The sequence below is a fragment of the Styela clava genome, chromosome 11, assembly GCF_964204865.1.
Source record: "Styela clava chromosome 11, kaStyClav1.hap1.2, whole genome shotgun sequence".
In the NCBI taxonomy this organism is placed as follows: Eukaryota; Metazoa; Chordata; class Ascidiacea; order Stolidobranchia; family Styelidae; genus Styela; species Styela clava.
The window spans coordinates 16,122,382-16,244,277 of NC_135260.1; the positions used below are offsets into that span (position 1 = coordinate 16,122,382).

The following is a 121,896-nucleotide window of genomic DNA, read 5'->3' on the forward strand; positions in this document are numbered from 1 at the left end:
GATTTTAGAGTCGTAATATTTGCAATAATAAAGCGTCATACATATTACATACACGCATGAATATAAGATATGAATACTCGCACTTAATAACAGCGCATTAGGAATATTGCCAGCTTCGAACACTTATCAACCTACTTCGAACATTCATAAATATGAATCGTATGGTTACTTGGACTACCAAAGATTGCCGGCTTCGAACACTTATCAATATGAACCGTATGGTTACTTGAACTACCAAGAAATGCCAGCTTCGAACACTTATCAATATGAATCGTATGGTTACTTGGACTACCATCGATTGCCAGCTTCGAACACTTATCAATATGAATTGTATGGTTATTGGTTACTAGGACTACCAAGGGAAGTATAAGTCGGGTGTACAATTGGCCTAATTTATATATTATCCTTATTGAAAATTTCAGTTTGGGACACAAATTACATGGTTAACCAGTATCGAAGGTAGTAAGATTCTCGGTTATATTAATGTACTTGATTAGACACACTCCAATATTACCAGTATTGAAAATTTATTGCGATTCTGGATTGGAACATGAATGGCATAGTTATTAACTATTTACTACCAGGTGGTATAAACCAGGGATTCCCAAAGTGGGCGGTTATAATTATATTATAACCTGATGATTTAGTGAAGAGTTAATCGTTTAACGAGCCTATAATTTAAATATAATACGACGAATGAGAACACGCTGCAATGGGCAGGGGTTCAACAGCGCAGAAAATATTTAATTTAAATGGAGCTCCTTGAAATGCAATGAAATGAGGAAATAAAATCCATATGTTATATTTGAGAAATGCATCGATACGTGATTTTTATAAAGATGTATCTTTTTAATGAAAATCTCTCATAATTTGACAAACCATGCAAAAAAGACAGAAGGCAGAAACCTGGATTCTTTTATTTACGACCTCGTTTGTGGTAGAGAAGGGGTTTGTAACAATGAAACAAGTGCTATCAAAACAAAACATCGCCATTCAATTAGTAAACGGGGTGAGTTGAGATTGTGGCTGACGAAAATGTCACCAAAAATTAAAAAAAAAATACTCTCTGGAAGACCAATAAGCTTATATATCTCATTGAAAAAAACACTATAAACTATGATTTACCTTGTTTATTTGTTCTGTATTATATTCGTTTCTGACCTCGAATGTTTTTGTAAACTGGGTGGGTATATATTACTGCGAATAAAAAGTTTAGGAACCACTGATATAGACCATGATAATTTACAGATACATTTCTGCGCTTAGTCGGATTCTTTTTTATAGTATGATACTATTTTGTGGAAAAAAACAAGTGAATTCTACACAGAATATTAAGAACCATGTTATCAATAAAGTAATACCCATATAAATAAAACATAAGAAATATAGACAAATCCGTGTATTTATTCTATTGGATCATTTATATAGATGTATACACATAATAACCTAACATATTAGTACCTGCAATCAACGATATAGCAATAGGAAATATATTTCTAGATTCAAAAAGTTATGAACATGAACGAACTATTACCAATAGGAAGTATATTTCTAGATTCAGACAGTTATGAACATGAACGAACTATTACCAATAGGATTTACGGCTATATTGATACGTTACAGCAGTGGTTTTCAAAGTGGGCGTCGTAAATTTTTTTTTTTTGCGGAATCTCTTTTGCGGCGCGTAGAAAAAGTATTAATACAAGCGTGAAAATGATACTAAACAAGAAAAGGCTAAAAACGCAAGTACGACGTAGGCTACATTGACTTTGGATCGTTCAAGTAGTAAAGCTCCGTGATTTTTGTTGCAACTGGGGATGCGATGATACTAAATGCCGTTTGGGCTTATTAGATAACATGTTTCACTGGCCAAAATCTTGCTTCAACAAAACATTGCTGGTTTTCTTCGTCGTTTTTAAACGAAATCGATGTAAAAAGAAATTTGGATTTTCTTCAATAAGGATCCTCCTTCATTGGTAAAAAAAAAAAGCGTTGCGCACTCTGATCCCTTTTGCGATTTCGTATTCATGCGAAGCAAGATTTGCGACCATGGTCGTAAAACGAACAAAATATCGATCTCGAGTAAATGTTGAGAGAGAAATGCGTGCGGCTCTCACAAATCTTACCAAGGTTTAGTAACAGTTGTAAAAAGACGCAAGTATTCCCATCCTATTAAAATGCAATTTCACTGACTTTGGTTTAGTTTTCTTTGATCGTTTAAATAAATTTCATTGCAAAAAAGGTCCTTTATTGGAAGGTACGGTTTAATACGGTTTCCACGAAAAGTCGCAACTTGAGCATATTTTTTGGAGGGTGTCACAATACGAAGAAGTTTGAGAACCACTGCGTTACAGTATCGCCACTTGAAACGATATTTTAGTTCGGGGCTTGCATGGCGTAGTTAACCAGTGCCAAATGGTATAGAATTCACATTGATACACTCGGTTGGAATTACTTATATCACATCGTTATTGGAAAGCTAATGTAATTCTATCTTGGAACACGAATGACACGGTTAATTGGTTACTACCATGGTCATAGACCATGATACTTTCAAATTACATATATAAGATTAGCCAGATTGGCCCAGAAAATTAAATCAATTAATTCTATGCAAGAAAATAATGACTATGCTATCAATAAAAGAAGGCAATATACATATAAATATGACACAGGATATATAGACATCCTTGTATCCGCAAAACTCAGTGTGTACTCAATTTAATTCATTATAAATAGAAATGAGTTTCAATGTTTTAGAATTAATGATTTCCTCTCTATATTATTATTGATACAATGCTGTTCTAGCAGTTAGGTAGACGTCTTCAAGGGAGGATTCAAGAAGAAATCGATAAAGAAGTACTGGTACTTATATCTTGAGTATAATTTTTTTTCATAAGTATAGTATAGCTATGAAAATATTTTTACGAATTGTTACGAACTCTTGTTATGAAAATGCTCGCAACTCAAAAATAACTAGCTAGCAATAAGCTACATATAACAAATATTATGTTTCATTCAAAAATACCTTGAAAATACGGGGATGGAATGTAAATATCCAAAAAATGCACGATTAAGTCCAACAAACAAAAAATAGATTTAATTAGCTACATGCCCCATCAAAAATTATCTACGCCCCCAGGGATGGCCAATACCGAATAGTTCACTATTTCGAATACATTCGAAATTATTATTTTCGAATATGAAATTTCGAATACTTCGAAATTAAAATCCAGTAATAGAATCTAAGTGTATGAAGGAATTTTCATACAATAAACAATGGGAAAACTTCTATTTACAACCTGGCTATATTACCAGGCATTTCATGTTTGCAGATTATTGCGATATATATTTTATATAACATGAGTTGTGTTAATTAACAGAATTAAAATAATACGACAAGGCATTTTAAATAGTGGTATCGGTGATGGATTTGAATGCTTGCGCAACACAAAATCATCCTAGTAAAACGCCCATACTTTTAAATACCAAACATTATCCAAATTATTTGTCAAAAAGCGGGATAAAGTATGAGGTCTTTTTCAGACTTGTGACAATTTTTTCGTGAGTACAAAAATACGATTATATTAAAGTAATTATATTCGTGAACTTTACCACACATTTTAAGTCCGCAGATCGCCGTTGTATGTTTGTGTAATAATACTTTTATTATTTTATAAATACGAAAACTATTTATAATCGGGTAGTTTACCACACATTCAATGTCCACAGATCACCGTTGTCTTTTGTAAATACGAAAATAGGAATCAAAAATTAATATCAATCGCGAGTTTGCCTCGCAATTTATTTCCACAGAATGCCGTGATATTGTGCCCGAATATAAATAATTTTTGATTCTTATTTTCGTACTCACGAAAAAATTGTCACAAGTCGGAAAAATAATTTATACTTTATTACACATTCAAGTCCACAAATCGCCGTTGTATTTTTGAGTTAAAATAGTTTTAATATTTTGTAAATACGATTCCGAAATTAATTATAATTGGACAGTTTACCACACATTTTATGCCCACAAATACCCGTGGTATTTGGTATTAATAATTTCATTATCGATACTTTTGACCATCATTATCAAAATTATTTGCAAGAAAGCGGGTGAAAGTATTTTTCTAATAAATCAACTTGTTTCCAAACTTGTGACAATTTATTGGATATCGTAACAATTACGGCTATAAATACCGTATTTCCCGGCTAATAGGTCTACATGGCAAATAGGACATGTATATTTTTAGCACTCAAAAAAAGGGGGTTTTCCATATAGGCCTCCAAGAAGACGGATAGTAAAATTGTTCCCTGTTGTTCAGTTACGCTAATATGCGCTAATAATAATGTTTAGAACCAGATCACGTTTGTTTAGTAGAATCATACTCACAGAATTAACTATTTTTAACAATAAAGCGGTAATTTTAAGTTAAAAATCACAATCATTTTGAACAATCTATAATTTTATAGGGTCAGAACAAAACCAGATCATGTTTGTTTGGTAGAACCATATTCACGGAATTAACTATTCTCAACAACGAAGCGGTAAATTTAAATTATAAAGCGGCAATCATTTTGGACAACCTATCAACCCGAATGTTGAAATAATTTTGGAATGTGATAAGTTCCACACGGTACGTCCACGGGTTATTTCACAGCTGTGTTTCATGTCTCTGTCATTTTCTGCTGAATCGGCAAAACCAAAGGGTCATAAATCACTTACTTTATCTCGGTGGCGGTGGCCGTGTTTTCTCTTTTAAGTAACGATAACCGGCCTACGATTAAATATCATGATTGGCACACCCATAAGAACCAACTATAAGGTTAACACAAATTATGCTTGAGAAGACTAATGCGAAAAAAAAGCAGGCCACATAGAAATAAAATAAACATGCTTTCTCAATAAGGCGCCCCACCCCCCAAAAAATCAAGCCAAAATTGGGTCTAGAAAAGCAAAAGCGACTTATTAGCCGGGAAATACGGTGATTGTCGATTTTTCACTAATGGAAATGATTTTGTGAATTAAAAGACGAATGTCGGCAATGTCCACCAACGCAAACGTGCAAATGTGTCGCAACACTACGCGACGTACATTCGCGCTGAATATAAACAATCAAAATGCCCACTCTATTTCATCGTCATTACAATACGCGAGAAAGCGTAAAAAGTCGTTTGAAGATTCCGGTAAAACGAAACACCGTGTTTACGGCGAAAAGTGACTACTATTCGTAATTATTTGGAAATGAGCCGAAAAGGTATTCGGATACTTTGATATTCGAATAATTTCGAATATTCGATTCGTTTTGGACAACCCTGTACTACGCCCCTTTTGCAAAGCGCGCTCCACCCTTTGAAAACCATTGCCCCAGTGAATAATTGCTGATACTATTGAATTTCATGCGAACGATACTGAGAAATGAACACTGGTCCGGTTCTAAAGACTTTGCCATATAAAATTATTAGCGCGCATTGGTGCCTAAACTAACAGTATTACTGCAAACACAAGGGGAAAAGTTCCTTCTCAACAATGACGAAAATTTGACAAAATTTGGAACAAAGTAATGCAAGTTTTATTCCGAATATTGGGCGGTAATATAACAAAAACACGGTTTTTTATTGCTAAAATTCATTCTTGTCTTATTCGCTCATTAGCCACAAAAAAACGATAGTTGTCCGAATCATGATATTATAAAGTATTTGGGGGGTTTACCAAAAAAAATTCCATTTGACAGACAAACCGAAGCTGAGCTTATACTCAATATAATAAAAATATTACTTTGTCAGCAGGTTTCCCGAAAAAATTGCAGATATTATTTATTGATAGATATACAAGTAATTTACACGAGACGCGAGATATTCCAAACTTGAACGGCTTAAAATGTTTGTGTACCACAGGCATTGTGCGTTATATTTACCTAATATTGAGGTCCTCTAAATTAGCCACAGGGATTGTAGACATTCTACATTCATTATAAGAACATAACATATTAATACTCGAAATAAACTATGAAGAAATAGGGAATATATTTCTAGATTTGAAAACTGATGGACATGAGGGGCATGGGTTCTAGGAACACTACCAATGAAGGTCTATACTGGTTATAAGGTATTTGCGGCTATAGTATATCATAGGAAATTTTATTTTAGGACACGAATTTTGGGAGAGGGGATTAACAACTACAATAATACCCTCTGGTGAAAACGGGTTCCAAGATTAATAAAAAAAAAAGGGAAAAAGTATGCAGAATGATAAGGACATGTTAGCTTTGGTACCTCATGATAAACGATTTTAGAGTCGTAATATTTGCAATATTAAAGCGTCATACATATTACTTACACGCATGAATATAAGATATGAATACTCGCACTTAATAACAGCGCATTAGGAATATTGCCAGCTTCGAACACTTATCAACCTACTTCGAACATTCATAAATATGAATCGTATGGTTACTTGGGACTACCAAGGATTGCCGGCTTCGAACACTTATCAATATAAACCGTATGGTTACTTGAACTACCAAGGAATGCCAGCTTCGAACACTTATCAATATGAATTGTATGGTTATTGGTTACTAGGACTACCAAGGGAAGTATAAGTCGGGTGTACAATTGGCCTAATTTATATATTATCCTTATTGAAAATTTCAGTTTGGGACACAAATTACATGGTTAACCAGTATCGAAGGTAGTAGGATTCTCGGTTATATTAATGTACTTGATTAGACTCACTCCAATGTTACCAGTATTGAAAATTTATTGCGATTCTGGATTGGAACATGAATGGCATAGTTATTAACTGTTTACTACCAGGTGGTATAAACCAGGGATTCCCAAAGTGGGCGGTTATAATTATATTATAACCTGATAATTTAGGGAAGAGTTAATCGTTTAACGAGCCTACAATTTAAATATAATACGACGAATGAGAACACGCTGCAATGGGCAGGGGTTCAATAGCGCAGAAAATATTTAATTTAAATGGAGCTCCTTGAAATGCAATGAAATGAGGAAATGAAATCCATATGTTATATTTGAGAAATGCATCGATACGTGATTTTTATAAAGATGTATCTTTTTAATGAAAATCTCTCATAATTTGACAAACCATGCAAAAAAGACAGAAGGCAGAAACCTGGATTCTTTTATTTACGACCTCGTTTGTGGTAGAGAAGGGGTTTGTAACAATGAAACAAGTGCTATCAAAACAAAACATCGCCATTCAATTAGTAAACGGGGTGAGTTGAGATTGTGGCTGACGGAAATGTCACCAAAAATTAAAAAAAAAATACTCTCTGGAAGACCAATAAGCTTATATATCTCATTGAAAAAAACAGTATAAACTATGATTTACCTTGTTTATTTGTTCTGTATTATATTCGTTTCTGACCTCGAATGTTTTTGTAAACTGGGTGGGTATATATTACTGCGAATAAAAAGTTTAGGAACCACTGATATAGACCATGATAATTTACAGATACATTTCTGCGCTTAGTCGGATTCTTTTTTATAGTATGATACTATTTTGTGGAAAAAAACAAGTGAATTCTACACAGAATATTAAGAACCATGTTATCAATAAAGTAATACCCATATAAATAAAACATGAGAAATATAGACAAATCCGTGTATTTATTCTATTGGATCATTTATATAGATGTATACACATAATAACCTAACATATTAGTACCTGCAATCAACGATATAGCAATAGGAAATATATTTCTAGATTCAAAAAGTTATGAACATGAACGAACTATTACCAATAGGAAATATATTTCTAGATTCAGACAGTTATGAACATGAACGAACTATTACCAATAGGATTTACGGCTATATTGATACGTTACAGCAGTGGTTTTCAAAGTGGGCGTCGTAAATTTTTTTTTTTTGCGGAATCTCTTTTGCGGCGCGTAGAAAAAGTGTTAATACAAGTGTGAAAATGATACTAAACAAGAAAAGGCTAAAAACGCAAGTACGAGGTAGGCTACATTGACTTTGGATCGTTCAAGTAGTAAAGCACCGTGATTTTTGTTGCAACTGGGGATGCGATGATACTAAACGCCGTTTGGGCTTATTAGATAACATGTTTCACTGGCCAAAATCTTGCTTCAACAAAACATTGCTGCTTTTCTTCGTCGTTTTTAAACGAAATCGATGTAAAAAGAAATTTGGATTTTCTCCAATAAGGATCATCCTTCATTGGTAAAAATAAAGCGTTGCGCACTCTGATCCCTTTTGCGATTTCGTATTCATGCGAAGCAAGATTTGCGACCATGGTCGTAATACGAACAAAATATCGATCTCGAGTAAATGTTGAGAGAGAAATGCGTGCGGCTCTCACAAATCTTACCAAGGTTTAGTAACAGTTGTAAAAAGACGCAAGTATTCCCATCCTATTAAATGCAATTTCACTGACTTTGGTTTAGTTTTCTTTGATCGTTTAAAGAAAACTCATTGCAAAAAAGGTCCTTTATTGGAAGGTACGGTTTAATACGGTTTCCACGAAAAGTCGCAACTTGAGCATATTTTTTGGAGGGTGTCACAATACCAAGAAGTTTGAGAACCACTGCGTTACAGTATCGCCTCTTGAAACGATATTTTAGTTCGGGGCTTGCATGGCGTAGTTAACCAGTGCCAAATGGTATAGAATTCACATTGATACACTCGATTGGAATTACTTATATCACATCGTTATTGGAAAGCTAATGTAATTTTAGCTTGGAACACGAATGACACGGTTAACTGGTCATAGACCATGATACTTTCAAATTACATATATATATAAGATTAGCCAGATTGGCCCAGAAAATTAAATCAATAAATTCTATGCAAGAAAATAATGACTATGCTATCAATAAAAGAAGGCAATATACATATAAATATGACACAGGATATATAGACATCCTTGTATCCGCAAAACTCAGTGTGTACTCAATTTAATTCATTATACATAGAAATGAGTTTCAATGTTTTAGAATTAATGATTTCCTCTCTATATTATTATTGATACAATGCTGTTCTAGCAGTTAGGTAGACGTTTTCAAGGGAGGATTCAAGACGAATTCGATAAAGAAGTACTGGTACTTATATCTTGAGTATAATTTTTTTTTCATAAGTATAGTATAGCTATGAAAATATTTTTACGAATTGTGGTGATTACAATGTAACTCTTGTTATAAAAATGCTCGCAACAACTCAAAAATAGCTAGCTAGCAATAAGCTACATATAACAAATATTATGTTTCATTTAAAAATACCTTGAAAATACGGGGATGGACGGGGATGGAATGTAAATATCCAAAAAATGCACGATTAAGTCCAACAAACAAAAAATAGATTTAATTAGCTACATGCCCCCTCAAAATTTGTCTACGCCCCTTTTGCAAAGCGCCCCACCCTTTGAAAACCATTGCCCCAGTGAATAATTGCTGATACTATTAAATTTCATGCCAACGATACTGAGAAATGAACACTGGTCCGGTTCTAAAGACTTTGCCATATAAAATTATTAGCGCGCATTGGTGCCTAAACTAACAGTATTACTGCAAACACAAGGGGAAAAGTTCCTTCTCAACAATGACGAAAATTTGACAAAATTTGGAACAAAGTAATGCAAGTTTTATTCCGCATATTGGGCGGTAATATAACAAAAACACGGTTTTTTATTGCTAAAATTCATTCTTGTCTTATTCGCTCATTAGCCCCAAAAAAACGATAGTTGTCCGAATCATGATATTATAAAGTATTTGGGGGGTTTACCAAAAAAAATTCCATTTGACAGACAAACCGAAGCTGAGCTTATACTCAATATAATAAAAATAATACTTTGTCAGCAGGTTTCCCGAAAAAACGGACTTAGTTAACTTTTTATTCATAACTATTATATATGTGTCCGTCAGCCCTTTCACGAAGTATATTGTTAATGCTGAATATGTTTTTCTCTTTATAACTAACAAAAGAGCTATGCTCAAATATATGGACACGAAATCCATAACGAAAATTTTTACCATCATTTCCCTGAAAATCATATGGTTTTCGTGTCCCACGCGTCCCATGGGAAATACAAAGGTGTGTTATCCCATCCCATCTCATGGCACGTTTCCCATGGACAAGCCTGGACATAAGATAACTTTGTGATAATGCGTATCCATATTAAGATTTTGGCCACTCGGAAGCGTTGCCACAAAATCTTAATATGGCGAGCTGGAGTGAATATTTAATTATTAGATGCAAACAGCTAATTTTCAAAAAGATGCTAAAATTGTACAATATTCCGCCTAAAACTCAGCTATTAAACATGTACAACGATACTTCAAACACTTTTACGAAAATTTCTTCCCTGGTCTAGGCATAGGTTCTCAAAGTGCTCCGTTGGAGAAACTTAGGCGCTCCGATTACTTAATAAAATACTGACTTGTCCAATTTTGTGACTGTCCAAAGAAGTAATAACACTAATAAAATTTGACATCAGTAGTGTCGAAATATGACAACAGCGCAAATTCAAATGTGACATTATATATAAGTAAGATCGCAGAGGATAAAAAGTTGTCTCTCGAGTAAAATATTCAATTCATAGCCGGTGCGAGCATTCAAAATATCTTGTCATAGTAATTTATTTGTGTTCTTCGTTACTCGAATTTTAGTCGGGAAAACTTTTACGATTATTTAATAAATGAAAAATCACTATTTGAAAATTGCACGAAATACGTCCCAAACTGCCAACTATAAGTAGACCGGAATCGTATTTTGAAGTTAATCAAATTTGATTTGTTTTTTCGGCACTCAAAATTATTTTAAAGATATCGACAAAATACGAACGATTATAATTTAAAATATGTTATAAATAAAAAAAAAATGTTCGATATATTTTGCATTAATTATCTTATATATCGTCACATACAGAGAAAGGGTCGTATTGGGCTCCATCGGTAGTTTCAAAATAGACAAAAGGTACATCGCGCGAACAATTTACTGTGTTTCCATTTCATTTCCTATATGGTATACATTTTAAAGAAATCCTAACATAACACAAATTTACAATGTCTGAAAAGCGTTTTCAATCTGCTGTGAGACTGCTAGAACAAAACTTATGGTGATATCTTCCGTTTTAGATTTTAGTTTTAATATTTTATAATGCCGGTTTTCAATTAAGAAATTGGGTTGCAAATTCACCTGGTATTAAGCCTATTAAAATGTTTAGCATTTAAATTAAGTAAAGTAATTTTAACTTATTTAGGAATAGTGATAGATACCAATTTTAAAATTGATTGTGGGGATCCGTGAATAGTGGTGATGAATGTAAATTGGAAAGATTCAAAAGATTTTAATAACATACTTGCTCTTTAGACTCGAGGCAGCCACCTCTCTCAGTGATGCATAATCGGACGAATAACCCCGCATGTCTTCAGATATAATGATGAATTGTCTTTCCCTCTTTCAAGAAGTGTTTCAGAAAGCTGAAATTTATATGAGATAATGGAATGTAGGTAAATTTTGTATGATATTGATTTGAATTATATATAGATGTTCGAACTACGTCATTATTAAGTTTGAGGTTTATAAGTTACAGAAAATGTAATTTGACAGGAGACAACATACTTAATTTCAAAAGATGCAAACAATAGCAACATTAATAATTTATGTAATATGAATGAACCTATTTCACCAAAATATAAAACAAGCAAACAATCCGTTTATTACGGCAATTAAATTAACACTACTTAAACGACAAATTTCTAATGCGAGCATTAACTCTTAAATAGCCGACTTGCAATGATCCGAAATACCGAAATAATAATAAACAAACAAGAATATGAGAAGACAAGACGATACAAGATTTTGTTTACGTCAACATGCTTATTTTCGTCCCACGAACAGGAGATTAAATTGCCTTAAAGGGAGTAGTCTATGAACGGTCATTCACCAAAAGTACAATGGCCGATAACTTTCGAAATAACCTCGGATCAAACATATATACGGAATAAAACAATTAAACTTTGTCTGTAGCTGAGGAAATGAATCTTACTATTAGTATGTGTAACCAATTACATGCTATTGTGGCATAATAAGGGATGCTATTCGATATCGTACAGTTTTTAATGTTTGCAGTAAAAGAGGACATTGTTTTACAACATATCATTTGATACAATAACACATAGGATGGATGTCTATTTTAAACATAACATTAACGTCCATTATATTATACTAGAGATTCCAACAAGAGAAGTGTACCGATACCAATTGTCGCCGATACCGATCCGACAACAACGATAAAACGCCGATATCAATATTTTAAAGCAGAAATTGCCGACATTTACATGCTATGTAATCATTATTTCAAGTGTGCAGTCCAAACTAGTTGAAGTAACAGTTTACAAGCATTATTCATGCCACACAATTTTTCAGATTAAGAGAGACATATTTCAGATAATAGGAAATTAATATTTGAATCCTGATACGTTTTTTGGTTTAAATACATTAGACTGACGCTAATAATATCGGTGTTCGGTCAGAAAACTCATCGGGTTTGGCTACTGTGGGGGGGGGGGGGGGTAAAATAAATAAATGTTTACTCACTCTATCTAACTGATACATCGAGTTGCGTGCCCAGAATTTTATGCCATTATAACGTCGTATTTTGTATTTTACAAATCTAAAAATTCCCATTTAATATATTTCCCAATAATTTCCATGTAATGTTAAAAATGTCAATATAAAAAATGGGCTGCAAAAATAGCCAAATTAGTTGGGCTGATAAATGGCTAAAATCAGGCCCGATACCTTTTACCAAAAGCCTTTTAATTTAGTTTTGACCAGCACTGACTGTATAACAACATTGATGTTTGTTTTAATCAGAAGGTAGAACACTCATTTAACCACTCCAACCCAAAATTGAAATTAATGAAAAGCCAATATACCTCAATTAATAATGAAATAAAACAAGTAAACAATACACGATAAGAATATGAACATTCGTTAAAAAATTAATATTCAAGCCAGACGATATTATTACAAAATGAACCTAGCAATTTGTGTTAGTTTAGCTGCCCTCAGTTAATATTTGGACGTGTTTCAACTTAAAATTATTCTAATTTGAATCGAGCATTAAAATTGGAACCAAGTTGAAGTAATAAAAACGAGACTATCAGAAGACGACCCGTAAGTTACAATTACATTATATTTTCATGGCATCGTGATTCCAGGACAAGTTCATAGATGACCTCTTATTAGGGGGAAAAGGAGAACAAATGATAAGCAAGAGACTCAAGTAGAAAATGCGTGTAAACATTCACAATAAATTGGTCTTTTTAAAACCAAGAGAAAAAAAACTGTAAAATCAAAAACGATCTTGACAACAACAAAAAATGAATAAGTCTGAAACGCAAGGAGCTACAGAAAAAAATGTGGAATGGACAGACATTTTTCTTCTTTACATGTATTCCATATTTTCCTCTGCATGAAAGCAAGTAGAATCCGCATTTTTATTTTTTCAAATGCTCGAAGTAGTATAATTTTGTCACAATTACAACCAACAAGGCTCATTTACGCAACGAGCGTATTTTTATTTATTTTTTGACGCTTCAAATTTCATTAATGTGATACGGAATGAATAAAAGCAAAGAATTTCCGTCGGCGAAATTTAAAACTATCCAACGCCAAAACTTTGTCTTTCCAAACACAGTTTAGCGCCCAAGCACATTCTGTCTCATAATCATTATTTTATCTCGGCTTTAAATTATGAATCAGTTTCCTTTTGTGTATATTTTTCAGTGCACGCACAAGTTTAACCAGTGCTAGGCATTTGTAGCAGAGGCATTATCCAGCATATTGGGTGAATATAAGCGCCTTCAGTTAACAGTTAGTTGGACGTGTTTTAACCTAAAATTAATCTAACACTATCCAATATTGAAATTAGAAACAAGGTGAAGTAATGAAAACGCGGCTATTTGAAGAACTGTATGGTAATACGACATTATAGTGGCATGCCCTTGGTATACCCAAACAAGTTTTTAAATGTCCACTTATTAGCAGAGGATCAGCTAAAATAGAAGAACAAACGATTAAGCGAGGGCTTAATTAATATGACTCGGCATGTGTGCAGTCTAAATTGGATATTTTCTGGCCTGCCAGCCTGTTTGGAACTGTTTTCTATGCGCTCAAAAATATGAATATCCAGTGTAAGCGTCAAATATGCAACATTGCAGCCTTCAATAGATTTAGCAACCAATCACAAGAAATCACATTTATTTGCTACATTAGATACCCGACAGACGGACTGCACCTTTTGAAAAGGAGTCAGAAACATCAACCGTTGAAATATCAAGCGCACAAACCCAGGATAAACAGATCGAGTAATAATCAAACACAACAATTTGATAACAATCAAAAACTATATGAATGTATGTATTATTATTCCTGTATTATAATTTGTACACTCCAGCTGTTTGATTTACATTTTTTACCACCAAAACTATGTCGTGTCTGACATTAAAACTTAACGGTTCTAATGAATTTACTAATGGAGACAAAATCCGAAAAACTTTCGCTTTCAATTAATATGTTTTCAGTCAAATATTTGCACCAATAAATTGGGCTTTTTTTATGAATCTGTTGTTGTGCATGGCTTTCAAACATCTGATCAAGCGTTTTTGTTATGGCGGAGATATAGTGTGGGGAATCTTGTATAAATAAAACATGGTATTAGGAACAAGAATTATGCAGTTCATTTTCATCTCTTCACCACGTAGCTTAAGATTTTCGCAAAATACCATTGTGTAATAAAGCATTGTTCTGCAAAAGTACTCGCAAGCTCTAATGAAAAACAAACTGATCAGTATCAATACGGCAAAATCAGAAAATTCTAAAAAAATAAAGAAAAGTCCTCATGTTGCGTGTTTTTAAATCTACCAATTTATTACGCTTTATCAGAGAATTAGAAGTGACCATTTCATTTCTTTCTTAAATTCGTGGAAACGTTCAGCGCTTTTTTGTTGATACGTTTGCTTGCATTTCTCCAATATTTAGCTTAACATTATTACTTTCCATCTTTACTGTTTTACTTAAGTAAGAATAATAAACATCATTGGGCATTTTCCAATGTATTTTTGTACGGCTAAGACATCCATGCGACAATGACTTAGAAATAAATTATTATTTATCAGAATTTTTTTCTATTTAAATAAAAATTCAAATTCACCAAACACAAATCTGAGTCGGGCATTTAAGTTACGACAGATTTAATTCAATGGAAGAATTAATTTCAGAAAAAAAAACACATCCCTGAATAAGATTTAAAATTTTTGAATAATTCCTAACCCGAACCCAAGCTGAACAACTACTAATTTGTTATGCCGGGAAAGCACTTAGGTGCTCATAAAAATGTGACCCTAATATGTTTGTTGAGTAAGAGTTAATATCCTTTACGTATACGTCTCATCGTGCACTAAGTCAAAAGAGTAAATCAAAACAAAAGCAATAAGAAACTTTTGCGTCGTTTTCAAGCATGATATATGCTTGTCCGATTGTTTGTGGCCACGGTAGCACGTAATTTCTCTTTATCATATTTTCAATTCTCCGAGTTTTATGTCTGTAAGTATTTCAAAGTTAGAAATATACAGAGGAATATGTTATTACTTGAAAGAAAGTAATTTGAGCTAGCGAGCAATCGTTTTTAGCGCGTATATAAGCTAGTAATCTTTACCCGCACAATAATAAACAAACATTAAATGCGCTCGCTCGAAATTACTCGCGAAAACATGCGCCCTTTGTTAATTGAATATTCACTTTGCTTCAAAAGCAAGGTTTGGGCTTGCCAGAACGGTGACGTAATTTTTTCTTTCGTGAGAGACTTTGTTGTCGAGTCGATTTCGCTTGTATTTATCAGAGCGGTACCATTTTCAACGCGACACGGCTGAGCGAAAGGCACACGCGTATCGGGAAGCGTCTGGCACAAAGCGCCCTAATCAAGTTTTCCGATGAGAGTTAGCTCAAATGGAGGGCGGGTAGATTGAGTTAAGTTAATGACAGATTTAAATTCAATCCAATGGAAGCATCAACTTCAAAAAAAAACACCTGAATGCAGATTTCGATTTTCAAATCATTCCTAACCCGAACCATATAACCCAAGCTGAACAACTATTAATTTGTTATTTTAAAGCGAGCGGGGGTGTTTTCCGAAATCTCATTTTTCCAAAGAAACATATTCAACTGTGGTAATATACTTAAATATTTAATATACAGTGCAAACGAAATTGAGAATGAAACACAATAGCGGGGGAAAATTTGAATATTTCATTAAATTGAGCACTAATATAAAAAAAACTTGATTCAACAAAAAGTTGTGGTGGCTCAATGTGATTAATTTCGAAAAATTAATTAATTATTCTGATTTAATTTCGGCTGGGGGGTAAAAATTTGAATGTACCAATAATTTTTCGAACTATGTCATTATGTGAACTATATGAACTATCTCAAGTTTTGGGTTTATGAATGACAGAAAATGTAATTTGATAAATTAGATATGAATTGGATACATTGGAATTGGATATATTAACAAAGCAGAAAAATTTATTGCATACCGGCTAAAACTGCACACCTGCCCGTGAACTAACCACTGCACAGTGGCGTAGCCCGAGGGTGGTTTTGCGGGTCGACCCCCTCCCCTCTTTTAAAAAGAAAAAAAAATATTTTTCTGTATCATAAATGGCAATCTTCCGTACCTTGAAACGCTTTTTAGACTCCAAAGACTGCTGAAACACGCGTATTCTAGCGTTCGATCGGACTCGCTAGCTGTTTCGATCTAACTTGGCAAAAAAAAATCAGAATTGAAAAATCATTCTAGACTCAGACCTTTCCTATCAAGATCTATCAAGATCAAGATCCTATCAAGATCGGAGCCTAGAACACATTGATAAATGTTCTAGTAAAACTTATTGTGAAATCAAGCACGCCGCGAAACAATTATTCCATGCTGAGAACCGATCGCATTTTTTTATTTCGCAATCTGTTTCTGAATATTAATAATTGTTTTTTCATTGTTTGGTCACAATTAATATCAAACAAATTTATTTATCGCCATATTTAAACTGCATGATTGCTCTTTTCTTGTCATTGTTGTAAACTGCTTGTCTGATTTTTGAGGAAGTCTGATTTTGGCCAGACGAAACGTTACAGAAATATATTTGTGTTAGTGTGCACAGCAGACTCTTGAATTGCATAGTAGGGTATTTTATTCTTGCTACAGCATCCTTGTATTACATGCATACGGATCCACTAGCGCAAAGGCATAGAAGAAGGATTGAGAGTTAGTCTCGCACAACCTCTCCTGATCGTTATATTAGTCTTTTCGCGTGACTTCTGTATCCGAATGGATCCTGCCAAACTCCGGACTCGACAACTACCATAAGAAAAGAATTTAGAAGCAATACTAAAAAGAATTCAACGCGTTTAAAAGAATCACATTAAAAGGACCCTGGCTATCAAGATCTGAGCCTAGAACACATTGATAAATGTTAAACACATTGGTAAATTCCACTAGCGCAAAGGCATAGAGAAAGGATTGGGAGTTAGTCTCGCGCAACCTCTACTGATCTCGCTAATTTATTAGTTGTTGAACGTGTAAGTTCTAATATCTGAGATGAACTGTAGCTAAATTTGCATAATTTGTAGACGATAATATAAAATAATATAACATAATATAAAACTGTGTTAATTTGAAGGACCCTCGTCGAACCCCTGGAACAGCTCCAACGAACACCAAAAATTCGATTGAACCCAGGTAAAAAAAAAACTACTGTTATAGACCAGCGTTTCCCAAACTTTTTCGGCCACGGAACTTTTACACTTTTTATCTCGCCTCGCGAAGCAAAAATGAAAGGGTAAAATTGATAAAGGAAAACGGTCTAATGTAGTGGATCCCAATGGATAATATTTTGGACATCTTGTGCGATAATTGAAATATTTGCAGCTCTTCCTGACTAGCGGGATTGAACATGATATATATATCAGTTTATACGTGACAAAATATGAATTGATAGATCATAAGATTACATATATACTTGCTCTTTACTCTTTAGACTATATAGGCGTCAATCTCACTCCGTGATGCACCAGACTATTAACAATGTCGATTCTGTTTGATGCAATGACTCTTTCAAGCAGTGTTTTAGAAAACTGAAAATAAATATATAGTTTCATTATCAAGTTTGGGATTTATAAATCACAAAAAGTGCTGTTTGGCAGAGGTAAAGCAAAGGTAAACTTATATTAAAAATACATAAAAAAAAAATCAATACAATGTTATGTTCATGTGTATACCGAGTCCATCTAACTTTAGGTGAAACTAAATTTCGTTGACCTAAGACACTATCAAGTTATTTAAATCACAAAAAATGCTATTTAACAGAAATACAGAAAAGAGATTTGGTTAAAGACATAGTCTTTTAAACTATGTCCTTATCAATCTTTGGAGCTGTAATTAACATGGACACAGAGTAGCTAAGCTTATACTAGAAGTTAAAAAAAATAAAAATATTAATTTTTCGTTTAAATAAAATTATTTGCTGATTTGCTGCGTTACAGTATCGCCACTGGAAACGATATTTTATTTTGGGGCTTGCATGGCGTAGTTAACCAATGCCAAATCGTATAGAATTCACATTGATACACTCGGTAGGAGTTACTTATTAGCCAGAAAAAAACGATAGTTAGTCCGAATCATGATATTATACAGTATTTAGACTAGAGGATTTTCCAAAATAAATTCCATTTGACAGACAAACCAAAGCTGAGCTTATACTCAATATAATAAAAATAATACTTTGTCAGCAGGTTTCCCGAAAAAATTGCAGATATTATTTATTGATAGATATACAAGTAATTTACACGAGACGCGAGATATTCCAAACTTGAACGGCTTAAAATGTTTGTGTACCACAGGCATTGTGCGTTATATTTACCTAATATTGAGGTCCTCTAAATTAGCCACAGGGATTGTAGACATTTTAGATTCATTATAAGAACATAACATATTAATACTCGAAATAAACTATGAAGAAATAGGGAATATATTTCTAGATTTGAAAACTTATGGACATGAGGGGCATGGGTTCTAGGAACACTACCAATGAAGGTCTATACTGGTTATAAGGTATTTGCGGCTATAGTATATCATAGGAAATTTAATTTTAGGACACGAATTTTGGGAGAGGGAATTAACAACTACATTAATACCCTCTGGTGAAAACGGGTTCCAAGATTAATAAAAAAAATGGTATATGGTATGCAGAATGATAAGGACATGTTAGCTTTGGTACCTCATGATAAACGATTTTAGAGTCGTAATATTTGCAATAATAAAGCGTCATACATATTACATACACGCATGAATATAAGATATGAATACTCGCACCTAATAACAGCGCATTAGGAATATTGCCAGCTTCGAACACTTATCAACCTACTTCGAACATTCATAAATATGAATCGTATGGTTACTTGGACTACCAAAGATTGCCGGCTTCGAACACTTATCAATATGAACCGTATGGTTACTTGAACTACCAAGGAATGCCAGCTTCGAATACTTATCAATATGAATCGTATGGTTACTTGGACTACCAAGGATTGTCAGCTTCGAACACTTATCAATATGAATTGTATGGTTATTGGTTACTAGGACTACCAAGGGAAGTATAAGTCGGGTGTACAATTGGCCTAATTTATATATTATCCTTATTGAAAATTTCAGTTTGGGACACAAATTACATGGTTAACCAGTATCGAAGGTAGTAAGATTCTCGGTTATATTAATGTACTTGATTAGACACACTCCAATATTACCAGTATTGAAAATTTATTGCGATTCTGGATTGGAACATGAATGGCATAGTTATTAACTATTTACTACCAGGTGGTATAAACCAGGGATTCCCAAAGTGGGCGGTTATAATTATATTATAACCTGATGATTTAGTGAAGAGTTAATCGTTTAACGAGCCTATAATTTAAATATAATACGACGAATGAGAACACGCTGCAATGGGCAGGGGTTCAATAGCGCAGAAAATATTTAATTTAAATGGAGCTCCTTGAAATGCAATGAAATGAGGAAATAAAATCCATATGTTATATTTGAGAAATGCATCGATACGTGATTTTTATAAAGATGTATCTTTTTAATGAAAATCTCTCATAATTTGACAAACCATGCAAAAAAGACAGAAGGCAGAAACCTGGATTCTTTTATTTACGACCTCGTTTGTGGTAGAGAAGGGGTTTGTAACAATGAAACAAGTGCTATCAAAACAAAACATCGCCATTCAATTAGTAAACGGGGTGAGTTGAGATTGTGGCTGACGAAAATGTCACCAAAAATTTAAAAAAAAATACTCTCTGGAAGACCAATAAGCTTATATATCTCATTGAAAAAAACACTATAAACTATGATTTACCTTGTTTATTTGTTCTGTATTATATTCGTTTCTGACCTCGAATGTTTTTGTAAACTGGGTGGGTATATATTACTGCGAATAAAAAGTTTAGGAACCACTGATATAGACCATGATAATTTACAGATACATTTCTGCGCTTAGTCGGATTCTTTTTTATAGTATGATACTATTTTGTGGAAAAAAACAAGTGAATTCTACACAGAATATTAAGAACCATGTTATCAATAAAGTAATACCCATATAAATAAAACATAAGAAATATAGACAAATCCGTGTATTTATTCTATTGGATCATTTATATAGATGTATACACATAATAACCTAACATATTAGTACCTGCAATCAACGATATAGCAATAGGAAATATATTTCTAGATTCAAAAAGTTATGAACATGAACGAACTATTACCAATAGGAAGTATATTTCTAGATTCAGACAGTTATGAACATGAACGAACTATTACCAATAGGATTTACGGCTATATTGATACGTTACAGCAGTGGTTTTCAAAGTGGGCGTCGTAAATTTTTTTTTTTTTGCGGAATCTCTTTTGCGGCGCGTAGAAAAAGTATTAATACAAGCGTGAAAATGATACTAAACAAGAAAAGGCTAAAAACGCAAGTACGACGTAGGCTACATTGACTTTGGATCGTTCAAGTAGTAAAGCTCCGTGATTTTTGTTGCAACTGGGGATGCGATGATACTAAATGCCGTTTGGGCTTATTAGATAACATGTTTCACTGGCCAAAATCTTGCTTCAACAAAACATTGCTGGTTTTCTTCGTCGTTTTTAAACGAAATCGATGTAAAAAGAAATTTGGATTTTCTTCAATAAGGATCATCCTTCATTGGTAAAAAAAAAAGCGTTGCGCACTCTGATCCCTTTTGCGATTTCGTATTCATGCGAAGCAAGATTTGCGACCATGGTCGTAATACGAACAAAATATCGATCTCGAGTAAATGTTGAGAGAGAAATGCGTGCGGCTCTCACAAATCTTACCAAGGTTTAGTAACAGTTGTAAAAAGACGCAAGTATTCCCATCCCATTAAATGCAATTTCACTGACTTTGGTTTAGTTTTCTTTGATCTTTTAAATAAAACTCATTGCAAAAAAGGTCCTTTATTAGAAGGTACGGTTTAATACGGTTTCCACGAAAAGTCGCAACTTGAGCATATTTTTTGGAGGGTGTCACAATACGAAGAAGTTTGAAAACCACTGCGTTACAGTATCGCCACTTGAAACGATATTTTAGTTCGGGGCTTGCATGGCGTAGTTAACCAGTGCCAAATGGTATAGAATTCACATTGATACACTCGGTTGGAATTACTTATATCACATCGTTATTGGAAAGCTAATGTAATTCTATCTTGGAACACGAATGACACGGTTAATTGGTTACTACCATGGTCATAGACCATGATACTTTCAAATTACATATATAAGATTAGCCAGATTGGCCCAGAAAATTAAATCAATTAATTCTATGCAAGAAAATAATGACTATGCTATCAATAAAAGAAGGCAATATACATATAAATATGACACAGGATATATAGACATCCTTGTATCCGCAAAACTCAGTGTGTACTCAATTTAATTCATTATAAATAGAAATGAGTTTCAATGTTTTAGAATTAATGATTTCCTCTCTATATTATTATTGATACAATGCTGTTCTAGCAGTTAGGTAGACGTTTTCAAGAGAGGATTCAAGAAGAAATCGATAAAGAAGTACTGGTACTTATATCTTGAGTATAATTTTTTTCATAAGTATAGTATAGCTATGAAAATATTTTTACGAATTGTGGTGATTACAATGTAACTCTTGTTATGAAAATGCTCGCAACTCAAAAATAACTAGCTAGCAATAAGCTACATAAAACAAATATTATGTTTCATTCAAAAATACCTTGAAAATACGGGGATGGACGGGGATGGAATGTAAATATCCAAAAAATGCACGATTAAGTTCAACAAACAAAAAATAGATTTAATTAGCTACATGCCCCATCAAAAATTGTCTACGCCCCCAGGGATGGCCAATACCGAATAGTTCACTATTTCGAATACATTCGAAATTATTATTTTCGAATATGAAATTTCGAATACTTCGAAATTAAAATCCAGTAATAGAATCTAAGTGTATGAAGGAATTTTCATACAATAAACAATGGGAAAACTTCTATTTACAACCTGGCTATATTACCAGGCATTTCATGTTTGCAGATTATTGCGATATATATTTTATATAACATGAGTTGTGTTAATTAACAGAATTAAAATAATACGACAAGGCATTTTAAATAGTGGTATCGGTGATGGATTTGAATGCTTGCGCAACACAAAATCATCCTAGTAAAACGCCCATACTTTTAAATACCAAACATTATCCAAATTATTTGTCAAAAAGCGGGATAAAGTATGAGGTCTTTTTCAGACTTGTGACAATTTTTTCGTGAGTACAAAAATACGATTATATTAAAGTAATTATATTCGTGAACTTTACCACACATTTTAAGTCCGCAGATCGCCGTTGTATGTTTGTGTAATAATACTTTTATTATTTTATAAATACGAAAACTATTTATAATCGGGTAGTTTACCACACATTCAATGTCCACAGATCACCGTTGTCTTTTGTAAATACGAAAATAGGAATCAAAAATTAATATCAATCGCGAGTTTGCCTCGCAATTTATTTCCACAGAATGCCGTGATATTGTGCCCGAATATAAATAATTTTTGATTCTTATTTTCGTACTCACGAAAAAATTGTCACAAGTCGGAAAAATAATTTATACTTTATTACACATTCAAGTCCACAAATCGCCGTTGTATTTTTGAGTTAAAATAGTTTTAATATTTTGTAAATACGATTCCGAAATTAATTATAATTGGACAGTTTACCACACATTTCATGCCCACAAATACCCGTGGTATTTGGTATTAATAATTTCATTATCGATACTTTTGACCATCATTATCAAAATTATTTGCAAGAAAGCGGGTGAAAGTATTTTTCTAATAAATCAACTTGTTTCCAAACTTGTGACAATTTATTGGATATCGTAACAATTACGGCTATAAATACCGTATTTCCCGGCTAATAGGTCTACATGGCAAATAGGACGATGTATATTTTTAGCACTCAAAAAAAGGGGGTTTTCCATATAGGCCTCCAAGAAGACGGATAGTAAAATTGTTCCCTGTTGTTCAGTTACGCTAATATGCGCTAATAATAATGTTTAGAACCAGATCACGTTTGTTTAGTAGAATCATACTCACAGAATTAACTATTTTTAACAATAAAGCGGTAATTTTAAGTTAAAAATCACAATCATTTTGAACAATCTATAATTTTATAGGGTCAGAACAAAACCAGATCATGTTTGTTTGGTAGAACCATATTCACGGAATTAACTATTCTCAACAACGAAGCGGTAAATTTAAATTATAAAGCGGCAATCATTTTGGACAACCTATCAACCCGAATGTTGAAATAATTTTGGAATGTGATAAGTTCCACACGGTACGTCCACGGGTTATTTCACAGCTGTGTTTCATGTCTCTGTCATTTTCTGCTGAATCGGCAAAACCGCGGTGGCCGTGTTTTCTCTTTTAAGTAACGATAACCGGCCTACGATTAAATATCATGATTGGCACACCCATAAGAACCAACTATAAGGTTAACACAAATTATGCTTGAGAAGACTAATGCGAAAAAAAAGCAGGCCACATAGAAATAAAATAAACATGCTTTCTCAATAAGGCGCCCCACCCCCCAAAAAATCAAGCCAAAATTGGGTCTAGAAAAGCAAAAGCGACTTATTAGCCGGGAAATACGGTGATTGTCGATTTTTCACTAATGGAAATGATTTTGTGAATTAAAAGACGAATGTCGGCAATGTCCACCAACGCAAACGTGCAAATGTGTCGCAACACTACGCGACGTACATTCGCGCTGAATATAAACAATCAAAATGCCCCATTTCATCGTCATTACAATACGCGAGAAAGCGTAAAAAGTCGTTTGAAGATTCCGGTAAAACGAAACACCGTGTTTACGGCGAAAAGTGACTACTATTCGTAATTATTTGGAAATGAGCCGAAAAGGTATTCGGATACTTTGATATTCGAATAATTTCGAATATTCGATTCGTTTTGGACAACCCTGTACTACGCCCCTTTTGCAAAGCGCGCTCCACCCTTTGAAAACCATTGCCCCAGTGAATAATTGCTGATACTATTGAATTTCATGCGAACGATACTGAGAAATGAACACTGGTCCGGTTCTAAAGACTTTGCCATATAAAATTATTAGCGCGCATTGGTGCCTAAACTAACAGTATTACTGCAAACACAAGGGGAAAAGTTCCTTCTCAACAATGACGAAAATTTGACAAAATTTGGAACAAAGTAATGCAAGTTTTATTCCGAATATTGGGCGGTAATATAACAAAAACACGGTTTTTTATTGCTAAAATTCATTCTTGTCTTATTCGCTCATTAGCCACAAAAAAACGATAGTTGTCCGAATCATGATATTATAAAGTATTTGGGGGGTTTACCAAAAAAAATTCCATTTGACAGACAAACCGAAGCTGAGCTTATACTCAATATAATAAAAATAATACTTTGTCAGCAGGTTTCCCGAAAAAACGGACTTAGTTAACTTTTTATTCATAACTATTATATATGTGTCCATCAGCCCTTTCACGAAGTATATTGTTAATGCTGAATATGTTTTGCTCTTTATAACTAACAAGAGAGCTATGCTCAAATATATGGACACGAAATCCATAACGAAAATTTTTACCATCATTTCTCTGAAAATCATATGGTTTTCGTGTCCCACGCGTCCCATGGGAAATACAAAGGTGTGTTATCCCATCCCATCTCATGGCACGTTTCCCATGGACAAGCCTGGACATAAGGTAACTTTGCGATAATGCGTATCCATATTAAGTTTTTGGCCACTCGGAAGCGTTGACACAAAATCTTAATATGGTGAGCTGGAGTGAATATTTAATTATTAGATGCAAACAGCTAATTTTCAAAGAGATGCCAAAATTGTACAATATTCCGCCTAAAACTCAGCTATTAAACATGTACAACGATACTTCAAACACTTTTACGAAAATTTCTTCCCTGGTCTAGGCATAGGTTCTCAAAGTGCTCTGTGGGAGAAACTTAGGCGCTCCGATTACTTAATAAAATACTGACTTGTCCAATTTTGTGACTGTCCAAAGAAGTAATAACACTAATAAAATTTGACATCAGTAGTGTCGAAATATGACAACGAGCGCAAATTCAAATGTGACATTATATATAGGTAAGATCGCAGAGGATAAAAAGTTGTCTCTCGAGTAAAATATTCAATTCATAGCCGGTGCGAGCATTCAAAATATCTTGTCATAGTAATTTATTTGTGTTCTTCGTTACTCGAATTTTAGTCGGGAAAACTTTTACGATTATTTAATAAATGAAAAATCACTATTTGAAAATTGCACGAAATACGTCCCAAACTGCCAACTATAAGTAGACCGGAATCGTATTTTGAAGTTAATTAAATTTGATTTGTTTTTCCGGCACTCAAAATTATTTTAAAGATATCGACAAAATACGAACGATTGTAATTTAAAATATGTTATAAATAAAAAAAAAATGTTCGATATATTTTGCATTAATTATCTTATATATCGTCACATACAGAGAAAGGGTCGTATTGGGCTCCATCGGTAGTTTCAAAATAGACAAAAGGTACATCGCGCGAACAATTTACTGTGTTTCCATTTCAGTTCCTATATGGTATACATTTTAAAGAAATCCTAACATAACACAAATTTACAATGTCTGAAAAGCGTTTTCAATCTGCTGTGAGACTGCTAGAACAAAACTTATGGTGATATCTTCCGTTTTAGATTTTAGTTTTAATATTTTATAATGCCGGTTTTCAATTAAGAAATTGGGTTGCAAATTCACCTGGTATTAAGCCTATTAAAATGTTTAGCATTTAAATTAAGTAAAGTAATTTTAACTTATTTAGGAATAGTGATAGATACCAATTTTAAAATTGATTGTGGGGATCCGTGAATAGTGGTGATGAATGTAAATTAGAAAGATTCAAAAGATTTTATTAACATACTTGCTCTTTAGACTCGAGGCAGCCACCTCTCTCAGTGATGCATAATCGGACGAATAACCCCGCATGTCTTTAGATATAATGATGAATTGTCTTTCCCTCTTTCAAGAAGTGTTTCAGAAAGCTGAAATTTATATGAGATAATGAAATGGAGGTAAATTTTGTATGATATTGATTTGAATTATATATAAAATGTTCGAACTACGTCATTATTAAGTTTGAGGTTTATAAGTTACAGAAAATGTAATTTGACAGGAGCACAGAGAAACATTGCTTATACTTTAGAGTTTAGATACATAAAAATGAAAATATTATTTGTCAGTTCATTGACAAATTATTCACAGATTTCCCCCTAAATTACAAATATTACTTTGGAATGATTTGTCAGCGTATAATATTGCAACACATCATATAAAATATATTTATATTCATGAAGAGCACGTTGAATATACGGCTACATATTCAAGAAAGGAAAATATCGAAAATAAGGCGGGAAAGATAAAATCTAACAAATTTTTCCTTTACGCCCCTCAATAAATTGTCCACGCCCTTGTGATAAGCTATGCTTATTCTAAAGATACAAAGACGACAACTTGTAGCATACTGATATCCATTTACATTCATTCCATATTATTTGCAGATTTTCAATATTATAAATATTACTTATTTTGAATGATCTGTCAGTGTGCTATGTTGTATCTCATTATCTAAATCTTAAATAGTTAATAGTTTATTAGTGTGTTATATTTTACCTTCAAGTTCTCTATAGTCTTTCCCACCCAGCAACTTCCTGAAAATATATGTCAATAAATAACTTCAGCCACAGACATTGTAGACATATACTTATATATATATATATAAATAAGAACAGGACAGATTATTACTACGGAATAAACGATAAGGAAATAAGAATTATATTTCCAGATTCGAAAACTTATGAACATGGGACGGTATGATTACTGAGACTACTAGCAACGGGGATATAGGCTGACTATAGTAGATTTACAATTTGGTGGGATCTCATGTATATAGTGATCTTTAAACTGGTTATCGAGCAGCGACACCCAAGTTTCTAATATCTAATTAAAAAAGTAAGAATTCCAGAGTTTTGAAACTACTATATCTCATATTGGCGGCGTGTGCCGTATAAACGATCCAACTAACACCATTCAGTAGAGATTATAAACGAGAGTTTATATGAATTAAGCTCTTCACACGTGATTAGGCATAACACGACGTGACCCGCACCAACAATAGGGCAAATATGACATATATTCCCATGTCTCTGAATTTAAACAGTCCTGAACATATGAATACTTAGCACTTTTACCAAGGGGATATGGACCAAAAAAAGTTTACACTTGGTTGAATATAATTTACACAGTATTGTTTTTGAAAATTTTAGTTGGGACACGAGTTCTTTAAGGTGTAAGATTAACGGCTATCTTAATACACTTAGTAAGACTCACTCTTATAATATCATTATTGGAAATTTGGGGCGATTTCAGTTTGAAGTATAGTTGGGAACATCAATGACATGGTTATCAACTGTTTACTACCAGAGCGTTTACTACCACGATGAGCTACAGTTAAATTTAAGACATTAGTCTGATTACCATTATCATTTGTGGCAAAAACGCTCATCAGATTAATAAAAAAGGCCAGGACTACGATTTCAGGGAAATTAGGCATATTAGTGTGTATATAGGCATCCCATGATAAACAACAAGGTAAACAATAAGTTTCAATATTTGCATGGTTATTAAGTTGGGGTAGTGTTTTAACCGAATTGCACTTAACGAGGCATAGTTCAAATCCTTTCAGTATCCTTGCAGATATACACTGCTGGATTAACTTATAGTATCACTTTAAAAAAATTCACTGTTTGTAGTAATCACAACATGACGCCCTATTGCGATGAAACGCCTTTTATTTATGCTGACCCAATGAACTTTATCTGAACTGACATTACAAGATAGTAATAGGTCTTTCGGTTTGGACGATTAAACGAAACAACAGCAGATGGGACAACACAGCAGTTAGCCCCTGAACGTGCAGCGCTATACTGACTACGCCATTATTCACCGGATATTTCTACAGTTAATTTGTAGTACAGAATAGTTAATTTCGCGATTATACTCAAAATATTAAAAGTAATAATTTGTCTGTATATTTCCCGAAAAAATTCAACATATCATTTATTTATAGACATGTAAATTGAAAGATTTCAAATGATATGATTACATACTTGCTCTTCAGACTTGATAGGCCTCCATCTCACTCAGTGATGAAAATCTGACACTTGACGAATTTCTTTTGGTGCAATGATAAATTGTTCTATCGACTTTCAAGCAGTGTTTTAAAACGCTGAAAATCAATATATAGATCGTGATTTTGTGTAAGCCAATTCTAAATTTGAATTAAACTAAATTTCGTTGAGCCAACTATGCCATTTCAGGTAGTTAATTCACACAAATGTTATTTGACAGAGACACTACAAAGCTATGCTTATGCTGAAGATACAAAAAACCAACTATGTAATTCAATTGAAGTCATTTTCAACTATGTCGCTGATTTCACCAAATTTACATCCTTTAGTTAAAATGATGAATGTATTGTTAAAGTGAGACTCTTTTCTGAATATTTTCTTCTAAAAATATACGTAAGTTTTAATAAAATACGTAACGGGTAAATTTCGATATTTAATTTCATAAAATTTAAAATTTAGAAAGTTCAGACAAATAGACGAATAAAATTTATTCAGCGATTGACATTAAATTTCAAATATAAACTCTATAACATATCAGGTGTAGTCTTCAAACTGCACAAATTGAAAATATTACAATAACAATAAAATACTCAATGAATTTATTTAACTCTTTCATGGAGTATATGACTAATTAATTACCTCTGATCAGTAATTTGTAGCGTTATCACATTGTTCACGGTAGAGATCGCAAACTGCGGATCGCTATCCAGCAGGGAAGCGCGCAACGAATTTTAGGGGTCGCAAAGAGTACACCAATTTGATACAAGATACTATATTCATAGTACTTTTTTGGACTTCTGCTTCGAAACACAATTATTAAAGCTTGTGCAAAATCTAAATCTTAAAATTTCGATAGAATGCACAGGATCATAAAAGCGGCATAACAATGTTCGGACCTCCTGAAGTATGCGCACCAAGATGGCGCACAACCTGAACTCAGGTTGTGTACCTGGTTAGGATTCAGGTTATGCGACATTTTGGTGCGCATACATCAGGAGCACCCAATGTTGGCTTGCATCGAACTATTTAGCATTTTAAACGTGAACGTGGGTCTGACTTTTTTATATAAATCTTACAATTTCGAGAGAAAACACATGATCAGATAAGTGGCATAACAATGCTGACTCTGATCGCAAGACCAGAGACGCGGTGCGCTCGCATCGAATTTTTTAGCATTTTAAACAAAAACAGTGGTATACAGGAATCAATAGGCGTCAAATAAAATGTTCAAATAATATTTACTTGTAATATTCCTCGTTCGTTAGTTCGTGTCTTTGAATCTTTAACCTTCAATATTTCTTCATCTGAAAAAAGTTGAGATATTGATAAATAAATTGTTGCAGAACTGTGGCTAGCATAATCAATGGACAGTGGGACTGAATTTATCGGTTCTTTTGCACAAAGCTCCCGCCACGTTTTAAAATGACATATTAGTAATTATCGATTTGGGGTTAGGAATGATTTAAAAATTTGAATTTCCAGTGCAATCTGCATTCCTAACTTAAACTGGATAAATACTAATTCTCTTATTTTGAACGTTGGTAGGGTCTTTGTACAAAGATCCAATCCATACACAATAATATATTAAAGTAAAAAGGCTATGGCGAATCTCTATTAAACCATGGATTTTGAGCTACATTTGCGAAAGTTTTGAAAGTAAGTGTATTACGTTTAAGTTTCTTCATGATAAGCTTATGTATTGTCATATAGGTTTTAAGTTTGGTCTATTTGTGAGAAAACGATAGAACCCGCTGTTAGTGAGTTGGGTGCAAAAGAGAATCATTCATCAATCTAGACTTCTGTATTAGTTAATAAGTCCAAGTCGTATAGGCCCGAAAACCTCTAATTTACCACTTATACAATAGTAAAATGAAAGCAATATAATAGCAATGAAAACAATGGGTATAAAGAACATTTAACTCACCTGAATATTGTTTCGAACTCGCTGTTCTAACCCAACAGGCAGCTTATCCATACATCCTACACAAAATCAAATCTTATCCTATCACGAACATTTGTGACTGACTGAAAGCGATGTCGCTTGTGGCTTCCCGCGCAAAAATATCTGACGAAAAAAGCTATCTGATTGTTGGTAATCAAATGTTTTTACCTGATTACTTTAATTACTCCAGGTTGTCGTTACGGGCCGATCACGCTTCTGAAGCGTGATCTCAAAGTTGCAGAATGCAAATGGCGGTTGGATTTGCTTTATTCATAGTATAAATACCTAGTTCACAGTAATATTCTCAGGATCTTTTGTAACAAGCCCCGCCCCAAAACAACACCCCGCCAACGCTCGAATTAAATAAAAATAGTACTTATTCAGTTAAGGTGAGGGATGCAGATTCAGCCGGAAATTCAAATTTTCGAATCGTTCTAACCCAAAACCCTAACTGCATAATTACTCATTTTTTATTTTAAAACTTGACAGGGGTGTTTAGCTCAGATCACACATTTTTGCATCAGTGACGGGAGCTTAGTACAAAGAATCCAGCAATTCCATTATATTTGGCTGTTTACATTTGTCGAGTAAACGCGCACGTGAATGCCATCAAAAATGTAACCGTCCTACAACTCAATGAAAGAATAACGGCGTGTACAGGTTCAGCGTTATATCAATGCATTCTCTGCATTGGCGTACAAATCTTAGCTCATTAACTGGCGCATAGCCAAGAATACTTTTAAGTTTTCTTACTATAACGTGCGGGCGATGTCGTTAAAAGAGAGGTCATATTGTGACGTTGTTTCGATGCCTACTATATAGTAATTTCTTCGCCCAAACCAAACGGCGGAGACATAACATCAGCAACGAGATTAATCACGGTTCTATGTGAAGTAAACAATTGACTGCTCAAGACAAGAGCATACCGACGACAACAACTGATGATATATAGATCAACTATTCGAGACCATTCAAATATTTGGTGTTATGGAGCTCGTGAAGAGGTGGACTGTTATTGACGTAGCCCCACAATAATGACGTAACAAAAACAAATTGTTACTTAGCGATCAATATTGATGGGTGAATTGAAATTACTCTATTTAATACTTCAGATGTATTTGCTGCTGCTTAAATTTTATTAATGCCATTTTGAGTAGACGAATAGATCGCGGAGACCTTAGGTCCGTTTGAAACACTTTGAGTCTGTCTCTAGATTAGACCTCTTGGTAAAGAACGATCATGATACAGGTATGTAAGTACGTAAAGAACAATCCTGAGATTTCAACACCCAGGGGAAGGATATACACGTATTACAATGTATTTTGTATCTATGTCAGCCAGTGCACTGCAGCCGACTACGTTTGCATTGAGTGGCGCATCGTGCTAAGCCCTAGGAATGCGCTTGATTTCTAACCTAAGACTACCCCGCTTAGATTCGCAGGTTCAAATCCCGTAGGGCAGGGGTTCTCAAACTTTTTGGGTTGCGGAGCCCTTGAAAAGGTTGACTATTATTCACGGAGGCCCAAAATAAATGTTAAAATTGTTTCTTTCCGATTAATATTCTTGAGTAAGTTAAACGTACTTTACTCAATTTAAATGCTAAACCTTTATAAGGTTAATTAATACAAGTCATAAATAAATCTACATTTCAAAGATACATTGTATATACTAAAGCTGTAAATTTGACACATGACAGACATATTAAATTAGGGGTCGGATCTTTTCCCCGCTTGACATTTTTGGAAGACTTAAAAGGCCGTCCTATAACGTGCGCGATTGCATTTTGTTACAATCGCCGATTGTTTTCGTCAGCGTGGCGTGTTTTTCAACCTCAAACGTACTTACGCCGGTGTTTATTCTCTCTAAATAAATAATTTCCTTCGGCATATACATGACGATGGATAATTGCTTTTTCTTTCTCGTGGGAAATTATAAGTTCAATGTGAAAAACATGTTACCATATTATAATCATCGGCGACGAAATGCTAAAAATAATAGTTAATAACGAGGTAAATCCGCGATTCAAATTGCTTGATTGAAAAGCGGCATTCTAAAATATTAGAACTAAAACTTAAAATAGAAGATAACACCATAAGTTTTGTTTCAGCAGACTCACGCCGAATAAAAACGCTTTTATAGACATTGTAAATCACAAAATTTGGTGTTATGTTAGGTTTTCTTTGGTTATTCATCGTAGTAACTGCGAAATTGAAACACAGTCAATTATGCCCGCGATGTACCATTTTTTCATTCTGAAACTACCGACGGGGCCGCATGCACTAAATCAAATTTCATTCGTTCGTATTTTGCCGAGACCTTGTGATTTTTCAAACGGCGATATTTTGCTTAAGTATAAGAATCCTGGCTGCGCTCCTGCTTTAGTCCGGCAGAATCGAGCCTTAACATTGTTTTGGGACATAAAGTTTTTTTTATTGTTTAGATACAATGTCGATGACATAAATAATGATACCCCGGTGGGTGTGGAGTATATAATGTTGAGCAATTTTTTTTAAATGGATTTCAAGTATTCGTACCAAGATGACGCACAACCTGAATCCTAACCTGGTACACATGTAATGTTCAGGTTGTGCGCCATCTTGGTATGAATACCTCGGGAGCACTTTTTCGTTAAAAACAATTATTTCATAACTACATGGGTTAGTTTTGAATACATAGTAACATTGCATCTCCATACAATGTCAGAAATTCAATTTTAGTAGAATAAATGGTAATTTATTTCACTAATATAAGCTAAGATCCATCGACAGCATCTAGCCGCTTTCTTTTGCGCTCGTCAAACTACATTTGTGTTGCTGCGGGCATTTCGTTTTCCTGCTTAAAGCTTAGGGACTTGGGAAATATTTTATTAGTTGAAATGGATTGAAATATTCGACCTCGTCCTTCACTCCAAACAAGGCCATGTAAAACCATCCACAGGCATCTAACGATGTGTAACGTGTTTGTAGCATTGACTTTGGCCAAATTAATATATTCTTGTGGAGATAAAAGATATGCGTATGCGAAACCGAGATGTGCACCTGTTACGCCAACATAGTTGAGTCAAACATTTTGATCACTAGTACATCACACTCTTTTTCCTGTGTGCTTCGGTTGTACGTAGTAACGGGCTCATTTTTGCGAACATGCATCAAATTCCACTTGTTTATTGAGCTATAGGTTTTTGACGAGTTTTTGTGTATGATTTCGTTCCATAGAATTTGTATGCTGTTTTAAAGAATACTAGTTTCAGCTTTTGTATTCATTCAAACCGCGTGTTGGAAGTAGGTTTATTAATACTGCGTGTTGGTTTTCAAATGGTTTATTTATATCCATCACTTGACATCCTTAAATCGGTGATGCCAGTAAATCTTTAATACAAAAAAATCAGTATCATCTGCAATAAAAACAGCAGTACCTACTCAAATGATAGCTGGGGGATGGATACTCATATTATCTGGTCCATCGCGTGCCTCTTACCAGTTTACATGAGTGCAAATTGGTATCTAAGCTCAGCCAGAGACAAAAAGTTTCGGACTGCGGTTGGCGTTACGAAATGTTTTTAAATATATATTCCATAATACGATTATTTGATGCATATTACTGAAAGTTACGCTTTATATGTCTTACCCATTGCACTATTCCTTTACTGATATTCAATAATATGACGCTCATCTGACATAGTTTTTCAAGTTTGTAGATAGGTATAATCTTTTCAACGCTGTTCAGATGGGAATGCGCGAATATATCTGAGAATCGCTAATATTGGTTTGCAATGCGATGGAATCTCATCTTGGCATTTCTGCCTCTCGCAATTGCCGCGTATATTTATCGGAGAAGTTCTGTGGCGTGGTTATCAAATGGAGAACACATGGGAGTATTTTTTCCACTTCTCTACTACTCTCAAACCTTGACATTTTGTCAAACCTTTTTTCCATTCAACCTTTGTTTCGAAACATCCCCAACAACCACAATTAGTTCTGTCATTAAACTTCCGAAACAAACAGATAATATCATCAACAGATGCAAATCACCAAAGCCTAAGTAGATATTGCTAAATTGATCTTTATTTTACCATTTTTCATGTAATGCTTTTTGGTAAACCAGTTATCTATCGTAAATACAGCACATTTGGCTATGTTGTAGTGTAACTTTTTTGGTCTCACATTTTTGATATTTGTATTCAGATCTCTTGGCCTTGGGGCTCTGTCAAACAAAGTTACATATAAAATATTGGTAGTAAGTTGCAAAACATGCTCATGTTGTTGGAATAACTCGGCATTTTATCACCCGTATATACATCATTCATTGTCGAGAATATTAATGAAATCATAAAATCTAAAACCCGTTTTCGTGAATTTTTTGTTGTAGCTGAATTCGAGAGACAGCATGACAACAGGCACGAGAAGCACGGTAGCATCTTATAGTTTATGACAGGGTTTCCTAAAAGGGAACCCCGGCCTCCTTGGAGGCCACTGATCGGTTATCTGCCATCTGGGAGCACGAACAAACAGATGGAAATGCGAATATATAATAACAATGTATTTTTATTGAAGAGAAGAAACAAAAATGTTGAAAGTCTTTGGTAGTTTGAAAAGCATTGGCATGGAACATATGAAAGAACTACATTCTTTCCCAGGGATATACGATAAAATGTAGCAATTTTCTCATTCTTGTTCTCGTGATAGCATTATCTTTCACTGCATCGTCATGATCATCCCGCTGCATAACAATCCTTGCTAGCAAATACTTGACTCTTCTCCACCGGGTGTATATCCCCTTGAACCAGTGCCGACTGCATTAGCAGGCTTGTATTGTTAATTGAAACAAAAGCGGGTATTTTGTAATAGTACTCTTTATTTTACGCGTATGTTTCAACAGTATTTCCATATATATGGGTCGCGACCCAGCGCTGGGTTCAAAAAATACTTAAAAGTTATTGATTTTTATTTTCTAGTAAATTTGGTGCTTCCGTAGTTTGTGCACCACGATGGCACGATGGCGAACCTGAACATAGTATTGTAACAGGTTAAGTTTCAGGTTGTGCGCCATTATGGTGCACAGATTTGATGAAAAACACTAATACAAATATCAAGCCGTAAAAAAAATTGCTCAAGGCTGCAAACTCCACACCCATGTAGAAATGATGGACAATAACCCCAAGATGAATAATCACAAATAAAAAAAACTTTATGTCTGAAAACAAGGTTGGGCCCAAAAAGGCCCCTTATCTGCCGGACTATTATAAATAATGTCATTTTTTAATTCCGCCACTTTGCCATATTTTGAGGCTTTATTGTTATCAAATTTTATCAAAGCTGTTATTGCTTCTTAGAACAGTTTTAAATTAGCCAAGTCAGTATTTTGAAAAGCAATCGAATAGCTTTCGGAGCCCCTAGGTTTCTCTCGCGGAGCCCTGGGGCTCCGTACGGAGCACTTTGAGAACCTATGCCGTAGGGGATAATTTAGTACCAGAGGATTGCTGGCGGCTTCCTCCCGCCATCCCTACCCCAAGCCACAGAACACTTGCACTTTTTAGGTCGCTTCGCGGAACACCAAAAATGAAATTGATAAAGAAAAATGATGCAATGCAGCGAGTTGCTGAATGCGCCGCGAATACCTAAAATATGATTGGATATTTTTGTTTTGTTTTTTAATTTAAATGCTGGGTATATGAATTAATAAATTATTTCACCTTTCTATGTCGATTACTTTTCATTACGTAGTAATGAAAAAGTTTCATTTATTCCGCATTTTAAAGAGTAACCAGGCAGAGGTGGAGGAAGAAAAGTTGACCTTTTGCCATTATCCTTTAGGCATACATGTTTACCTACAGCAAAACCAAAGCTGTAAACTTGATATTGAACTTGACAATCAAAAAGCTAGGCCGACGGTTAACGAAAATGCCACCACCCGCAAAAAGTTTGTCAGCTTTAGGCCGACGGTGACGCGATATTCAACAGTCGTTAGTTGGGCGACAACTTTACGATGACGTGATTGACATGGCGACCAATTTAGCCCTAAGCGAACGCCATATAAAAAAGATGTTTTCTTGTAGGCTTTCCCACTACCGGAGGAAAAAATCTCATTATGTATAATTTTTGCAGCCATAGATTAAACATTTACATAAAGTCATCAGCTTCACGAAACTAGGGCTCAACGTCTCAACTTCATAACTTTGGCCGCAAGTAGGGCTAGCCTAAATTTTACTGGTTGGCAAAATTGGCCGTACTTCGCTCAGTTGGATGATTCGTGTCAACCATAACATCGACTGATGGATTTCATTAATCATCTTGCACAATTTCATTGATCATTTGAAGGCTCTTTCCCAACAAGCTAAGGAAGAACGCAAGAGAATCGATTCCGGCTCATTACAAGTTGAAGCAGTGAGGAAAGCTTACTTGTGTTTTTACGGGTTTCGCTTTGGGTAGGATCTTCATATAAGCGCGACTGGACTGAGGTCTGAACTCTGGATCTCCAGTTGGATAATGTATATTTAATACACTGACTTGTAAAGATCCATTTGTACACTCAGTGTCCAATGAGAGGATGAGCTGAAAAAGCCTAACTTGGTAACATCACGCGCACTCACTCAGAAATACAGGAGACCGATATCTGAGCAAAGTTACAGGCCAACACACTAAACTGCCAGGAAAGACTATAAAAATACATGATATACTCGACATAGTCGACCACATGTTGGAAGTACAGTAAGTTGGTCTCGCGCAATCCAACTCGTAATCCATTTAGATTCGCCAATATTATAAAACTTACGACACTTGCATAAATATAATTTTGTGTCTCCAGTATTAGATTTTCTATATGTAGCCTACTATTCTAAACAACTGAACTATCGCACTATTGGATTCCTCCGGCCCCTTAAATGTTCCACTGGAATTATGCTTCACCAAAAAAAAAAAAAACCACTGGGTTGCATCAATAAATGATTCCATGTTTGATAACTTGACTAACTGAACAGCATAACCGATTTTTAATCTCATAACCCACACGAACTGGTAACCTGGCAAAAGGGCGTGGTACTCAGGTTTGATTACGCAGTCATTTCGGCTTTCATCACCCCCACCGGATTGTGTGTGGAAATGCTTTTTATTAAATTTTATATTTTATTTTTTTTTTTGGAACTTCATCGCTTTTGGCAGAATCCAAAAATCAAAAATACCTTAGAAGAGTGAGTAATTTGATACATAACATTATCACATTGCACCAAAACTTGTAGGGTCACATTTTTGCCAGTACAGCCATAGACCACTTGTAACACTATCACCCTTGTGTGGTGCATACCATATATGTACACACCCTTTAAACTTGACCATTTCCCCGTTTTATAGTATATATGTGGTATCATCACTCAATGGTATTGTACTTACATTCAAATTCTTAAACTTATTACTATATTTACGCACAGTGTATATCATGTTGTGTTGTGTCTGAATTTATATAGATGTTGTTTTGTTATACAAACTCCTTTGTACACACAGTCTTGGATACTCCACCCTTACCTCTGTTACCAAACCCACCCAACCTCCTTGCACAACTGTCTGTATAAAGGACCATATTATACGTATTTGATGTACCGTAGTATAATTCATACATATCAAAAAGGGGGTATGACGCACATTCGTGTTTTAGGCCAGTATGATCTTGTGCATACATACCGTATTCAGTATTTATAATTACTAATTCTTTTATATTGCTTTTACGAGACGAATAAACATACATACATACACCGGACCAATATGTGGATCCTATCCCTTTCTTACAAACTTTTAGTAATAACACACAATAAACATATATAACCGCACGAACAAACGCAGCATGTTAATTACCGAATTTGCCTCGACGAAAATCTGCCTATAAGTAATATTTTGACGGCGGTGTCCTCGTCAGTCACCGTAGCGCAGGGGTAGCGACTAGGTGCTGTTGGGCGTAAGTCTTTGAAGGATGAATTGATAGTAAGCCCCAAAACAGCCAAATATCAATGAATAGCTCTAGAATAGAGCAAAATAGTATTGAAAAAGACGTTCTTACCACTTTGTGTCTAACTTTAAATGACATGAAATCGTTTGTTTCAAAATTTCGGATCTTAGGGCAAAAAATAAACACACTCGCTACCACTCAAAATTAAAAAAAAAGATTGCGCAAGAAATTCCAATTTTCAAATCATTCCTAACACTAACTAGATAAATACCAATTTTTAAACGATGCGGACCGTTTGCGTGTAAAGCGAACGTGATGACCACTACACTACAGAAACGCATACGCCGGTGGGTCATATTAAAATGAACAATACTCTTGGGAGACTTCTATATAGGGAAACATATACACCCGTGGTTCGTGAAATCGGCTTGAAACCGACCCTGATGTCTTTCCGTAGTGTAGTGGTCATCGCGTTTGCAAACGGTCCTTCCGAAGTGAGAAACATGTTTTCCTGTTAACATTTCGCTCTAGCTTAAAATCTTTGACGGATCTCGTTCATCGCCGTAAGAAATGGTGCATATTATGAACTTAGGTATCCTTTTTAAAGTATAAATTAACCCTTCGTGGTAGATTTTTACTTCCTCCTAATATCTCGAAATACTTTTAAGATGAAATGAATATTTGCTCGAACAATCGGTAATAACCGAATGTATTTTTGTCATAATTATCACACATTTAAGAAAAATGGGTTGAAATGCTGAAATGAATCAGTTGTTAAAAACATCTCAAATACAATGATTAAAGTTTAACTTCAGTGGGAAGTATTGCGGTAAACTTATAAATGAAAATAGTTGTCAAATCCCCGACTTTTTTTTAATTCTAGATAAGTAATTTTATCCATTGCTATAACGTGGAGATAATGAAGATAGGCATTTCGAATATCAAGTTGCTCAATTTAAAGCGTAAAAGTGTGGAATCGAGTAATATATGAACCGATTAAAATGAACAGGAGACGGATTAAAATATGCAGTGGATCTTGAGAAGACTTCGAAGTTTTTTGAAAACCCAAATAACACGCATATGTAGTTACCACACACCCTGCCTCTATACACGGCTGTTGTGAATTAAGTATTTTAGGTTCGAAACCTGCTTGGTCTAGCAGTATATTCCTACCAAGCCGCAAGTTACAGATTTTTACGTAAGAGTTACAGTTTCCGTGAAGCCTCGTTCTGAGTGGAAATACGAGACACCGTGAGAAAATGACGGCGGAGACTTATCATAACTACATTCTCATTCGTCACATATACAAATCGTTACGTTGTAAACGATCCATCCAACGTGAATCTAGACCGCTAGGGTTGATATCTAACTTTTAAGTGTTTCCTCTTTCATGTCATTTATTTTGCCGTCGTATCTATTGTGCAAGGCTGGCTGCATTCTGCATTATTGGACACGTTAGTGGACATAACGATCGTTTTGTTATTATGTTGTTGTTGTACTTGTTCTTTGTAACAGAAAAAAACTCTTTGATTACTGGACTAATCAATTTGAAACTAAACTTTTCGCTAGAACGCTATTACTTTTATTTATTTCAAGTATCCCGGTGTGCTGTATGGGATTCGTTTCTTCGTGTGATATGACGTCATCACAATTTTGCCACTATGTTGCGCTATGTGCTCATAAATTTGAGCATAACTCTCTTGTTTATCGCCATTTGATTGTTCACAGCGTACTCAATTATAAATTTTTACCCACTGTCTAATGAACACAATTGCTACGACACCGTCACTCCCACCACTTCAAGGCAAACCATATGCTTATTTTGTCTCATATTCTTTTGAACGATGTATAGGACTGAAAAAAGTGCAGAAACGAAACATTTAGTGAACTTGCAAACAGCTGTGAAGTTAATATCTCATGTTCGGTAAACAAAGGTTTAGAATTCGAAGTTTTATAAATATTTTCATATTCAGCAAAAGAATAATTCGAATTTTACAATTGCGGTAAATTTCGTATTCGACAAACAAACATTTCGAAATCTAAGTTTTGTGATGAAGTTTTTATTTCGTGTTGCAGTCCTAACCAATTACAATTCTTATTTCTACGCCGTGATTATCTTGATAAAACGTGTAAAAACAATAAAAACCCGTCAAAAAGCACTAGAAACCTTGCTAAAGTGGCTAAAAATGTATCAGAAGATTTCCCATAATTAATCGAATTGATGGGGATATCACTTCAAGTGTGCAAAGTATCTCACTATCTAATTATGGCAGCCATGAGAATATATGGAGCAAACATAATAATCCTCTCCAGAGTGACAGAATAGAGTCTTTTCGTGATAATATTAGGAGTGTTTATAGAGTTTCTTTTCGGGGTTTTGCTGATATATCAGTTCAATGGACCATATATAAAAAACTTTATTATGTTGTTTTGTTCTGCCAGCTTATATTTAGTAAGTTGCATAATAATAGTTTTATTTGAACTCCTGGATATGAATCACTGTTTGCCACAACTTGTGAATGAAGTTGCCAAAGTTCAATTCGTTGCTTGAAAGTGAATATAATTATTGAACAACTATCATAATGTCAAATATTCATTAGTTTCATAGACACCCGATTAGTTTTTGTTTTGAGCATTAAAGATTAAGTTTTTCAAACCAATCAATTCTGTACATTCTAGCATTGCTCAATCAGAAAATTAACTAATAATACATATGATAACAATTTTTGATTTGTTAACATATTCCATATTCTTAACAACATGCTTGACTATTGCCGACTTTATTTATATTTTGCTTGAAAGCTAACAAAAAGCGGCGACGTCGTCCCATAAACTGGTACCTATCTATATCGATAAATGAATATGAAACATTCAGTACTCCAGAAGTATGTGAACCAAGATGGCGGACACCGGAACATTCTATGTGTACAACGTTAGGGTTAGGCCATAATTTCAGGAACAAATACTACGGGACTCACTTGGGTATTCCCCGACCTTGTAATAGAACTAAGGAAAATTAGAATACAATTATGGCCTAATCCTAACCTGGTACACATACTACGTACCGGTGTCCGCCATCTTGGTTCACATATTTCTGGAGCGCCATACATTCATACCGGTACATTATTATATTTTCCCGAACCAAATCAACAAAATCATTTTTTTGCTGAAGATGCATTTTGGATCAAATAACGTTAGCGTGGTTTTCCTAATCGCAGATGTGGTGAATTACGATGCTAACAAGAAAACAGACAAAAAACAAAGCGCTTTGCTTCCATTTTGAGGGTTTAATAAATGAAATACGTTAAAGCGGTTCAATAAATGATTGAAGAAATATGTGCTTCATTGTACAGTATATAAGATAATTCGGAGTCATTCAAAAACATGTGGAAGGAAAGATGGTATTTGGAGAATGAAGAATTCGGTGCGGATAAAACTAGTAAATATCGCAAGAAAAATCATATGGTTGATCTGAAAAAAGAAGTTGTTCAGCAAATATCGGAAAAAAGACATATTGGCCAAATATCCACAAACCGTTGGTATGATTGGAAAGTTATTTATCAGCCAAACCCCTCTTGTGCACTATAAAAGTTTATCTATTACCATTCATGAATATAAGTGATATAGCATTGTAAGCTGGCCTCTAAGTGAGTGTTGATTCTGAGTATGCCAACAAAACTACAATCGAAATCGGTGCGAGCCTGGTAAAATATGTTGGTGATCGACAAGGAATGTCTTTTTTTAACATCTGTATCTAATTCTCAAACTCAAAATTTATGTACCTATACATGTACCTTATGCTTTATGAGGAAGTGAATAAGCGATTGGTGTGAAACTAAAAATAAATGAGAAATAAATTTACTCTTACATTCTCTCTTAAAGATACTCAGGTTATTTTCTAATATGTAATATCGCCCCTCTTTTCTAAGTTTCTGATATTGCATCTTTCAATTGGTTTTTAAATTCTTTAAAATTTTGGCACGAAACACGCGCACCAATTTTTGATCTACATATTGATTTTCCCTTGTCTTAAAAATGAAACTGGATTCTGAAACCATGCCCATTTTGGCAAATGAATATAGGTTATTTTTATTCATTTTGTAAAAATTGTTCGAAATACCTTCATAACGTTTCTGGACTTTGAATCGCTGACAACGAAATACTAGAAAAAGTTTGGTGCGTGATATATAGCGGTCATCGTGATATTTACTCTTGATTACTGTGTACTTTTACTAGGATTTTTCCGCATTGTTGTAAATACATAATATTAATTACATTAACTGGCGTAACTATTTTCCGACTATCAAATAAGCAAATCAGTTAATGGCCTATACACTGTGGACTAATTTGGACGCATCCCACTCAGATATATATATTGCCTGAAATTGAATTTCAGATTAAAAAGATCTACTTAGCTCTGAAATTTTTTCTAACGAACTGGAACTCTGGCATATTTAAAAGCTCATGTTATTCTTTCAGCGACAGCATTCCTAATTAAACAAATGGGGTACAATTTGTTGCTGAGACTTGTGGCAACGTAGGAATTAGGACACGTCTATGTACGGAAAGTCTGAATTGCTCCTGACGATGCCGAGTTATTTCGTTTTCCACCCCCATTCCCTCTGTTCTCCCGTTTTAAATATATAATTATGCAACTTACGGTCATCAGAACACGAAATATTGCATTTATTAGGAAAAGTTTCTGGTAATGGTAAAAATTTTCTGGAAATGGTAACTATATTTGAAAGAATATATTTTATTTCAAAGAACCGTTAATTATTCAGGTGATGGTTCGATTTAATGGTGGGAGGTACCAAAATACTACGTGTAGTTTTAACTTGCTCATATAAATACTTTCAATTGATAATACAATAAATTATCGCAAAACAACTTAATAATTATGACGATTTCAAGACCCCCACCATCATGAATCGATATTTTCTAGTTCTTTTGCCTAAAGGTGATGTGAAGCAAGTGTAATGCACTTATTATAGTCAAATACATTTGAATACAACAACAAAAAAACGACATCGAACGCACAAAATTGAGATAATCGAAGAAACCCTATAGTAACTTCGATATGCGATAATTAGTTTTTTAACCCCATTTATTTGCGAATTTTAATGCGTCTCTGAAATACCAAGTGATTGATATAGACATCCTTGGTTTTCATCAGTGGTGGCCGAAAAAAACGATAAAAAAATAAATTTAAAATCCAATTTTTTCGAATTTTATTGATGATAACATTTTAACTTTCTTATGTTGAAATATATCCGAATATACTAAAAATTTTAATCCAAATGCACTAGAACAAATTTTCCATTTTGGGGTCCGAGGTCATATAAGTAATTGAAACCACTCCCTTAAGATATAATTTTAAAATTCCCACATAGACTGATGCAAAAAAAATTAAGTTTGACTGAAAATTCGCTCATTTATATGAGTTTGAAGTTAAACTCACGACTTCGTAACTTTCAGCAATAAGTCATTTAACAGATAATCCAATTTATAAAATTATGGAAATTTTGTCATGTGGTATTCAAAACTCCACTATGAACAACTTTCAAAATATCGCTATTAGATCTCTTTTCAGGTTAAACTTTGACCTCACTAAAATAGTCTATTCTATTTTTTAAATTGCAATTACTTCGCAAAATATAATTTTGTAGACGATGAGATTTTAGTTCTGAACAATTCCGATATACTGCATTACTAATAATTACTTTTCAGCATGTGAACTGTCAATTTGTTATTTTTCCATGTGTGTCATACATTACGAGTATAAAAATACTTAAATGAGTCGTCTCATATTTTCATGTGCATGGTCTAATATTGTCTGTTACACGTGAAACTCATTAATGATTAGGCAGCCGAGAGCACTTCAGTTCGAAAGCGCAGTCGGAGTCAGATGTCGTTACGCGCGAAGAAACTTGACACGAAAGTATATTCGGGGTTTTGGGAACAAACGAACATTTTACAGGGAACTAATCCGTGCCAAACTTGACAAGAAGGTTTGTCACAGCGTCCACAAAACCCACAAAAGTGATCAGGCCAAAGGAGGATGTATTTTTTTTGCAAATCGGGTTTTTAGGTCTAGGATGCGAGTACCCGTCAATCTAGTCACACACGAGTGATTTCAATGTTTATAGGTCATTTAGCTCTGTTTCCGGGCAGAGCGTTTTGCAGACTGTATTTTCACAAATATGTTCAACGGGGTGGTCAGTGGCTTACAAGCAAAGCATTTAGGGGAAGCGCGAACGTTTTTAATGAAGGACTATGATTAAATAGCCAGCTCGCGGTGTCGACCATATCCAATGATGTTTCTCATTCCCGCAAATAGGCTAAATAAAGTAGTCCCTCGGAATTGGGCGACGACAATTGGGCACCAACTCCACTATATTTAAAACAAACTGTATTACTTGCGTGAAATTTTGTCATATCATTTTTTATTGAAAACCGCTAAAAATAACGCTGTGAGTAGCCCACCATATGCCACAGAAAACGAGTAGCCCAGCTGCAGAAAATGCAGCAAATAGACCGCAATGCAGCAAATAGATGTATATATATATGTATATGGTATATTATATTGATACATATATTTAAACTTATATATCAACAATAAATGCAGATTCGAATGAATATAAAATTTGGACCATTGCAAACTCTAAGCCTTTGGTTCTTTCAAACCAGTATTGTTCTGAACAATGATATAAGAAATTGAATTGCCCAAATTTTGCACGTTCATTCATCATATCTCGGACCAGAAGACTATTGATTTTGGATGAATTATGTCGTATAATTAGCGAGTTATTAATTAATTAGTGATGGGACACGCGGTGTCGCTATTGAATCAGAGCAAAAGATACACGCCGCTAGAACGATAAGTCGGCGGTCTCTGATCGCTATCTCGTTTTTACAGTTAGTTTATTTGATTGGGTTTCATTTACAAATGATTTCATGTTCAACTTGTGATATTTTAAGCCTAGAATAGCATATAAATTCGGTATGTTATAATTTGTAACTCTTTCTGATTTGAAGGCTGCAAGTTATTTAATAGTAATTTGGTTTGACTCGCTAATTAAATATGTTTAACTGTGTTCATAAATGTGAGTAGGCTTTTTAAAGGCCGATTGTATATGAATATTATTTATTGCAAGTATTTTTCCGCGGCATTGAACGCCTCGTCTCGATGTCCTCACCAGACGAGGCGTCCGTCCATCTTGAGAGGCATCTCAGTTGAGGGCGGTTTTCTGGAGAAATCAGAAAAGCACGGTTAGTTCGATCATCGCGGATTCACTTGATAGTCTGCGGTGCTCTATTTCATCTTCGATACGGAGATCGATTCGGCTCCCCACGGTGATGGTGACTGGACGATGCCTTCGTGGATGTCCCAAAGCGCTTACCACCACGGTAACGTGGTGGTAGACAAGGACGTTGTTTTCAGCGCGGCGAAAGTTATTTCGGTTTTGCGGGATTTAAAAACATTTTCCGACCTGATGGGATAACCTATGGATTTTGGAAGAGCATTGACCAACGGGTTGAAATTCTCCCCAAGCTCTCGGACATGTGCAGGCGTTTTCGGCGTATTTTAAGTTCATGGCGTTCTTCTAGGAAAATCCTTATTCTTTGGTGGACAATATGAATGACGTCGGGATCCATCGCAATATGCCGCACGCGAAATAAAATTTATGCAGCCGTGATTGCACGTCGTCTTCAGTCTTGGGCAGCTAGGGGAAAGCCCCGAGACAGAAGGGCTTCGACGGTGTCTTCGAGCATGTTTTAATGCTTGATTCGGTCATTGCAGAAAACATAAGCATAATCTTTATGTGACGTGGCTTGACATCCGCAATGCTTTTAGGTCGGTAAGGCATGGTGCCATTCTCGAAGTCCTGCGACATTTTGTTGCACCGGGGTACATGTTGGAAACGGTTGCTGACGTTTACAGGGATAACGTGTTCACCATTCGAACTATCGATGATGACACGTCCCCTATTCCATCTGAAAGAGGAGTCCGTCAAGCGAAGCGGACATATTTCCGGTTGCCCAGGCGTTTAAAACTTTGAATTCTCCCGACTCTATGGTCCGTTCGGTTGCTTGTGCTCGACTGGACGAGGTTGTGGCAAGGTTTTATCGATCCAGGAGGCGACGCACGCCCTGATAATCGACTTTCTCAATCGTGACAACTCTTCTGAGCCAGATGGTCGGCGCATCCAGTGATGGGATTCAGCTGGTTTGCACCGGTTCCGTAGAACCGCCTCACGGAATTTTATGAGATCCGCGAACCGGCAAGCATTGCTGGTTGTTGTCAATGGATTTTAAGTTCATTATCAACGAGTATATATTATATACAGCAATATAGACAATCCTCGACATCATCACAAATTCCGATGCTAATTTTGACATAATGATACTTATCATTATTTTGAAATGTTAATTAGGAAGTAAATAAAAAGAATCAGTTTATTTGCTAAAAAAAAATGTGAATTTTTGTAACAGAACCAACTAAAAAATATGTCTTTTGTGATGGAATCCGCTGACAAAAAGTTTGAAACCCACAACTGGGCACATCGGCCGGTATGGTGATCTGTGGGGCCAAATGCGCCCTATGGATCGCTGTATCGGTCTTTGCTGGGTTGTCTCCTTAGAGGGGAACTTCACGATCACCACTAACAATCTCCTGATCGAGAGCGGCAAAAAGTTAACGTGAGTGTTGCACCGCTTGTCATATACCCTTGATACTTGTTTGAGACGGTGGGGCGAATTTCGAGACCAGGGGATGACAGTTTTCTGTCACTGTTGACTAAGTGTCGAGGAAGCTGTGAAGATACATTATAAAGATGATATAATATAACATTAGGAGTCATTGCGGGATCCAATTGGCATTCGGATGCTAGACACTGATGATATGACGACAAAAAGTCTTCTGAATTAGCGTATGGATCCATTGGACGACACATCGGCTGACCATACAGATCGAACGGAGAGTATGGTCTATAGATGGGATGTTCGTATGAAGATCGTAACTGAATATATGTCATACGAGGAAGATAGAAGCATCCGAACCCTGGTCTGCAACAGCCACCAATTAACCCACATTCCATCGTAAGGATATCTGAAGGGAAAAGAAGATTGATAGACACGGAGTCGGCCTAAAGATCAATTGCTAAAATATTGTTGTTTTGAAGTGGTGAAAACAAGCGAGTGAATCAATCGATTTCAAATTTTCAATACCTCAAAATGGGAAGGAAATTAATAGAGGGTATAACGTCTATGTTGTTTCAAGTTCATCATAGTATAAAATTCCACCTAAACTTTAGCTGGTTTTTCATAATTCCTGGGCACACCTTCGTATGAAATTTTGTACAATCTTTTTGAACATTTGGTTGAAATTTTACTGACAGTTTCGTTGTTATATAATACTAATAATTTTAAAAATTTGAAATCTTCTTTACGGTCGATAGAGTATAGTCAATAATTCGAGAAAATCCATACCAGTATATATACATGCTCTTATTCTTTACGTTCATAATGGTCTCCCGGCAGCTTATGCATATACGTACGCCTTCACAAAACCTTGTCATGCTTCCGAGTCTTATTCCTCTGTTTGAAATCATTCCTATTTTTAAATGTCAATTTGTCGTATTATTTTCAACTTGACAAGCTGGATATTCATCAAGTACATCCGCTTGCTGTTGCCAACCTCCGTTTTATTTTTGAGAGCTCTAGAAGTATATGCACCAAGATAGCGCACATCCCGAACATAATATGTGTACCAGGTTATGGTTCAGGTTGTGCGCCATCTTGGTGCAAATACTTCGGGAGCGCCCTTTTTTGATCCAGCTTAAATATAATTTTATCAAATATTAAAACACATTACAAAATATCATTTTGTGATAAATTTTAGCATGAATATCAATCGAAAACGAATTTAGCAAGTCGCCTTAACCATGATCCATCATATATATATACCAGCTTGTCAACAGAATTTTGCAAGTAAAACCAGAGCCAACCTATTTTTAGAATGAGAGTTAAAAAAAAAGACAATCAAAGAGCCACGTACTACACCAGATTTAAGGTATTCCCCGACTAACCCATTTTTTATTACAAATGATAAAATAAGATTTGCATATCTATCCCGGGGTAGAGGAAAGCCGATTAGACGGCTTAATCGCAAACCACAGCTTCTCGCCCGGTTAGCAGTCCATATGGGATTAGTTAGCTAGGTATTTGTTTTCAGATGTATGGACTTGGTGGTGAAGGAAACCGTAACCGACCAGCGGTAACGTGAACCACCCTACGGCACGATGAGCCCAGCCATCCTCTCGCGCATAATTAACCCCGCATGGAATTCCAACCTGCGAACCCACACAGGGTACTCAGACAGTGGTGGGATTCAACGTTTTTGTCAGCAGGTTCCATCACAAAAGTCATATTTTTCATCCGGTTCTGTCACAAAAAGTCATGTTCTATCAGTAAGGCTAACCGGTTCGCTGATCTCATAAAAATGTGTCTATGAAAAATAAATTGCATTTTGTTAAAATGTAGAGAGCATGAGCATCGATATCAGTTTAAGGCAGTGCTATACATTGTACTTTCACATAATTTGAGTGGGTAAGTTTTTGTTCTAATCGAAAAATAGTTTCTTCAACATTAGAGTTGGCTGTTTCGAAATATTGCTTCACAACACTTTTTCCCTTTACAAAATATTTTGTTCAATGGTCGAATATTCTCGATCGGCGTGACTATGAGAAGTATTGTCGTATGTGCTGGGCTTTCAGTTTGACGTGCTGAAGTTTTATACTATTTGTACAGGGTGTTTCAAAAGTAAGTATACACATTTAATTTTGATTTGCTTTCCGTTTCTTCAGAAAACATAGTATGGATAAGTAGTAAAATTTAGGTTCTGTTTGCATTTTTATCAACCCACGGAATGACAAGAAGATTAAACCAAAAATAAGGTGCAAAATTGCTGTTTGGCAAGTAGCTTATTAATCAGTAAGGCAAACTCATCGTCTCTTCCTGATCTTTGTGCATCAACTACAGATCGATTTTTAAAAATCCACGATGAATAGCATATTGCTATTTGGCAAACAAAGCCTATAACCAGTAAGGCACATTCGGCGCTTCTTTAACAGAGAACTTGGAATTAATTCGGCTCTGAATGTTTTTCTCAGATTGGCCGGTCCTTGGTCATCCTGATCTTTGTGCATCAACTGCAGATACAGTTTTCATAAATTTACGATGAATTGCATAAATTGTTCGTCGCGTAGAAGCCAAATAATTCCAAATTCTTTGTTAAAAAATCACTGAGATTGCCTTGCTGATTCATATGCTCCTTGCCCAACAGCATTTTTGCACCTTATTCTTTGGTTTGATCTCCTTGTCATTCTGTGGGTTAATGAAAAATGCAAACAATACCTACATTTTACTACTTATCCATACTATGTTTTCTGAAGACACGAACGCTCTATGATGAGTACCTGGAAAGCAAATTAAAATTAAAATGTATACTTACTTTTGTGACACAATGTATGTAATAGAATAAATAGATGAATTTAGTGGTGCGTTCGAATTGATTAATATATATACATATATAGTTGACTGCTGCATACGCATATGACGTCACTTAAAATGGGTGTATGTGCATAAGTCGGTTGCAAATGCATTGCTATGTATATTGAAATAGTTAACATTTTTAAATGACAACTAACTTTTGATGTTTGGATCCAATCAATCAATCACTGGACCGAAAATATCCCGGTTAGATAAGCCAGAAAAGTCCTTCGACTATACATTGAAAGAATTACTGGAATTTCACAAGCTTAGTTAATACATTACGTACCCCTCGAGCACCATACATCGAAAAATAAAATTTTTGACCTCTTTAATATCGTTATATAATAAAATCGTAGGTGTTCCTGCATAATATTTAGCGATAGTTCTCCGTAGTATCTCCTCCAATCAACTTGTATGTTAACTTGTTACCGTTATCTTTTGTATGCAAATATTTTCTATCGGCTGGAAAAATGGAATTAATCAGGAATTTGAGCAATGCGAATAAAATATATTTCATTCAAACTAGTTCATTCAAATGTTACTGAATCAGGATATTTTATGTGGAACTGCCACAGATTTGTATCGTCACAACATGGATTGATTTTTTACGTGCATCCTGTGCAGTGGCGTATCTAGGTAAAACGGCGCCCATGGCAAAGGTTTAAAAATGCGCCCCCTACTTCGCTTGTTTCCTTTTTTTGTTTACATGAAATTGATTTCTATCAACTACGACACATAACAAGCAATTTAATAACTACACAATAAACAATAAGCAGTAGACGATCGTGTAATAACAAGATCTTAGAACAGTATATTTCGTGACGCAAATTTGCCAATGATTTCATCAAAATTTGTTTTTTTTTTGTTTCACCCCTCTTTATACTTAATATAGCCAGATCACAAAGTTTTCCTGGCTGATTGAAGATCGAAGGTATGACAGAATTAATTTTAGTTCACTAAACGACCGATCGTAATTTTCTATGGATACTGTCAGGAAAATTTGCAAATCTATCCGAAGATTGGGGAAATCCAGAAAAGACTCTTTGACACACACTGTTTTCTTGTCATAGTTAGGGTTACCATATTTTTTTGACTTCAAAGCGGGACGCCTCCTGTTTCCGACTTTACTACATAGGTCTACTTTTAAGCCATCCCGGCTGTCTTCATTGACCATATTGCCATCGAGAGTTCATGCGCATATTCTCTGTCTAAGTATCGAGTTCAGTTCGAAAAATAGAAAGGAATAGACGCTAACGATACAAATGATCCGAATTTAGATTTTTTATGTACATCAAGAGGAATAAAGAATATTGAAATAGTCTGCCGTTTTAAAGCATTGAGAATTTGCTTATTTGCCCAAGCATGCTTGTAGATAACACGTTTGAAAAAAACGTTGTTCAATGTTACATTCACACGAACCAAGTAGAATTGATTTTACATGTGATACGTTCGCTAACAATGTTAGCGGGAAACAACGAAACAAACAAAATAACGCATTCACCTTCAGTAAGTACGCTAGCATTGCGCTACACAGCAAAGACAGTAACGAGAACATGTTCGTGTATTATGCTGGATGTCTGAACGCAAAAGCGGGACTTTTGGCTGACTTGTCGGGACAAGACGCTAAAAAGCGGGACTGTCCCGCCTAAAGCGGGACGTATGGTGAGCCTAGTCATAGTCTATATCTTACATGGGCAAACTACGGCCCGCTGACCAAATCCGGCCCGTTGGCTATTTCAAACTGGCCCGCCTGATGCTTCCACAACCAAACGAAAACCAAATTTTGATGTTTTAGCTGAAAAATAGCTCGAGGAATAGATTGCGATTAAATTTAGTTTTGGCAGGAAGCTTATTTTTTTCCACTTTTGCTTTGTAATACTGGAAATATTGTCCATAATATGTAACTTTCCACGTCACAGTTACATGCCCCGTCACTATAGGCGGGCAAAATGTTTGGCTCGTGAACCAAAGACCTTGCCCTCCCCTCCACCATCAAGGACGGCAAGGATTTTTATTAAGCCAAGAAAATGACCAACATTTGAGTTACTATCTGCTTGAAGTGACTCCCTGTGCCCTCGCAAAGCGAGATTTTGTTCCGCCAGACACTTTATTCCATGCGATATTCATTTAAGAATCCCACTACATTTTTGCTTTTCCTTTTTAATTTGTACATGGAAATCTGCGTCAATAATTCCGGTTTATTGCTCAAATTTCTTTCCACGCTGTAAAACATTCTCCCTCATTGTACGAATATTCATAAATGTTCACTCCAGTACGATATCAGAGCTAATATGAGGTGCAGTAAGTCCAGTACCGTATCAATTTCGGCTTATTAATGTTGAATTATGACATCACCGTCAATTGCGCAAAGTGACAAAACAAACTGCATTGATCGTTGGAAACTGCAAACTGCATTGACTTTTGTTGAATTTGTTATGATTTAATTAGAAATACGAGTTTCATTCATTTTCAAGTTTTATTGAAAATTATTCAATTAGAACTTTTCGCGTTTTTTGCGCTCCCGTCCAAACGGCGCCCATGGCACGAGCCATGGCTGCCATACCCTAGATACGCCACTGATCCTGTGCGTCCTCTGACTCAGAGAATCTTCACCCAAATTATAAACAGTTCATTTTGACGTAAAGTAAACATAGAAGGATAGAACAAAACAATGAGTAAGATTCTACTCAAGAACTATGAAATGAAAAAGGGCCTTGTGAGGCATAAAAGCAGCACAATAGAATATAGATTATAGCAGCATTCACATTGCAGCTATCTGAACAACAGTTCATTCTATTTTTGGTTGTTTCGTTGAAATAAACTTCTAATTTTTGATAATATAGTTGAGATGTTTTAAATAAGGCGTTTTAAAGAACCTTTGTTTGATACATATAATACGGATGAACTTTTATACAAAGCAAACCCATATACGAACAACACGTTTTCCTATTTGTTACAGGTAAATTAGAAAAATCACGAAGCGTTTACGGTCATAATGAGCATGATTTAATTGTTGAATTACTCATACTATTGTCATCAATTGCACTGATAACAAATGCAAGTCAGTTACAGAAAAGCTGTATTTCAGAGGGCATGGAAATCGATGCTGGAAAGGTACGGTGGAGATGGAGATAACAACTCAAATTGAGACTAAATTATAGAAGTGTGTTGAACCCACTTGTTTTTGCTGATTTTAATGAAAAACATGACTCCTTAGGGTAATATCGAAGTAATAACTTCCAATCCGTTATTAGTCAAAACCATTTTCGTGTAACTAGTATTAAATTCTAATCAACCAATTCTAACATACACCGTGTTTCCCAAATATAAGACAGGGACTTATTTTAATTTTCTTTCGAAAAATAACACTAGGGCTTATATGGGAGGATGCCATTTATCAAAAACAAAATTACGAAGTAGAAAATTACGAGATTTTCAAATATACAAAATATGAAACCCGATATCCATTTACTTAAAAATAACACGTTTTTATTAAACAAAAAACTGCCATTATTCAAAATTGACCATATCATCATCCTCTGGAATGTCATGCCAGTCACTAGATTCATAAATTCCAATGAAGATTTTACTCATTGAACCTTTTCCTTTCTCACGCGTTTTAGTTTAACCATTTGAAACGTGTAAGAAAGATTTCTTGCCTTCGATTAGGTCAAAACAAATTTCACGCTATCGGCTAGATCTTATTTTAAGGGTAGGGCTTGGATTAAAATCATTTTTAAATTTGGGCTAGGTCCTCTTTTCAGGCTATAGGACTTTTTTTCGGGGAAACACCGTAATTTAAGTTTTTCCCATTTTGTAGTTATCAAAAACTACGTGGTATTCTGGACTGATGAAATAACGTCTATGGTCTCTTGTGTCAGATTCACTAATATCACGTTTACAGAAACTTGATTCCAAGCTGTTTCAAAGGAAAGTGGAGAATATAAATGTGTTACAATACGTAAAATATTGTTGAAAATAGCTAAAATTAAAAATAAATTATTTACCTATAGTGATTCCTATACATTTTCATATGTTGTTTAAATTACCAAATCTACCTGAGAACTCGTCCAAGAGTTACGAGTCTATTTCCTCGGATCTGATAGCATACTAATTAATAATGCTTTCCAATAAATTCTCGAAAACACAATTATAAAATTAGATAACAGGTTGCACAGAAGGACAATTTTTGTAACACCGTTTTATTTGCCACCGTTTTATTTTTTATTTAAGACATTTGTTAATTTTTTGACACAAATTGAACGTTTGCAGAATTTATTCACCTTGAGCACGGAGAGGAAATGAACGGACTTGAGAATGACACGTTGTCAAATATGGGTAAAATTACTAATACATGTACATATCGAATATAATATTCGATATAATAATAAATTATTATTCTTTTGTTGGTCTGCAGTTAAACTCATTTAATTCTATTTGTTTTAATCAGACAACCTTTTAGACAATGCAGCTATAGTTTTTCTTTCTGACTACGAAAATTATTTTGCGGCTTTGTTATGTCCACTCGACAAAGGTATGAAAACTATATATCCTTGTGGATTTAGAAGGTATGTGTATGCGAAACCGAGATGTGCACCTGTTATGCCAACATAGTTGAGTCAAACGTTTTGAATACTAGTACATCACACACATTTTCCTGGGTGCTTCGGTTGTACGTATATAGTAACGCGCACAGTTTTGCGCACATCTATCAAATTCCACTTGATTATTGAGCTATAGGTTTTTGACGAGCTTTTGTGTATGATTTCATTCCATAGATTTGTATGCTGTTCAAAGAATACTGGTTTCAGCTTTTTCATTCATTCAAACCGCGTGTTGAAAGTAAGTTTTGTAATATTGCGTGTTGGTTTCCAACATCCTTAAATCGGTGATGTCAGTAAATCTTTAATACAAAAAGATCAGTAACATCTGCAATAAAAACAGCAGTACCCACTCAAATGACAGCTCAGCCGGAGACAAAAACGGACTGTAGTTTCGGACTGCAGTTGGCGTGACGAAATGTTTTTAAATATATATTCTACAATAAGATTATTTGATTGCATACTACTGACAGTTCCGCCTTATATATATGTCTTTTCCCATTGCACTATTCCTTTACTGATATTCGATAATATGACGCTAATCTGACATAGTTCTTAAAGTGTGTAGATGGGTATAATTTTTTCCACGCTGTTCAGATGGGAATGTGCGAATATATATAAGAATTGCTAATATTGGTTTGCAATGCGATGAAATCCCATCTTGGCATTTCTGCCTCTCGCAATTGCTGCGTATACTTATCGGGGAAGTTCTGTGGCGTGGTTATCAAATAAAAAAAACAACATGGGAGTATTTTTTCTACTTCTCTACTACTATCAAACCTTGACATTTTGTGAAAACTTTTTTCCATGCAACCTTTTTTTAAAACATCCCCAACAACCACAATTAATTCTGTTATTAAACTTTCGAAACAAACACATAAAATCACCAACAGATGCATAGCACCAAGTAAATATTGCTGAATTGATCTTTATTTTACCATTTTTCATGTACCGGTAATTCTTTTTGGTAAACCTGTTATCTATCGTAAATATAGCACATTTGACAATGTTGTAGTGTGACTATTTTGGCCTCACATTTTTGATATTTGTAGTTAGAGCTATTGGGGCTCCGTCAAACAAAGTTACATACAAAATATTGGTTGTAAATTGCAAAACATGATCATGTTGTTGGAATAACTTGGCATTTTACTAACCGTATATCATTCATTGTTGAGGATACTAATAAAATTTAAAAATCCGTTTTCGTGAAATTTTTGTTGTAGCTGAATTCCAGGGACAGCATGACAACAGGCAAGAGAAGCACGGTCGCCTCTTTTAGTTTATGACAGTGTTTCTTAAAAAGGAACCCCGTTCTCCTTGGAGGCCGCTTATCGGTTATCTGGGAGCACGAACAAACAGATGGAAATGCGAATATATAATAACAATGTATTTTTATAGAAGAGAAGAAGCAAAAGTGTTGAGAGTCTTTGGTAGTTTGAAAAGCATTGGCATGGAACATAAGAATGAACTACATTCTTTCCCAGGGATATACTATAAAATGTAGCAATTTTCTCATTCTTGTTCTCGTGATATCATTATCTTTCACTGCGTCGTCGTGATCATCCCGCTGCATAACAATTCTCGCTAACAAATATTTGACTGTTCTCCACCGGGTGTATCCACTTGAACCACAGGCGACTGCAGTAGCAGGCTTGTATTGTTAATTGCAACAAAAACGGGTATTTTGAAATAGTACTCTTTATTTTACGCGTACGTTTCGACAGTATTTCCATTTACTGTATTTGGGTCGCGACCCAAAGCTGGGCTCAACAAATACCTAAAAGGTATTGATTTTATTTCCTAGTAAATTTGGTGCTTGCGTAGTTTGTGCACCAAGATTGCGCACAACCTGAACATAGTATTGTGACGGGTTATGGTTCAGGTTGTTCGTCATTATGATGTACAGGTTTGACGAAAAACACCAATACAAATATCGAGCCGTAAAAAAATTGCTCAAGGCTGCAAACTCCACACCCATGTAGAAATGATGGGCAATGACCCCAAAATGAATAATCACAAATAAAAAAAACTTTATGTCTGAATTCAAACTTGGGCTAAAAAGGTCCCCTTATCTGCCGGACTAATAAGGTAGATACTATTCCATCTTGTCGGAACGCTGTTAAGAAACTTACGTTGCATCAAGCCATGCAGCCCTTGGGAGTTCGGTGAGTTTGTAATTACCCAGCGATGAATGACTATCGATTCTTTTGCATTGCTCAAGCAATTCTTCAACCACAACTTGCTCCAAAATAGAATCCTTAAGGACTAGCTGCGAATTGTATGCAGAAAACAATGCATAACCCGTGTCCGTTAGCCTACCTCTTACCATATTTTATTCGTTGTCTCGCGCAAGGACGTGAACTTTATAGCTGAGAATGTGGAATTAATGTAATACCTGATAGATAATATTTGCAGAAGTGTGTGAATCCGAAAAATGAATTGTGCGTAGCACAATGACGTTATCTTGATAACTTTTATCGACCGTATGGACAGTAATACTCAGAAACGGCGTGTTGTTTATGCCTGTCCCCTATGTCGTTCGTAAAACTTAAACTCTTTGTATGCTGGATGATCATTTGCACTGTCTTTCGAACAGATTTATGCAACCACAGTTTCCGAAAAATATTTGCGTAGGGATATATTACCTGGATTTTGTATGGCTCATTAAACGTTACGTTTAAAATATACGTCTTCAACTATTATGAACAGCTGACAGTCCGATGCCATCATCACAGTTCAAAATATTCTGGGTGGTAGATTTCAAGGCGTTTTCTTCAAATTTATTTGAAGTGGTGAACGACCCCCCCCCACCCCCCCCCCCCCCACCCCCCCACCCCCCTCTGGACACGATGTCGCCATACAGCTTGCATTTACTTTCACATTCATCTTCTTTTACAACTTCTAAGAACCTTGGATAAGGTTTAAAACGTACAGAATATAAGATGGAGAGTATTCCCAAAAAGAAGTGGTGCGTGTTCATTCACCTAAAACTACTGAATCAAATCATTCACACACACACACACACACAACCATAGGGCATTAATAAAATTTGAAAAATGAGAAAAGCTTTGGATAAATTATATGGCAACCGAAAAAAAAAGTACCGTCCGTACCGTCAGATAACAGTCTACAAATATATTCACAGTTCACACCAAGCGAAGCAGTACAGTAGGACACAAAATGGCGTCCGACGCCCGCAGAACGTTTAATGACGTCATAGCAAACAAAAACAAATCTCACAGAGCTAACAGAAATATTTAAAATGAATAAAAGTAATAGCCTTCTGGGGAAAATTTTTATCTTCAACCACTGAAAATTTCAAAGCAATTGGTCCAGTATTCGAAGAGAAAAGCGGTTTTTTAATATTTCCACTAGGTGTGTTATTCTGTGTCAAACAACAAGAACAACATAATATTGAAACGATCGTTATGTCCAAAGTGACTATAAACCAAGTGGGGACACCGAGTGCAATGATGCATATCGGGCGTCATTTTGTGTCCAGCGAATCGGGAGAAAGCGGCATCGTCGGTTTGTTTTAGCTTCGTCAGAAGGTCTCGTTCGTCAATTTGTTTGAAGATTTTTTACTGTTTTGCATTTTATTCGGGTAATTTCATTATTTTTTATTTGCTATTTGCCTCGTGGAATCATACTGGTATCGTGCGGTTTCGTGAAAGTTGCGAGAGTTATCTTATCATCCCGTGAGAGTTATACAACTTTGAAACCTCATATCTCCCGAACCTTATATTATATGCAGAAAAGTTTTATATTGTTTGAAAGACAATCTAGGAGAATAATTTTAATTATGAGATGGAAATAAAATGTCGCGATTATCATACAAAAATCGGCAAAATTGAAAAGCGTGGAATTTTTTTGAAACGCTTTTGAGTTAAATAACAAAAACTTCGATTTGCTTGTTTTAACCTAATATGACATCGACACATTTGCATAGGTTAAGAATAGCTTTCGATATTAGATATAATTTGTCGTGCACCAGTAAAATTGTATAAGTTATTTCATTCAATGTTCTCCAATTCTTGAAATGTCCACTGCGCCAACTTGAGTTAAACAACAACGTTCCCTAAATACTTAGTTACGCAATTACGTCGCAACGTTCCGTATGAAAAACACATATCGCTTACCTTCGCAAGTGTGAAACGTCATTAACCTAATGCATACGTTTAAATCAGGTACTATTTGAACTGGTATTATGATACCTGTTCACACCATGCCGAAAGTTTGAAGCCTGCGTTTTCCATTAATCATTCCAGAAGCTGATGAAATAAATTTTCTCGGAAAAATGTTTCTTAATTTAAAGAGCTGTTGCAACAGTTGCTCCAAAAATTATAGAATGTAAACGATCTCATGGCTAGCACATTGTGCGGCCTGATGAATTTCATCGAAGCATGTAAATTATAAGGTACAAAATTTGAAAAACCAGCCGCCGCGACTGGTGTTGCATCTCTTATCAACTTATTATTGGCAGGATATTTCGATTCTTTTGCGTCGAAAAATGTAAAATATTTACTAGGTGATCTAGCGACGCCATCATGTCTTCTACGTTCTCGTTAATAAAACTTAATTGTAATTTTATCGATATCCAACAGTGAAAAACTAGCCTTGATGTTTCCGGGGGAACCCTATAAAGACACGGGGTTTAAATTGTTTGTTTGTTTCTATGGAAAGTGTCAATCCCGATGAATGCCCACAATCGTTACTAACTCTTTTCAGGTCTTACACACCTGATGAATATTTATTTAAAATTGATAGTTTTACCCAATATTTATGCCACCCATCCAAAAAAGCAATCGTATTTTCGCGCGAAGTATAAACTATATTTCGCGCAAATATTAATGCCTTTCATAATATATGTTTGCCTGTTACTTTTCTGACAGATGAAGTTGCTTGAAATATAATTTCCCATCTTGCCACAAAATCGCTTTTAAAATTTTGAAACCCTTTCTCAATTTAAGGTTAAATATTCACGCAAAAGAGGAGACAAATAAAATTATTGAAACCGGTATGCTAGTAGACCTGCGGCCAGAGCTCAAGTCAAATAGATAATATATTATTTTATACACTCCAGATATTCTTGTAAACTTGATATACGCCGTTATCCTACATTCCATGCATGTAGTATATTTTTTGGATAATATTTTGGCAATGTACACCTTGTTGAAAATTTGCTATACGTATATTTTAATATCATGACATGTACCGCAAAAATAGTGCAAGTTTCTGTAGTATAATTTGTATTGTAGTTCCGTCAATTTGTTAAAATAGGTTCTGTGCAAGTAGCGATAATTACACCAGGAATTTTATAATAATTTAATAATAAAATGTGTATCTTTTTGTTTAATATTTTGGTGTTATCGGGTTGTTGATTTATCGAGTGAAGTTGGATGACTTTAACCCTAACTTCGTATATGCTGACCATACCGCCAAGCCGAGTTATCTGAGAAACATCTGCGAATAATATAATTTTCAGAAGAATGTTCATTCGTTTTGCCGCTGCGAAAGTTTGGTCCGAATTATTGAGCATCTTTTTTTTTTAATCAGCTGTTTAACGATCGCAGGTTCAAATCACTTAATTAGGATCTTACAGCGATAGAACTCTGGACACAAATTGGCTGGTGTGACGTCACACGAGCGCTTATAACGTTACCAATGGTTGTCCTCACTTGGTTTATAGTCACTTTGGTTATGTCCACTACGTGTCCAAAAATTAGAATAAAAGATAAGAAATATTATAAATAACAAAAATTGTTTGCCACACCATTTTGATAATTGTGTAAAAATTCCCGAAGAAGAGTGAGACACTGAAGAGAGTGAACCAGCATCGACGCTCGGGGAAAGGTCCATTCTCGTCAATTACGGTACTGAGGACAAAACCGTTGAACCAGGAGAGCGACGAGTGGACAGGTTTTAGTTAGCAGTCGCTACGTGTGTACGTGTACGTGTGTACGTGCACGTTGAGTGTGGAGCTGTTTATTAAGAATTTCCTAATTGGTTGTTTGATTAAGAAAGACAGATGAGAAAGAAAAAACGATTCAGACATACAAAATAATATGGAAGATGGCGAAAAAGATGCCGAAGTAAATGCTGAAAGCAGAGGGACAGAAATGAGACTGAATCTTGTATCAAAAAACACAATCGTTGTTAAATTTGAAAAAAATAATTGGGTGCATAGAAAAGATGTGGTTAACTTTATTGGTCAAAAAATTGGAAAAACTAATATAGCAAGTGTCTATGAAGAAGGAGAAAAAATCTGGATTGTGACATTACACAAAGAAAATCATGTAACAATTTTATTGAAGGAGGGGATTCCTTACCAATTTCAAAATGAAGATTTTATAACCTATCCAATGTTATATAGGAATGATGTTACTAAAGTTGAGATGAGTAAAACACCTTACCATTTATTGCATGCTGATATCACAGAAATGCTTCAAACATATGGAGAATGTTTAAATATCCAAAACTTCTACGATGAAGACAATATAGCAACTGGCATAAGAGTAATCCAAATTGTACTAAAAAAACATCTACCACGAAGAATCAATATTCCATGGCACATGGGAGGTGGTCAGTTTCAAATGACATATAAATCAAAACCAATCATAGTGGGAAAACATTGCTACATTTGTACAAGTAATCAACATATAGCAAACGAATGCCCTAAACGAATTCCATGCGATTTTTGTGGAATGGAAGGTCGGCCACATTTGACAAAAAACTGTCGCAGAAAGACGCAGCAAATATATGAACAGGAACTAAGAATAGCCAGTGAAGTTGAAAAAGAAAAACAAAAACAGGAAAAAAACATTTCGATTGCTAAAACGAATAATGAAAGTCATGAACCAGATGGGGAAAAAACCCAGCAAATAGTGGAAATCATGGATACACAACAGCAAACTGAAGTTGAAAAAATCCCACAATCACCACTGTCAAAGGAACATAAAGAAGAAAATATGGAACTCGACCAACTAGAAATGGATGCAATCACGTCATTGATGAAACTAAGAAATGAAAGTGATATAATAGAAAATAATATTGAAGGAAATCAAAGTAAAGATGGAAAGCCTGAAAGTCAGCCAAAGATCCTTTTGATAGGGGACTCACAGGTAAAAAGAATAAAAGGCGTAGTATCACCACAAACTGTAAATGCAATTCATATACCAGGAGGTGCATTTATGCATGGAGAAGAGTGGTTGAATGATAAAGATCCCTGTGTAGAAAATCTTGCCTTGTATTTTGGCACGAATCATTTAGATGATGATATTGAAACCTTTAATCATCAAGTAGAGAGAATAATGAAATGTGCCAACCGATCTGCAATAAATGTATATTTTATGGAAATTGTGCCATATAAAGGATCAACAAAAAAGAAAATTGATACTAGTCAAATAAACGATATCATTAAACTGGCAGCAAAACAACTTGACATCCTAGTTGTAGAATTACCAAAGAAATTCCGAGCAAACGATGACTCACTTTATGAAAAAGATGGTGTTCACCTAAGTGAAGAAGAGGCAAAACTTTTGGCAGGAAAATTACTGTATGAGGTCCAACAACATATGACATTCAAAAAGAGAAAGATGGACAACTCCCCTAGTTAATATCAAAAGTAAAGGACATATAAAAAAGAATCTGACTCTGTAAGGTATTTAGTCATTTATCCGATTTTGTTTTCTTGTGTGATTTGTGTTACATTTATGATTATTATTTGTTCTGATTTTTGTAATGAGAGATTAATATATAGTGTAAGATTCAATACTAAGGTATCATTAGTATAGTTTTTTGAAACAAAATGGATATGACTAATAAAGGTAACCTTCTGTCTCTCATTACATATAATGTAAATGGGATGAGAAATGGATTTAAAAGGAAAAGTATTTTTGATTTTTTGAAAAGGCATAACACACATATCATATTTTTACAAGAAACACATTGTAATAACCAATTAGAAGCTTGTAATTGGAATAAGGAATGGGGGGGACAATCGTTCTGGTCCACATTTTCAAATTTTCGAAATGGTGTTGGGATTATGATATCTAAAAAATTAGACCTTGACATAGAAATTGTCAAGATTGATACAGACGGACGTTTTTTACTCTGTTTGACCAAGATAAATAAAATTCCTACATTGATGCTGAATGTGTATGCCCCAAACATGATGAGACAAAGATCCAATTTTTTTGTCAGTATCAGGAGACTGATACAAACTACAATAATTGATAATCAAATTCTTGATAACTATCAGATAATTTTAAGGGGGGATTTTAATTGCACCTTACAGTATATAGATAGAGAAAAACCCAATACTACAAATGATACTAGTGTAGACAAATTGTTAGAATTACTAAGGATATGTGATTTTGTAGACGCATGGAGAATACTAAACCCCCAAGAAATTAATTTTACTTGGCATAGAATAGATAGTTCAAATATGAACATACCCGCAAAAAGACGTTTAGACCGATTTTACATCACAAAAAATATGCTACCAATACTTGAGAATTCAAAAATTTGTAATACCGTACTGTTATCAGATCATTTACCTGTTGAAGTAATTATTGAACATTGGGACAATATTACTAGAGGCCCCTCTTACTGGAAATTTAATAATAATTTATCTAACAACCTTGAATTTGTTGAGGGAATACGATTAATGTCAAAAAAATGGTTTATAGAACTCAAAAATGCGAAAGATGAGAATACTTTGAGAGTATGGGACAAAATAAAAGATAAAATTATTAAGCATTGGAGCTCATATTGCGGGAAAAAAGCTAGAAAGGAGGAAAGAATAGAAGAAAAACATTTGAAAAATAATTATGAAAACTCTTACCAAGATATGCTAAAACATCCTTATTGTACGGAACGTAGAGAAAACTTTATGCAATTGAAAACTACTTTACAAATTTTTGAGAAAAACAAAATGCAAGGCCAAATTGTAAGATCAAGAACTAAATGGTCAGAAAAAGGAGAAAAGCCATCAAAGTACTTCTTAAATTTAGAAATATATAGGGGCAAACTGAAACTATTTAAACGTTTGAAAACACAAAACGGAAAAATTGCGACAGATTTAAAGGAAATACAGAAGGAACAAAAACTCTATTTTGAATCACTATATAGAAAGAAACAAAATTTAGATTACTCAATCCAAGACAACTTGTTACGTGGATTGGAAAGGTTTAATTCTGAAGAAAATAAGGTAATCTTAGATAAACAAATATCTGTAGAAGAAATAGACATGGCGTTCAAATCTATGAAGCTAAATAAAGCCCCAGGTCTAGATGGACTCACGAAAGAATTTTATAACATATCATGGCCAACTTTCAAACTCATTCTATTTAGATTATTTAGTGTTTGCTTAAAACATGGAAAATTATCTCAGTCTATGAATATGGCGGTTATCACTCTACTATACAAAAATGGAGAAAAAGAAAGTATTAGCAATTGGAGACCAATATCATTATTAAATTTTGATTACAAAGTCTATGCCAAAATATTAGCAAATAGATTAAAAATTATTATGCCCACACTAATACACCCAGTTCAAACTGGATTCATTTATCAAAGATGTATACATGAAAACCTTATTTGTTTAAGAGATGACATTTTTTATGCGAATGCGTATGGGAAAAATTTGGCAATCTTATCCATTGACTGGCAAAAAGCTTATGACAGTATAGATAGACTATTTTTATGGAAAATTATGGAACGATTGAATTTTGGAAAAAACTTCATATCTATGATAAAAATACTGTATACCAAAGCTAACGCTGTTATTCTTACAAATGGATATTTAGGACAAAAATTAATAATTGAAAGAGGTTTACGTCAAGGTTGCCCTTTGTCACCATTATTATATTCATTCGTAGCGGAAACGTTTGCATGTAGCGTAAGATGTAATCCAAGAATCGATGGATTCTATACCATTGCGAATATTGAAGAAAAATTTGAACGTTTTGCAGATGATGCGACGATTACGACTTCTAATATAGCTTCACTGTATGAAATTTTACAGGAAGTTAAAGATTTTGAAAATGCCACTGGAACACTGATTAATAAAAAAAAATCACAAATTTTATTTTGCGGACCTTTAAAGCAAAACCAACTATTTGAAATAGGTGGGATTACCATATCTAAAGACGAAATAAAAATTCTTGGTGCGTGGATAGGAAATAATGAAAATGCCATAAAAGAAAGTTGGTTTAAAGTGCAAGAAAAAATCTGTAACATATTCAATATTTGGAAACAAAGAAATATGAGCATGACCGGCAGAATTATTATAGCCAAGACTTTTATTTTGTCAAAAGTATGGTACTTATCTGCTTTCGAATGTGTGCCAAAAGATATTTTGAAAAATATTACTAAACTAATTTGGAATTTTATATGGAGTGGAAAACGTGAGTTAGTTAGTAGAAAAATATGTTGCTGTAGTAAACAGTATGGTGGACTAGGATGTATTGATATGGAAACACAAATTAAAAACATACAAATTAAATGGATATTTTGGTTATTAAAAGGTAGTGGAGCCCCATGGTCATCCAGAGCAAGAGTATTTATTAATAAGTATGACAAACGACTAGTAACCTCAAATTTAGAAACGCTTCATCTTTCGATTCAGAAAATACCTAAATTTTATACAACAATCGTTAATCATTTTAAAAGTTTGAACTTTTCGAGAAAACCTATATTTGATAAAAAACAAATAGTGAAAGAAATATTATGGTGGAATCCTCTTATCCAATTGTCTATTCACCCAGAACATGTAGGCAATTGGATAAGAGGAAATGTCATTTATATTAGAGACATTTTTCAAAGAAACTGTGTTAATATTGCAGCTAGTGTTATTGGTCATGCTAAATGGAACTCAATGTCTATTAATAGTAAAAAAATGTATGAGAGAAGAATTTCAGATGTCATAATGTATATAGTAGAGGTGTTACCAATAGAATGGAAATTGTTATTATTGCAACCAGATTCTCATGATAGTGTAGAAAATGGTATTCTTAACCCTTTTGATTTTGAAGAAATTCCTACAACAAAAGAATTGCATATAATGTATGAAAAAAAATACTGGCATGATAATTTTATTATTAAGAAAGTATTTCATATTGGTCAGAGGTATAATATACCTGTAGACGATATAAAATGGATAGATATCTGGAATTATTATATTCCCAAAAAGTTGCAAATTTTAGGATGGAAAATAGCACATATGGCATTGCAAACAGGGGATAAAATAAGGCATTGGGTAGACGGTGATGATGGGTACTGCCAGCTGTGTAACAACAACATTGTAGAAACTTGTAAACATTTATTTTTTGAATGCGTTTATGTTAGACAATTCTGGGAATGGTGTAACGTTGCACCTCCCCAGTACAATATTAAAAGTATAATTTTCTTACAAAATGTAAAACCAATATTAGGACTGATCATTGCGTGTGCAAAAGGGGCAATATGGGATTTTCGAAATTATATTATATTTGAAGAAGGGCAAACTTACCAATCAACCATGCGAACAATTTTCAATTCAATTCAAAACAATCAACAAAATTGAAAATAATAAGCGATGATTCTATTGATGTATTATTTCATAAATCTGTAATGCTTTAAATATGTATATAGTGTTATTTCATTTAAATTTCAACGGTATCTACCATATTTATTGTATATCATCAACATGGATAGAAAGTAGAAAAACCCTATAATCATGGTATGGAAGTTTTTCTTATTCCTATCTAATTTATTGAAAACTTTTATTTTTCCATGCAAATTAATTACTGATGGTAATATAATTATAAATTAATAAAATGACACGGATCAACTATACTGAACTTCAAATGGACATGGATGTAGTATGTATATATATGTGATTGATAAATTGGTATTGTATGATTTTATAATTCGTATATACAATATGACTTTTTGAAATGGTGGTAATTAAAACCATGATATTCAAAATTCTAAAAAAATGATTAATAATCTTAATCTAATTCGGAAACTAATAATAATAAAAAAAAAAAAATAAAAAAAAAAGTTAGCAGTCGCAGGCAGGTATTATATATATCAGGGTGGTCCAAGGTTAGGATAGGATAGGATTTACATATTTATCCCGGGGGAGAGGAAAGCCGATAAGACGGCTTATCCATATGGCGAACCACGGCCTCTCGTCCGGTTACCATTCCAAGTCGGGTATGGGATTAGTCTTTACTGTATTGTTTGTTTTTCGGAAACATGGACTTGGTGGTGGAGGAAGCCGTAACCGACCAGCGGTTACGTGAACCACCCAACGACGGCGAGGAGTCCAGCAATCCTCTCGCACATAACCATCCCTGCATGGGATTCGAACCTGCGAACCCACGCAGAGCAATTAGAGGTGCGGTGGCGAGCGGATTCCTAACGCTTAGCCCGTTGAGCCACACCGCCGCGCCGGTTGTCGGCTTCGCGGGCCACAATATTATTTTTGTATTGTTCGCGGGCCACAATAGTGCCAAGAATAGGTAAACTGTACAATACAAAACATACCGGTACCGGTACACTTATTGCTGTATTGTACCGGTACAAACACGTTCATCATTATTCAGTTATTTGTCATTTATCAAGCTAAAACATGCAAAAAACTCACTGAAACGTGTAGAAATTTGTTATGTCTACAATGTAGTAAAAGATTTTAAACTTTTATAACGGAGAAAGTGTCATAGAGAGAAAATGCCGTTTTAGATTGTCACCGATGCAACTTTTAGACATATCAAGCATTGCGGTATTTTCCCTCCCATATCCTGTCAAAAATCTGCCTGAATCTGCATTTTTACAAAATATCTTACAAATAACTGCAGATCGATTTATTATTGAATTTTACCAAGTTTGAGATACAGGAGGGTACGATAATTAATAAATTTTCTGACATATATATATGCAGTATGTTTGAAATACTGTTCAGGCTGGTAACACCCGGCAGGAATTATATTGTTCGGCCATAAAATTATTATTTAGTTATCTTAGTTAGTTTAGCTATTTAATAGATTCCTTATTCGATTTCTAGTTTTTATAAACCCTATTTTGTTAGCGAATATCCCCGACCAAAAAAATGGAAAGCCAGTTAAAAATTTAGAATAACCCAACACATTATTCGGTACTCCCGAAGTATTCGTACCAAGATGGTGCACAACCTGAACATAGTATGTTTACCAGTCTAGGGTTCAGGTTGTGCGCCATCTTGGTACGAATACTTTGGGAGCGCTCATTATTCAACTTCGTTAGTTGCCTCATCTAGCCATAACACTAGTCAATTCGGTGAATAACAATATGTCAATAGATTTTTCTGGTAATTTTTATGACGAAACAAAACCAAATGCTTTTTATGTTCACCCTCTCGCAAATGTGACGCGGGCCACAGATAATGAGGCGGCTCTACAATGTATAACTGTATAAAGTGAATATTTCGAAACAGGCTGACAGCTCTACAAAATCTACACTGCACGCATGCCAAGTTGTAGAAATTCGTTCCTTAATCGTTAGTTTTTCAAGCTGCTCTTCCCTCTCCTAGCAAGTGGTCATTTATAAACTTGTTTTGGAATAACGAGGACATGACTCTGTCATTGTAGCCTATGCTATAGGTCGTCTGATTGCCACGCTTTTATTCCAACATATACCCCTGATCAAATACTGAAATAATAGCTAATGATATAAATTCTAAAGCTGATTTAATTATACTGTATTGTGTAGAATCTACCATATAAGAATATAGAAATTCAATGAATAATTATGAACTAGATAAAATGCAGTGTAACATGAGGGCCATTTTTAAATACAAATTAATTGGGATGATTAGATTAATGAAGAATGAGGAAAGAAATGAACTACTTGGAAAAGATCATATGGACTATATAAATATTTAATCGATTATGTTGCGAGTCTTGTGACACCCATTTTTCCCATGTGTGTTCCGTTTGAATATTGAAAATAGTTTAGTAAACAAGTTGCTAACATAGACAGCGAATGTAGAGAAGGCTAAGGCAGTATTATATGTCTAATCCTAAAAAAAAAAATTTTTTATGTGCTAAAATTTGATTGTATGATATGACTGCTGTTGATGGAAAAATATATTCAATTGCTTACCGGATTACTTAGATCACAAACATGGGTGCAAATAAAATTGGATATAACTGTATAATGGAATTGAATTGGTAAATGTATCTGGATTTTATAATATGTCTTTTTCATTGTTTTGTATAAGTACACCAGTGTTAACTCTAAGCAAATTATGAGTGCGAAAGTGCTTCGCAGTCGAAAAAAAAAGTGCGAAAGTGCTTTTGCCGATTTTAACAAGTTAGGTGCCCTAGCCTTTCATATAACCCATTTAAAACGGCATAGATACTCGAAAAAGCGCTCTTCTGGTTAATATTATGAATTAAAGAGAAGCCTTTCCGTTAACGAGTTTCCTTTAAGCGAATTCATGTTTAATTAGAACAAGTGAATTCATCGGCAACGAGAGGACATCTGCTACCACCTGCCGCGGACAAAACTTTCATGCAACGTATCACAGTGTCAATTGCTTACTCGCGTGAACAGCAAAGGCTTTCACATTTGTTACTCCTTCCGTCTAACAGACAACGATTGGAACAGGCAGACTGGAAACCATATTAGTTACAGGGTGGATCATTTGTACAAATCCCTGCAAAATAATTCCCCCCCCCTCCCCAAAAATATAAATAGCAAATCAACTAATTAGGGTTAGGTGTGCACGTGCGCTGGAAATTCAACTTTTCGATTTATCCCTAAACCTAATCTGATAATTATTATTTTGTGATTTTGAACCACTTTGAAAGTCGCCACCCGCTGTTTTAAAAGATAGGTTAACCTACCTTCCCTCCGAAATATTAAGCAGGATACTCCCCTGTTTTAGGAGATAGGTTGACCTACTTTCTTTTCAAACTTTTTTCTCCGAAATATTACACAAGATCACTTTGAAAATCCTCCCGTTTCCTGAGCTAGCGTGACCTAATTTCCCATTTACATTTATATTATACTAGTTCAGAGCTTACCCAAAGACAAGTAATTTTTAAATGTCCACACGCCTTGGTTTGCGTGCGAATTAGTTTAAATCGGGCAGAAAACATCATATATTGGCAAAATGTTTAGTAATGCCATGTACTTTCAGCATTCATAAATAGCACTCTTTGTAATGCTGCTGACCTAGTATCAAATATTCGCATCACAACGCCACTTGCGAGGTTTCCATATATTTCAATTACACTAATAGGAACGGTTACACCAACGAGTTTTCTTTTGCTAAGGTACACGAAATATAACGAGGGTGATTCTTGAAAAAAACATGAATATAAAAAATAAACGAATGATATGATAGTGGATCCCAAATAATTTTGAGAGTGTCTCGAAATACCAATTCATTTAATAAATAATTTTTATTCGACCACATGAACACTGATATCCTGAAAATTAATGTTGAAAGAGAGTACGCATTCTCAGATATAGGACATCCAGTCGCGATATTCAATCGTTCATATGCACAAATCTCACATTAATAGTAATTGCTACCCAAGTTTGTAAAGTTTAGAAACCAACAAACATAAAATAACTTATCCTAAAACACAATTAAAATTCAGTCGGCAATAAATTGCGCCAAGACGATGCCATACAAAACAAAAAAGATTTGGTCGCGAGAGTTACGTTAGATGACTGCAAAACGACGTTTTTTTTAAGCAGAATATAAAACAATCAAATTGAAAAAACGGGAGTTACGACGCCCTTAACACATCGTGTGTATTAAACTTCCCTGATAAGTACTTTGGTAAGTACTATTCTCATTGTACTTATACACCTGTTGGAGTATTTCGGACAATTTCGAATTTAAAATAAATGAAAACCCGACATATAATAAAGACGCAAAAGTAAAATGAACATTTATTGAAAAAGTTATTATTTAAGAAAGACAACATGATCGGACAATTCCGCCAAAACCTCGATGTTCGCAAGTGAGATGATAAATAAATACTTCCCTGTATTCGATCAATTAACTTTAGCGTATCGTTGTTCTGCCAACAAACAGCAGGGTGCAAAATATTTCCGTCCTGTGATATGCTCACAAATATTCTCGATATTAATATCATACCCTCGCGTATGTACTTTCTATTAGCTCTTTAGTGATCCCTTCCATCCTTGGCCAAGTCATGTTTCGAATATGTGAACATTTTATTCGACCACACATGGCCGGCGGGATGTTAAAATTGTAAACAAGAGAGAGGTAAAATCAATCGCGAATTTCGTTATAACGCTCGTTTACGAATTGTTGCGCCTGTTATCGTCGAAAATGATTACATTTGTTGTATTTTGAGGCATTTAAGCAGTAATAATTAGGGCATGACATCATCAAAATCGTCAAGTGAGATCTTGAAATTGCAAATTCCGTGAATAAAATTGGGAATTACTCGGTAACGAATTCAGCTTTAATGACCGTCGGGGTATTGTTTTTTTTTTGAAAATTATAATTAATGTGAGAGCGCCAAAAACATACGATCCATACCGATGCGACTGCAATTTATATGGCCGCACTTGGTGTGGCGCGTTTATTAATAGTGTAAAATAAATTAAACGAATATCAATTATAACCAAGCCTGTGAGCGTGTTTATTTACTGTGGGCAAAAATCGTAAAATACCGTCTTGAGACAAATTCACTTCTATTGCAAAATCTTAATTTTCAGTTATTGTCGTTATAGAAATAACGTGTGGCAACTTTTTAATTTATCGGCGACCAAAAAACCGCCCCACACTCGTCCAAACGTGTGTCGAGCTTGAACGACAGGAACAGATTCATCGACGACTTTAATTAGGGAAAATATCGCCGGATGAGAACAGAACAGGCCTAAGTCACAATTTTGAGTTTTGAGAAAAACGCAAAAAACAATTTGAAATTTTTTTATTTTCGAATTTCTAGATATTCACACTTAGTAAAGTCCTGAGCTTTGGTTATTTTAATGTGGATGAGAATATCTTTGTAATCAATATTTTTTGGCACTTCAGTTTCAATTCCTTCCTGCTTTTTTACCCCCATAAGAAACTTTGGCCCATTCTGTTCTCAACAACTTCTGAAATTTTTTGTACGGGATGCAAGGTAAAACAAGGTGACTTAGGCCTAAGTTGCACTGAACAAATTTTTAGGGATGTAAGTTTCGGACATTTGATTTTTGATGTTCATGCCCATCATATTGGAACTTAGGACTATCTTTTTTCAATATTTTGGGGTTTTGAGCCATGCTCTACAAAGTGGTTGTCTTGAAATCCTGCATTTCTCAATAATAAAAATTTTAGCTGGACTTAGGCCTATTCTGTTCTTAAATATTTTAGGCCTAAGTCCAGCTAAAATTTTTATTATTGAGAAATTCAGGATTTCAAGACCACCACCTTGTAGAGCATGGCTCAAAACCCCAAAATATTGAAAAAAGTCAATTTTCCAAAAATGTGACTTAGGCCCCTTCTGTTCTCATCCGGCGATATGTATTTTATTGGGAATGCAAAATAAATGTAACAAAACGCATTTTTTCGTGATATAACTTTGTATTTTCGAAAGGTAAAATTTGATCTAAATTAATCGCAAAAATGTTTTATTTTAAATGTAACAAAACACATTTTGCGATATAACCTTGTATTTTCGAAAACGGGTGTCCTGAAAAGTAAAATATGATCTAAATTAATCGCAAAAATGTTTTATTTTAAATGTAACAAAACACATTTTTCGCGATACACCTGTATTTTCGGATACCGGGTGTCATGAAGAGTAAAATATGATCTGAGTTAACCCTAAATAATGTTTCTTTCCAAATGTATCAAAACGCATTTTTTGCGATATAACTTTGTATTTTTTAATGTTTTATCTATCGTCTAACTAACGTCTGGTACACATCATTTTCGGGGAGAACTCTAGCCCGCGAAACGTCATTTAATTTAAAATAGAGAATGTTTCACCCAATCCAAAATGGAAAATCGCCAGTAAGTCGACAGGGATTCAACCCTCCAGATTCAGTATTCTATATCCCCCCGTGTCAGAACTTTCTGAAGAATGGAACAAAGAACCCGTCAAACCACGGCGGAAGAAGGGGAGTATTTTTTGCACTAATAATTAGGGGGTGACATTATCAAAATCGTCAAGAAACTTGTGAATTTGCAAATTCCATAAATAAAATTGTGAATTGCTCGGTAACATTTTAGCTATAATTATCGCCTGGGTATTGTTTTGTTGAAAACAGGTTGAAAATTGAGGGAATTAGTTACAATTAGCGCCTGACCTCTATTAGGCACTCGAGCACTCGAGCCCAATCTTTTTAGCATTAAGCGCATACGTAAAATACCGTGTAGAAAAAGTGCTGTTCATTAACGTCATCTCGTCTTATGACCACACAGAAATGCCTTTATTGCCGAATTGTTCAATCACTATTTTAAATCAACATTCAGGATTGGCACAATTTCAGATTTGCGAAGTTTATCACCATAGAAAAACATGAGAAAGTTAATTATCGTCTTAATAAATATCTGCATCACGGTATCGACAATATTATTACCATTCGCATAAAATTGGGATGGTAAATTTACAAATCTTGATAGGTAATAATAAAGCCAATGCAAATGTTAATTTGGGTCCTCAATGTCTTCAACAGCTGTTGCCGATGTGAGTGAACCGGTAAACCCGAAATATGAAACTTCGATGTCCTCCGACCCGCAAGAATTCATATTTGTAAAAAGGAGAGGGCGGGAATATAGATTACCAAAACCTGGATATCGCCACCAAAACGATCGGTGACAAGAACAATTAGCGATTACAACGGAATTAACCAGTAGAAAGGCTTTGTTGCCGATTTTACCGACGTTCCAAAAATATTTGTTATTCGGTACTCGTTAAAAATATTCGATTAAAAAAAATATTGAATTTTGCCCACCCGCACTCGCATATCAATGAGAAATAGTTGTGTGAATATCGCAAAATTCCGGAAAATGCCACGTGCTTTCAACATTGTGATAACAATAAAATGGCTCTTAATGGTATTTTGTGAATTTGGTGATTTTGCAAATCTGTGACATGCTGCTAAAAGTTTCGGCTGATTTGAAAATCGTGCATATTGGTCACAATTCATCCAAAGTGACTATAACACTTTTATAGTCATTTTAAATTCATCGATATCATTGGTAGTCACATGACCACTCTCGTTAAAAGAAACGCACTGCGTAGTATTCCAACATCTGGTTTCAAAGATGCTGGGAGCGTTTTTGCGGGAGAAGCCGAATGATGTGCTCACATAATAATCATATTATAAACAAGAATTTTGCCGTTAATGCAAAAGCTTTATCTCCTATGTCTGCATCTCATAGGTTAGAACTCCGGTAAATATCGTTATGATATGCAGAATTGAGTTACAAAAGTACTAGTATGTTACTTATTTGCCAACTTAATACTCGAAAATATTTGTTAACTTTGAATTTTTATTCTATTCAAAATGGGAAAAAAGTGCTAGTTCTCTTCAAAATCGGGAAAAAGTGCTATTTCGCAGTCCCTAAAAAAAGTTGCGAAAGTGCTTCGCAATTTTCGCAAAAAAGTGCGCTAATAGTGAACACTGACGTACACACTTCTGCACTTTATAATATCACCTGAATTACCTGAAAAATTGGGCTTCATGCATCTAAATTAAAATGAATTATTTGATTACACCAAAACTATTATATTCATGAATCCGAATTTGGATTTAAATTTGGCAAAAAAAAGAATTAGCTATACTTTGGAAAGTGCTATGATGTTTCGTAGAGACGTAATTGTTAGAGGGTATAGTCATAGGTGTGGGTTACGAATAACATATGCAAAAATCGGTATGCAACGCCCACTCTAAACTATACTAAAACCACTATATTTAGTGTGGTATCACCGTATTGTACTAGATTACACTTTCACATTCATTGCACTATTTAATGCAAGAAGAATACTAAAATAAAATTGTAGTTTGCATGTATAGCTGTACAGGGTTTGTTGCAAACCGCATGGTGCTATAGGTAACGCATAATGCAGTAATGTATCAATGCAAAATATTACAGGAATATGTCGATTTAGTCCCATAGCTAAAATCAAATTAATACTTTCGTATATGATTGTATGGATCAGGGGTGGGCAAACTACGGCCCATGGACAAATCTGGCCCTTTGGGCAATTCAATCTGGCCCGCCTGAAGCTGACACAACCAAACTGAAACCGAATTTCGATGTTTTAGCTGAACAATGGCACAAGGAATTTGTAGAGATTGTGAATAAATTTAGTTCCCGTACGAGGCTTACTGTTTTCCATTCCACTTTTGCTTTTGTACCATTGCGAATATTTTTCATAAAATGTAACTTTTTACGTCACATTTACGTGGCCCGCCAGTTTAGTTGGGCAAAATTATTGACCCCTGGTCCAGAAACATTGCCCACCCCTGGTCTAGATCCATAATACGACAGATATGAGCAGAAATAGAAAACACCATTTATCATATCACCACAGGTGATGCTTTGATTGCTGGAGAGCGTATTAATTTTTTCCAACTGCAAATATTTATAAATTCATTCTTGGAGATACCGAAAAATTCTTCACATCAACTAGAGTGTTTATTACAGAAAATTTGTAAAACAAGAGGTAGATAGATTACACTGTCATCACTCATATTACACTGTTTTTTACTGATTTCCTCTGGTTATCTTACTAATGCTTTCCAAAGATGACTGTTTTTTCACTTATCATTAATAAATATGACATGAAATATTTGGTCTAGAAAATGTTTTCGACTCAAATACATTTTAAATTAGGTGTAAGTTGATGTGAAAAATTTACCTAAATCATTATCTGAAACACCATAAATATAAGTAGTATTGTTTTCTTTGTGTTGTTTATTACCAGTTGAGATATCGTACATTTGGATCTGCTTGTATGATGGCTCAAAATCCCTAATTTGTAAACAAAATTATTTCTAGATATTCCTCAATTCAAAAATTTGTTATATCGAATATGAATTTCAAATGTATTCGAATATTCAATTCGTTTTATACATACCTCTTTTGAAATATTCATATTTTTTGTTTTGTTACAATAAAACTTTATTATATCAGTCAGGTAATGGTATTGATCTTTGTCAATCAGTATGGAACCAGCAGAAAAGAAGAGAAAGACATCCACTTATTCCGAACAAAAAACTCCAAATTATGGGAAAAAGGTGTTAGAGGTTCTTGACGACTTCAGAAAAGCTGAAGATCTGTGTGACTTTTTTCTTAAGGTTGGGGATAGAGTAGTTCCAGTTCATCAGAATGTAATTGCTGCTACATCACCCTATTTAAAAGATCTGATAGATAGGGGCACTGGAGGAACAAGTATCGTTGAAATACCTAATGCCAGTTTTACAGCGGTGAAACGTTGTGTCGAGTATCTTTATAGTGGAACTACGAGAGTAACTCTCGAAGACGCTGGTGATATTTTGGATGTGGCGAGTCTAATGCAGCTTCAAGATATGGTTGAACTTTGGTTTAAACATTTTGCTGATATTTTAAATGTTCGAAACTGTTGGGAAATCAAGCATCTTGCTGACAAGCATAACAATAAAAAAATTAAGAAGTCACTTGATTCTCTTATCTCAAACAATATTGGCGATGTTTGCTACCATGTAGATTTTGTGGCGATTGGTATTGATGAATTGATAAGATACATAAGCAAGGCCAATGATGTTGTTTCTGCATGGAAAGCAGCTTCTCTCTGGGTCACTAGTGATCTTATCACAAGAAGTGACAACCTTCATTTGATCATAAAAAATTTACATCTGGATCGATTGAAAATTGATGATATAGAAATGTTGCTCAATGACACTTTAATCAAATCATCTAATCCATGCATAGAAGAAGTTGCTAAAAAAGTGTTGAAAAAAGTAAAAGAAGAGAAGTTCACCATCAACAACTGGCCTACTTTAAACTTGGCTGCAGAAGTGATCAATGACACCGCTTTAACAACGCTCGTGCATCAAAAAATGTGTGTAATGTTAGTGGAACTTTCTGATAAGAAAGAATTTTTGAAAATTCCTTTACAAGAAATGAAGTTTATCTTGAATTCTGTACATATTGACAAAGAATCTGAAAGTGATGTCTGGAATGCTATAAGTAGATGGATATCATATGACCCATATCGGCATAAGTGTTGCTTTGAGATTTTGAAGTCTGTGAATTTAAAAAAATTCTCTGTTGAGTTAATTAATGATGTTATCCGTGATAACAAAATTGTTGATGCAAGTAAGGATTGCCGTAACCTGATCCTCGATGCCCTCGTCGCTCATGCATCAACCAGCAAGGAAACATCTAAATCATCTAAGAGCAGTAAACCAGCCAAACCTGTTATACAAACTGCTTCAAGTAGCAATAAGAGTTTTTGCTCTTCAAGCAGTGGTTCTTTCCAGGCTCCTGGACAAATGAGTTCTAAGATCAAGAATACTTCAACTAAGTCATCTTCGGCAAGTTCGAAACCTAGCAATATTATAGCTGTTTTGGATAATCGATGGGACAGCATATTGGCCTTTGATCCAAAAAATGCAAGTTGCCGTCAAATGTGGAACATACCATTAGACAAGCAAAGCACAATGAAGAATGCTTCTTGGTTCCAAGCAGCTGCAATGGGTTCTATAATATTTGTCATGTGTGATAAATCATTTTTTAGCTTCGATACAAAAAATAATACTTGGAAAAGCCTGACATCTCCTCTTCATCGCCATGATGAGCATTCCAAAGCTATCGGATTTCAATCAAAACTATGTGTAATTGGACAAAATTCAGAATTTTATGAACCGCTGAAAGACGAATGGACTGTCGCACCACTACCTGATCTCTTGACTATAAAATTTTGTGTTGCTTCAACACCAACAAAACTATATAAAATCGGCGGTACATTGAAGACTCAAGCTACGGGTTGGGTATATATATGGGAATCTGAGTTTAAAAATGCTAATCATACAAGAATGATCCAACCCAGAAAATGTGCTTCAGCTGCGACTTCACAGGAAGATTTATATGTAATGGGTGGTATCAATGCAACAGATGGAATTTTATCATCCACTGAATCCTATAGCCCCAAGACAGATACCTGGTGTATGTTATCTGACGTAAGATGTCCAGTATCTTTTTCATCCTCTTGTTGTTTGCAAGGAGACATTTATTATTTTGGGGGAAATACCATAGAAAAGTATGAGAAAAAGAAGCACACATGGAATGTTGTCAAGAAAATGGATGCCATGGGTAATAAATTTGCTGCTATTGGCATAACTTCTCAATAGACTTGATAATAGACTTGTCGAAAATGTTAATATTAATGATAATCTATTTTCCAGATTTTTTTGCGGGATTCAACATGCATAGAAATTAAATAAATTTACAACTTCCTCTGTGATAGGAAACATTTATTTTTTTCACATAGTTTTCATTTTTAATCTGAACCACGGTTTATCAGAGAGTCTGTCCATAGTTCCATGTTGTATATGGAGTAATCGTTTAAGTAACAATACCTTCTGTAAATATTTGCTGTGTTTTATATTTATACATGACATAATGTTATAATTCATATTATGCAATCACCATCTTACCACTTATGAGTAGTTTTCCTTGCTTTCAAAGATTTTTATCTTCCTAATCGGTAACGATTGACTTCTCATACTTTCTGTAGATTGTAAGCAATTTATCACTGCTGTTTATGTTCTCACGATATAATTATGCTCACTAATTTTTCTCATTTTATGAAACGCATGCAATGTATTTTTGATCACTGAATTTTTATAGTGCTAGTAATTTTAAAATATACTTCAAGCTGTATTTAAATATACCTAGATATTTTTCTGTATTCTATAATCTTTGTAAATTAGGATTTTTGTAATCGTATGTAAATTATTATTTCCACTTTTTTATCTTGAATATTTTGAGTTTCGAAAAGTGTAATCAACATTTTAGTTTTCAAATCTTTTTATAGTTAATATATGTAATCTCATTAATCTGATATGCATTATTGTGTAATTATAAACTTTATGCACTTATATTGTAGCTAATTGAACCGGCAAATTAAATAGGAATATGAACATATGACGTCTGATGAGATAGAAAACGTTTCTATATGTCGGTGATTTCCGACCGGCATGTACATGTTGAACATTTGAATACTGGAGTATAGGGAAAGAATGAGTATCTGCAAAAATGAAAGTAGTAACAAGGAAGACGAGATGTAATGGAATAAATAATGATTGGACTCAAACATAATATGAATATCTTGCAGTGCTGGAGATCGGTTGGTTACAAACACATGGTAGAAGTTGCAACTTGAGCGGCTGGGCAGTACAACTTGGTGTATCTACCAAGAGGAATGATACCAGGTAAACGTGGAATCCCAATAATGGTTTAGTGTCTTATATTCCAAATGTTTATTCATTTCATATTATTATGCAAAAAGACAGAACATTACTAATCTGTCTGGTTATATCATCCTTGACCTTTGTATGCCAATTCTTTCATATTTTAATTTGTATACTATATGTTTTCAAGTTCAAACTGCTATTAACAACACGGCCCCGCCGTCGCCAACCGGAACATTCTGAACTGATCATTTGTTGAACGATGTTGGAGTATGACTAAAGAGAAGATGGGATTCCCAATTCAATTCTGTGTAATTTCCAGGATAAGAGGAACATTTGGGTTCATCCAGAAATAAAGTTGGTTCTTGAATATCAGTGGATATACTCGTACAGAGGCTTGTTTGAAGTGAAATGCCTGGAATGACAAATCCGACCTATTAAGGTCAATGCAATATTTCTAACATGAAGCATCAATTAATAATGGAGATTCATGAGGAAACATTAATGGACATGAATGAATAACATATGCTGAAAACTTTTAATAGCTTGGTGAAATGTCATAGACCAGAAAATTATTTAATAAACAGTGTAACGCACACTCGGGTTGGGAGCAAAGGGTTGCGGCCCCCTTGGCGCAAATAAATAGTTATCTATATTATAACTGTTTTCTCAGAATAATGTACACAAAAGCGCTATCGCAGCACCTCGCATACTTGTAAACAGATGTGCGGTCTCATGGATAATACGGTCTTAAAATGCACTGCTGATTCTGCGCTCTAGTTTGCTCGCCCTTCCACGTTACGCTCTTATTATTATCATAGGTGTTCTCACTTTTGCGCAACGTAATTCATTTTTGTTAAAATTCAATTTGTTGCTGCAATGCTGCCATTGCCAAAATGAAAGGGCAAAAATCTCTTTCATTACAACAATTAATAACTATTATCACTTAAACACTAAATAAGTTTGAAGTTGTTAGAAACAATTTTTACCACATCTTTTCATGTTATGAATTTCGTGCAAGGCCCGAGCATAATTTGATGGCAAAGATCATAGCCTACTTCATCATAACATTGTTTTACCGAATTACGTTAATAAAACACTCATTCGAATAAGATTTGCAGTCCGCAAAACATCCTGAAAAAGGTACGGTAACTGTTTTCGTGTTCGAATATTCGAATTCGAATATTTTTTACGAATTGTCAAACTTCGGGTATTTTAATATAGGTATAATATACAACAGGTGTCCAGAACACTGGACAATTTAATGTTGGTAAGCTGCAATTGCGCCTGTCCAATTCTTATGCAAGCGGCATACCTGGCAGAACTATGCGTTCATATCAGCGACATGAGGTATTACAAGTGGACAAAAAGTTCGCAATAGTAATGTGAAACTGGGTGGGCTGAGGTATATTCAGTGTACACGAAACTATGGTCTCTGTGTACTTAGAGCGCTTATGTACATAATATACAAGTGAGTAAATTGTAATAATTACCGTTAACATTCACAAAATGAGTCATCCTAACTAGTGGTTATGCAGAAGGCAATCGGCACAAAATATCAAAAGTAGTTTACTCACCCAATGCCCATATCCTTGATTCTGACCATGCTAAGATAGTGAGAAAGTATTTGTTAACAAGAGCATGCTTTTGCTAGGTTACTGATAAAGGAGCGTGGGTTATGAAATGATAATTTCAAAATTGCGGTTTTGTTGTTCACACATTTGTTTTCGTCGGTGTGTGTTCAAGTGTCGCATTTAACATCATTTTCTGGTAATTGACTTGGCAGACACATATAATGTTGCCTAGAGATTTATAAATGCAATTTTTCATAATTTGAAACTCCATTTTCAGGTATCCGACTTAGTAGATACATAATGTTGGCTAGATATTTCATAGATGCAATATTACATAATTAAAGCGGAAGAATTTGATTCTTCCAATAGGGATAATTGACATGGATTTTGGATCGAGTCATGTATATGCAGGAGCACCATATTATTCAGAGTAAGTAAAAATCTTAGTCTTTTTTATTGTCAATTTTATGGACTTTTTTTTGTTAAGAATAAAACTGAGTGGATCTCCTCGTCAAATTACAGAAATAGGCAAGCCGTCTCAAAAGAGAGTTGATGTTTTGGGATATTATCACTTATTTATTTATAATAGTACAGTAATGTTATTGTCACTTTTTGCTGGTGCTTGTAATATTATAAGGCAGCGGTTCCCAAACAATGGGTCAAGACCCACCAGTGGGTCGCAAAAGGAATCTTAGTGGGTCGTGAAAAGATGTAGAAAGCTTTGATTAATTATAGGCTACTGGTTATTAGGATCGGTGGCGACTCGAATACGTAAATCTTCAAAAAAGAAATTAAATTGAAATTCTAATCTGTGAAAGTTTCCTTTTCACGATCTTCTCAAAAGAACAACAATTTTCTACACTAAGAATGACCATGTGGCTTTTTTACGCATAGCAGTTTTGTACAATGTACAGCACTTCTTACCGTGTTTCCCCGAAATTTAGTCAGGATTTAGAGTTATTTACTTTTAAAGAATAACACTATGATTTTTTGTTTTGGAAGAGGTCTTCCATGTTCATTTATCAAAAATAAAATTACATTGTAGAAAATCACAAGATTTTTTAATAAACATTATATAAAAACCGACATCCATTGTTTTTATTTGTATGGTCTTTCCCGAAGCGTGTATATAATATATACCGGTATTTCCTATACAAAAATCAAGTTGCAAATATCATAATTGCTATTGTGACATCACACAATCTTGAATAGTGGTGTGATCTTCACCTTACCTCAGGTCATTGAACCTTTCCTCTCCCACACATTTTAAATTCATTTCAAGGGTAGGATTCAATTAAAATCATTTTTAAAATTTAAATTAGGTCTCATTTTCAGGCCGGGTCTTATTTTCGAGGAAACGCGGTAGTTTTGCGATGATTAGCCATTGCTGTGTTCTGTGTTATGTCATAAAAAGTTAAATGGGTCGCCATAAGCTGTGGTAATAAATAGTGGGTCCCAACTCTAAAAAGTTTGGGAACCACTGTTATAAGGTACTTCAGCAGAAGTATGTGAACCAAGAGATATGTATACCAGGTTAGGGTCAGACAATAAATTTAGATACAAATACTACGGTAATATATGGCTAGTCCCATACTTCTGGAGCGCCTATTATATTGCTTTTCAGTGTTTACCTCTGTGTCAACAATAATTTGTCACTGCATTTCAAATCTAAACACTCTTCTAAATAAAATGTCAACTAACATACTTTTGGTTTTGTATTGACAAAATATGATCAACTGATATTGCTTTGATACTTCAGTGTCCCCATTGACAATGTCCCTCAAGTTCAAAATGATCAACATGAGACAATATATGAGGCAGTGGAAATTGAACATGGACGTCATCATCAGGTTGTTATGATTTTTTGTGCCTGTAGCAAGCATTGCGCTTCAGTTTGGCAAATTGTTAAAATATTAATATGAAATGATTGTATTTTTACCTCAAAGCAAAGTTTCTCATTTTTTGTTATGCATATAAAGAATAATTTCACACCACTTTTTAATTAATAAATGGTTGACTTTTCGAATTAGTAACTAAGTAGACGAGAATATCGGTCAGAGACCGAAGACTTACGATCGAAAGTTAGGGGATCCCCCAAAACAGAAACTGCGGTTTTGATTGATCCGCTCTTACTCCATAGCAACACCGTATGTACCATCACTAATTAATTAATAACTCGCTAATTATACGACATAATTCATCCAAAAATCGATAGGCTTCTGATCCGAGATATGATGAATGCACATGCGAAATTTGAAGCAGATTCAACCTCGCTTTCGTGAGATATCGCGTGTATCTAACAGACAGACAAATACCAATATCAACATACTTAAAGTAATAAACCTGTATAATTTCTATGCGATTTTACAATATGTAGGCTACTATCAGCATTTAAAATTAAAACTTGATATGCCTGAAGTTGAACTGCTTTCATTACGTACCTTGCGTTTGATTTCATTTTACTGTGTTTTAGGAATATTCTGAAACATCAAGTGACCAACATTCTTATGATCCTGTATGTTTCGATCAGCAAGAAAGCGATGATCAGATAAATAGTCGTATACATGCCAGGTATCAATTTGTTTGACATAAATTTTATCTGATTTTCAACAGATGATTTTTTATTAGCTGATTCCAGTCTGTAACTTCTGCTATAGGCAGGGGCACAGCCAGAGGGGGGGTTACATGGGTCGTAACCCCCCGTTTGAGAAAAGGTTTTGGTGTGGAATTTCATCTACAAAAAAGCGTCTTTTTATTATCGCGCATCATGGTTTCACGGTCAAAACGATATTGTTATGTGCGTTATTACCTTAACACAATTAATACTGCAAGACTTTTTGTTTCACTATAGGTATGTTTTCTTTTTTATTCAGCGCTGATAATAGGAATGTGTAATTGTTGATTGCAATTCCGGAAGGCGTATTTTTTTTTCTCTCCATGAAACAGACATGTAACGAATTTTACCGCACTTATGGGCGCTCAAAAGGAGAGAAGGGTTATAAGCTAATTTAAGGACTTTCTTTTCCCGACTCAATCACTCTATTAATACCAATCACAGCGCATTAAAAAGCAAAATAGAATTTATTAACATTAATTCACATCGAGTTACGGGGAAGAATTAACCGCAGCTATCGCTAACAGGTAAAAACGATAAACATAAAAAAAAAAATTACTTGCCTTTTTGCATCATATTTTTCAATTCCTAATTTTGCATAAAACGTGTCACTGTCAACATCATTTTTGTAAATTCAGAAACGTCGAACCCGATAAGTAAAACAGGTAAATGATGTATTTTATGGAAATTTCTCGAGATACTGACGAGAAATATTATTTTGACCATGTAGATATTGCCATTATTGCCGATTTTTTCACGTGTTTATTATCAGTGTTTCAACCCAAAGCTAAGTTACGTGAATACTCAACACTGAGTTTTTGATTATTAATTAATACGAAAGTAACACGGACAAGATATAAAATTAAAATCATAAAAATGTGAACTATCCCGCATCCCGGGGTCAGTAATGATAATTTTGTTCGCCTAAAATTGGGACCGTAATTAACAAACTGTGATACAAATCCTTCACAGAATCCTTAATAGTTGTCTTCAACATCTTCGCCGATGTGAACTCACAATTCTGTCAGAAATATAAAAACCAAACTACGATATCCGCCGTTGTGTGAGAATTAATATTTACTAGTCACCGTATTTTCTCGACTATACGCCTATCACGCGGATAAGCCGACTCCCTAATAACAGCTTCAAAATAGTGAATTTATAAAAATTCGCATATATGTCGTTTCCACAAATCGTAACACGGCGCACGCATCTATTACAGTCAATGATGTTCAATTCAAATTTAATATTCAAATATCGCAATTCGCTACCTTCTTGTATATGGCACACACATTCTAGCGCCGCTGTCCACATTTTGATTAAAACAATTTTCAATTACCGGTAATAAAAAAGTGCTTTAATATAGTTTAACAACATTAATTGGAATGTCGGCCGCCGAAACGGTCGCGAAGACAAATATTTACTGCAGCCTTCATTGTGATGGAGTTTTCAGTCTTCTAGTAAAATTCGAAAAAGGGAAAATTTATTGTCACGGCGATCCTTTCGGCGGCTGACATTCCAATTAATGTTGTAACTCAACTTTGGGTTTAAACACGTGCATAAATCGGCAATAATGGCATTTCTACATGGTCAAAATAATATTTCTTCCCAATATCTCGAGAAATTTCCATAAAATACATTATTTACCTGTCTTACATATCTGGTTCGACATTTCTAAATTTACAAAATCGGTGTTGACAACTTGACACGCTTAATACAAAATTAGGGATTGAAAAATATGACGCAAAAAGACAAGAAATCTTTTTTTCACACATTTATCGTTTCTACCTGTTAGCGATATCCGCGGTAAATTCTTACCCGTAAATCGTTGTAAATTCATGTTAATAAATGACAATACTCATTATTCGGTGTTTGTTAAAAATATTCGAATAACTCGAATAAAAAATACGATTTTGCCCACCACTAATCACGGCGCATGTTAATATTCATTGAATGGCAATAATAAATCAACTTCATTAACAATAAATTCCAAGTAACAGTTTCACATTTCATTAATTCGATCGGCGCTACATGCGAACGTGTTTTTGTACATATACACCATTATGACGCTACTGACATCTGCGAAATATAATTTTCTCTAAAATTAATTTTGTGATTTTTGATGTTTCAATCCTAAATGCAGGTACCTGCTAACTACAGATTATTGGTCGATGCTTGGAATCGGTCTTGCAAAATATTCACCAAACACCGTCAGGCAAAGAGAGGCGGGATACACATAACTGTGAAATTTCGCTGTGAATGACGCATTCTATTTAGTTTATTAAACGCATTTCGTTGTTGCATTTCGTTGTTGTGAATCGCACTTTTGGTGCAATGTTTAATTTTACCGAACCCCCCAACCAGTGTCAACTCTAAGCGAATTATGAGTGCGAAAGTGCTTCGCAGTCGAAAAAAAAAGTGCGAAAGTGCTTTTGCCGATTTTAACAAGTTAGGTGCTCTAGCCTTTCATATAACCCATTTAACACGGCATAGATACTCGAGAAAAAGCGCTCCTCCGGTTAATATTATGAATTAAAGAGAAGCCTTTCCGTTAACCGAGTTCCCTTTAAGCGAATTCATGTTTAATTAAAACAAGCGAATTCATCGGCAACGAAAAGACATCTGCTAACACTTGCCGCGAACAAAACTTTCATGCAATGTATCACGATGTCAGTTGCTTACTCGCGTGAACAGCAAAGGCTTTCACATTTGTTACTCCTTCCATCTAACAGACAACGATTGATACACGTAGGCTATTAGTTACAGGGTGGATCATTTGTACAAATCCTGTGCAAAACAATTCCCCCCCCCTCCCCCCCTCAAAAAAAATATAAATAGCAATCAACTAATTAGGGTTAGGTGCGCTGGAAATTCAACTTTTCGATTTATCCCTAAACCTAATCTGATAATTATTAATTTGTGATTTTGAACCACTTTGAAAGTCGCCACCCGCTGTTTTAAAAGATAGGTTAACCTACGTTCCCTCCGAAATATTACACAGGATACTCCTCTGTTTTATGAGATAGGTTGACCTACTTCCTTTTAAACTTTTTTCTCCGAAATATTACACAAGATCACTTTGAAAATCCTCCCCTTTCGTGAGCTAGCGTGACCTAATTTCTCATTTACATTTATATTATACTATTTCAGAGCTGTCGACATGCCTTGTTTTGCGTGCGAGTTAGTTTAAATCAGGCAGAAAACATCATATATTGGCAAAATGTTTAGTAATGTCATGTACTTTCAGCATTCATAAATAGCACTCTTTGTAATGCTGCTGACCTAGTATCAAATATTCGCATCACAACGCCACTTGCGAGGTTTCCATATATTTCAATTACACTAATAGGAACGATGACACCAAAGAGTTTTCTTTTGCGAAGGTACACGAAATATAACCAGGGTGATTCTTGAAAAAAAACATGAATATAAAAAATAAACGAATGATATGATAGTGGATCCCAAATAATTTTGAGAGTGCCTCGAAATACCAATCCATTTGATAAATAATTTTTATTCGACCACATGAACGCTGATATACGCATTCTCAGATATCGGACATCCAGTCGCGATGTTCAATCGTTCATATGCACAAATCTCACATTAATAGTAATTGCTACCCACGTTTGTAAAGTTTAGAAACCAATAAACAGAAAATAACTTATCCTAAAACATAATTAAAACTCAGTCGGCAATAAATTCGTCGCCAAGACGATGCCATACAAAACAAAAAAGATTTGGTCGGGAGAGTTACGTTAGATGACTGCAAAACAACTTTGTTTTTTAAGCAGAATGTAAAACAATCAAATTAAAAAACGGGAGTTACGACGCCCGTAACACATCGTGTGTATTAAACTTCCCTGGTAAGTACTATTATTATTGTACCTATACACCTGTTGGAGTATTTCGGACAATTTCGAATTTAAAATTAATGAAAACCGACATATAATAAAGACGCAAAAGTAAAATGAACATTTATTGAAAAAGTTATTATTTAAGAAAGACAGCATGATCGTACAATTCCGCCCAAACCTCGATGTTCGCAAGTGAGATGATAAATAAATACTTCCCTGTATTCGAGCAATTAACTTTAGCGTATCGTTGTTCTGCCAACAAACAGCCGGGTGCAAAATATTTCCGTCCTGTGATATGCTCACAAATATTCTCGATATTAATATCATACCCTTGCGTATGTACTTTCTATTAGCTCTTTAGTGATCCCTTCCATCCTTGGCCAAGTCATGTTTCGAATATGTGAACATTTTATTCGACCATACATGGCCGGCGGGATGTTAAAATTGTAAAAACAAGAGAGAGTCGCAACAATCGCGAATTTCGTTTTGTTGCGCCTGTTATCGTCGAAAATGATTACATTTGTTGTATTTTGAGGCATTTAAGCAGTAATAATTAGGGCTTGACATCATCAAAATCGTCAAGTGAGATTTTGAAATTGCAAATTCCGTAAATAAAATTGTGAATTACTCGGTAACGAATTCAGCTTCAATGACCGTCAGGGTATTGTTTTGTTGAAAATTATATTTAATGTGAGAGCGCCAAAAACATACAGTCCATACCGATGCGACTGCAATTTATATGGCCGCACTTGGTGTGGCGCGTTTATTAATAGTGTAAAATAAATTAAACGAATATCAATTATAACCAAGCCTGTCAGCGTGTTTATTTTCTATGGGCAAGAATCGTAAAATACCATCTTGAGACAAATTCACTTCTATTATAAAATCTAATTTTTCAGTTATTATCGTTATACAAATAACGTGTGGCAACTTTTTAATTTATCGTCGACCAAAAAACCGCCCCACACTCGTCCAAATGTGTGTCAAGCTTGACCGACAGGAACAGATTCATCGACGACTTTAATTAGGGAAAATATGTATTTTGTTGGGAATGCAAAATAAATGTAACAAAACGCATTTTTTTGTGATAAAACTTTGTATTTTCGGAAACGGATTGCCGTGAAGGGTAAAATTTGATCTAAATTAATGGCAAAAATGTTTTATTTTAAATGTAACAAAACACATTTTGCGATATAACCTTGTATTTTCGAAAACGGGTGTCCTGAAAAATAAAATACGATCTAAATTAATCGCAAAAATGTTTTATTTTAAATGTAACAAAACACATTTTTCGCAATACAACTGTATTTTCGGATACCGGGTGTCATGAAGAGTAAAATATGATCTGAATTAACCGTAAATAATGTTTCATTCCAAATGTATCAAAACGCATTTTTTTGCGATATAATTTTGTATTTTCGAAAACGGGGCGTCATGAAATATATTAATCTAATGTTTTATCTATCGTCTAACTCATAGGTTCTCAAAGTGCTCCGTACGGAGCCCCAGGGCTCCGTGAGAGAAACCCAGGGGCTCCGCGAGCTATTCGATTACTTTTTAAAATACTGAATTGGCTAATTTTACTATTAGGATTACTGAAATGAAAGACTACTATTCTGAAATAACATAAAATACGCGAAAAACTGCCAATTATACATAAATTGCAGTCGTATTTTTGCGATCTTGGGATTTGTCAAGCTTGATTTTGTTCTTTCGCACTCAAGAGCAAGATGTCGCCGTTTAAAAAAACAAGAGGTCGGGGCAAAATACGAAAGATTGAAATTTATTTCATTGCATGCGGCTCCGTCGGTAGTTTCAGAATGGAAAAATAGGTACATCGCGCGCACAATTGACTGTGTTTCGGTTTCGCAGTTACTACGACGAATACCAAAGAAAACCCAACATAACACCAAATTTTTGATTCACAATGTCTATGAACGTGTTTTTAATCTGACGTGAGTCTGCTGAAACAAAACTTATAGTGTTCACTCCCATTTTAAGTTTTAGTTTTAATATTTCAGTATGCCGCTTTTCAATCAAGAAATTTGAGTTGCGGATTTACCTTTTATTATTTATTATTTTTAGCATTTCGTCTCCGGTGACTATAATATGGTAACATGTTTTTCACATTGAACTCATAATTCCCCACGAGAACAAAAAAGCAATACTCGTCGTCATTGTGGAACAATACATCATACATGTATATGTCGAGGAAAATTTTTGATTCAGGGAGAATAAACACCGCTATGCTGACGAAAACAATCGGCGATCGTAACAAAATGCAATCGAGTACGTTATTAGCGGCCTTTTAAGTCTTTCAAAAATATCTAAAGGTAAAAGATCCGACCCCTAATTTATTAATATGTTTGTCAAGTATCAAGTTTACAGCCTTAGTATATATAATTCATCTTTTACATTTAGATTCATTTATGACTTGTATTAACCCTATTAAAAGAGGTTAAGCATTTAAAATAAGTACAGTACTTTTGACTTACTCAGGAATATTATTCGGAAAGTAACAATTTTAACATTTATTTTGGGGCTCCGTGAATAATAGTCAACTTTTTCAAGGGCTCCGCAACACAAAAAGTTTGAGAACCCCTGGTCTAACTAACGTCTGGTACACATCATTTTCGGGGAGAACTCTAGCCCGCGAAACGTCATTTAATTTAAAATAGAGAATGTCCCACGCATTCCAAAACGGAAAATCACCAGTAAGTCGACAGGAATTCAACCCTCCGGATTCAGTATTCTATATCCCCCGTGTCAGAAATTTCTGAAGATTGGAACAAAGAACCCGCCAAACCGCCGGGGAAGAAGGGGAGTATTTTTTGGACTAATAATTAGGGCGTGACATTATCAATATCGTCAAGAAACTGGTGAATTTTCAAATTCCATAAATAAAATTGTGAATTGCTCGATAACATTTTAGCTATAATTATCGCCGGGGTATTGTTTTGTTGAAACATGTTGAAACTTGAGGAAATTAGTTACGATTAGCGCCTGACCTCTATTAGACATTCGAGCACTCGAAAAAAAAAAGCACTCGAGTCCAATCTTTTCAGCATTGAGTCGCATACGTAAAATATCCTGTAAAAGAAGTGCTGTTCATTAACGTTATCTCGTCCTATGACCACGCAGAAATGCCTTTATTGCCGAATTATTCAATCACTATTTTAAATCAACATTCAGGATTGGCACAATTTCAGATTTGCCAAGTTTATCACCATAGAAAAACATGAGAAAGTTAATTATCGTCTTAATAAATATCAGCATCACGGTATCGACAATAATATTACCATTCGCATAAAATTGGGGCCGTAAATTTACAAATCTTGATAGGTAATATTAAAGCCAACGCAAATGTTAATTTGAGTCCTCAATGTCTTCAACAGCTGTTGCCGATGTGAACAAACGGGTAAACCCGAAATATAAAACTTCGATGTCCGCCGACCCGCAAGAATTCATATTTGTAAAAAAGACAGGGCGGGAATATAGATTAACAAAACCTGGATATCGCCGCCAAAACGATCGGTGACAAGAACAATTAGCGATTACAACGGAATTAACCAGTAAAAAGGCTTTGTTGCCGATTTTTTAATGTTTCCACCACGTTTATTCGGTACTCCTTAAAAATATTCGATTTAAAAAAATATTGAATTTTGCCCACCCCTCCTCGCATATCAATGAAAAATAGTTGTGTAAATATCGCAAAATTCCGGAAAATGCCACGTCCTTTCAACATTGTGATTACAATAAAATGGCACTTAATGGTATTTTGTGAATTTGTTGATTTTGCAAATCTGTGACATGCTGCTAAAAGTTAAGTCTGATTTGAAAATCGTGCAGTTTGGTCACAATTCATCCAAAGTGACTATAACACCTTACTAACACTTTTTATAGTCATTTTGAATTCATCCATATCATTGATAGTCACATGACCACTCTCGTTCAAAGAAACGCCCCGAGAGCGTTTTTTGCGGGAGAAGCGGAATCCGTGTGCTTGTATAATAATCATATTATAAACAAGAATTTTGCCGTTAATGCAAAAGCTTCATCTCCTATGTCTGCATCTCATAGGTTAGAATTCCGGTAAATATCGTTATGATATGCAGAATTGAGTTACAAAAGTACTAGTATTTTACTTATTTGTCAACTTAATACTCGAAAATATTTGTTAACTTTGAATTTTTATTCCATTCAAAATCGGAAAAAAGTGCTATTTCTCTTCAAAATCGGAAAAAAGTGCTATTTGGCGGTCCCTAAAAAAAGTTGGGAAAGTGCTTCGCAATTTTCGCAAAAAAGTGCGCTAATAGTGAACACTGGTTGACACGCTTAATACAAAATTAGGGATTGAAAAATATGACGCAAAAAGACAAGAAATCTTTTTTTCACACATTTATCGTTTCTACCTGTTAGCGATATCCGCGGTAAATTCTTACCCGTAAATCGTTGTAAATTCATGTTAATAAATGACAATACTCATTATTCGGTGTTTGTTAAAAATATTCGAATAACTCGAATAAAAAATACGATTTTGCCCACCACTAATCACGGCGCATGTTAATATTCATTGAATGGCAATAATAAATCAACTTCATTAACAATAAATTCCAAGTAACAGTTTCACATTTCATTAATTCGATCGGCGCTACATGCGAACGTGTTTTTGTACATATACACCATTATGACGCTACTGACATCTGCGAAATATAATTTTCTCTAAAATTAATTTTGTGATTTTTGATGTTTCAATCCTAAATGCAGGTACCTGCTAACTACAGATTATTGGTCGATGCTTGGAATCGGTCTTGCAAAATATTCACCAAACACCGTCAGGCAAAGAGAGGCGGGATACACATAACTGTGAAATTTCGCTGTGAATGACGCATTCTATTTAGTTTATTAAACGCATTTCGTTGTTGTGAATCGCACTTTTGGTGCAATGTTTAATTTTACCGAACCCCCAACCAGTGTCAACTCTAAGCGAATTATGAGTGCGAAAGTGCTTCGCAGTCGAAAAAAAAAGTGCGAAAGTGCTTTTGCCGATTTTAACAAGTTAGGTGCTCTAGCCTTTCATATAACCCATTTAACACGGCATAGATACTCGAGAAAAAGCGCTCCTCCGGTTAATATTATGAATTAAAGAGAAGCCTTTCCGTTAACCGAGTTCCCTTTAAGCGAATTCATGTTTAATTAAAACAAGCGAATTCATCGGCAACGAAAAGACATCTGCTAACACTTGCCGCGAACAAAACTCTCATGCAATGTATCACGATGTCAGTTGCTTACTCGCGTGAACAGCAAAGGCTTTCACATTTGTTACTCCTTCCATCTAACAGACAACGATTGATACACGTAGGCTATTAGTTACAGGGTGGATCATTTGTACAAATCCTGTGCAAAACAATTCCCCCCCCTCCCCCCCTCAAAAAAAATATAAATAGCAATCAACTAATTAGGGTTAGGTGCGCTGGAAATTCAACTTTTCGATTTATCCCTAAACCTAATCTGATAATTATTAATTTGTGATTTTGAACCACTTTGAAAGTCGCCACCCGCTGTTTTAAAAGATAGGTTAACCTACGTTCCCTCCGAAATATTACACAGGATACTCCTCTGTTTTATGAGATAGGTTGACCTACTTCCTTTTGAACTTTTTTCTCCGAAATATTACACAAGATCACTTTGAAAATCCTCCCCTTTCGTGAGCTAGCGTGACCTAATTTCTCATTTACATTTATATTATACTATTTCAGAGCTGTCGACATGCCTTGTTTTGCGTGCGAGTTAGTTTAAATCAGGCAGAAAACATCATATATTGGCAAAATGTTTAGTAATGTCATGTACTTTCAGCATTCATAAATAGCACTCTTTGTAATGCTGCTGACCTAGTATCAAATATTCGCATCACAACGCCACTTGCGAGGTTTCCATATATTTCAATTACACTAATAGGAACGATGACACCAAAGAGTTTTCTTTTGCGAAGGTACACGAAATATAATCAGGGTGATTCTTGAAAAAAAACATGAATATAAAAAATAAACGAATGATATGATAGTGGATCCCAAATAATTTTGAGAGTGCCTCGAAATACCAATCCATTTGATAAATAATTTTTATTCGACCACATGAACGCTGATATACGCATTCTCAGATATCGGACATCCAGTCGCGATGTTCAATCGTTCATATGCACAAATCTCACATTAATAGTAATTGCTACCCACGTTTGTAAAGTTTAGAAACCAATAAACAGAAAATAACTTATCCTAAAACATAATTAAAACTCAGTCGGCAATAAATTCGTCGCCAAGACGATGCCATACAAAACAAAAAAGATTTGGTCGGGAGAGTTACGTTAGATGACTGCAAAACAACGTTGTTTTTTAAGCAGAATGTAAAACAATCAAATTAAAAAACGGGAGTTACGACGCCCGTAACACATCGTGTGTATTAAACTTCCCTGGTAAGTACTATTATTATTGTACCTATACACCTGTTGGAGTATTTCGGACAATTTCGAATTTAAAATTAATGAAAACCGACATATAATAAAGACGCAAAAGTAAAATGAACATTTATTGAAAAAGTTATTATTTAAGAAAGACAGCATGATCGTACAATTCCGCCCAAACCTCGATGTTATAACCTTGTATTTTCGAAAACGGGTGTCCTGAAAAATAAAATACGATCTAAATTAATCGCAAAAATGTTTTATTTTAAATGTAACAAAACACATTTTTCGCAATACAACTGTATTTTCGGATACCGGGTGTCATGAAGAGTAAAATATGATCTGAATTAACCGTAAATAATGTTTCATTCCAAATGTATCAAAACGCATTTTTTTGCGATATAATTTTGTATTTTCGAAAACGGGGCGTCATGAAATATATTAATCTAATGTTTTATCTATCGTCTAACTCATAGGTTCTCAAAGTGCTCCGTACGGAGCCCCAGGGCTCCGTGAGAGAAACCCAGGGGCTCCGCGAGCTATTCGATTACTTTTTAAAATACTGAATTGGCTAATTTTACTATTAGGATTACTGAAATGAAAGACTACTATTCTGAAATAACATAAAATACGCGAAAAACTGCCAATTATACATAAATTGCAGTCGTATTTTTGCGATCTTGGGATTTGTCAAGCTTGATTTTGTTCTTTCGCACTCAAGAGCAAGATGTCGCCGTTTAAAAAAACAAGAGGTCGGGGCAAAATACGAAAGATTGAAATTTATTTCATTGCATGCGGCTCCGTCGGTAGTTTCAGAATGGAAAAATAGGTACATCGCGCGCACAATTGACTGTGTTTCGGTTTCGCAGTTACTACGACGAATACCAAAGAAAACCCAACATAACACCAAATTTTTGATTCACAATGTCTATGAACGTGTTTTTAATCTGACGTGAGTCTGCTGAAACAAAACTTATAGTGTTCACTCCCATTTTAAGTTTTAGTTTTAATATTTCAGTATGCCGCTTTTCAATCAAGAAATTTGAGTTGCGGATTTACCTTTTATTATTTATTATTTTTAGCATTTCGTCTCCGGTGACTATAATATGGTAACATGTTTTTCACATTGAACTCATAATTCCCCACGAGAACAAAAAAGCAATACTCGTCGTCATTGTGGAACAATACATCATACATGTATATGTCGAGGAAAATTTTTGATTCAGGGAGAATAAACACCGCTATGCTGACGAAAACAATCGGCGATCGTAACAAAATGCAATCGAGTACGTTATTAGCGGCCTTTTAAGTCTTTCAAAAATATCTAAAGGTAAAAGATCCGACCCCTAATTTATTAATATGTTTGTCAAGTATCAAGTTTACAGCCTTAGTATATATAATTCATCTTTTACATTTAGATTCATTTATGACTTGTATTAACCCTATTAAAAGAGGTTAAGCATTTAAAATAAGTACAGTACTTTTGACTTACTCAGGAATATTATTCGGAAAGTAACAATTTTAACATTTATTTTGGGGCTCCGTGAATAATAGTCAACTTTTTCAAGGGCTCCGCAACACAAAAAGTTTGAGAACCCCTGGTCTAACTAACGTCTGGTACACATCATTTTCGGGGAGAACTCTAGCCCGCGAAACGTCATTTAATTTAAAATAGAGAATGTCCCACGCATTCCAAAACGGAAAATCACCAGTAAGTCGACAGGAATTCAACCCTCCGGATTCAGTATTCTATATCCCCCGTGTCAGAAATTTCTGAAGATTGGAACAAAGAACCCGCCAAACCGCCGGGGAAGAAGGGGAGTATTTTTTGGACTAATAATTAGGGCGTGACATTATCAATATCGTCAAGAAACTGGTGAATTTTCAAATTCCATAAATAAAATTGTGAATTGCTCGATAACATTTTAGCTATAATTATCGCCGGGGTATTGTTTTGTTGAAACATGTTGAAACTTGAGGAAATTAGTTACGATTAGCGCCTGACCTCTATTAGACATTCGAGCACTCGAAAAAAAAAAGCACTCGAGTCCAATCTTTTCAGCATTGAGTCGCATACGTAAAATATCCTGTAAAAGAAGTGCTGTTCATTAACGTTATCTCGTCCTATGACCACGCAGAAATGCCTTTATTGCCGAATTATTCAATCACTATTTTAAATCAACATTCAGGATTGGCACAATTTCAGATTTGCCAAGTTTATCACCATAGAAAAACATGAGAAAGTTAATTATCGTCTTAATAAATATCAGCATCACGGTATCGACAATAATATTACCATTCGCATAAAATTGGGGCCGTAAATTTACAAATCTTGATAGGTAATATTAAAGCCAACGCAAATGTTAATTTGAGTCCTCAATGTCTTCAACAGCTGTTGCCGATGTGAACAAACGGGTAAACCCGAAATATAAAACTTCGATGTCCGCCGACCCGCAAGAATTCATATTTGTAAAAAAGACAGGGCGGGAATATAGATTAACAAAACCTGGATATCGCCGCCAAAACGATCGGTGACAAGAACAATTAGCGATTACAACGGAATTAACCAGTAAAAAGGCTTTGTTGCCGATTTTTTAATGTTTCCACCACGTTTATTCGGTACTCCTTAAAAATATTCGATTTAAAAAAATATTGAATTTTGCCCACCCCTCCTCGCATATCAATGAAAAATAGTTGTGTAAATATCGCAAAATTCCGGAAAATGCCACGTCCTTTCAACATTGTGATTACAATAAAATGGCACTTAATGGTATTTTGTGAATTTGTTGATTTTGCAAATCTGTGACATGCTGCTAAAAGTTAAGTCTGATTTGAAAATCGTGCAGTTTGGTCACAATTCATCCAAAGTGACTATAACACCTTACTAACACTTTTTATAGTCATTTTGAATTCATCCATATCATTGATAGTCACATGACCACTCTCGTTCAAAGAAACGCCCCGAGAGCGTTTTTTGCGGGAGAAGCGGAATCCGTGTGCTTGTATAATAATCATATTATAAACAAGAATTTTGCCGTTAATGCAAAAGCTTCATCTCCTATGTCTGCATCTCATAGGTTAGAATTCCGGTAAATATCGTTATGATATGCAGAATTGAGTTACAAAAGTACTAGTATTTTACTTATTTGTCAACTTAATACTCGAAAATATTTGTTAACTTTGAATTTTTATTCCATTCAAAATCGGAAAAAAGTGCTATTTCTCTTCAAAATCGGAAAAAAGTGCTATTTGGCGGTCCCTAAAAAAAGTTGGGAAAGTGCTTCGCAATTTTCGCAAAAAAGTGCGCTAATAGTGAACACTGGTTGACACGCTTAATACAAAATTAGGGATTGAAAAATATGACGCAAAAAGACAAGAAATCTTTTTTTCACACATTTATCGTTTCTACCTGTTAGCGATATCCGCGGTAAATTCTTACCCGTAAATCGTTGTAAATTCATGTTAATAAATGACAATACTCATTATTCGGTGTTTGTTAAAAATATTCGAATAACTCGAATAAAAAATACGATTTTGCCCACCACTAATCACGGCGCATGTTAATATTCATTGAATGGCAATAATAAATCAACTTCATTAACAATAAATTCCAAGTAACAGTTTCACATTTCATTAATTCGATCGGCGCTACATGCGAACGTGTTTTTGTACATATACACCATTATGACGCTACTGACATCTGCGAAATATAATTTTCTCTAAAATTAATTTTGTGATTTTTGATGTTTCAATCCTAAATGCAGGTACCTGCTAACTACAGATTATTGGTCGATGCTTGGAATCGGTCTTGCAAAATATTCACCAAACACCGTCAGGCAAAGAGAGGCGGGATACACATAACTGTGAAATTTCGCTGTGAATGACGCATTCTATTTAGTTTATTAAACGCATTTCGTTGTTGTGAATCGCACTTTTGGTGCAATGTTTAATTTTACCGAACCCCCAACCAGTGTCAACTCTAAGCGAATTATGAGTGCGAAAGTGCTTCGCAGTCGAAAAAAAAAGTGCGAAAGTGCTTTTGCCGATTTTAACAAGTTAGGTGCTCTAGCCTTTCATATAACCCATTTAACACGGCATAGATACTCGAGAAAAAGCGCTCCTCCGGTTAATATTATGAATTAAAGAGAAGCCTTTCCGTTAACCGAGTTCCCTTTAAGCGAATTCATGTTTAATTAAAACAAGCGAATTCATCGGCAACGAAAAGACATCTGCTAACACTTGCCGCGAACAAAACTCTCATGCAATGTATCACGATGTCAGTTGCTTACTCGCGTGAACAGCAAAGGCTTTCACATTTGTTACTCCTTCCATCTAACAGACAACGATTGATACACGTAGGCTATTAGTTACAGGGTGGATCATTTGTACAAATCCTGTGCAAAACAATTCCCCCCCCTCCCCCCCTCAAAAAAAATATAAATAGCAATCAACTAATTAGGGTTAGGTGCGCTGGAAATTCAACTTTTCGATTTATCCCTAAACCTAATCTGATAATTATTAATTTGTGATTTTGAACCACTTTGAAAGTCGCCACCCGCTGTTTTAAAAGATAGGTTAACCTACGTTCCCTCCGAAATATTACACAGGATACTCCTCTGTTTTATGAGATAGGTTGACCTACTTCCTTTTGAACTTTTTTCTCCGAAATATTACACAAGATCACTTTGAAAATCCTCCCCTTTCGTGAGCTAGCGTGACCTAATTTCTCATTTACATTTATATTATACTATTTCAGAGCTGTCGACATGCCTTGTTTTGCGTGCGAGTTAGTTTAAATCAGGCAGAAAACATCATATATTGGCAAAATGTTTAGTAATGTCATGTACTTTCAGCATTCATAAATAGCACTCTTTGTAATGCTGCTGACCTAGTATCAAATATTCGCATCACAACGCCACTTGCGAGGTTTCCATATATTTCAATTACACTAATAGGAACGATGACACCAAAGAGTTTTCTTTTGCGAAGGTACACGAAATATAATCAGGGTGATTCTTGAAAAAAAACATGAATATAAAAAATAAACGAATGATATGATAGTGGATCCCAAATAATTTTGAGAGTGCCTCGAAATACCAATCCATTTGATAAATAATTTTTATTCGACCACATGAACGCTGATATACGCATTCTCAGATATCGGACATCCAGTCGCGATGTTCAATCGTTCATATGCACAAATCTCACATTAATAGTAATTGCTACCCACGTTTGTAAAGTTTAGAAACCAATAAACAGAAAATAACTTATCCTAAAACATAATTAAAACTCAGTCGGCAATAAATTCGTCGCCAAGACGATGCCATACAAAACAAAAAAGATTTGGTCGGGAGAGTTACGTTAGATGACTGCAAAACAACGTTGTTTTTTAAGCAGAATGTAAAACAATCAAATTAAAAAACGGGAGTTACGACGCCCGTAACACATCGTGTGTATTAAACTTCCCTGGTAAGTACTATTATTATTGTACCTATACACCTGTTGGAGTATTTCGGACAATTTCGAATTTAAAATTAATGAAAACCGACATATAATAAAGACGCAAAAGTAAAATGAACATTTATTGAAAAAGTTATTATTTAAGAAAGACAGCATGATCGTACAATTCCGCCCAAACCTCGATGTTCGCAAGTGAGATGATAAATAAATACTTCCCTGTATTCGAGCAATTAACTTTAGCGTATCGTTGTTCTGCCAACAAACAGCCGGGTGCAAAATATTTCCGTCCTGTGATATGCTCACAAATATTCTCGATATTAATATCATACCCTTGCGTATGTACTTTCTATTAGCTCTTTAGTGATCCCTTCCATCCTTGGCCAAGTCATGTTTCGAATATGTGAACATTTTATTCGACCATACATGGCCGGCGGGATGTTAAAATTGTAAAAACAAGAGAGAGTCGCAACAATCGCGAATTTCGTTTTGTTGCGCCTGTTATCGTCGAAAATGATTACATTTGTTGTATTTTGAGGCATTTAAGCAGTAATAATTAGGGCTTGACATCATCAAAATCGTCAAGTGAGATTTTGAAATTGCAAATTCCGTAAATAAAATTGTGAATTACTCGGTAACGAATTCAGCTTCAATGACCGTCAGGGTATTGTTTTGTTGAAAATTATATTTAATGTGAGAGCGCCAAAAACATACAGTCCATACCGATGCGACTGCAATTTATATGGCCGCACTTGGTGTGGCGCGTTTATTAATAGTGTAAAATAAATTAAACGAATATCAATTATAACCAAGCCTGTCAGCGTGTTTATTTTCTATGGGCAAGAATCGTAAAATACCATCTTGAGACAAATTCACTTCTATTATAAAATCTAATTTTTCAGTTATTATCGTTATACAAATACCGTGTGGCAACTTTTTAATTTATCGTCGACCAAAAAACCGCCCCACACTCGTCCAAATGTGTGTCAAGCTTGACCGACAGGAACAGATTCATCGACGACTTTAATTAGGGAAAATATGTATTTTGTTGGGAATGCAAAATAAATGTAACAAAACGCATTTTTTTGTGATAAAACTTTGTATTTTCGGAAACGGATTGCCGTGAAGGGTAAAATTTGATCTAAATTAATGGCAAAAATGTTTTATTTTAAATGTAACAAAACACATTTTGCGATATAACCTTGTATTTTCGAAAACGGGTGTCCTGAAAAATAAAATACGATCTAAATTAATCGCAAAAATGTTTTATTTTAAATGTAACAAAACACATTTTTCGCAATACAACTGTATTTTCGGATACCGGGTGTCATGAAGAGTAAAATATGATCTGAATTAACCGTAAATAATGTTTCATTCCAAATGTATCAAAACGCATTTTTTTGCGATATAATTTTGTATTTTCGAAAACGGGGCGTCATGAAATATATTAATCTAATGTTTTATCTATCGTCTAACAGTCTAACTAACGTCTGGTACACATCATTTTCGGGGAGAACTCTAGCCCGCGAAACGTCATTTAATTTAAAATAGAGAATGTCCCACGCATTCCAAAACGGAAAATCACCAGTAAATCGACAGGAATTCAACCCTCCGGATTCAGTATTCTATATCCCCCGTGTCAGAAATTTCTGAAGATTGGAACAAAGAACCCGCCAAACCGCCGGGGAAGAAGGGGAGTATTTTTTGGACTAATAATTAGGGCGTGACATTATCAATATCGTCAAGAAACTGGTGAATTTTCAAATTCCATAAATAAAATTGTGAATTGCTCGATAACATTTTAGCTATAATTATCGCCGGGGTATTGTTTTGTTGAAAACATGTTGAAACTTGAGGAAATTAGTTACGATTAGCGCCTGACCTCTATTAGACATTCGAGCACTCGAAAAAAAAAAGCACTCGAGTCCAATCTTTTCAGCATTGAGTCGCATACGTAAAATATCCTGTAAAAGAAGTGCTGTTCATTAACGTTATCTCGTCCTATGACCACGCAGAAATGCCTTTATTGCCGAATTATTCAATCACTATTTTAAATCAACATTCAGGATTGGCACAATTTCAGATTTGCCAAGTTTATCACCATAGAAAAACATGAGAAAGTTAATTATCGTCTTAATAAATATCAGCATCACGGTATCGACAATAATATTACCATTCGCATAAAATTGGGGCCGTAAATTTACAAATCTTGATAGGTAATATTAAAGCCAACGCAAATGTTAATTTGAGTCCTCAATGTCTTCAACAGCTGTTGCCGATGTGAACAAACGGGTAAACCCGAAATATAAAACTTCGATGTCCGCCGACCCGCAAGAATTCATATTTGTAAAAAAGACAGGGCGGGAATATAGATTAACAAAACCTGGATATCGCCGCCAAAACGATCGGTGACAAGAACAATTAGCGATTACAACGGAATTAACCAGTAAAAAGGCTTTGTTGCCGATTTTTTAATGTTTCAACCGACGTTCCAAAAATATTTGTTATTTGGTACTCGTTAAAAATATTCAATTCAATAAAATATTGAATTTTGCCCACCCGTACTCGCATATCAATGAGAAATAGTTGTGTAAATATCGCAAAATGCCACTGTAAAATTCAATAAAATATTGAATTTTGCCCACCCGTACTCGCATATCAATGAGAAATAGTTGTGTAAATATCGCAAAATGCCACGTGCTTTCAACATTGTGATTACAATAAAATGGCACTTAATGGTATTTTGTGAATTTGGTGATTTTGCAAATCTGTGACATGCTGCTAAAAGTTTTGTCTGATTTGAAAATCGTGCACTTTGGTCACAATACATCCAAAGTGACTATAACACTCTACTAACACTTTTATAGTCATTTTGAATTCAACGATATCATTGATAGTCACATGACCACTTTCGTTCAAAGAAAGGCACTGGTAGTATTCCAACATCTGGTTTCAAAGACGCGGAGCGTTTTTGCGGGAGAAGCGGAATCGGTGTGCTTGTATAATAATCATATTATAAACAAGAATTTTGCCGTTAATGCAAAAGCTTTATCTCCTATGTCTGCATCTCATAGGTTAGAATTCCGGTAAATATCGTTATGATATGCAGAATTGAGTTACAAAAGTACTAGTATGTTACTTATTTGTCAACCTAATACTTGAAAATATTTGTTAACTTTGAATTTTTATTCCATTCAAAATCGGAAAAAAGTGCTATTTCTCTTCAAAATCGGAAAAAAGTGCTATTTCGCAGTCCCTAAAAAAAGTTGAGAAAGTGCTTCGCAATTTTCGCAAAAAAGTGCGCTAATAGTGAACACTGCCCCCAACACCCTGGGGGATCCTGGCTACGCCTCTGGCTGTAGGCCACCTTAATGTCTTTATTAAATGTGTTCGAATATTCTCCAAGCTATGCCTCTGGCTATAGGCCACCTTAATGTCTTTATTAAATGTGTTTGAATATTCTCCAACTGGTTTATATGCATTCAAGGTCAATATTATTGGCCAATTTAAAAAGAAATTTTAAATATTCCTAACATTTTGCATGCATTGCCAATGTCTTTGTCTCAACGTTAGTCTTCCTGTTATTTCCAAGTTCCCAATAAGCTATAAATTTTTTGATTCCATAGCCATGTGAGTTTAGGTTGTTGACGAATCATGCCACGTAAGCATTGTCCATATACATTTCGAGCATGATAAATAAGGTAAAGCTCACAATAGAATACTTTCCTAACTGTACCTATGTTTCTCCTTTAATCGTATGCCAGATGTTATCTTGTTACAATATGTCCTTTTTCAGTCGGGAATATGACTTGGTGCCTTATGAACCTAATTTGGATTCTGTGAATAATAATCAACCACCAAACATTGTTACAAAGCCTGCAGCACCAAAAAGGAGTTTATCATCGACTGTTTTGCATGTATGTGTGTGATTATCATATTATGTAACAATTAGAAATTTTTTTATCAGTTCTAAAGCCATTCTAATAAACACTTGAAAGAAACCAAGTTTTTGTGATGCAGGGATGTCCAAAATGAATCGAATATTCAAGTACATTCGAAAGTTGTTTAATTCAATTTTGTAACTTCTTGATTCCGAAGTGGCGCTCCCGAAGTATGTGCACCAAGATGCCGACAACCTGAACCCTAACCTGGTACACATACTATGTTCGGGTTGCACGCCATCTTGGTGCACATAATTCTGTAGGTCCCTTGATATTAAGAAAAGTTTCATTTGTAAATGTCTTTTTAAGTTTTTATTATCTTATGATAGACATAAATTAGATTTGACACAATAAAAATACTAATCAAAACAAAGTTTATCACAATTATTCTGCACAGTGAAATTAGATTTCTATGAATTGGAGAATTTCTCTCAAGGAACCCATTTTAGAATATATTCGATATTTCATATTCAAAAAGATTCAGAATACTAAGTTATTTTGTTTGGGCTATCCCTGATATTATTCATATATATAAAAGTTGCACCCATCTTATTTCAGCAATGAAAAAGGAGTTGCTAGTGGCGCATTAATTGAATAATTGATTTTACATTCACGAAATATTAAAATGCCGCAATCGTCAAATACCTAGGATAATGACATTTTAGTTTATCAGTCAACCAAGATTCTGAAATAAAACAATTTGAGACATTTCTATCAATTTTTATTACAGAAAGCAATGAAAGTTAAAAATTGGAAGAATAAAAAAAACAAGCCAATGAAATCAGATAGTTCAGTGCCAGATGCTACAACACCTGTTGTACCTCCACCACTTCCTCCACCAAGACCAACTAGAATTGATAAACCTCTTCCTCCTGTACCAACGGAAGTTAGATCTACCAACAGTGGACCACCTGAACTTCCTCCTCCTAGGATTCCACCAAAACCAGAGATATATCAGACTGTTCGTGCTAAACCTCCAGAAAAACCACTGCCTAAAACCGTTTTAGCGATTGATGAGATTGTGACTATGCTTTCATCAAATACCATGGAAAGCAACTGTGGCCCTGTGCCCCTAAAACCAACTGTAGTAACTTCGAAGCCACTGTATCCGGTTCTTCCAAATGTTTATGGAGATATCAACCTCAATCCTATAAAAGCAACAACTGCACCTTTAACTACGGCAAGTTTTAAAGTTAGTATAAGTTACTTGATATTGTCAACAGAACACCATATATCTTCACATATAAGTCGAGTTTGAAACGCAAACAAAGTTGTTGAATTATCGGCTCGGCTTCTACGAACATAACTCTGATCGCACCAAAGGGTGGGCTGTCAACATCACATAACTGGACTAGAGAATTTGACATTGATAGTGAGGATGAATTTGAATTATTTTGAGACACTACCTACAGTTATTGAAAAAAGTAAAACAGAACAATAATGATTAATGGTTATCATTTTCAATAATTCTCTTCTGCAACTATTTGCTGTGATTGTTGGCTTACGTCACAATGGAATTGGTAGAAATATGATATCTGTTCAATCCTTTATTGAGAATTTATAGTTAGTCTACACATTCTTGAATAAATGCCAAAAAAATCTTTGTATTTCTGGGTAAAATGTTGAAACAATACAGTTGTCGAGTTGTGGTTGTTTTTTGAATTTATTTTTAGAAGTAATGTTTAAATTATATCATGCAGGCACAATCTTTACCGTTACAACCTTCAGCTCCACCACTATCTTCAAGCCAAAGTAACAAAAGTTTGAGGTAAGATTTAATTTTTAATATCTTGGGCTGCTATACAGGATATGAATGTGTAGCAGTGTTAACTCTAAGCAAATTATGAGTGCGAAAGTGCTTCGCAGTCCAAAAAAAAAGTGCGAAAGTGCTTTTGCCGATTTTAACAAGTTAGGTGCCCTAGCCTTTCATATAACCCATTTAAAACGGCATAGATACTCGAAAAAGGGCTCCTCCGGTTAATATTATGAATTAAAGAGAAGCCTTTTCGTTAACCGAGTTCCCTTTGGGCGAATTCATGTTTAATTAAAACAAGCAAATTCATCGGCAAGGAAATGACATCTGCTGACACCTGCGCGGACAAAACTTTCATGCAATGTATCACGGTGTCAGTTGCTTACTCGCGTAAACAGCAAAGAATTTCAAATTTGTTACTCCTTCCATCTAACAGACACGAGGCCGGCTGGAAACCATATTAGTTACAGGGTGGATCGTTTGTACAAATCCGGTGCAAAATAATCCCCCCCCCCCCCCCCAAATATAAATAGCAATCAACTAATTAGGGTTAGGTGCGCTGGAAATTCAACTTTTCGATTCATCCCTAAACCTAATCTGATAATTATTAATTTGTGATTTTGAACCACTTCGAAAGTCGCCACCCGCTGTTTTAAAAGATAGGTTAACTTACGTTCCCTCCGAAATATTATGCACGATACTCCCCTGTTTTAGGAGATAGGTTGACCTACTTTCCTTTCAAACTTTTTTCTCCGAAATATTACACAAGATCACTTTGAAAATGCTCCTTGAAAATCCTTGTTTTGTGAACTAGCGTGACCTAATTTCTCATTTACATTTATATTATACTATTTCAGAGCTTACCCAAGGACAAGTAATTTTTAAATGTCCACATGCCTTGGTTTGCGTGCGAGTTAGTTTAAATCGGGCAGAAAACATCATATATTGGCAAAATGTTTAGTAATGTCATGTACTTTCAGCATTCATAAATAGCACTCTTTGTAATGCTGCTGACCTAGTATCAAATATTCGCATCACAACGCCACTTGCGAGGTTTCCATATATTTCAATTACACTAATAGGAACAATGACATCAAAGAGTTTTCTTTTGCGAAGGTAGACTTAATATAATATGAGGATGATTCTTGAGAAAAACATGAATATAAAAAATAAACGAATGATATGATAATGGATCCCAAATAATTTTGAGAGTGTCTCGAAATACCAATCCATTTGATAAATAATTTTTATTCGACCACATGAACGCTGATATCATGAAAATTAATGTTGAAAGAGAATTACGCATTCTCAGATATCGGACATCCAGTCGCGATATTCAATCGTTCATATGCACAAATCTCACATTAATAGTAATTGCTCCCCAAATTTGTAAAGTTTAGAAACCAACAAACAGAAAATACCTAACCTAAAACACAATTAAAATTCAGTCGGCAATAAATTCGTCGCCAAGACGATGCCATACAAAACAAAAAAGATTTGGTCGCAAGAGTTACGTGAGATGACTGCCGTTGTTTTTTAAGCAGAATGTAAAAAAAATTATAATTAATAAACGGGAGTTACGACGCCCTTTACACATCGTGTGTATTAAACTTCCCTGGTAAGTACTATTATTATTGTACCTATACACCTGTTGGAGTATTTCGGACAATTTCGAATTTAAAATAAATGAAAACCAGACATATAATAAAGACGCAAAAGTAAAATGAACATTTATTGAAAAAGTTATTATTTAAGGAAGACAACATGATCGTACAATTCCGCCAAAACCTCGATGTTCGCAAGTGAGATGATAAATAAATACTTCCCTGTATTCGATCAATTAACTTTAGCGTATCGTTGTTCTGCCAACAAACAGCAGGGTGCAAAATATTTCCGTCCTGTGATATGCTCACAAATATTCTCGATATTAATATCATACCCTCGCGTATGTACTTTCTATTAGCTCTTTAGTGATCCCTTCCATCCTTGGCCAAGTCATGTTTCGAATATGTGAACATTTTATTCGACCACACATGGCCGGCGGGATGTTAAAATTGTAAACAAGAGAGAGGTAAAATCAATCGCGAATTTCGTTATAACGGCTCGGCTCGTTTACGAATTGTTGCGCCTGTTATCGTCGAAAATGATTACATTTGTTGTATTTTGAGGCATTTAAGCAGTAATAATTAGGGCATGACATCATCAAAATCGTCAAGTGAGATCTTGAAATTGCAAATTCCGTAAATAAAATTGCGAATTATTCGGTAACGAATTCAGCTTTAATGACCGTCTGGATATTGTTTTGTTGAAAATTATTATTAATGAAAGGTAAAATTTGATCTAAATTAATTGCAAAAATGTTTTATTTTAAATGTAACAAAACACATTTTGCGATATAACCTTTTATTATCGAAAACGGGTGTCCTGAAAAGTAAAATAGGATCTAAATTAATCGCAAAAATGTTTTATTTTAAATGTAACAAAACACATTTTCGCATATAACCTTTTATTTTCGGAAACGGGTGTCGTGAAAAGCAAAATATGATCTAAATTAATCGCAAAAATGTTTTATTTTAAATGTAACAAAACACATTTTTCAAGATACAACTGTATTTTCGGATACCGGGTGTCATGGAGAGTAAAATGTGATCTGAATTCACCGTAAATAATGTTTCATTCCAAATGTATCATAACGCATTTTTTGCGATATAACTTTGTATTTTCGAAAACGAGGCGTCACGAAAATTATTAATTTAATGTTTTATCTATCGTCTAACTAACGTCTGGAACACATCATTTTCGGGGAGAACTCTAGCCCGCGAAACGTCATTTAATTTAAAATAGAGAATGTTTCACGCATTTCAAAACAGAAAATCACCAGTAAGTGGACAGGGATTCAACCCTCCGGATTCAGTATTCCATATCCCCGTGTCAGAACTTTCTGAAGAATGGAACAAAGAACCCGTCAAACCGCCGCGGAAGAAGTGGAGTATTTTTTGCACTAATAATTAGGGCGTGACAATATCAAAATCGTCAAGAAACTGGTGAATTTGCAAATTCCATAAATAAAATTGTGAATTGCTCGGTAACATTTTAGCTATAATTATCGCCGGGGTATTGTTTTGTTGAAAACACGTTGAAACTTGACGGAATTAGTTACAATTAGCGCCTGACCTCTATTAGGCACTCGAGCACTCGAAAAAAAAAGCACTCGAGCCCAATCTTTTTAGCATTAAGTCGCATACCTAAAATATCCTGCAAAAGAAGTGCTGTCCATTAACGTCATCTCGTCTTACGACCACGCAGAAATGCCTTTATAGCCGAATTATTCAATCACTATTTCAAATCAACATTCAAGATTGGCACAATTTCAGATTTGCGAAGTTTATCACCATAGAAATACATGAGAAAGTTAATTATCGTCTTAATAAATATCTGCATCACGGTATGGACAATAATATTACCATTCACATAAAATTGGGACGGTAAATTTACAAATCTTGATAGGTAATATTAAAGCCAGCGCAAATGTTAATTTGAGTCCTCAATGTCTTCAACAGCTGTTGCCGATGTGAACGAACGGGTAAACCCGAAATATAAAACTTCGATGTCCGCCGACCCACAAGAATTCATATTTGTAAAAAACAGAGGGCGGGAATATAGATTACCCAAAACCTGGATATTGAATTTTGCCCACCCCTCCTCGCATATCAATGAGAAATAGTTGTGTAAATATCGCAAAATTCCGGAAAATGCCACGTCCTTTCAACATTGTGATTACAATAAAATGGCACTTAATGGTATTTTGTGAATTTGTTGATTTTGCAAATCTGTGGCATGCTGCTAAAAGTTAAGTCTGATTTGAAAATCGTGCAGTTTGGTCACAATTCATCCAAAGTGACTATAACACCTTACTAACACTTTTTATAGTCATTTTGAATTCATCGATATCATTGATAGTCACATGACCACTCTCGTTCAAAGAAACGCCCCGAGAGCGTTTTTTGCGGGAGAAGCGGAATCGGTGTGCTTGTATAATAATCATATTATAAACAAGAATTTTGCCTTTAATGCAAAAGCTTCATCTCCTATGTCTGCATCTCATAGGTTAGAATTCCGGTAAATATCGTTATGATATGCAGAATTGAGTTACAAAAGTACTAGTATGTTACTTATTTGTCAACTTAATACTCGAAAATATTTGTTAACTTTGAATTTTTATTCCATTCAAAATCGGAAAAAAGTGCTATTTCTCTTCAAAATCGGAAAAAAGTGCTATTTCGCAGTCCCTAAAAAAGGTTGCGAAAGTGCTTCGCAATTTTCGCAAAAAAGTGCGCTAATAGTGAACACTGATGTGTAGTAACAGAGTTATATCACTGTATGGACAACAGAAATTTTTATCATCCCATTATATTCTTTCAAATATACCATAGTGAAAAACAAATCAGTTTGGTAGGAACACAACAAATGTATTTATTTTGGGATTCGAATATCAGTTCTATGTCTCTGTGGCTGATACTTGTAAGAAGAAATCCTAATGCGGCCCACGGGCCAAATCGAGTATTTGGCCATTGGGTAGTTCAATCTACCCTCCGAAATTGGCATAACTAAAACCAAATTTTGATGTTTTAGATAAAATTTGCTCGAGGAATTTGTTGAGATTGCAATTAAATTTAGTTTTGGCATGAGGCCTTTTGTTTTCCACTTTTGCTTTTGTAACTCTGTAAATATTCTAACACTGTAACATTTTATGTCGACTGAGACGTGTCTCCTGACTTTGAATTAGGAATTGAAAATAAGTGTTGGAAATTATGTGACTTAGTTTGTCATTATGATATTTTTCATTATGATTTTTGTTTGAAATTATCAACATCAGAAATATTATGTTATTCATAATTTCAAAAGAAAGTATATTCATTGACACTTGACAGTTTTAGTTAGTTGAAACTTCAACTAAAAATCAAACTTATTATTTTAGTAAAAATCACCAAAACACGTACTCGGCTGCTGATACAAATATAGTTTCAGTTAAACTTGGAATTTTAGAAAACACAGCTAATTCAATGGTTTGGGCAATGCCACCAATGCGATGCCAGAAATGTCAAGCTGTGCTTCTCCACCATGTTTTAGCAAAGAATAAGGTTTGTGTTTTGAGTCAAACTTCTCTTCACTAATGATGTTCTGCACATGGGAGTGTCTTAATTTTTTTTTTTCGTTTTCACTGAGTTTTTTACTGAGAGTAATTATATATTAGCACTGAAAAATCAACAAATAAATTATCAACCAAATCTTTTCAAAATTATCGATATCATGTATTGTTTCTAGGAAGTGGCGGATTGTCAATTTTGTGAAAGCAAAAATGCAAATATCACTGAAGCAATTTTACCATTGGTTGGTAATGAGAGTGATGTCACCTTTGTATTAGATCAGCAAGCTCCTATGGCCTCGGATGATCCTATCATTGTGTTTTGTATTGACACATCAGGAAGCATGTGCGTCACTTCACAGGTTGGGGATTTCTTATTACAATCTTAATTGCTGATGAAATTCTGTTTTGTTCGAGTTTGTTTCACTCTGAACTCTTCTTGACAGTTACCTGGATATATGGAGTTAAAAGAATCAGTCTCCTCCCCTAATCCCTAACATATGGTATATAAATTTCTGTGAGACTTACTGGTATTAATAATAAGGTGGGGTGAAGTGAGTTTTTGAAATGCTTTTCATGCAAATTGATATAGAAACAATGGACAAGTCACAATTCTGCAATTTTCGATTCCATTGTTTTTTTCAATGAGAAACGTGTGTTTTCTGGCATAGGAAGTGGAAACTTTCATGGTTGAATTTCCCAAAAAATTCACTACTTTCAGGTTCTATTTGATAAAAGTAAAACAAATTCAAAGTTTAGTGTTTGTATATTTTCCAACATTTGATAAATGTTTATAGATCTAGTTTATCACCATGCATGAATATCTATTTTATGCTCAATAATTTCCAGGTGCAAGGAAACAATTCCTCTTTCATGTCCAGACTAAGGGTATGTATTTTCTGACTTTAAACAATATACTTCGTTGAAGTTTCATTTTGGTTTGCGATTTGGATTTATTGTCATTTGCTCAATACTTTTATGAGCCTTATTTAAAGAGAGAGTGTGAAACAAGCCATAAAGTATTTTTATGTGGCAAGTTAATAAATAAAATATAAATGCTTAAAAATAACCTTGAATAGGGAATAGGATTTCATATCAAACATGGGATGCAAGAAATTTCATAGGTCTTGGTTGATTCAGTCATTGTTGAGCCTTCATAAATTTAGTAGCTTGAAAGCTTGAAAACCACTGATCTAGATTATAAACAATTTGATATGTTCAATTGCATATAAAAATTATGGTTGTGGAATCCCAATCTGTCATAAATAGTAATATGAATCTTTAAAAAAGTGATTTTCGTTATCAGAATAATTTTAGTAAATTATGTTCGAGCACATCAAGTTTCTGATGAGTTTTATCCTTTTTTTAGGGTGTTCAAGAAGGTCTACTTTCTCAATTACATCAATTAAAAGCAACAAGACCTAAAGTACGAGTCGCAATTGTTACCTTCAGTAGCATGGTATGAACTACTTGAATCATTTGTTGGCTTGTTAAATATATTTTATTTTATGAATCTAATTTGTGGGAATAAATTAATCCATCGTTCCAACTGACAACATGTGAATTTTACACATCCATATCTCAGTATTATTACTTTCCATCGAAGTGAGACATCAGTTGAGTGTATTCGACCAGATTTAAGCACTCACTTTGGCTTCAATCTATCTTCAATTTGTGACCAACAATATGTTTTTATAATGTATTTATAACAAAATCTAGCTACGTGAAAAGTTGTTTATTCGTATGTGCGATTTAAAGAGTTGCACTTCCCATTCAATTTGCTTCGAATGTTCAGAATTTGTTCACTCTGCTATTGTCTTCAACAACTTATATAATAATAATCCATATAATATTTTTATAATCGAATGACAGTGTTATGATTGGAAGGCATACCAGTAGCGACATATTTTCCCGATATTATTGTGGTTAGGGAGTTCAAATATGAATGGTTTGCTATGCTAACACACTGAAGTGATTCCATATGTCATGTGTCTCATGTGTCACCAACGAGGATAAAATAATTTTAAAACATTCACGGCTTGTGTGAGTATCACTCGGAAACGTAAGTGATACCATTTTCTCATGTGGCAAGTCAATATTGAATAACTCTGTTGACATTGTTATCCAAATCCAAACATATGCAAGAATGGGAAAGTTAATAATTAGACAATTTTATTTAATTATTCAATTCGTCTTCATGAGTTCTTGCTCAATATCATCGGAAAATGAACAGAATGCATTCTTGCCTAGGTTATTTTTTTTGTTCATCTTGTAAAATCCTGATTCGTCTCGCGCCTCACCTCTAAAATAACTAGTAACAATAACGATAGTAATGCAATAAATATGTGAATATTGGAACAAGTTATAAGTTTTGTAGTGAAAGTAAGATCAAATCTAACAAATACGTTTATTTTTAATTACCTTCACGTTCCCTCAAAAAATTGTCTACGCCCCCCCTTGTGGGCCGTGCTGTTTGAGAATCACTGATTTAGATATTCTTGATTATTTTAATTCTGTCCTCTTTCATCAGGTTTCAATGTATGGTGATGGTTCATCCTCTCAATATATGACATTGAGTGATGCACAGCTGTATGATACAGATTTTATCAAACACATGGCAAATAGTGTGTTACTTCCTGGCTGTATTTCCAATACGCATGCTCAACTTTTAAATACTGTTAATATGTAAGTACATGCAGTATAAAGTAGCTGCAATAATTGCCTGTTGTATTCTATTTCTTCCAGTTGAGTCTTTCCAATATGTGTGTATCAGCTTTTCTTATTCACTACGTTGTTGTTACCGATTGATTGCTCTTGAAACTTAAGTAGGTTAAGAAGATTCTCTTATGAAATTAGATTGGAGACTAAATGGAGAGACAAATGTGTTATTGGTATAAAACACAATAATTAAATTTAAGAATATAGCCTACAATTTTTTTGAATACAATGAATTTTGATGTATTAGACTATTTGGTTCGTTTTGGACATCCCTGATGACAATAGTAGCATGCTTGTAGGAATTTGAATGTCGAGAAACTACCGTAATGATTACTTGAAAAAACTCAAAATGTTGTTCGGTCATTACAGTTTTTTGTAACCAAGGGAGTAGTATTACTTGTTGGGCGGTTCTAGATTAGTATTTGTATAGAACTCTGTTGTTAGGATTGTTTAATTGTGTGAAATTGTCAAGGTAGATTTGTTTTGAATGGAACAATCTACCAGCATTAAAGATTTATTACATAAACCAATGTTTTTGACCTGATTGATATGTCAATCTTAATTTTAATAATATCCTTTCTAGGCTCCTGATTTCTAATTGTTATTAGGGATTTTGCCTCAATGTGTAGCCTACTGAAAAAATTTGAATAATATTGTATGATAACTGTTCTCATTTTCATTGGATGAAATTCTTATTTTGGGTGCAAACACACATATTTAGGTACTCCTGTAGTGTGTGTACCAGGTTAGGGTTCGGCCATAATTTTATTCCGATTTGCTTCATATTAGTTCTATTTTGAGTTCTGGAACTGTCTGTGTTAGTCAAGTGAATATTCCTCCTGTCCATAGGTTCCAGTCTCTTTACACAACTTGATGCAAAGTAGGTGAAGAAAATTATTTACCACCGTATTGGTACACACACTTCTGGAGCGCCCATGATTTAAACCACTAACAAGAATTTCCAAATATTTCATGAATGTTGCAATTGCCCTCATTGGAATATTTTGAAGATGACGTAAATCTAGCCAGCAATTCACCATCCCTCACAATTATTTAATTTACCGTACTCTAGCAAGAAACAGAAATCTTGGCAATGCTAATATATAATTCATTCAGTAATAATGTAAGTATTCATATTTCACATTCTAATTACCATATTTTGTTTATTTATCAATAAAGGTTGACTGAACGTGGTGGAACTGCACTCGGCCCTGCAATATTATTTTCTGTTGCACTTGCTTCAAGAAAATCTTCTTCACAGGTAACTTAGGTTTCTTTTTCATGTTTATTTTGACGTATAAATTTGTCTGCTTGAACATATGGCGAACCACAGCCTCTGAATCGGTTACTAGTCCAAGTCAGATGAAAGAATAGTTATTTGTTTCATAGCGCCATTTGCATTTCGATGGTGGGGAAGTCGAATCCCATCTGCAGTCACATGAACCAACCCACTGCAATGTTGAGAAAACCCTGCAATCCTCTCTAACATAAATATCTCTCAAGATAATTGGATTTGGCTGACTAACACAGTGCAATCACAGACATTCCTAATGCTTAACACGATACACAAACCTGGTAAGAACAATGTACTTATCTCTTAAACACTATTTTTGCGTGTTGATAATCGTTTATCTATCAGTGCTAAGCAACCTTAGAAAAATTCATGGGACATCATTATAGTACCTTGTTTATTGAAATTTCATTTTTTACTTTTCAAAACAGGTGATTGTATGTACTGATGGTCGAGCTAATATTGGTGTTGGAAGCTTAGAATTAGAATCAGATTACAAAATGTGCCATAATTTTTATAAAGAAGTAAGCGAGTATGGTACAATGTCAGGGTGAGTAATTTTTCATTGTATGATAATATAGCTGTTGTAGAATTTGAATGAAAATTTCAACATTCAAGCTGCCTTTTATGTATAGGTTGAGGTGATACGGTAAATCATTGGTCCCAAACCGCGGGTCAATTACAGCCCACGCAATGATTTAATATGGTCCGCCGAACTTATGTGAAATACTTTACAACTTTGTCTTTGCGTTCTAGATACTGCCAATCGTTATGTCATTATCTCAGTTTAAACGTGTGTATATTCGTAACATTCAATTATACCGGTATTTCAATTATACGTATCTGACCACGAATATTCCCTCTCCCAACTTGCGGATATCCTTCCGATTTTAACTTTGGACCCTGGTCAATCAACCCTGACTTTAAGTTAACAAAATATTCAGGGTTGGCCAAATGTGCTTTATTCCAGTGGTTCTCAACCGCTATGTTGATCTTGTATAGCAAACAGCAAATGAAAAAAATCGACAAGATATATTTCACAATCTAATATTAATTAAACTTATTAATTTTTTATAAATATTTCAGAACTGTTGTATCAATACTTAGTATAGAAGGTACGGACTGCCGACTGGTTGAACTTGGGAAAGTTGCTGATAGAACTGCTGGAAAAGTTAGTACATTCATTTAATTCGCTTTTGTTGACTCAATTGAGTAAAAATCGGGGGTCAGAATCGGTTTGTTTTATATTGAGCAGTCAATAGTGACATGGAATAATGTATGAGGAAGTTTGATACCATTTATATCAGTGGCCCGCATATCGATTTAATATGGCCCGCCAAACTATCCCAGTATCTAAATTATGCATATCGATATTAGGATTACATACCTGTCCTTTTCTCCCCACTGCCCTTGAATATCCTTCCGCTTCTTAAAGATCAACGCTTATGGGAACTATTGTTTTTGTTTTATTTGTTTTTTGCACATGATACCCTAATCAGTGAGAATAGACTTACATCAACATAAATGATATTCAGGTGAAGATAGCAAACAGTCAGAATATTTCCACGGAATTTCATGACATTCTCTCATCTTCACTTATGGCAACACAAGTCAGCATTAACATGGTCACACAGAAAGAATTGTAAGTCAATTTTATGATAAATTGTGTGGTTTATATGAAAATATCAATGATGTTTGTGATACCAAATGGGGGCAATATGTGGATTTTTGTTAAATCTTCGCAGAACTTTGTGTGTGTGTTACAGACTACACTTTAAACCCACAATCGCATTAGATTACTGTACTAATCAACACTTTAAACTGAATTGAAATAATCTGGCCAGTCACAAGCACAACTGGTGACTTGACAAATGATTTTCGAAAACCTATAAATTTGAATTTTTTTTTACTGTGTTACTTACAATTTTTTGATGCAGACATTTTCACGATGGAATGTCACAATGCAACAGTCTTGCCAAATATTTTGTTGGAAATGCCACACAAGATACTGAAGTTACTTTTAAATATGGAATGGCAGAAAATGGTGAGATCAGAGAAGATTTTTATAGCCGACACTTATTCTAGAGTTTGAATTGTGTTAGAATCTATATACTTACTTTTGTAAAGCTAACATATACACTGTCAGTTAAATTTTAGTTTTTGACAGTTTTCTGATTGATAATGGGATCTCAAATTGTTGTTTGTTTACACAATACTAAAAACATAATGTTAGACATCCTCATATATCATGCAGTTCAATATATTTATTGGTAAAATTATAAAGAAAATCCCTCAAGAGTGTGTAATCGTGGCAAGTGGCAACTATGCATCTGAAGCGAAGTGTTTAACTAGCCTAGTACTGACATGGTACTCACTGGTAGTCAAATGAGAGTCTGTGGGTCTCCATATGATTAAGCGGGATAATTACAAAAACTAATAATGTATAATGAAACATCACAGATCATCCACCACCAGAAAGTGCAATGTTTCAACTACAAGCCAAATATCTTCTACCAAATGGTTGTACTTGTTTACGAGTTATAACACAATCACGACCTGTTACTGAGAATAGAATTTTAGCTGAGCATGGATTGAATCCTGTCGTCGTTGGTAAGAATGGATTTGTGCTTCAAACTAAATGAATGATTTAGTAATAGTAACATAAATTAGATATTTGCAATTGAAATCAATTGAAAATATATCTTCATTTTAAGATGCATAAGATTTGATATTGATCAATCGATCCACTAGCAATGTAAACATTAGTGATCAGTGGAAGCTCGTAATCTTGTCTGTTTACTATGTAATGCAGGGGTGTGCAACCTGCGTTGTGTGGGCCAAATACGACCTTCAAGAAAATTTTGTGCTTCCCCCCCCAAAGAAGTCCATACCCTAGTCCAATTTACATATGCCTATGACTTTACAATGCCTAAACAGCTAGCTTGTGTGAACGACCCATGTCATAATATCAATAACCAACGTTTTTGTGCCTGCAACGACTAGATAGCCTGTGTTTATTTAATAAAGGTGCGGCCCGCGGCTTCACCCAGTTATGTCTATCTGGCCCTCCTGTATTAAGGTTTGCACACACATGATATAAATGCAAAAAAGTTTGTGTTACGTACCCTACTAGCTTTTTTTTCGCTAATGTGGCTTGAAAGGACAAATGTAACCAAAATTCAGGTAAACTGGTAATCTTACATTTAAAATTGACTGATATGACATCATTTGTATCATACATACTAAAGTAAAAAATCATAAATTATACATGTCCTATTACCTGAGAATATAGATACATGATCTAGGTATTATTCACTTTTCAGATATACAGTAATACTAATATGCATTATTTTTTACAGGTACCTATGCATCACAACTTGCTTCAAAGTTAGTTTTTGATGGAGACTTACGAGATGCAAAACTTACCACTGATGCTCACAAGAAACTGATTCATCGAGCAATGTAAGTTATATCATGGTTATTCAAACTGGGGTTCGTGAACCTTTGGGGATCGATATGAAACGATATGTTTGGGAAACCCTGAGTGAGATGAACCAACTGATGTAGCCTACAATTGTAAATGATGACCTTTTAGTTATCAATTTTTAATTATTGGGGTTAAAAAAAGTTAATATTTAAAAAAAATGTCTTTTGGTTTAAAACAGGCTTTTTGATTCTCGAAATGTAACAAAAGGAATTAAAAAAAAACATAATTTCACTATTAAGTGATTTATTTATACATAATTAATTAAGTATGATGCATTATTGAAAGGGTTATTGAGAATTGTCCCAGGAATGCAGGTGAAGTTGCTGAACCCACTTGCACTTCGAATGTATTATTATAATATCACTCTTTTGAATGATTATTCATTTCATTATGGCTATGTATGGGGGAACCACTGGTAACTTGCTATTCTTCGAATTGTCTTCATCCTATTTATTGCTCTTTATTATTTCTTCTGCTGTGGCCTCCATCTTATTTCTTTCTTCATGTTTTTACCAATCTTGCATATTTCGCTGCCCACTACAAAAATTTTTTTATTTACTTTCCTTCAACCCATAGGTTCTATCTTAGCAATGCTCCCATCCTACAGGTTTCATTTTGATTTTATTATTGCTGAAAAATTTGTAGGTCAATTCGTTCAACATACAGTACAAGAGGTGAATCGGAATATAACGAAGCAGCTGATGAAAGAATATATGGTACTGTCTGTTCACATATTGATGAACTTGATAAAGAAATTATAGAACAAGTCACAGGATCAGTAAAAGCTTCGGTAAGCCTAGACACTCGGCCTACAAACAATTACTTTCATTTTGATAAGTTTAAAAAGAGGCACAAAAGCTTATAATATCAAATTACTATGATAAGTAGCATGCAGGCAACTTGGTATTTCCATCACAAATTCATGTCCCTTCTCTCAAACGTTTCTTTACCATACAATGAATTGACAAAATGAGCCATTTTTACATATAATTCACAAATCATTTAGCTAAGCTATTGTCGAATTGTCACCAACTACGGCGTTTCCCCGAAAATAGTACCTACCCTGAAAATAAGACCTAGTCTGAGTTTTAAAAATGATTTTAATATAATTTAATTAAATTAATATAATTATTTCAATTTTCTTTCGAAAAATAACACTTGGGGATGTCTTTTATTTTCATTTATCAAAAACAAAAGTACAAAGAGAATTACGAGATTTTCAAATATACAAAACCGATATCCCTTTACTTCTAAATAACCTTTTCTTCTCTTACTCGTTTTAGATTAATCATTTATAACGTGTAGGAGAGATTTCTTGCTATCGACTAGGTCAAAAAAAAATCTGCGCTGTCAACTAGGTCTTATTTTAAGGGGAGGGTCTTATATTAAAATCAATTTCCAAATTAATACTACAGAAACAATTCAGATTCAAGAAACTTTCATGGCGTATACCAAATTAATGGGCTAAAAAATTCAGTGTTTTTTTTTTACCAAATTTCAGGGAGAGAAGCCTCCACCACTTCCCCCAAGACCTCCTGACTCACCGAGCATTTTGCATCGATCTCCTTCGCTATTACTTCCAGATGTTCCAAATACCCCACTACCATCAAGAGAAGAATTGAAAGAGGTAGTAATTTGTTTTGTAACAATTGATAACACTTATTAGACTATTACAAATCTAAACACATACCGTAGTTAAGTCAAGTTTATTTTTTCAAACCAGTAAAAAGAAAAAAATCATGCTAAAAATTAGGAAAAGAATGATATTTAAATTACTGGGGAATGGAAGCCACAGGGATCCAAAACTGGTTATCGAGCAGCGACACCCAAGGTTCTAACATCTAATTCCACAGATTGGGGGAGATGTTTCAAAATTAATGATATTAATTGTAAATATCATATGAATTTGTGATTAGCCAACTAACATTGATTATTACTAGAAATTACCATGTATTAATTGTACCATATTGCCTATATATAGTAATATACGGTGCAAATAACAGTATTCTTTCGATTCGGTAAACAGGCTGTTGAACATTGTCCTGATGAAGTTGCAAGGAAATTATACAAACACAGAAATGCTTGTGGAAAAATGTTTTCAGCTTGTTAGAGATTGGAAGAACAGGTTATGATGCAGTATGGTACTGTTGCTCGACTGATTATCCAACTTTTTTAGTCACCTATAGTGAATATGCAAGTCATATGATAATGCAAATCATATTTTCATTCAATTCACTCATTATTTGAATCACAATAAGCACTTATATTGAGTAAATGCGAAAGAATTTTTTTATTTTTTTCAGCGATTTATAAATATGTCAATAATTGTCTTTTACAAAAAATGTTTACAGGTTTAGCTATAGTTATATTGCCCCCTTAAATTTTTTTTAGTAGGGTAGATCGATTTTTTGTTTCATAGAGATTCAATTATTGTTTGTGATATTTATTTATTCGAATGAAAAGTTCCACTGAATCGTACTAATAGTTAGTTTATACACATTGTAATTTCATGTTTCTTATTTTGTATGGAATTACCCCCATTTTTAGTATCAATTAAACGAGCTCACCAGTTAAAAATTATAAAATTGCAATAAACATTTCATACAATTTCAAATTTCTCCTGCATGGAGAATCTGCACAGCAAATTGTATTTTTAGTTGGATGGCAGGAAAACTATAACGAAGTAATCTTTGAAATGGATTGTGTGTGCTTCTTGGAACAATAATCTAAATAAAGAGTCTTTAATTGAATAAATACCTGAAACCATATTTTTGTTTCTCACAATTCCTACGAAAAATTGTGATATGGTAACATTAGATACAGCATAACGAATGAATATTCATATTCCAGGAAACTGTGGGAGTGCATTAAGAATGTCGAATGTGACAACTCTTCAGTTTTCTACAAATTGTTCCCATGTTAACTTGAATATCTTCCAATCTCATAGTTAGGTTCTCCAGCCTCCAATCTAGATTATTTTGCCTACCCTATCTGTTTGAAGCCCGGTAGGTGGTCTTACATAGGAATCATACTTGGATATGGAAGATGATGCCTTTACATTTGCGAGAGCATTAATTTTGTTGCTTCAATTGATGAGTTGGACACTTAGATTTCTGATTCATATGTAATATTGTAGAACTGTTAGATCAGTATTTTCAGAACAAAGTCATGTGCTTTGGATATCCTTTTTGGGTTGAATTATTTAATTAGGTGGTTCTTAGCTCCTAAATCCAGTGAGAATCTATCATAGTTTCATGTCATATTTTTCCTGAACTGTGTTGCCCATTGCGTACTGATTTTGGCCTCAAGTCAAGAGCATGATTAATGACCTGACCGTTTGTTTGTAGAATATTTATTTAACTAATTGTAACAGTGTGGCAAATTTTTTTATTGCTTGCAGAACCTGTATTTTGTACACAATTAGTGCTTGGTATCGTGTTATGTGATATTCAAAATTTTTGCGGGGTTTCTATACTCATAATTACAGCAACACATTTTGCCATAAATATATATTTTAGTAGAATTCTCAGTACTGTTTGAGTTGGACGTATAATTTTTTAGTACTCACCATGGTGTATTGCTGTACATTTATCTTGTGTTGCTGTCCATGAACTTTTTGCACTGTATATTTGTATTTCTTCAATACTTTGATATCCTTAAATAATACCAAACCTTGCATTGAAGTCTGATACAACAAATTTTACTGATTTTTATTACTGGAAAAACATTGTTCAAATCATTATTGTGTGATATAGGGGCTGGGATTCAAATTTTTTGTCACCCGGTTCCCTCACAAAAGTTGCTGCCCACCACTGCTTTTCTCATAGATGAAGTGATTTGATGTATCATTTTTCACAAAAGGATTATCTTACAAATCAATTTTTAAATATGGCAGTTTTTGCACCGAATGTTTTTTCTCTTTTTTCTGTACTGCTGTTTTGCTTCCTCTTTATTTAATTTTCCTAACCTGACAATCTTCAAATAATTAACTACTGTAATTAATAGATTGAACCTATTGTGTACTTATATCACTATCTAATAAATTATCGGAGTGAACATTTATTTTAGTTTCGTGAAAGACCACTGGAATTGTTTAAATTCATGATTAGTGATATTTGCTATTTCCATTGATTTCTATGTGAATGCAAAAATCCAAGGTAAATTAACCGAGTTTTCATGCCTTATAAGTAAGATTGCTGTTCAGGATAAATATGAAAGTTTCTTCATCAGCGATATACTTGTCCATGAATGGGTGCTCACATTCTAATGGGATTCGAGAGTTTGTGCGAA

The 121,896-nt window shown here is 34.6% G+C and overlaps 2 protein-coding genes and 2 long non-coding RNA genes across 11 annotated transcripts; 2 read left to right on the top strand and 2 right to left on the bottom strand.

Moving 5' to 3' along the window:
• Nucleotides 1-11,341: 11,341 nt before the first annotated feature.
• Nucleotides 11,342-26,718, bottom strand: LOC144429523 (uncharacterized). The gene is made up of 3 exons (XR_013478823.1): nucleotides 26,604-26,718; nucleotides 18,055-18,177; nucleotides 11,342-11,462 (listed from the first exon to the last, which is right to left on the bottom strand). It is a non-coding gene; the product is annotated as an uncharacterized LOC144429523 (long non-coding RNA).
• Nucleotides 26,719-28,919: 2,201 nt separating this feature from the next.
• LOC144429514 (uncharacterized) lies at nucleotides 28,920-30,875 on the bottom strand. Its single transcript, XR_013478815.1, has 3 exons — nucleotides 30,794-30,875; nucleotides 30,112-30,173; nucleotides 28,920-28,967 (listed from the first exon to the last, which is right to left on the bottom strand). It is a non-coding gene; the product is annotated as an uncharacterized LOC144429514 (long non-coding RNA).
• A 27,556-nt stretch (nucleotides 30,876-58,431) lies between these two features.
• On the top strand, nucleotides 58,432-79,007 carry LOC120347875 (uncharacterized). 6 transcript variants are annotated; one of them, XM_078117826.1, is made up of 3 exons: nucleotides 60,272-60,605; nucleotides 67,616-69,098; nucleotides 76,083-79,007. In XM_078117826.1, exons 2-3 carry the CDS (start codon nucleotides 69,052-69,054, stop codon nucleotides 78,247-78,249), a joined length of 2,214 nt encoding a protein of 737 aa, XP_077973952.1. In that variant the 5' UTR covers nucleotides 60,272-60,605; nucleotides 67,616-69,051; the 3' UTR covers nucleotides 78,250-79,007. The 6 variants fall into 6 exon arrangements, with proteins under 6 accessions (XP_077973955.1, XP_077973952.1, XP_077973956.1 ...); XM_078117827.1 differs by lacking the exon at nucleotides 60,272-60,605 and adding an exon at nucleotides 75,450-75,581 and having other exon boundaries at nucleotides 68,943-69,098; nucleotides 76,052-79,007; XM_078117828.1 differs by lacking the exon at nucleotides 60,272-60,605 and adding an exon at nucleotides 75,450-75,581 and having other exon boundaries at nucleotides 68,943-69,098.
• Nucleotides 79,008-79,095: 88 nt separating this feature from the next.
• LOC120347780 (uncharacterized) lies at nucleotides 79,096-121,668 on the top strand. Of its 3 annotated transcripts, XM_078117823.1 has the most exons (23): nucleotides 79,096-79,332; nucleotides 79,502-81,315; nucleotides 82,645-82,735; nucleotides 83,359-83,456; nucleotides 103,067-103,187; nucleotides 103,942-104,403; nucleotides 104,912-104,979; nucleotides 109,943-110,105; nucleotides 110,290-110,472; nucleotides 110,960-110,998; nucleotides 111,480-111,569; nucleotides 112,641-112,795; nucleotides 114,008-114,089; nucleotides 114,551-114,669; nucleotides 115,206-115,290; nucleotides 115,655-115,761; nucleotides 116,057-116,163; nucleotides 116,580-116,729; nucleotides 117,479-117,581; nucleotides 118,252-118,396; nucleotides 119,108-119,233; nucleotides 119,633-119,731; nucleotides 120,457-121,668. In XM_078117823.1, exons 2-22 carry the CDS (start codon nucleotides 81,266-81,268, stop codon nucleotides 119,714-119,716), a joined length of 2,628 nt encoding a protein of 875 aa, XP_077973949.1. In that variant the 5' UTR covers nucleotides 79,096-79,332; nucleotides 79,502-81,265; the 3' UTR covers nucleotides 119,717-119,731; nucleotides 120,457-121,668. The 3 variants fall into 3 exon arrangements, with proteins under 3 accessions (XP_077973949.1, XP_039273804.2, XP_077973950.1); XM_039417870.2 differs by having other exon boundaries at nucleotides 79,097-79,332; nucleotides 103,942-104,391; nucleotides 119,633-121,668; XM_078117824.1 differs by having other exon boundaries at nucleotides 79,097-79,332; nucleotides 82,645-82,730; nucleotides 83,357-83,456; nucleotides 119,633-121,668.
• Nucleotides 121,669-121,896: the final 228 nt, after the last annotated feature.

What these genes read in the sequence shown, in the direction of transcription:
- LOC120347875 (XM_078117826.1), top strand. Translation starts at nt 69,052, where the DNA reads ATGGGTGCAAATAAAATTGGATATAACTGTATAATGGAATTGAATTG. An exon ending in TGTATAATGGAATTGAATTG is followed by an intron (nt 69,099 to 76,082) that starts GTAAATGTATCT and finishes TTTGTCAATCAG; the next exon opens with TATGGAACCAGCAGAAAAGA.
- LOC120347780 (XM_078117823.1), top strand. Translation starts at nt 81,266, where the DNA reads ATGGATTTTGGATCGAGTCATGTATATGCAGGAGCACCATATTATTCA. An exon ending in AATAGTCGTATACATGCCAG is followed by an intron (nt 83,457 to 103,066) that starts GTATCAATTTGT and finishes GTCCTTTTTCAG; the next exon opens with TCGGGAATATGACTTGGTGC. An exon ending in CAAGAAAATCTTCTTCACAG is followed by an intron (nt 114,090 to 114,550) that starts GTAACTTAGGTT and finishes TTTTCAAAACAG; the next exon opens with GTGATTGTATGTACTGATGG.